At 44.7% G+C, this 138459-nt stretch overlaps 13 protein-coding genes across 45 annotated transcripts in view; 6 read left to right on the top strand and 7 right to left on the bottom strand.

Moving 5' to 3' along the window:
- The window catches only part of LOC128873866 (protein THEM6), a 2300-nt gene extending 777 nt beyond the window's left edge, over positions 1-1523 (top strand). Inside the window, exons 2-3 of the mRNA XM_054117821.1 lie at positions 372-586; positions 827-1523. Of these exons, the coding sequence (XP_053973796.1) occupies positions 372-586; positions 827-1063 (452 nt within the window). The 3' untranslated portion in view covers positions 1064-1523. The remainder of the gene's footprint in view (positions 1-371; positions 587-826) is intronic.
- A 147-nt stretch (positions 1524-1670) lies between these two features.
- LOC128873863 (tetraspanin-9) lies at positions 1671-13951 on the top strand. Of its 3 annotated transcripts, none has more exons than XM_054117812.1 (5): positions 1671-2048; positions 7907-8018; positions 11022-11213; positions 11290-11472; positions 12055-13951. In XM_054117812.1, the coding sequence occupies exons 2-5, from the start codon at positions 7956-7958 to the stop codon at positions 12388-12390; spliced, it is 774 nt and encodes a 257-aa protein (XP_053973787.1). In that variant the 5' UTR covers positions 1671-2048; positions 7907-7955; the 3' UTR covers positions 12391-13951. The 3 variants fall into 3 exon arrangements, with proteins under 3 accessions (XP_053973787.1, XP_053973790.1, XP_053973788.1); XM_054117815.1 differs by lacking the exon at positions 1671-2048 and adding an exon at positions 6985-7171; XM_054117813.1 differs by lacking the exon at positions 1671-2048 and adding an exon at positions 7231-7269.
- A 98-nt stretch (positions 13952-14049) lies between these two features.
- On the bottom strand, positions 14050-17768 carry LOC128873864 (uncharacterized). Of its 4 annotated transcripts, none has more exons than XM_054117817.1 (9): positions 17710-17768; positions 17553-17648; positions 17359-17425; positions 17045-17277; positions 16136-16968; positions 15810-16005; positions 15497-15595; positions 14316-14672; positions 14050-14190 (listed from the first exon to the last, which is right to left on the bottom strand). In XM_054117817.1, the coding sequence occupies exons 6-9, from the start codon at positions 15993-15995 to the stop codon at positions 14104-14106; spliced, it is 729 nt and encodes a 242-aa protein (XP_053973792.1). In that variant the 5' UTR covers positions 15996-16005; positions 16136-16968; positions 17045-17277; positions 17359-17425; positions 17553-17648; positions 17710-17768; the 3' UTR covers positions 14050-14103. The 4 variants fall into 4 exon arrangements, with proteins under 4 accessions (XP_053973792.1, XP_053973793.1, XP_053973791.1 ...); XM_054117818.1 differs by having other exon boundaries at positions 17723-17741; XM_054117816.1 differs by having other exon boundaries at positions 17553-17760.
- A 424-nt stretch (positions 17769-18192) lies between these two features.
- On the bottom strand, positions 18193-22007 carry LOC128873428 (uncharacterized). The gene is made up of 8 exons (XM_054117010.1): positions 21911-22007; positions 21718-21776; positions 20567-20759; positions 19789-20120; positions 19649-19708; positions 18856-19057; positions 18500-18741; positions 18193-18410 (listed from the first exon to the last, which is right to left on the bottom strand). The coding sequence occupies exons 1-8, from the start codon at positions 21969-21971 to the stop codon at positions 18354-18356; spliced, it is 1206 nt and encodes a 401-aa protein (XP_053972985.1). The 5' UTR covers positions 21972-22007; the 3' UTR covers positions 18193-18353.
- A 1035-nt stretch (positions 22008-23042) lies between these two features.
- LOC128873433 (uncharacterized) lies at positions 23043-25786 on the bottom strand. Its single transcript, XM_054117019.1, has 5 exons — positions 24882-25786; positions 24546-24617; positions 24392-24478; positions 23980-24331; positions 23043-23907 (listed from the first exon to the last, which is right to left on the bottom strand). Exons 1-5 carry the CDS (start codon positions 24933-24935, stop codon positions 23576-23578), a joined length of 897 nt encoding a protein of 298 aa, XP_053972994.1. The 5' UTR covers positions 24936-25786; the 3' UTR covers positions 23043-23575.
- A 145-nt stretch (positions 25787-25931) lies between these two features.
- LOC128873429 (uncharacterized) lies at positions 25932-31733 on the bottom strand. Of its 5 annotated transcripts, XM_054117013.1 has the most exons (6): positions 31595-31724; positions 31335-31517; positions 30375-30541; positions 26654-27244; positions 26252-26551; positions 25932-26161 (listed from the first exon to the last, which is right to left on the bottom strand). In XM_054117013.1, the coding sequence occupies exons 4-6, from the start codon at positions 27242-27244 to the stop codon at positions 26066-26068; spliced, it is 987 nt and encodes a 328-aa protein (XP_053972988.1). In that variant the 5' UTR covers positions 30375-30541; positions 31335-31517; positions 31595-31724; the 3' UTR covers positions 25932-26065. The 5 variants fall into 5 exon arrangements, with proteins under 5 accessions (XP_053972988.1, XP_053972987.1, XP_053972989.1 ...); XM_054117012.1 differs by lacking the exon at positions 31335-31517 and having other exon boundaries at positions 31595-31733; XM_054117014.1 differs by lacking the exons at positions 30375-30541; positions 31335-31517; positions 31595-31724 and adding an exon at positions 28473-28780.
- A 2675-nt stretch (positions 31734-34408) lies between these two features.
- LOC128873432 (uncharacterized) lies at positions 34409-43760 on the bottom strand. 2 transcript variants are annotated; one of them, XM_054117017.1, is made up of 7 exons: positions 43217-43760; positions 38817-38971; positions 37760-37882; positions 37337-37664; positions 36815-36990; positions 35293-35430; positions 34409-34792 (listed from the first exon to the last, which is right to left on the bottom strand). In XM_054117017.1, the coding sequence occupies exons 2-7, from the start codon at positions 38925-38927 to the stop codon at positions 34694-34696; spliced, it is 975 nt and encodes a 324-aa protein (XP_053972992.1). In that variant the 5' UTR covers positions 38928-38971; positions 43217-43760; the 3' UTR covers positions 34409-34693. The 2 variants fall into 2 exon arrangements, with proteins under 2 accessions (XP_053972992.1, XP_053972991.1); XM_054117016.1 differs by lacking the exon at positions 43217-43760 and adding an exon at positions 39560-39819.
- Positions 43761-46346: 2586 nt separating this feature from the next.
- LOC128874386 (uncharacterized) lies at positions 46347-55626 on the bottom strand. 3 transcript variants are annotated; one of them, XM_054119134.1, is made up of 10 exons: positions 52857-55626; positions 52107-52160; positions 51779-52030; positions 51615-51683; positions 51463-51531; positions 51240-51359; positions 50852-50917; positions 50702-50770; positions 50263-50454; positions 46347-47218 (listed from the first exon to the last, which is right to left on the bottom strand). In XM_054119134.1, exons 1-10 carry the CDS (start codon positions 54447-54449, stop codon positions 47192-47194), a joined length of 2511 nt encoding a protein of 836 aa, XP_053975109.1. In that variant the 5' UTR covers positions 54450-55626; the 3' UTR covers positions 46347-47191. The 3 variants fall into 3 exon arrangements, 1 of the variants encoding a protein (XP_053975109.1); XR_008456636.1 differs by lacking the exons at positions 46347-47218; positions 50263-50454 and having other exon boundaries at positions 50852-50936; XR_008456635.1 differs by lacking the exons at positions 46347-47218; positions 50263-50454 and having other exon boundaries at positions 50706-50770; positions 50852-50972.
- An 8405-nt stretch (positions 55627-64031) lies between these two features.
- On the top strand, positions 64032-78649 carry LOC128874390 (uncharacterized). Its single transcript, XM_054119148.1, has 7 exons — positions 64032-64163; positions 66016-66130; positions 68607-68708; positions 71287-71535; positions 73107-73316; positions 75688-75837; positions 77540-78649. The coding sequence occupies exons 2-7, from the start codon at positions 66035-66037 to the stop codon at positions 77603-77605; spliced, it is 873 nt and encodes a 290-aa protein (XP_053975123.1). The 5' UTR covers positions 64032-64163; positions 66016-66034; the 3' UTR covers positions 77606-78649.
- Positions 78650-78794: 145 nt separating this feature from the next.
- LOC128874388 (mitochondrial amidoxime-reducing component 1) lies at positions 78795-83163 on the bottom strand. Of its 2 annotated transcripts, XM_054119146.1 has the most exons (6): positions 83024-83163; positions 82843-82955; positions 80972-81270; positions 80016-80294; positions 79675-79952; positions 78795-79581 (listed from the first exon to the last, which is right to left on the bottom strand). In XM_054119146.1, exons 2-6 carry the CDS (start codon positions 82850-82852, stop codon positions 79413-79415), a joined length of 1035 nt encoding a protein of 344 aa, XP_053975121.1. In that variant the 5' UTR covers positions 82853-82955; positions 83024-83163; the 3' UTR covers positions 78795-79412. The 2 variants fall into 2 exon arrangements, with proteins under 2 accessions (XP_053975121.1, XP_053975120.1); XM_054119145.1 differs by having other exon boundaries at positions 82843-83135.
- A 536-nt stretch (positions 83164-83699) lies between these two features.
- Positions 83700-85407, top strand: LOC128874389 (vesicle-associated membrane protein 7-like). The gene is made up of 6 exons (XM_054119147.1): positions 83700-83929; positions 84363-84574; positions 84652-84789; positions 84862-85023; positions 85094-85186; positions 85265-85407. The coding sequence occupies exons 2-6, from the start codon at positions 84371-84373 to the stop codon at positions 85331-85333; spliced, it is 666 nt and encodes a 221-aa protein (XP_053975122.1). The 5' UTR covers positions 83700-83929; positions 84363-84370; the 3' UTR covers positions 85334-85407.
- A 397-nt stretch (positions 85408-85804) lies between these two features.
- Positions 85805-103677, top strand: LOC128874387 (proton channel OtopLc-like). Of its 9 annotated transcripts, none has more exons than XM_054119136.1 (11): positions 85805-86926; positions 89522-89774; positions 90163-90440; positions 95678-95905; positions 96819-96896; positions 96995-97197; positions 97295-97321; positions 97718-98031; positions 98681-98846; positions 99083-99368; positions 99449-103677. In XM_054119136.1, exons 2-11 carry the CDS (start codon positions 89688-89690, stop codon positions 100152-100154), a joined length of 2373 nt encoding a protein of 790 aa, XP_053975111.1. In that variant the 5' UTR covers positions 85805-86926; positions 89522-89687; the 3' UTR covers positions 100155-103677. The 9 variants fall into 9 exon arrangements, with proteins under 9 accessions (XP_053975111.1, XP_053975110.1, XP_053975112.1 ...); XM_054119135.1 differs by having other exon boundaries at positions 97715-98031; XM_054119137.1 differs by lacking the exon at positions 97295-97321 and having other exon boundaries at positions 97715-98031.
- A 2755-nt stretch (positions 103678-106432) lies between these two features.
- On the top strand, positions 106433-136817 carry LOC128873293 (proton channel OtopLc). 12 transcript variants are annotated; one of them, XM_054116770.1, is made up of 10 exons: positions 106433-106739; positions 118124-118359; positions 118947-119089; positions 129189-129519; positions 130053-130161; positions 130373-130533; positions 130625-130781; positions 130869-131371; positions 131447-131777; positions 132134-136817. In XM_054116770.1, the coding sequence occupies exons 2-10, from the start codon at positions 118153-118155 to the stop codon at positions 132826-132828; spliced, it is 2637 nt and encodes an 878-aa protein (XP_053972745.1). In that variant the 5' UTR covers positions 106433-106739; positions 118124-118152; the 3' UTR covers positions 132829-136817. The 12 variants fall into 12 exon arrangements, with proteins under 12 accessions (XP_053972745.1, XP_053972746.1, XP_053972740.1 ...); XM_054116771.1 differs by lacking the exon at positions 106433-106739 and adding an exon at positions 109092-109291; XM_054116765.1 differs by lacking the exon at positions 106433-106739 and adding an exon at positions 110329-110707 and having other exon boundaries at positions 132158-136817.
- The last annotated feature ends 1642 nt before the right edge of the window (positions 136818-138459 follow it).

Below are 138459 nucleotides of genomic sequence, written 5' to 3'. Positions count from 1 at the left end.
TTGTGCGATTATACTTTCATGGCGTTGATATCGACTTGAAAATTAAGCGGGTATCGAAGGATATCGCATCGTACCGTGATAACAGTTTCGTTACTGATACGGACGAATACAGTAAAGAGTATGTATCTTATGAATATTATCATGAATAATTTACGAGGAATACGATGACAGGAATACCATTTTTATATTTGTCAAGTACCTACCTTTGTATTCGTTTAGACCGGGTATATTAAACTCACTTTTTCCCGACGGTTAATTTGCACTCTCTTACCATGTCACGGATCGTATGTATATGTATGCTTATTTTACGAATACCGAGTAGTTATTCATTCTTGACCTTTTCTTAATTAAATCATAACACTTTTTTCCAGGTATATGCACCACGCAGGACGTAGATCTAGTTTTTCGACACATGAACAACGCTCGATATCTTCGCGAGCTCGATTTCGCACGATTCCACTATTACGATACGTCTGGGATCTTTGCAGCAGTCTCTAAAAGAGGCGGAGGTGCGGTACAAGGTGCATCGTCGACCCGGTACCGTCGAGCGATTCCTATTTTTATGCCATACAAGGTCACCACGAAGGTACGATCCTCGTTATTACACGGTCCTCAATTACACAAAATATCAATATTAATTGGAGTCACCGCCGATATCGAATCACCAATGAGAGCGATTTTTCGAATCTTATAACATTTAAAACTAATATGGCTTAAGACATTTTAAAAGAAAGACAAGAATAGTTTTATACACAAAAAATTATAAAATAGTTTTTTTTACGTTTTCGTAATATTATCAATTAAAAAATTGTCTCATTTTTTACAGTTGATCTATTGGGAAGACAAACATTTCTACTTGGAGCACCAGTTCATCAGCGTGACGGATAATTTTGTCCGCGCGGTTGGTTTGAGTAAGCAGACAGTTACGGGTCTCGATATTCCCGTGTCTGAAATTATCGCCGAAGTCGAACCGGGAGCTCAACGACCTGAAATAGAGAAGGATCTGCAATTATGGATAAGTTCCATGGAGGAATCCTCTCAGAAGTATAGGAAACGGGACTGAGGGTTAACTACTTTTTATAATAGAGCATATTTAATATTTATACATGTACGTTCTTGTTATGTTAATCGTCGTAACAACTGTTGCACGTTTTTGTCCACACGCGTCATTAGCGATTCATTTCATTCATAAATTAAAAAACACTCACTGAATTGGACGATTGTTCAGAGTTTCTCATGCTTTACATATTATCGATTAACAATCGACTACTGGAGTGACTCGTCGGGACTTGGGTGTTTTTACCGATATTTACAGTACGATAATTCATTGGAGTCTATCGTTTAATTTTATACGAAAGAAATATTTACTTGGGTTACACAGAATTTTGATGTTAATCAAACTATAAAGTATTCATTTAAGAAGGTAAATGGTTACATTATTACGAAAATGTTTTAAATTGTCTGTAACATCCACAACGATGGCCATTTGGTAATGAAATTTTGATTAAACGTTCAAGGAAGAATACCGTATATTTTCTGCATCTCTCAACTGAAGATATCTGCCATAGTTTTTCTATTAAATATCGTTTCCCCCTGCACATTCTACTTGTGTTTTTAGAAATAAAATGTAAAGTAGATCGTAGCGAATTTAAATATCTACGAATACTACAAGTTCCGAAGGGACGAGAATCAAGTCATCGCGGGGAAAAGAAAAAACGGTTGGAAAAGCCCGTTTCATTCTCGACAGCTGGAGCCGTGACATAACTCTATCTCGTGTAATCTGTCACGTCGTGTTCCCTCGCGTCGTTGAATTTCCACGGTTCCCGTCAGATGGCGACTTTCGTTTCACGGTGACTGATGGAGAACGGATGTGCGAGAGTTCTGCACGTTCCAGTCGTGCAGTCGATCCGGGAACTCGAAACCTGTCGCGAACGCGAGCCGACCTTTGACTCCGCTTCCCATGAACCTTCGTGATCCGTTCAGTGCCGAAGAGCTCCTGACAGCTCCCGTCGATCGCACATCGGTCCATTCTCATCTTCATCCCACCTGTAAGTGGTATCAGCACGTTTCGAATAGCGTCTACCGATTCTTCTTGTTTACCTCTGCTCAAATTTTCGCCGTCATTACATTGTGATTAATTTGTGACAGAGATGGACAAACTTCTCATCTAGATAAACAATTTCGAGTGACGAATAAAGAATAAACATCCTTTGATCCGCTATTCGATCAATGAAAATTACAATCCGAATTCGAATAAGAATCTGTATTTTGTTCATCTCTGTTTCTGTTACCTTTATGATCTGATAACTTACACTTGTCAGATTAAATAGCGATCGTAAACTAGATTTGTAATCTGCAACCCCTATCCTGTCCGAACTGTAGCGCAGTTCCACCTTCTCATCTTGCGTAGATCTATCGATTTTTTTGCTTCTGTGTTTGTGCGATCAAGTCTGGCGAAGTTGACGTTTTATTTTGCATCAAGTATTTTTGTTTTGATATCTAGTAGATTTTTTACATTCATCGTTCCAAATGTCACACTGTTTCGGTTACGAGTGTCAGCGCGTCACATTCGCTGATGGTATCGTTTTCCGGAATTCCGCGCGGTAAGCATAAATTAAAGATGACACGATTCAATGAATAATCGGCAACATGACAATCGTAACGAGAATATTACCGCATTTAGTATTTCCATTCGCGATTTAATTGATACGATTACGTTACGTGTAACTTAAAAATAACCGATGTCGGTACATGGAGGCGCATTTGCATTTACATTGTCTTTGTGTGCAAATGGCATTCGTACGGATAAAATTATGTAATTACATCAGGAAAATTCCTGCACGAGTAAATACACTGTTGCGCGGCCCGTGTTTTCATAGGAAATGACAAAATCTGTTATTTTATTGGCATCGTCCACTGCTCGCGAAGAATCCGTTTCGACACATCAATCGTTATATCGAATCAAAATGTATAACAGCTATGTATGCTATGTCGCACGTTTTTCCACCTAGGTAAGTGTTTGCTTACTTTTACTTTAGATACGTTGTTAGAAAACCATTACTTGGAACGATAAATAAAGGTTCCGAGTACAAATATTTGTCTACATAATACAATTTGATAATATTTATTAATATTAAAAGAAACAGATAACGACACATTCGTGCCGATGGAATATTCGAATCATAAAATCTATCGAAGATTTAACATTTAACAAACTCGTCGTTAATTTTATTCGCCTTGTCTGGTGTCCGTGCGGAAACTTATCCGCACCAAGGCTCCGGGCAATTTTGTCGCGTGCACCGACGGTAGATCTCGTTAACCTCGACGAAACACTTTTAAACCAACGGCGGGAAGAATTAATTCGTTGTCAGCTAACCGTCGCAGACTGACGACCGAGACCAATTACGTCAACGTATACTGTTTCCGCGCAACAATTTCTTTTACGATAAAAATTCTCTTTTCTAAGGCGTCGGTTTATCGATGACGTTGTTCGTTTGTATTTCGTAGCAGACGTAGTAAAATTCCAAAAAGGTTTGTAAGGCTGTATAAAGAAACTGTAACAAACTTTTTTATATCCATAAACGGTTTTAAAAGTTACGAGAAAAATTGTATGCGCAATGAAATCAATTATGGGTCACGCATCGCGAAGGACTTGAAACTCTATTCGACCAGGTCGCACAGTATCGAACGTGGAACCGGTTACGTAAGGCAATCGAGACTGCGCATTACATAATGATTATGAACGAATCTCATAATCAAGCTAATACGAATTGTTCAATGACACTGGTCCCGTTGCAAGTCACGTTCCCCATGCTACTCCCGCGATAATATGAGAAACAATCTTGTCGATCATGGACGAAACGTTGCACGACCTTAAATAAAATTACAGTCGACATTTGTGAGTTAAAAATCCAAATAAAGACCGCGGGTAGTCAAATAGAATATGCTCGAAATTTAAATGAGAAAACTTCCTCGTGGAAACTCTTGTTGGTATCGCGGACGAAAGCCAGCGTTTAGTAACGATCGTTAATTAGAACAAGTTTTTAGATTAAGGACCATGTAATTCCGTCCACGTGTGGAGATTAGGAACGTTAATTAAATGTCGCTGCGGACCACTCCGATAATCCACGGACGCGATCGCGACATCAAGGAAAGGAAATCGATCGTGCGAACTTTCTGAACGCTGATTTCTCTTTCCCATGTTCTTCTTCGCAAAACAATCGTCCGTAGGATTTTTTCATTAGTACTATGACCCCTATCCTATCTTCCGCTTTCTTTCTCGCTCGTGGAAAATTTCTTTCTTCTTCGCAAATCAATCGAATAATCGTAGTAATACTTCTGACGGACTCTAAAGTCTTTTCGCAAAGGAGAAAAAGAACAGTATACATCGCGTGTTACCATAATCCTGCGACAGAGAAGCCAATCACGTATGCGTCGCGATGGATTAAAAGACGGGAGAGCTGAACGGCGCGGCGCGGCGCGGCGCGGCCTTTTGTTCGATCCTCCGTTCCGTCACGTGGGAGGATCATCGCACGAGGCCGCATATCGTCTCGCGATTAACGAGCGTATTATAATAAATTGGGAATTATGACGCTGAGACCCTCTCGTCTCACGTAATCGACCAGCCGCGGTTTCTTCCGACAATCCCCTTGCAACGACCGCGAATAACGCGATGACTACACCGTCGTATAATAGAAATTACGGTCGACCAAGGATTTTTCAATGGGACAAATCACGCGTGCGATCTGTTGCTTCTAGAATCGTAAACATGAGTTTCATAATTCCATTCGGAAATGATTAGCTACAGTCTCCGATAAGTAAAGATTCATTGGTGCACGAATGCTCGACGGATACAGCTTCAGGGCGTAGAGAAGCGTAAATTTCCATGCAACGAACGTTCCTTTAATCGAGATCGTGCAAATTACACGCTAAGAAGGAACAGCACACCGGCGAGCTCCGAACGTGGCTGTTGTGTGCTCGACGCTCCTTTCCTCGATTACGTCACGTGGGAAGTTGAGCGCGTAGGACGCGTTAACGCGCGGTTCTCCGATGGCACGTATCATAAAGCGAGGAGAACCGAGAACCATATGCACCACGAGTGAAAGAGGGAGAAAGAGAAAAAGAATCGTGCCGCGTTAAACTCTTACGTTTAAGCACCGTCCACACCGTGTCCGTCGAGGCGACGAGCGGGGAGATCATAGATGATCGCAAATTGTCCGCAATTGGCAGGAAGTCGCGGCATGGGGACCGTTCCTACGCCCCCTCGCACTCTCTTCGCTGTTCATTAGCCGCCACGTTTGCGGTTTCATTTCGCTCGCACGAATTGATTTCAAGTACGATTAAACCTTGCTACGCGAATCCCTAACGGGGATTCTCCGAACGCCTTTGCCGAATTAGACCTTTTCGCGTCCATCGAAATTTTACTCGATCTTTCGAATCGGTATCTTTCTTTCTTTCGAGTAACATTTTCTGCTTCTATCGGAATACTCTTTTGTTTAATTACTTCTAGTTGCAACAAGTGGCACGGGTATTACGATAGCGGGTTGCGTTACGCGTGAAACCTCGTTCGGTCGTGCGATAAGGTGAATCAATATTGTTTTGGTCCTGATAACGACATTCGGATCGAGGCACAAGAAAGGAAAACTTTCGTTGATTCGCGAACGGAGTAAAATGTGTTTCAACGGTGAGGTTTGCCCTAAAGAGTGCACCCGAAGTCGCTGTTTCTTTAAAAAGAAAACAATCTTGTTGTCCGCTTCAGTCGATTCGAAACATTTTACGCATTCAACGAAATGCTTGAATCAATTCAAGAAGATTTGTGTTCACGGTAACGAGAAGATAAGTCAAATTGTTGATCATAAATTTCGTACTTTCGACGAGCATAAATCGCAAGTTTTCCTCGTTCCTTTCGCGAGCTAAGACTTTGCAAATAAGGTATTTCGACTGTCAGCAAACTTCGTTTATCTTTCGATGCTGTACTCGTGATTTGTTCGTTTGTACAGCGTAAAAAAAAGGTGGCTCGGTGAACCGTTGAAAGTCATCGTTACCCTGAATTACGAGAAATAAACCGTATACAGGTTCTTGTTTTTTTGTACGTCGATATCGCCTATCCTGTGTAAAGAAATTCGCTTTCGCGTCAAAATCCAAGGAGTTCGAGTGAGAAACCAACGACGTCGCAAAACGATCTGTGGATCAACAGAGCGAAGAACGAAATCGTTCGATGTCGAACGCAAACGAGCGGATAACGAGAGAAACGTTAACGATTCGGTGAAATTAATTGTTTCGACTACACGCTATCCTACCATGATCTAGGAGCATCTCTGCGATCGCAAGAGAAAGTTTCCAATAACTTTTTTTAGCGTGATTAAGTTCTTTCCTAATTTATTTTTCAAACTAACTAGTTTGCGCGTGAACGCTTCTCCTTAACGAAGACGGTTTATTCAACTGCCCGATTGCTGCCACTCGATCCATTATTTACGCTTACGCGAATCACGATGTTTAATGCATGGAAAAGAACTCGTCGAACACGCTGCCAGTGTTTTTCGAGATTGCTGTTTCCGATACCATCGTGACCGTGTTCCGTGGAACATTCTATGGGACCTTTACACGACCGACAGGATTAGTTGCATCTTGTCAGAACCGAGCGGAGCTTGATATCGATGCTTTCACGAAAACAATATGAAATGCTGAATTACGAAGATCTTAAAACGCTCGAGTCGGTAGAGGTAAACGAAATGTCGAAATCTAAATCTTCGACGGAGCGTGAAGCGACTCCGTGCGAAAAGAAACGCTCAATGATGTTCGAGAAGCAGCGAGATGCTTGATAAATTGAAATCGTTCTACGGAAAGGAAAACAAGCTCGCAGATTTCCGACGGCCTTGACGTCTCGCACGTCTCGCACGTCTCGCACGTTTCGCAGCAGACGTTCGTAGGAAAGTGACGTCCACACGTGAGTACTCCAGTCCTCGCGACGTAGGTGTTGGCTTCAACCAGAGCCACGCGATCGTGATCGGGATCGTGTATAGGTGAGAGGCCTCACCGTCGACACGATGTCCCGTTAGGGGACCTAGAAGGCCCAGAACGGGCTACAGCCAATCGTATCAACCTGGTTCCGAACACACCGGAACTGATCCTCGTCAGACGAGGATCGCTCGATCGGTCGATCGGTCAACCGGTACGCTCGCTGAATTTTCGCATCCGCGACGCGATAGATTCATCCTCGTGAACCTGTCGCGCGACAAGAATGAGATCTTTGCTATCGAGACGTTGATCGTAAGTTAGTGTTTCGGTTCGTACCGCGATTAGTGAATCTCGCTTGAATGTGTTTTATTTGTTATAATTTAAATCAGTATGTGATAGTATTCCAGAGTTAATTGTGTCTGGTTAACTCTCGTTATCGTGGATTACATTTTACTCGACACTGCTGTGAATCCGACTAGTTCGTTATATCTTCATCTTCCGCTGCTTCTCCTTCTTGCCTTCTTTTTGCTCGACTCGGTTTCGTTGGTGGCCAAGGCGTTTCCTGGCAATTCGGAGCGATGCGCAGTACGCGTACGTCCGCGTTGTCCCGACGCGATTTCTTTCCATTTCGGTTCGATCGTAGATCCAAACGGTCTATCGCGATCGTGTTACCGATACCATTACCATTTCATCGATCGTGATTCTCGCTAAAGTACGCGGTGATAGTTCGTACGTTTTACTTAACACGGAGGCCGATAACGCAATCCGTGCACATATTAATTAAGATTTGCCGTAGATAACTGGCGTTACACGCTAAAACTTGTACGCGATTACTTTCGCGATTTTACATTAAAGTATCGAGCGATTGCACTCTACGGTAAAAGTTACTCGAAAGTTTCTTCTTTGTTTGCACGAGAGAATCACCGCATACCGTCTCCCGTGGTTCTAGGAAACACTGCCAGTCCCTTTGCCCCGAGGATTTTGCAAAGGATCGAGCCATGGGCCGCACAGGATACACGTGCATCAGACACGTCTTCTGTTCGCTCAACGTTCTCATATGGGTATGTAACATTTATCTACGTTTTTTTACAATTAATTCTAGAATCGATATAGCATCTTATGTGATCATTTTTATTTTTTTTTTCAACGGGCTATACGAGAATGTAAGCGTTTAGAAAATGCATCGCGTGGTTAAGAGTATTCCGCAACTGAATGATATTGGGAAATATTTGGTCTACGAAAGCGAGTATCGTTCGGTTCTCTATGTGTGTATCTGCAAAGTTTCATTGAAATCAAGGCGTAACGCTTCGCGGAGTTCCCTCGTTAAGTAATAATTGTGTTGCGCGCAACACGCGATGCAAGTAACTCCGTCATCGATCATAAAAGGCTCTGTTTAATCGTAGAAAATAAATACAGTGCCGATACTTTGATACGGTACCGTGTTCTTCAGTGTTTTCGTTGACACGAGTCGCGAATCGAAAACAAGCGTTCGAGGCCCACAAGCCGGTCACGGTCTCGAAGAAACAGTCCGCTGTAGAACGTCGAGACAATCGACGAGTTAATTTCCATCGTTGCAGTCAGAATTGCACCGAGCACAAAGGAACAAGAGAAGAGCGCGAACAGTAGGAACAGCCCACGCGTGCGATTAAATCGACGCGCATTGTCATTCTCGGTGCATTCCAACGTGCTCCGTCTCTGCTCTCGAATTTATTGTTCCACTTGAAATCATCCATCCGCGCCGCGTGGCAGTCTTAAATAGGACATTGAACCGTGCTCTATGAGCTATGAACTTACGGTACCACCGAAGACGCTCGTCGACATTCGTTCGACGAGACTTTTCCTTGTAACGCTTTCAACAGGTACGCTTGTCGCTATTTTCTCTCTTACGAGTCCATTATCGTTGCAATTTATTACTCGTGTTGACGTATCGAGGACAGTGCGCATACCACGAACAACTTTTCTACTTATTTTTATGTAAAAAATTGTAGTAGACCCACAGTGGCGATTATTCGAGTTCGCGATTCAGTCAATAAAAGTTCAGCGGCGATTCGAGGGGCAGCTTAAAATAGGGGTAAAATTTTCCAGAGGCCTCGTTACTTGAATTGCGACCTTAATTGCATGCTTGGTCAGTTCTGACCGCGATCGGTCACACTGAAATTGCATTTGTAATTTCGCGCGAGAACGTAGTCGGTTCTCTAATCAGCGAGAAGAGGCTGTTCTGTCCATGGATATTCTTAAAGGGAAACTTTCTAAAAGTCTGACATTTTAAGTATATCATCTTAAAATATCAATGCGAAATTCTAAATACATATCAGCGAGGACATATCGTTGACATTCGTTTGGATTAAAAAAGGATGGCGTTTTCCTTCAACGACATCGGTTACGCGAATTACGTAAATCGAGAGAGTTTAATGGTGTTTAATCAGAGTCCGTTCATTCATTTCTTGACACTGATTCTTGTTCGCGATGTTACGTGTCGATAAAATCGGCGTTGGTGCACGCGCGTCGATATTAGGTCGCTCGAACGCGGTGATTCTAGGCGATTCTGGCCCGACGCTTAAATTACTTCATTCGAACTCGTTTGACCGGATTGGATAACGCGGCCTGTCGTTACTACACAGACGCTAATTTACGGGAGTTCGAGGCGTTCGCCGGTGTAGGGTCAATACTCTGTCGGTGGCCTCTCTTGTCCCGAGTGTCGTCGTAGATTACCCGTTGTCTTATCCACGAGTCGCCTGCCTCGACGTGGACTGGAAGCGTTCATATTTTCGACTACCTTGACGAATTGATCGTAACCTGCCATCTGTAACCAAGCTGTAACCGCCGTAGATTCTGCGCGTGATCGATAATTGGAGCGAAGCCGATTAGAAACGCGAGACGCGATAAAGAACGCGACACCGTTATATCCCCTGTCGTTAAGATAGGCGTGCACATCGCCGGTGAACTTCGAACCACCCAAGTCGAAATCAGGTTCAACTGGTTGGACAAAGAAACGGTAGAAATTCGAAATGGACTTGTCTCGCGGTTGAACGATTGCTTTACTCCGTGATCGTCTCGAGCAGAGCCCAACAGCATGGACGGCAAATTGCTAAACCGCAATAATCTCCGAGAAAGGTTAATATCCCTTCTAATATAATCACGCTGTCACCGATATTCTAGCGTACACTTCACCCAGAAACTCTGTTGCACCCGACCGAGACGATGGTAGAGGTTCCCTCTGAAACCATAGCCGCGACCGCGAGAAAAGAATCGAGACGTAAATCGAGCCAGACGAGCTTCAGCTATCGAGATTCGCGTGCTCCGCGGGTGAAAAGCAACGTCGAATCGTCTCACGTTGCCTCCCATTAACGTTTCGATACGAAATGCAGTGCTTTCTCGTTCCCGACCTACTTTTCCGTTGCGATTATACAGACCCCGAATAATCGAGATTCTCACCGTGCGTGGAAACCTCTGACGTTGTCCGGTGCGTTCGCGATTCGAGACGGTTCGCCGCGGCCGTACCTACGTCGTTTGTCGTTCGTTTGCATAATTCATGGTAGCTACATATTCGAAATCCATTCTAAAAGGTGGAACGTCTCAGAGATTCGAACAAGTCCGGGTCGTTTACCTTGTACCTGAACCCTTGGTACGTTAAAACGAAAGAAAAAACTACGCGTGTCGATATCTCTTTACATCGTTGTGGAATTTTCTAAAAAATTAAATAAAGATTTCCGTGCAGAGTTTACAGAATTGATATCGGTACTTTCTCTCTATTGTACGCAATAGCCGTGAAAGTAATGGATGGAAATTCGTTCCGGTCTCGAGAATCGCTTTTTCCCAACGATCCTCCGACACCGTTCAACGCGTACGCTCGCGCGGAAACGCTTACGCGCGCGTTGACAAAGAGACGACCGTGTTGCCTACATAACTGTGCACTTGTATCGCACTTGTTGCTCTTCCTCCCGTAGTTGGTTGGAAAAATATCGTTAAAAGGGTACGCAATGATCGTACACCGAAGTGAAATCTCCCTCGTTTTTTCTTAAACCATTCGTTAACCGTTCTGACTCGTGTTATCTTCTTTACAGTTATGCGCTTGCGGAATTTTGGGTGCAGGTCTCTGGCTCCGATTGGCTTACTCGGGATACACAACCTTGGTACCGCATTACAGTTTCGCGTCAGCTGACTCGTTGCTATTGGCCGCTGGTTGTCTAACCTTCGTGATCGCCTTCTTCGGATGTTGCGGTGCTTGGTTTCAGTCAAGATGTATGCTGATCACGGTCGGTGGTGTCCTATTCCGTCGGAAGTTCACCTTCGCGAGACCATCATCTTTACTTTACATATTTTTATCCTTAGTACTTCGGATTGGTGATATTGATGTTCCTGGCTGAATTCATGTTGGGGACTCTGGCTTTCATCTTCAGAGAACATTTAGCCAGAAGTCTGAAAGCCGAGCTGCTCTTCGGTATCGAGAAGCATTACAATCTGACCAGGGAACCTGGAACGCTTCCCGCTATATGGGACCACATACACACGGAGGTAAGAGTTTATAATTTTGAAACAAATATTGAAATTTGAAATACACGAGTGTAAAAAAGAGAGGAGACTTACTTCGATAGGTTAAGGAGACAAAAAGAAAATTCATCGTCTATACCCGATACTTTTCTTTTGCTTTGAAATCATCCACTGTCGGATTCATTTTTAGAATAGGTGAGTCGTTGGGCATATTGCGTTGACTTGTAAGTAGCCTGCTTTGGATTATGAATTACAGTAACGAAGGTACTACGCGACAGCGAATTGTAGACGCGTGCTCGGCATTAAATCGAGATGCTTGCGTAATTGAACGAACTAAGCACTCGCTTGTTCCCCTTATGCACAAGTACATTTAATCCGACGATCCGCATTCGGAACGCCGCGCCGTCTACAAGATAAGAAAGCATCCTCTATCTTTGATGCTTCCTCCTTCGTATCTTTCGATTAATCGAATAAAGGTTATAGGTATATATTCCGTGCGTGGTATATATCCACGTGCCAAGTAAAAGATTAGCGAAAGAAAAGTTGCAGGATTCGGAATAAAAATAAACTGTAAAATACGTCGTTGATCTTTGGCTTTGATTTCAGTTCCACTGTTGCGGTGTGCGGGATTACACCGACTGGTTCCAGATCGACGCATGGCCGACGGAGGATCGCGTCCCAGATTCCTGTTGCGTGCAAAGAGAACGATACTGCGGTCGCCTCGATCCGGAGGGTCGCAACAAAGAGCTCTGGTACAAGGAAGGTTGCGCATATGCCATTCAAATGTGGCTGGTGACCAGACTCCACGTGGTGGGCACGGTCGGCCTTGTCGTCGCTTTCCTTCAGCTGTTTGGACAGGTGGCAAGCATGATCTTGTTTTGCACCGTCAGGCACAAGAGGTCCTCCCACACGTACAAGAGCTACGACACCACGAACACCTAGAATTTCAGATGGATCTTGGACGAAACGAGTGTCTAAGGTCCATGGGAAAAGCGATACTCGCAACGATCACGGTCTTCTTCGCCGCGATATGAAGAAGATTTCGATCGTTCCGACACTCCGAATCCCTCTAAAAAGTTTCTTCGTTGCCTCTGATAAAGATACTTTGTTGTTTCGAACCGGATCGCTGTTTCCGTTCGAGATTCTCGAGTAGGCTCGATATCGACGCGATCATCGTTGCTATTCGTGACACTGGAGAAACGGCAGATCGTTAAATTCACGACTTATCGACGAACCAGAAAGTGTAAGTGGAACGAAATGATCGACGAGCACACAGTTCAAGCGATCCGAAAACGTCGAGTGATCGGTCTAACGAGCCGCGTTAGTTTTGACGAATGAGTGTTCAAAAGTGAGCACGTTGATGTTTCAAAGAATCGCACAGACTTGGAATCACAGCTGTAACGACGTCTCGATGAACGTGATTATTGTCCAGAAATGAAGCGGAAGTGACTGGCGTCACAGAAACAATCTCGATGATCAAAGCCATTAGATTAGTAATATTTCAGACAATTTTAGCGTGTCGATTATATTATAAAAATTAATAAAACGAATAGTTTTTCATCCTTTGGTTTGGATTTCGTTGGAATATTATCCAAGCTATGTTAGAGGTATTTAACGATACACGAGAAATTAATCGAACGGTCATTTTTCACAAAAGAATAATTTCATTAATTTCGTATGTATCATTGCGTATTATGTAGAAAAACTAATATTCAAACACGATCCAACCCTACGGACCGAAAACATTTCGTTTTATTTTCTTGCATGGACTAACTAATAAACATGAGAGTACATCGATTCGAGATAATTGTTTCGTATTATAGGGTACGAACTTTTATGTTATCCTGCATGCGAGTTTGTTTATTTACAGCGTAAACGTTATCGCGCACCGCGTATACCAAAATTGCTTTTTCTACAACCAGGTTTTCGGCGATCGTTTCACGTGCAACTTGTCCATTAATTTCTGCTTTGTCACGCGATTAACGCGCCTGGTTGCGCAAACGCAAGCACAAGTATTTTTACTCGTTACCGTTTGAGCTCGAATCGACGCTCCCGGGGTAATAGGGAACCGTAATCGTCGACATTTCTTTCGTTTAGCTTTAAATCCCTAGGAGCATCGTTCGAATGTTTTCATCGTATATTTATTTTATTATACACACGGTCGTATAGTTGGTAATCTAGCTGCACATACCTGACACCTATTAATTATTCGAAGAAGCGTGATTTCGAACGCAGTTCGATGGAGCTGTGTAACTCAAACTTCGCATCTCCCTTGATATAATATATTACAGGAAACAGATGTAATATAATTGTTTTCTTCCGAGAGTTAACGGATTTCTATTTGAGAAACGCTGCGAAAGAGGATGCGAACGGTGAAAGCAAATCGTATGGTTACGTCGCGACTCATCGAAAACCTACGAAAAATTGTCAAAGTTCCATTTATAAGTGAGTTAAAGCTTGTACGTGTATTATTCGAATAATAAATAATATATTTATGCGATAACCACGAGTCTCCGATGTGCTTCCACAACTGCCATATTAGGGCCTGAACTTTAGACTTTAAATGAGAAACAAATAGTTTTATTAAAGTAACAAAAAGTCATCAAACAAGGTGCAAACAAAAAAATTTCTTATATCAGCGTATTAACATGATTGTCATTCGAGTCCGATGAGACGAGCTCCCACATGATTCAGCGCTTCCGTTATTCCACGGGACGTCGTTTTAGCAGCGTTGCGTGGCAACTAAAGACGGAATAGTATATTAGTAATATCCTAACACCATCGGTTCCAGGAGTCGCGCGTCTAAATTGACTACAACACGCAACTCGTATAAACTCGCTTGCCAAATTGGGGTAAGAGGTACTTACGTCAACCACAGCGTTGAGAAAGTTGCTGAAACCTTCGAAACTGTTGACGAGGGCTCTACCAATTCCGATGAACTTGTCCCCAGAGTTTCCATACTTTTCCTGCTCCTTGATACCATCGACGAGCGGCGTAGGTCTGAATAAACTCTCTAAAATTCCCGTTATAGGCTTGTAAACTGGCCTTTCGAGAAAGCCTTGAGCCCTCTCCGTCTCCAATCGTACAATTTCACGCGTGTCTGTCCGAGTATTCGTCACTGGCATGTTCTGGATAGTTTCCAAGGACCTCTGGGTTTTATTCGGATCTTCTGTCTTCTCCGCGATCACGGTATCTACATTGTTCTGTGAATCGCTGACCAGCGTCTGATCGATAAACAAACACCATACACCGTTTTCCTCGTTTCGTTGTTTCAACGTATATATCTAAGGACCTTTTCAACGCATGCTAATATGTACAGTCTCTCCTGCTAGAAATAGGTGACCCCGTTACTTTTGTCATTTTTCTTATCTTCAATGATACGATGAAGCGTTGCTTGCACAACTTGTACAACTTCGAGGAAAGCAGTTATCGAAAGTATAACTAATTGTAAGTTCGACACTCGATTCAAATTCAAGTTCACGGGCATGCTCCACAGATCCCTAAATTGTAGCCAAGTAGCGATGAATGGACTAAACGACTAAACTATTTCCAAACCGAGCATACACAAGTCGCAGGCGTCATCTACCCACAGAAACGAGAACCGTTTCTTTACCGCCGCGCCGCGAGCTTTCACTGTACGGTATGATGGTACAGAATTCGATTTAAAACCAACCTTTGTAAGCAACGTTTCTTTCTTTCGTATAACGAAGCAAGTATATTAAGGCTGCTCGTTCTAGCAGAATATACTGTACCGAGTGAGTGTAATCGATACGTGTCCCCGAGCTAATTGAACGAGTTTCGCACGAGATTCGACCTCGATGACTTTTACACGAGATCGTTCTTCGCGTTCAACTACTTCGTTATTCCTTATTGCCACATACGAAAGGGAAAAGAGCTAACCTTGCTCCAGACAAGACGTAATTGCGAAAGATACACGCGAGATGGATTCGGCGTGTCTCGATGAATCTCGATTTTATATCAAGGGATTATCAATTTAGTTGGGAGAGGAATGAAAATCAGACATTAAACGCGTCAATGCGTCAATTACCTCCGCCCGATCGATTATGATGTTTCTGGCCAGTGTGACAGAATTGACCAATCTTCCTGTGACGATTCTTATCGCGTCCGCGACGCGGCCTAACAACTCCTACAAAAACCGAAATGGAATTTTGACTGGAACCCTCTAGATTCTGAGGCCAATGTTTGCAATTTTGACCTTTCGTTAATTATGTTCTCGTTCCTGTCGTAATCGATTTTCTCTCGATTTCTTTAACACCGTGTAAGAGTGACACTCGTACGTGTAACAATTAAAACGATACAAACTTTTAACCGCGACACAAGGAATTTAAGAAATCACTCACTCGTCCTTGGTCCAATCTCGACGTGGTCAACGTAGTGGCGGTAGTCGAACTCACGTCGCCGTCGCCGGTGTTTAGTGTAAATCTCGTTGGTTGTTCCGTGGGTAAACCGATCGATGGATCGAAACGACATACGATAACTATAACACCTATCCTCAAAATACTTTTTATTCCAAACGTCCTTCGCATTGCTGTTACTCTGTGAAGAATGTTTCTCGGTGAAAGTTTCAACTTCGTCATCGTTGAGAAATATTTTGACAGAACTTTACAAGTATTATAGCTTTCGATACTTTCTTTCGGAAGCAAAACGATTCGATACGAGTACTTACTCGTGCGCCTGTTATATCTGCACCTTCTGTCAAAAACGAGAGGAAAACTAATAAAATAGAAACGGAAATTCAACGACAAAGGTGTTCGATGGCTCGCAGTTACTCGGCGACTAACTCATTTCGTCGTGCTCTGTTATAAACTCGACGTACAGTCTTACGACATGGCGTTACTTTCTCCTTCGATTTGCTTCACAATGTTAGTAATGCGATTTCAGTGAGTTGCGCACACGTCATTCTGAGAAATTTGTCAATATTTTAATATCTATTGATTGGGTCAACTAAATATTCATTTTTGACGATAGTTAAATTATTTATTAGTAATATTTGTTTAAAAAATGATCGAAAGTATGATTTTTCTGTAATATTGACGTACAGAGGGAGATCGAGGGAACATTGTTTCCTTCCATCTCACTCGCGGGTTTCCACTCGCAGCAACCTCCCTCCACGTGGTGAGACCTGCTAATCGGTATTATTTGCGATGAAAGGTTCTTCAAACGATCCTTCGTCGCGTGTAATAGCGAGCTAATGGCTGCTAACTTGTAATAAGATCTTTACATCTTTCGACGTATTTCAGTTAAATATAAATGTTGCGCATAGACAGTGATTGATTTAGCGTGAAATGACTTATTCGCAAATTCGTTGTTGTTTATTAAATTTTATTACTTCGATACAATTTGTCACACATAATTGCTCCTTCTGTATTAATTACTTATGTGTTATTCCGGATGCAAATGAATTTTCCAGCCACCGAAATAATAGACAAATTCAAATCATAAGAAACCCAATAGTTGACTTAATAGACTTCCTATAAATTTAAGTAGATTGACAGGTGTCTGAAACACAAAGAGGAAATATACCGAGTCAAAAACAAGTAAGACACTTTTAACGTCCCACGTGAGAAACACTTACAGCAAACAGAGATGTTAGTGCAGACAAAATTGCGCTGATCGTTGGGTCTATCAACAGTTTGGTGATATCTTGTGGGCCCTTGACTACTCCGATTAAAGTATCCTCAACTAGATTTAGAGGGAGTTTGAGCACTGGCGCAAGAAGGGTTCTCAAGAGTTGAACTGTCTCTTCTCCAAGAATGGGCTTCAATTCGAGAAAAAGTTCGTCCACCAACTGTTGAAGTTCTAGCCCATCTGCGTATTATGGTAAGTAATGCGACGCCCTTGATCGATACTTTTTCTCTCTAATAGTTATTCTGTTTCTATTTTACTTACCTCCGTTTGAGTTTCCTGACTCTCCCGAGTTTTTTGTTGGCTCACTCGGATTCGATTCATTATTGTTCTGGAATTTAAAAACAACGAATAACAAATTTTCCGTATCGTGCATCGAACTCGTCCATCGAAAAGTTACGTTTTCTTCTTTCAGGCTTCGAGATTATGAATATATTTGAAATTTGTTCGATGCTTACCATATTATCCGAATCATCATTCTGGGGTCTTGCCAATGTTGACACCGTGAAGGAGAGCAGCAACAAAATTGCAAGCTTCATTCTGAACGCGTTCAACTTGAACATTGAAAGGACCAGAAATTTATGTTTAGCTCGACTCTACTACAGATTAGCTTACCGTCTGGTAATACCTAGAACCGCTTTCTTGCTTGCTGTCTCGCATCGACGTACTCGCGTTTATATAGTTATCGGTCAACGTACATTAAAATGGGCAGCCATTAATTGTAACCACTTAATGATAATTTTAGTTGCTCGAATGTTAGCATTGATACTCAAAACCTCGACCTTGGCTTTTCATCGAGTGGTCGTATTTGTCTTGAGCGCCATTGTTTTGTGTGAAATTACGATACTTCCTTGTAGATACACTTATCGGCGAGTTGTATAATTTGTACGCAACGCAAAATTTCTCGATGATCGTGAAGATGTTCAAAGTTGTATTCGACAAGGCTTTACGATAAAATTTCTGTCCAAATTTATATTAGCCGTGTATCGTTGACGCGTTAACTGTTGCGTCATCTTTTTACCAATGTTTGCGAGGCTACGGGTTTTTATTAAAACTATGATTAACGCAGTACGGACTAGGAGAGAAAAATGCAAGAAGGGTGAATAAAAAGATTTATTTAAAAATTTATTATAAAATCGTACATAAACTAAATTCGATTATATTGATACATCATGACTTCCTTTACCATTAAATTTGCGTATGAAACATACCCTCGGATCGAAAAGTTTCACGTATACATACATACGCAACGCGATTAGTCAACCGAAATTGTTGTTTAATAATCGGTTAACAGCATTAAGTGTCGATACTGGTATCTGTAAAACGATATACGTAAATAACAAAGTTCGATAATATAGAAAATACTTATAGAAACGTTCTAGATTCAATCGACAATTTTCCTTACGTTGAAGACGTCCTCATAGAATCCATCGCTGTTACCGCTTTGTACCAGTACAGGATCTGTTCTCGATCTGGGTACATTTAGAATTTCATCAACTTGACGACGCGAAAGTTTTTGAGTATTTGCATCAGATGGATCACTTTGTACATTCACCCCGGTGTCGTAGATAATTTGTTTCCTGGGTCCCCCTAATCTCTTTCTTATCCATTTTGGATATATGACTCTCACTCGTTGAGGGCGTTTATCTAGAAAAGTATTTCGAGTACTTATGCGTAAGAAAACAAATCTAAACGAAAGCTTATTGGTAATTATCAATGTGAAAATCTTTTTTTTTTCGTAACTAACCGCTAAACACTTACCTACTAGTGGAATTTCATTCGTATCACTCGTCAGCGGGGGTGCAGGGGGAGCTGGCTCGATTGTTCCAACGTTTCCTACTACCTTCACCTGTTCCATCGGCTGCGGAACCAGAGGTCCTTGAGGAACAGGATTCACGGAAAGAGTTCCAGAAATACCCGCGCTGGCAATAACCAGTGGCTGAGACGCTCCTATTTCACGGATCTGACGCAATCGTATTCAAGTTTTTTTTTTTAGGTACAATGACAGTTTAAGAAGCTGATATATCGTTCTCAAAAATTCAACTAACAATAACTATAATAATAGTGTAGAATGGCTTATCGTCGCAAAGAAATGCCAAGTTCTTTTCTATCTTTTATTCTTGTACAAATGTTTAAATATTCATTATTCGGACTACAACTTCCCATTCCGCTTAAACATCAGGGAAGGTCTAAAATTGTTCACATTGAATTTCGTCGTAATCTATGTACACAGGATCGTAGGAATTGCTTTAATCGTACGTAAGACATTACCGATAACAAGTATCGATGATAATTTGAAATTTTTCTTATTTTTTAGCCTTTTATTCACTTGCGCCTGAAAATCTTAACCAACTTCCCTCTTGTACATACATTGCCTCTAAATTATCCTTTACTTATTCGTACATGCATACGTATGTAAATGAAATATATTTCGTTCTGCTGTTTTATTTCATCCAAAAGGGGTTACTTCCAAGTTAAACCGATAAATAACAAACTGCTCGATGTAATCATCTTAAACGATGTTGTCATCATCGTGATTTCGACGATTGGTTACCTCTTTGTTCGATGAATGGTCCTTCTGCTTTGGTTCCGGGTTGACCGCGTTGCTCGATGCCTAAAAAAATTCGACATTGAAAACCAGCTTACGATATTGCGACGCATCGAGTGGCTCGATGGTAAAAACATCGTCTCAACCTGCTTAACATTCTGAGCCTTCTTCGCGATGATTTGAATGTTCGAGCCACTTCCGACTGGTTTGCCTCCGGCGCTGACCGATCCGTTGATACCTTTGCTAGTCGAACGATTGATTTCCTCGTTTGGACCGTAGACTCCAGCTCCGGTTGCCGCAGCAAAATCACGGGTTCCCGTTCCAACGCCAACTCCACGGGCGCCGGTGGTTGCACCGGCGAAGAGCCCACCCCTAGCGGGGGCAATCGATCGTCCGCTACCGTCCAATACTCCACCCAGGCCGGCTGCAGCTTCCGGTCTTCCATTTCCGAGGCCAGCTCTCGCGTAAAGACCACCTCCTATTAAATTATCGATTTTTAACTTTCGTACACTCGAAAACGAAAGATTTTTCTGTAGCTGCATGGAGCCTTGAATCACTTTCAGACATAGTTCTTTTATACGTATATAAGAAGTTGTTTGTGCAAACACAATCTCAATACAAACAATAAATATATCTAAGCTAGTGTGCCTGCAGGCATACTTTATGTTTCTATCTGGTAGCTGCAACGACGTAAATTTATTTACGCTTGTCTTCCGCCAACTTGCAAAGAGAGCTTATTATCGTCGATTTCGAGAGGTTTCTTGCCTTTGGGAAAAAAATCCTTTTGGATATCGGAACGAAAAATGATCGAAAAGGTTCTCGGCTCTTGGCTCGCGAATTAATTTGCGATTGTGCTTGCTACAGTCTCGATATTTCACGATCCGGAACTGTATTCTAGAAAAAATTGTAGGAAATTCTACTAGCCAGCATTTGCATTGTCACCGCCGAGCAATCCGCCCAGGCCAGCTCCTGCGTGAGCACCCCAAGGTGTGCCTGCACTAGCGTGAAGTCCACCTCCTGTTCTCGAGCCAGTCAGAAGACCACCAAGGCCTGCCTCGGCGTGATAGCCTCCAAAATTAAATCTAATTCCGCCATTGGTAAATTGAATCAGTGGAAGCTGTGAATAAAATGAAAAGGGGGTACATCGGTTTCATTTCGAAATTATCTAATCGAGACATACTCCGTTGAACTTGACCCTGCCCCAAGTTTTATATATTTCCCTATATTACCGATAAGAAACTTACCAATACGCCGAGGTATAGTAGATAGCGGGTAAATTGCTTCGATACTACTGTCAATTCGAATTGGCTCTTGCGAGCATTGAAAGAAATACGTAACTATGCTTTGGCTGTAATTTGCTAATGCGTGTTTCCACGTGTTACTTGTACAGGATAGCTCAAAAAGCGGTTACCGACGGTTCGATTTATAATATTTTTCGTATTCGATGAATATTTGTAATTATTGCTTCGAATTGTACCTAGTCAATTTCTCGAAGATCGAAAAATACTAATTTTTTTTTTCTGAAAAAAATCGGATAATAGATCATTTGAAAAATGTTTCTTCTCTGGCTTTAAATGGATTCGTAAAACAAATCGGTAACTTTTAGAACATCCTGTAGTTATACGTAACACGTCTTTAGACGTAACAATGGCCATTTTCAACGATAACGAAGTCTAACGCACGACCATTTTCTTCGTGTAATCGGTATCGACTACATTTTAATGAGATAATGTTCGCAGCGAATATATCTATAAAGATTTCGATCGCCGAGCTCTGTAGCCTGCACCGAAGCACTTCCGCAATCCTTTCTCCGGCCACAGTTTCGTTTGCAAGTTACCTAATGGTCTTCCTCCGTTGCTGCTTTTCCTTTCGTATCTTTACTCGTGAGTCGATCTACCATCCAACCGTCGTCTGTCGTTAGATCGTTGTCACTGGTTTTAACCGCGTTTTAAGAAAATATTTAGAAAGCCCATAGCGGAAGTGGACGAAAATTTTCCTCATCTTTGCCGACAGGCAACTCGATTCCCAGATATAGGTACGAATACAAAAATTTGATCATTTTTCACGAAACTTACCCCGGCCGATGGATCCTGATTCCCATTATTGTCGCTTTGAGGCATTCCCGTTGCGTAAACTAACAAACAAAGAGTAAACACCGTAACAACCTTGCCGCACAGCATCTTTCTTTCAACTGACGCGCTCTTCGAACCGCCCCACGGCGTACTACCGATTTCTGAAAGGACCTCGAAGCCGTTACGACGGGCTTACCTGTCGGGAAGGGATACTGTCTGACGTGTTCTAAGAAGAAACAAGTTGTCGAGCCGTCCATCGAATCTTGGCGACTGCAAATTCACAGACGCATCGCACGGCAACTGCGTACCAAATGCACTGTGATTACGGGGGTCAAGGTTGGACTACATACATATGTATATCACTGGAACGTCTGCGACTAGTAGTTAGATGGTTTCCTTGTCAATTGCGACACATTATTATACTTATAAAACAATAGTTTCTATTACTCGAAGAAAAAGAATATCTCGTAAAGGAAAAATTATTTGATCGGTAAAATTCCATCGAGACTTCGTAATTGTCGTGTTTATGTGAAATTAAAGAAAAACCTTCGCGTTCAGGATCGTGGTAAAAACCTGTGTTGCAATAAATGAATACTTTTTTGTGTAGACCACGCGGTGACATGCAACAAGTTAATCGATTGTAAGAAGAAAACTCGATGCATGCAAATTTTCGAATTGCAAGTTAAATTAAAAATTGATACATATCTTTGTCGCAACAGTTTTTAAACGATACACGGACAACGTTTTATACTCCGATTGCTTAGAAGCTTCTAAAAGTACCGTTAATTTAGAAGTTTTATATTCATCGGCCACAATTTATTCGAAGCGATGCCGAGTTCGCGCATATCATCAGCACCAGGTTCATCGTACACATTAGAATTCTTCAACAAATCGACTGTAGAATCGAGAATGGCTGGAAACATTTGGTATTTCGTTGTTGTTCTCCGGAAGAGAAGGTGAATTTGCGAAACGAGCGTGTGTTCTTTGTTGAAACCTCGGAGTTTGAGGAAACCGCTAATGTGAATCACTCAACCTTGCGCACACTGTGTTTCCTATGCGTAAGGTAAGACATTATGATATCTCCGGAATAATTTAATACCACGCGACGAACTAATTATCATTTAACGTAGAATTACATGAACGATACAGCGACGAGTGAGTCACCTGGAAAAAAGAATGGAACTCGTTGCATACTAGAAAGATCTATAAACTCGAGGGAAAAGGAATTTATGCAAAATGGATGAGCACATTTTTCTATTTTAAAATTAAAAAATCTGCAATTATATTAAAAAAAAAAAAATAATTTGCGAAGAAGTTAAAAACCCCTATTTTGTGTGGAAAGAAAATATATTTACGTATGCAGCGGAGGATTACATTGCTATATTAAATATGGATGTTTATTGTGACGGAGAAACGCTCATGTCATTTACGTTTCCTGTAATCACGGAATTTTTCTCAATGTTTGTACAAAGGTAGATACAGAGATACGCAATCGAGTGAGTTTTTGCGAACATCCAATACGTCACGTACACTACAATATTCTACTTATATTATTTAAATAATAGAATCGTTACTTGACGACTTGCTTTACTTCAGTTTTAAATTTTCGCAATTTTCTAAAAAAAAGTTTACTCATCGGATTCTAGCGATTACATTGTAATAATAATTACTTTAACGATTACTGACATATTTGTAATCTACAGTCGTAAATCAGTAATTTATAATCTCCCAGAGTTAATTATACTCAATTATCCGTTCATCGTTATCGATACTGATGAAATGTATATCGTCTAACATTGACGCAACTGGGATATAACGAGATCTATCACTTAGGCTTTATAGCTTTTCTTTATCTTGTTCCTCAAGACTGAAACGCGATCCTGTTGCTCTTCGGTGCAATTTTATTCTGCAGCGGAGGTTCTTCCTCGTATCTGAACCTATCCCTGAAGTTTGTTACCGGTGCAATTTTATTCTGTATTTGTGAATCGTCGTAAGTATATTTATTTGGCTTGTCCTCTTTTGGGGCGATCTTGTTCTGTATCGTAAACGCGTTGGTGGGCCGGGAACCATAAACTGTTCCGATTCCAGCTGTGATTCCGTGCCACGCATAGCCAGTGTCTTCTTCCACGTTCTCGTGGACTTCGTAAGTGTTTTGGTTACTACCCGTCAAACTACCGTGGCTTCCATGGATGCCTATAAAATTGATTTTTCATCGTTAGACGTGTCGGAAACAAGTAATTTCGCGCGACGTAAAAAAATATTTACCTTGGTGTCCATTACCACCGTGATCAGTCTGCCCACTGTGAACCCCGTGTCCGACATGACCACCATGCCCACCAAAAAGATCTAAAAAACCATGATTACCAAGTAAAAGATTCGATAAGGCGTTCAGTCCGAACGGGTCTTTATTGTGAAGCATGATGGTTCTCTTGTTCTGTTGACGTTGAAGACGTTGCCGTTGAATTTGATCCCTTTGCGATCTTTGTCTTTCCCTTTGAGCCAGAATTTTGTCTCTTCTTTCTTGTCGTATCCGTTGTAGCTCTTCGGAATTCTGAGTTCTTTGTCCAGACGTCGCTTTTACGAGATTTCCAACCGCCTCGAGAGTCGATATAGGAATCTACAAAATCATTCCGTTCGTGAATTACGCAAAGAGAAAAAAGTAAAATAAGTTTGTTACCTGAAAAACACTGTCAATGGCTGGAGAATTTTCCGGGCTAAACGACTGAGCAGCGGTAGCGGTTTGTTTGATCGCCGTGATCGGAATCTATCGTCGCGTAAAATTGGTATTTAAACAAACCATCGTGAAAATGCAGAAACGATATACTACTCACGTTAAAGATGTTATCTATCACGTGTTCACCTTGCTCCGGGACATTTTGACGTTTCACTCTCAAAAAGTTCACCTGCAACAGAAGAAGAAAACTCGAGAAATCCATTTCATGCGTTGTTGTGAATTTCTTGACGCCGCTGGTTTAAGCGTTTGTTCGCGATGGTATTTGGGATCGTTTCTGAACAGTTACGCGCCCACGTTGCACGCCAGCTTTCACTTTTCTACGTATAAAAAGTATCAAACGATTGTCAAGATGCCTTCTACACCCGAGATTGATAAACCACACCTGTATTGTTAGTGCGATTAAAAATTAATGTGTTATTCGCGAGGAGCTTACCCCTTCGGAAGGAACGAGACAAAAAAGTCCGAAGATAGCAATGCTTGCTATCATATTTGTCAATTTTCTGCTCTGCTCTGCGAACGATGTCTGGTGCGATCTTCGTGATCAACGTACTGCAGAACGGGTCGACGCGATCCACCGATCTATAAGGGTGACTGTAAGATCCCACGCCGAGGATCGACCAATCACGTTTCAGAATCTTGACGCAGTATTTTTGTCCACCGATTCCTTTCTATTTCACGTAAGCATGATACACACAAGTCGGCCCCTCTTTTGTCCTCTTTCACCGGGATTCGTTCGTGTTGTTTTTCATACCTATATGGAGTAGCGTGGGTGGAATCTCATTTGACGTCGCTAAAAATGAATTTTACGATGTCACAGACCTACATAATTTCAACGCATAAAAATCGTCAATGAAAGAAGAGTCGTTCGTGCAGCGACTTCGCCAATGCTCTGTCGATTTCAGGCAATAAAAATGTTGCAGACGAAAGTCTAAAAAATAAAATACAGTTGTGATATCACGTGTAACCGACAATTCGTAACATGTAACAGTACTCACCAAGGGAACGTTCGAGAAAGAGAACTTTGGATTTGGAAGAGACGCCGAAGAGTAACTAGACACGGGGATCCGTATTACAAAAGAGAGCCTAGAAATCCCACGCAAAGCGCCAACCAATCGAATTCGATGCAAACGTCGAGAAGGTGCTTTCTACTTACCGCAATCGGACTTCTCGAATTCCCGTCCGCTCCCGCCTGTCCTCTTTCACTGATTATTCGCCCGCAGGTGTTACGATCATGTGGGTCGCTTCGGAGTTACATAAATATCGGACGATGATCTTTGAAAGTGACGTGAGCCGATCGGCCACCAACCTTTGAATTTCGTATGTTACGCAACGTTCTACCTAAAGCACTATACAAGGTGCGAGAAAAGTTCGTAAAGTGTATCCGTTGCCATTTCGTTTGAACGCAACGTAAACCTTATTAAGCGCTCTCAAGATTCGACGCTCGACCGATCAGTTCTCGTGTTTGCAAATTTTTCGACCTTCAGTTTGAATGTTTCTTTTAATTCGAATCGTAAAAATGCGGTTACACAGTTGATCGACTAATGTTATAACTAAAGATGGATATATTGTACGAGAGCTACTCAGTCTTTGACTACGCGTTACAAAGCGTATTGAAATTTACACTCCTCGGTATGCGTTCGGATTGTCCTGAAGAAAGCTGTCCACCTGATTTCCAAGATTTTTCCGGAACTCCCTTACGGTTGTTTCCGATTCCTACAACAGAACCGAGTAGTTATCGAGTCTTTTCGGAAAATCTATCAAATCTTACACCTCAAGTTAGTCAAAGAAACGAGAAGATCTCACGTTTAAAGCATCTTTCCACTCGATGTTGAACAGCCTAACGAGGCCTAGGACATTTCGTCTGATCAAACTCTGTAAATCACTCCTGGTCAGTAAGACGGCCGTCTCGGTGGTCGTCGTGGGTGACGTTGTCGTCGTTGTTTCCGTTCCGTTGAGATCTGCCGTCTTGTTTGCAGTGGCATTGGTATTAATAGCCGTCAAGGAACCACTCATCATCGAACTTTGCGTTGCAGAATCCGGCACGATGCTATTGTTGACTATTTCGCCGATCTGCTGGATCGCTGATTTAGTGTCGTTGATGGTCTGAAAATAGGTATGATATTCTTATTAAAAAGTTCATTAAAACGTTTGGAATAATTGAATCTCGAATCTAAAAGAAATAAGAAATTTGTGCGATTCTCTTACTTCGAAGGTGATTCTAGCGAGGGTCCAAAAGAAACCTGGCTTCTGTTTTCGGATCTCTCTGGCAACCCTCTTCGTCTCTTCGGATATAATATTGTCTTGGATCGCATTGTCCAAATCTTTTTCGTTCGAGTCTTCCGATAGTAGTTTATCGAGAATACTCATGTTCTTAATAATTTCCTTTTCCTTCGAACTTGTTTCCGCGTCTTTTGCTTGTCCGAGATGTGCCCTGTCGCTCGACTCTCCTCGCTCTTGATTATTCGCCACAAAATCGTGGTAATCGTAATATCTCTCCGCGTGTAGAGTTTCTTCGGGTACTCTTGCGGAATACGTTGACTGGCGGTTTTCAAAATATTTTACCGCGTATGCAGGGAAAGATTTTGATTCGTACCGTGTCGCATGCGACGGTGGCCTTTGAACCATTGGAGCACTGTACCGGTAGGAAAGTATTTCTGCTGGCTGTAAACGGGGATCCGAGGGATCGTAAAGCGAATAGCTAGGCCAGTAAACTTGTCGTGGTTCGCTCTGAAGAGGACTAACGAAGCATGGTAAGAACAAACTAGCCACGAGCCAGCAGATCGGCGATGTCTTCATCTGCAATTGAACCCGAAAATGGCGTTTAAAATGGCGAACGATTTTCAAGAGTGTCTTTAGGCTGTTTCGTTATTATCGAAGATTTTTATCGTGTTCAAGTAAAGAAAAATGCTGATACAAAGGGATTAAAAAAATGCGGTACTTGCTTTGCGAAGAATTCGTCGAGGAATGCTATTCACGTGGAATAAATTCGACGACGATCATTTAAAAACACAATCGAAGACTACGAAACGTCCGTGCCCGCGCCCGGGGAAAAGAAAAGAATCGAAAAAACAAGAAAACCAGGACTGCCAGAGGGCGTTTACGATTTGCTCGGTAAGCGCGCGTTTTTCTCGTGTTCGCACCATTCCTATCACGTAAGTTGCGCGAGTGGTCGCCAGGTAAATGTGGAAAAATGCGACTAACGAGGCCGTTTATATTCGTCACGCGAACTCATTCGATTTAAATGGTACTTATCCATTAGCCAACTCACATCGACCAGAATACCTGTCCTATGGAATGCATGCTTCACCCACGGGATCATACTCATCCGTGCATCACGGAGAAACGCGCGAAAATTTTATACAAATCACGGCGGAACTGAACTTGTTGCGCGAAAAACATCAGTTTCGCTTTCACTCTTTACACTCTTCTAGGCATGAGTGTGTAAGCACTTCCTGACACTTTTAAAAATATTAGTTAATATTGGTCGTTGCGATCCAACGCGGAAGAATTGCGTTTGTCGATCGAAAGACTGTAAACTTGAGGTCTGATCGCGCGTTACTGTTCACCATCGATCGAATTTCGACTTTTTGACAGTCCTCGGTTCGATCGTACGCCTCGTGCTCCATTTCAACGTGTCTTCGCAACCTCGAAATGACGCGTGCAGAGAATTTGTTAGCGGCGATATTTCCAGAGTTTCGAAACCAACGATCGACCAGGAATTTTCGGGTGTTACGCGATGGACGTCACTGGCCATGGCATGAAAATCACATCGTGCAACAACTGAATCGGAGTGGTAGCAGTCGCAGAGGTAGCGGTCGGAACCACCTGTAACCCCAGCATCAGAATAATTTTATTTTAATTAGACGCATGGTACACGAATATACATTCGAATGACACATCTGTCGCTGCACGAGCAAAACAGATATGCCGTGACCAGTTTGCCACGCCCGGTTTTAAAAGTGTTTAAAACACTGTCCTAAGGGTTCAAACACAAACCAATCTGATTTGTCAGAGTTTTACGAACCTTTGGTTTCCTCGTGTCCGAACATTTTAACGATTCGTTCGTTCACTTTTTTCGGTATACCTCGATGATACGATTGGTTAGCACTGCAACGTATCGCGTAACTCGCGACGACCGCGTAACACAGCGAAATAAGATGAAATCCGAGCGACACTCGTTGGACAACTTTAGAAATTAATACACGCGACAATTACTATCGGAACCGTTGCAACTACATCCGCAATCAATATGAAACGACATCGATGCACCCTTCCTGCTCCAGTATTACGCGACCATCGATGCGAACCGCTGACGCATGGGGGACTTTCGAGCCCCACTTTAACGGCGAAATCGACAATTTCCTTTCGCGTAAATTGCACGTACGACTGAAACATCATTTTTGTCTTTACACTTTGAACGAGATCCCGGCCTCGACTAGCCCAACGCATTTCTGGATTGTAGCACATTTTCATTTTTTGTATTTTCTATATTTATTGCCGTAGTTGTTCCACGGAACATCGGTCTACGGTCACCGGGTGACACGTAATCGAATTCGGATGCACGTTATGATTTCACCGCGATTCATTTTTACGGTGATTACGAAACTTCGTAGACGAAAAACTATTATGATGAAACTGCTCGGGAGACTATATAGACTGGTCGACGAGCTTGCTGCACGGAGTTCGGTAGACACTTAACCGTTTCAGCGTGGAAAGCAAAACCACGTGGACCGCCGCACGTCTACGCCCGGCCATCGTTTCACTTTCACTCCCAACCGTCTCGCGACCATGTGCTTCCTCAAACATAAATCGGCGGCGAGCGTCGCTTGGAGTGTTACTTTATTCGAATTACGCTCGTGATGCATTTCCTTGAAACGGTGAGAATTAATGTAGGCGTAAATCTTTGCGTTTAACGAAAGAAAGACGTATCATTATTAGTAGCCACTATAGCAATGACAAACTCGATACATACAAATTATAACTCAATTTTGAGTTGTACAAACAACGTGGCTGTTAAAGATAAACGAGTCGGTTAACAAATAAATTATATGTTAGCTGATACTTTCACTTAGACATATTTCAATTGCCACATTTAAATCATCGAGGTTCAACGATAAAACGATTCTATACGCGGTATAACAGGAAAAACTTGAAAACGAATATATGGATTAGTCATTGCAAGCGATTTCGTTACTGTAAACTTTGCGCGGTCTACTTACCACGCAAACTTCTTCCTATTCGTTTTCTGACGAAACATAACCGAATGCAAGTAAACGTTATCGGAATCCTTCCTTCGTACATAGAACAGAAATTTCTCTCTGTTGCGTAGAGGACAAATATTTGCCACAGTTGTCGTCACGCAAACGACCTAATCTCTCGAGAAATTACTCTTCGAGGTATCAAAGGCGAATCAACTAGTGGCGTGGGTGGTACAAAGTGTAGCGGTGATTCCGAATATGTGAGTCATTCGAATTTCTACGAATCTCATTCAACATCTTTTTCGAACGCTTGAACGTGTAAGCGGAGGTGTTATGCAACGCGAGCATCCACCTGTCGTGGGTCAGTGATTCTCATCGCGTGAAAAATTGACAGAAATTAGGGATAAGTTGATCTTCGTGTCCAAAAATAATCGACGCTAAATTATTACGGAGAGAGTAACGGAAGATTTATACACGGAGAATGCGATTACGATTCTGAAACTTTTCGAAAAAATTTCGTGAGCACGACTAAACCTGGGTACTTTGAGTTCTCGATTGACCTCGCAGAGAAGACGTTCACAAATTTCTTTCACTTTCGAGAACGCGACGACAGGCGGCGATTCTTCGTCAGCGATTCGAGCTATCGTTATGTTGCACGCGCATACAAACGATATCGTTGTCCTTAATTCATTTATAGTGGTAAAGGGTCTGTTCCACCGTCTACTCACTTTATTTATTCGTTGCAAACACTTGTCAAGCCTGGCGGTCTTTGTTCATAGGACCTTGTACAATTCCTTCGCACCCTGTCGCGTGAAATCGAGCCTGGTCTGCGAACTTCCAGACAACAGCAACAGCAATTTTTCTGGCGATATCGATGCTCGGTGAGGCAAATTTTCTAAAATGATATCCACGATTGGAAGGTCTGATTTATACGTAAAAGTGATATGTAAATGTTTAAAGAGATAATTCTAAATTCGACATGCGAACTTGGAAACACCGTACACCGACTGAACGCGAGTGTCTCTCGTTGGACGTAACGCAGCAGCATGAACGATACAGAAGAAAAAGTAACGCAAGATGTAATTAAGCGTCAGTTCGCGTGTCAGTAAGGTTGACATCTTGTCTCGCGAGAACACTAAATTAATTCTACACTTTTAACGCGTGGACTGCTCCTACGTATTATTTAGAATATCGACAAGCTAGACTGCAAGAAGCTTAATTCGTAAAATGGCACACGATGCGTCGCTGATTTTATTCTTTATTCGTATATCTTATTACAAAATCGCATGCCGGTTTCTAGATAATTTTGAATCTTCGATGCAAATGTCATTGGTACAAAATTTCGACTACGCGTTATTATATAACGTAGTCGGGTCTGGTCTTATGTAACAGCTACGTAATGGATTACGAAACAATGACCGCAAGTCCTTCGACCTCGATAGAAATTTAGGAACTCGGTCAGTGTTTCGCTGATGAAACATTATCTACGAAATGGAATAGGAAACGGAATTTGAAAATGAAAAATTCTTATCGAAAATGGACGCGTAAAGTGTTCGCGTCCATTACAAGTAAATGGACGAAATGAGTAAAAGACGCATTTAGTTTGTTACCTTTGTCGTTTATCGTGTATGAAAATAATGAATAATTTATCTAAGCTAAACGACAGCTTATCATTTGCACTGACTCACCTAAAGCTTCCGGGAACTTACAACGCTGTTCATTATTAAAACTTCGTGGATACCATTCAAGTTTTCCAAACAAAGGCCATTCAAAATCTAACTTGTAACCCTGTATCGCATACCGTGTCAAGTCGTATAAATTTCGTTGCGAAAATTTGACAGGATTTACACATGACGTTTTCTTATAAGTTTCTTAGAAGAAAAAGTAAAATAGAGTTCGCTCGATAGGGGGTTAAATACCTAACGTGTCAATTGCTACCCCTACTCACGTTTGGAGGTTAGAAATTCTCTATCTCGGCTTCTACGACGCGCACCAATCTCTGCAATGCACCGAATAGATCACAGATGGCGAGCAAACGCTTAAGAACCAGTGCATCTTGTCGCGCGGCAGAACAGATACTACCGAGATGAGACTCTCCGCCTCTCGATACCTCGAATCAGTCTCGAAGGTCGTCCGTATTTTTACGAAAGATCTTGCGTACTATGGCTACCGTACATATTTACGAAATTCTACTGGTAGCCTTCTGACCCCACCCCCTGTTATATGGCCCAGGTGGGTTCTGAATCATGCCGCGGAGGAAAAATCCCGCGGCCGCTTCAAGATCCGCTCGACGACCTTCTTACGCGGAAAATTGGGCAACCGTATCCGAACGCAGTTTACGTAAACCAACCTTAACGATCTTTTTCTTAATCGATCGATACCTTTTCGTGATCAGAAAATAGCGATGAGCTCTGTTGGGATTCGCTTTACTGCTACTACTGCGAATAAAAATGGTTAAAAATAGTCGAATAGTAAAAATTGCGAACTTTACGGGCCAAGAGGTAATACTTAGAATATTACGAATGTATCATAAAAACGATACATTCACAGGTGGTTATTACTACTTAAAATAAACAGTTTAAATAAACATACGTTATGCAAATTCATGTAAATTAACATGAAAACATTACGGTCAACACAAAGATAAACTAAAGGGTGAATGTCCTTAGATGAAATAAAACTTGAGAAAAATATTGTTTACGCCGGTGAACTTTTTCACATTAGACCTACTGTTTCGGTTGACTTTGTTGCAAAACAAAAGGCAGCTGGAAAGTTTTGTAGTGAATTTTGATTTAAAAATGTAACCTCCAACGGCACCTGGATAATAGCAAACTGTTATTCAGGTACGCGTAGCGCGATGCAGATCCACAGGCGATTCTAACCGATGAAGGTATTTAAGAGTTAAGACTCTTAACCGAAGACTTTGAACTTTGCAGAGTTAAATAGAAAGTTGAAGCAATAGCTACACGCGTCGAATGTAAGTTTATCCCGTTTATAAAACAGAGATAGGATCTATGCGATCTCCTCTCTTTTTGTGTTTGGTAAGATAGTTATTTGCAACACCCGAGCACTTTGTACCGTGGTAGAAAGAAACGCGTGGCCCTCGGCAACCAAGAAAGTATCACGTATCTGGCATCAGAATTGCTCATGATTCATCTCGCTCATCCATGATCCTAGAATGTTTAAAACTGTGTCAGTCGTCCACAACATTTAACGATCGTTCGATTGCGTAAATCGTGTCGTGTTCGTTTTTAACGAGAACGATGCAAACTACGTCTAATTTTTACGCCTATATATGAAAGAAGGACGCTGTATCGATTTCCATATTCATCCTTGCGTCGTTTGTTTCTACAACTCTGTCAGTCGTTAACACCGCACCCTTCGGTGGTGCAATCGTCTAAACGTACCAACATTGAACCACGCAGGCAAGGATGTAAATCGTCTACTTTCTAAATTATTCGGCAACAATTTTTAAATGTTTGGCAAAATGCTTTCAGACACTATGAATAGTTCTGCATAACTGTTGCGGTATATGCCTGAACACTTGCGTAAGTTTGACGTTTATCAGCCAATAACAAACGTTGACGTGTTGCAACAAATCTCTTTCGGCGGTCCATTGCATTTGCATTCCTTCTGGTTTTCCATTTAACTTAATGTTTGAATAATGCTTTCACCGGACACGGAAGTCTAGAAGAACGATTGATAACCTTTCTCTACGTATGTATTCTTATCGGTGTACGATAATTAGAGGTATCCGTTATATAAATGAATAGTTGCAAACTTGAATGTTACGTGTGATCGAGTAATCGATGCTGTTGGCAAAATTTGATCAGACAATGTAGCAATTATCGGTAAAAACGATGCAATCGATCAATTTCCGTGCTATTTTAATGATGTATAGTAATAGCAACAATAACACGCCATTATTTGGCTGGAAATATATAGAATATGAAATTCAGATTCAAGAGACATCGTTGCTAGTGTTCATTTTATAGCACGCATCGGGAGGTTCTGAAAGTAAAGGATAATTTTGGGTGGAATATTTTAGGAATTAAAACACTTTGATCTTTTTATTGGCTAGCAAAAGTTTCTTCCACTTTGAACATTCTTTCGTAAAAAATGTTCGATAACGCTGATCGCAAGAGGAACAATCAATTACTCTACCTACATCGCAAAATTATGTATAAGAGAATATTTCGAAAGTATTTTAATTTGTCTATACTATTGCGCAATGAACTTCCTGTTTTCGAGTAAGACGCGCAATCGACACGTGTACAATGCAAACGCCAGTTTCTAAAACAAATGTGTGAATGCATGCATTCTCCTCGTCATAAATTTACGTAGTCCATATATCTAGAAAGTATCTCACAAGTGTAACAGCAACTTCTCGTTAAGAGACAAATTGCACCGAGTTTTTACAAGGAAGTAACGAACAAACAATTTTTGCTTAGCAAAAATGTTGCTGCGTTCCAAACAATTGGCAATTTTTAAATCGCAGCAGGTGCTCGGCAATTAGTTTTGCATGCAGCTGAAACGCTCCTTGGATAGTTATGTAGAAAGTACCGAGCGTTAACTAAAATACTGCGTTACAGTATTACGGTACCGGACACGTGATCGCTGAACAATCGCTGTCGCAAACTTGTGAGTTTATGGCAGTTGATAAATGATTCGCAGCAGTCGTCGCGAGTCGGAAGTCGAGGAAACTAATCGTCCGATGGTTTTGCAACGCTTTACACGTCTGCCTTGTCCGCTTAAACTATCGTTGCGTGATTCGCGTACGGTTGTTCCCGTTAATATTCGATTGTCACGATAATCGAACGGAATTCCTTTCATGGAAAACCGTTTTCTCTGATAAATTGCTTAATAAATATCGCTAGTTGTACCTAAGGTTCTTCTAGTTTCTATCTAAATTGTAATTCTATCTTTGTGTTGCAGACTATGTTAGCGGGTCATCGAGGTCTTCCTTTTCACTCTTAGGTCGACCAAAATCCCCATGGAAATCCCTGAAGTAATCGTTGAGCAATTTCAGCGTCCTCGAGTGTCTCTTCTAGTGCGGATTGTCGGATGGCAAACCTTTGATAGCGAAAGTTCCACGGAAGAAGGGCTTGAACAGTTCTAGGAGCGTCTGTGTTCGGCGGGCTGAGTTCTGAAAAGCGTCAAGAAGATCGGTCTTGGATAAAACAACGGATCTGACCTGTGCTAATACGAGACCTTAATCGTTCATGGAAAGTTGATCGCGTGACGTCGACGTTATTTACTCCGATTAAACGGATATTAAATGGATTTTTTGTTACATTTTCCCGAAGCAATAAAAGTCAGACGTCTGCAATTGAGAACGTCGCGACGATAATTGCAAACGATTTTGTAACTATGTCGAGTGAAGGGTGACAGGTTTACGCCTATCAGCCGATCGCAGACTACAAAAATGGTATACGAGCAAAATAAATTAGAGCTAGGAGATCTCGATAACGCCCCATCCTCTGCAACTTTCAAACAGGAAAACGTTGCATCTCGCTTCGATGGCACTTTCGCGATCCAAAAGTCACTCTTTCACCGATTAAAGTCTCCGTCGCGTCGCGTCGGACAGGTCTCCAGGTAACGCGGTGGGTTTCACTTAAATCTGTTCGAATTAGTATTTTAACTTACAAGTATCACGCTACTGACGATTTTGCTGATATTCGTAATTACGGTGAAACCGCCACCGAACAAAGACGATGGAACATCCAAGGACACTCTCATCCTATCGAACTCGGGTATATCCTCCGTAGTAGTTGAGATCGTTCCCTGAACACATAAAAGCAGCCATTGATAGTTCGCCTTTCACAATAATTTTTTTCTTCTTCGATCAAGCGGTCTTAAGGACTCGTTTCTACGCGTGTAATATTTATAGTACAGGATTTACGCTTCGACGCGATTATTGGTCGTTACATTACGGAAAATTCTACTTCGCCTTTGGCGTTTGTCAAATTCCTCGAATTGACAAACGATTTTTAATAAATTGATGCTCGATACGTTTAGTCGTCGTTATCTCGTTTATCGTACTCGCCGATCTTGAAAAGGCGTGAAAGTAGAAACGTTGTTGTCAAACGTTGCAAATCTACGTAGTAAAAGTTTTTCGTTAAATAAAGTTTGATTTACAATTTCTGAAGAAAGGAAGAGGACAAGGAGAGAGGATGTCGACGACGCTCGCAAAAAATTCGGGTATACGGCTGGTAGATACAAAAATACGTGATCGTGAGTTTATTTGACATTAACATCATCATTATCATCGCTATCCATATATCATCGTGTTATCGTTGTCATCGTCTATACTTGGAGAGTTTTGTTACCGTATTTACATCGTTGACACAGCGTCGAGGATTCGCGAGAACGGGCCTCGCGTAAAGATTATTCCTAAACCTATTTACAGCTTGCGCATCGGTGAACTGATTCATGGATACTTCTCGACGGCTTTTGCCCCCGGAAGTGGTAAAACGAAAGGGGGAGAAGTCTTGCGTCGCGCTCTAAACTTAGACTATTGTCGGGGAGGACTTTGTCACAGTGGGGGAAGAATCCTGTCATTTTAATGGCCCAGCTAGAAAGAAAAATCCACATCGTACAGTTTTGTCGTTGCAAACAAATTACGTTGCGTGTGCGTATAGTTTGGGATTTATGCGCGCCAAGGATCCTCTGTCAAGCGTTGCTGCTCTGTAGGCCTATTGGACGTGTCCAAAGTCCAAGGTCCAATTGTTGCACCCTCCGTTTTTTAAGCCGTTTAATACCCCGGTTGCGGTTGACCGTATTCGTACTGTTTTTGTACACAACACTCATTTTAATTGCCAATCCTAGTTACGTAATAAGAACGAAAGAATTCTGCGCTTGAAGGAGTGTCTCCATGAAGAATCTTCCAAGCGCTCTGCGTGATTAATAGCCTCGTTTAAGCGTTAATTTTTTCCATCGCAAAGGAAATCCACCATAAACGAAAGTTACCCGCGATCTAAATGTAATATATATCACCGCATGCAAATAACGATAAAAGCATCTTATCGTGTATTCAAGCATTCCGAGTTGAAACGTAACAAAATAATAGCTGTTCGCGTTTCTTTTATCAGCAAAGAGCGAAGCGACAGATGCATCGAAAAAATCGTAACAGATACAAATACACGAGAGACAGTTATTTTGATCCTACCCCTCCGCCTAAATTGGCGAACCCTCCAAGGTTAACTCCAACGCTGCCATCGTTCCCGTGCGAATCGGAACCTCCTCCGTTGTTCTGGCTCAAGGTCGACAGGGTACCCAGCTTCGAGCTCAAAATATTCCCCAAGATCCCGATTCCCGCTCCTCCATGCCCGTCACCCGAGACTCCTAAATTTTAAGAATATTTTAATTAATTAAAACGCGGTCACCGTTATTATAAGAATGTTAGAAAATTATTCTAAAAATGTTTAAAACTGTATAATATAGACGCCAATGAAACCGCTACTCGATTACCAGTTTACCCTACAGTTAGCCTACCTCTCTAAACAGGTATCGCGCTACGTCACTTTTTAGTCAACACTTGTTTGTGTATATACACCGTAATAGCAACTATGTCGTACACATTATGTTTTATTCATTCTCTTAACACCAAGAATATGTTACGAGATACACGAGATTGCTTATACGTGTTCCTCGAATAATTATTTTTAAGAATCCATCTATCTATTCTTACCTAGGCTCACCCCTGCACCCAACTCGGGTTTTGGACCAGCGGAGAGACTACTGACTATACCGCTGGAGAGCGAGCTGAGAGGCGCCAATTTCGAAGCGAACGCGTCGGCCAAACCGTTCTTAGCGCCGGCGAAGAATGTCGTGGCGCTATTTATCACGGGTCCGACACTGCCGCTGGTTGCTTGGATCTTCGCAGCGACCAGGTCGCTAATGAACTTGCTAGTGGCCGAGTGTTTCGTATCGATGCCGTACGCAGCATTCTTCGCTTTATTCGCGTCGTCCAACACGGCCAAGGCTTTGGTCTTCGAATCGATGAAGGAATCCAGTTTCTGAAACGCAAATTGAATTGTAACAGATGCTACCTTCTGCGCGCGAATAAACGAATCGATGTGGGAAACACTTTCGTCGAAAAATTTTATCTTACGCCGAAGACGAAGTTGATGATTCCGTTAGAGACGCCAAGCTTCACGACGCCGATCTTTCTTTTGTCCCTGTCGGACCTGTCATCGTCCAGCCCTTGTTCGTCGTCGGCTTCCACGACGTATACCTAATTTTATTTGTTTATTTAACCACATTGTTTGTCATATTACAACGACGAATAATACTTAAATAGATGGACAAATAGATAGACGGATAGACAAAGGCAAGAATAAGCGGTAGAATAGGCTCGACTTCGAAACGGCCGACCACGTGCGCGCACGGCACAGAATTTTAGTTACACTCGCGTATCCGGCTCCGCGTGTTTAACCGTTCGTATAGAGTTAACCACTTTCACTCTTCGCTCCTTCCTCGAGAATCGTGATTGTCTCTTTTTCCATTGGACTTCGTCTCCCGGATCTTCTTTCTCTCCTGTTAGCGCTTCATCTTTCACGCGACGCAATCAAACGCACACCTTTCCAAACTCGAAGGAATTTCGATTCACGAGTAAACGAAAAACAGTTTTTCCTCCATTATACGTTAGATCGAACAAAATTTTGAGTTATAGAATGAAATTTCACGGTGAAGGAATTCAAATTTGTCCGCATAACCGCTCGACCGAATTGCGTCACGGTAACGTGTCCGAACGTTGTTTTTCCATTCGTCATCTATTATTCGAACGAAATCTTGCCCATCTGTGCTTCGAAGCACAATCCGATCGTTGTTTTCGTATGGAAGACGGTAAGATAATAAAACTTTGAAATACGCGCTTTCACTTTCGCCATTCTCGACACGTTCTGTTTATGAGTTACATTTTGATTCCAGACGCGATACGTAACGATTACTGCCACCATACCAGACTGTTTTATCGACTTTTTCACTGCTGTATAGCATTCTTCTTTTGAAGCTACAAAGAGAGGGACTTTGGCAATTTAGACTTTCTAATTAATTTACCGACTCGAAGCAGCGGAAAGGTTTGAATCGTTCGCGAGATAAAAGTTAAGCGAGTTTCGACAAATTTTAAGATAACGATTAATCTTCGAAACGGTTAACGAGGTTCTTACCTCGTTCAATGGACTCAGATCCTCCGACTCTGCTTCTCTCTTGACGACAGGACTGGAAGCGACAAACGCGACCGCCAAAGACAGGCCGATAAGCACACAGGTTATCCTCATTTTTCTTACTCCTCGTCCGCTTTTTGCGATTCGGTTTGTTTGCTCTGAGGAAAACGATGTATCGTAAGTAGACGGAATTACTATTTCGCCTAAGAGTAGCACCACTCTTAAGTACCAAGCCGAAATGTCAAGTGAAAGGACCTCGAAGTGGACACGATTAATTGGTTTAGACCATTGAATCTCGTCGTAACTTGAAAACTTGATCAACAAAGAATGACTCCGCTCGACAACTATATTGCCTTTCCAAATATTCAAAGTAAAAGGTACTTCAGAGTTTGACGTAGAAATGATCAACGTCGCGGTAGCGCGTATCTATCCTATACGCAGCGATAGGTGCGATTACTTATTGTATTAATTGACAAAACGTCGAAAGTTAAGCAACGTGCGATGGTAATAAGAAAGAACTAACTAAACAGGCACGATCCAAGTTAAATGTTCGAGTACATAGAAATTGCTTATTCGCGATTGATAGAATTACTTGGTTAAGTTTGTCACAAGCGAGAATGAAACATCAGAAACATGCTCGAGTGACTCGAAGCGGCTGTCAAAGCGAAGAACGAGCGTCGAGGAAGCGGTCACGTGGCGATATCCAGAGAAAAATAACTAACACGACGAATTTGTGATCAACTTACGAGCGAGGTTGTGCGGTTGCAATTGCGCGAGGAGATGTGTGCTTGACGGAGCGCGAGCCTCGTTTGAGGACCACGGTGAAGGAGATCCCGATGTCTTTAACCGGCCGAAGGGGAACGAAGGCGAGCATGTGTGCCCCTTCGAGAATCGAGAATCGAGAATCGTGGATCGAGCTTCGAGAATCGCGGGCCTCGCCTGCCTCAGGTGGGGCACGTTCGATTTCCTCCGCGAATCCCACGCAGCCTCGTTCTCTCGGCACTTGGAATCGCTGGATTTGTCCCGCAGAAGGGATTCGAGCGTGCCGATACGCGGTCATTACGTAACCAAGACACACAGGGGAAGACGGTCTCGATCGGCGTGGTAGGAAACGATCTACGGACTATTACGGGGAAGCGGCAAATTTCAAAACATATCTTACACACAACGACAAAATTCGAACGTTCGCGCTCATCGAGATCGAGAATGGTGTGGTGGGGCTGCCAGCGAGCAGAATTGAAAATGTCGCAATTGTACGACTGCGAAAGGAAAAAATAATAGCAAAACCGAATGTCTCGAGTAGTCAAAATTGAGGAAGAAGCTACACCGATAGGATCGGTCCAACAACACACTCGTTAACATTGTATCAATTTCCAACTATAATTACCAACCGCAAAATCGCAAGTGGTAATTATGATATTTCTCATCTTGTTTCTCATCTTTTAAACATACAGTCCTTGCGTTCATTTTGTAACGTATTGAGTAATATGCAAATTCTGAGATATCGTTATCCAGATACCAACCTGTTTTCTGCATAATTATTGTACTCAATTTTCGTTTAATCGAACGCTGAAATAAAATTGCAGTAAGGTGAACTTGTTGACATTTCTTGTAGGGTCGATACAATTCGGAGATCCTCGTCGAGATAACGATCTACTATCAGAATTGCGAATTAAAGGATGCTAATATAAAATAGATAAACAACTTAAACGACTTGAACTCTGTCGTGTGAATATGGATTATTGGTAATTTTTTACTCGAGAAATACATCTTTCTCGTCCTCTTTTATGTCTTTTAAAAATACAGTCCTTGCGCCCATTTAGTAATGCGCGCGTATACGAAGACAATATGTAAATTCTGAGACGTCTTTGTCCTGATTTCAATTTGTTTTCGGTATATTTATCGTAGTTCACGGGCTGTTCTCGTTTACGAGTTAATCATAATTAGCCATATGTACTTGTCAGGGTAAATTCCATAAATTTTACAATTCCGCGAATAACGTCGAACTTGATTATTTTCCCTCTGGCGTATTTATATAATTCCACGAGTAACAAGGAAAGTCAGAATAGCCGTATATTATTATACATGATACAACGATTCTATACCAAAATAGACAACATTCCAGATTATACGGTCCATAAATCGCTCGTATCGTATCGATTATCGAGAACGTTGCTACCATCGCGATTATCGTGTTGCAATTTCATTTTCAAATACAAACAAGGTGCACCCGACTGCCGCTTTCTCGCAGCATTATCTCATACGACACCGGAGCATCGTAACGACGATTACGCAACGTCCAGTTTCACCAAATTGGACCATTCGTCTTTCTCGCTTTACATATTGCGATATGAGTCGTCGCTGACTGAAACGTGACAAAACTTTGACACGTCTTTACGTATCGTTGCGATCTAATTACGCTAATTAAAACAGCAGACGGAACCCGTAACGAGGCGCGACATTGTTTTAAAGGGTATCGCAACCGTTGTTCCTGCAATTAGCCCCGGGTTAACCGTCGACGTTTTCTCGTGTTAAGTGGCCGTTTCGTTTCGTGAATCGACTTTTTATTAACCATCGAAACGTTTCGTGTCTACCACAAATCGCTATGTTTATTTTAAAACCTGCTATTTACGATAATAGAGAGAAACGGGATCCATTTGTCTAGCTGTTATCGCGCTCGGTCGGGTCGACTCCGACAGAGAAAGCTAATCGGGACAACCTACATATTTACCTTGGCCATAATTTTGACGATGCTATGGACTTTTGGGTCGCTTAAAATTTAAAAGAAGACAAGGGAAACGTTTTCAACTATACCGCCCACGAGAATCGAAGCACGTATTTTCATTTTCAAGGTGATACAGGGCAATGCCTTTTACGGAGAAGCGAAATTATGTAAATTCCAGTGCAAGAAGGGCTACTCTGTCTCACGTTTCGGGCAACCCTTGCGCAAGGAATCCTGTTGGTTCCAGTTTGTCATCTCAAAACTCATTGTTCCTAATACTAATCACGTACAGAGGAAGAGATCGATTCTCTGGAAACGCGTTCCGAAAGTGTATCCTCATGGTCGGGGGGAGCGGTTGCTTTTGTAGGTGAATCATTGAATTAGAATAATTTTACGACTATTGCGTGAACCGTTATCGTTATCCTGACCCAGGAATTTGAAAATAGATATCTTAAAAAGTACGAGGCTATTTAGAAAGGAGGTGATATTTCATCATCGGTGATTGTCGCTTTATTAGCGAGAAAGATGGAAAGACATACGCCGTTGAAGTCGAAACGCAATATTTCACCAATCATGATTCAACGTAATTTTCAAACGACGAGAAAACTGCGGCCATCGAAACAACGTATGATGGGAACAAACGCGTAAGTAGTACAGCTATTATGTGGTCAGACTGTCGTTCGTCTCTACTTGTCGTGTGGTGCCACACCGCGCCCAGATGCGTAAACACACCAGGTATTTCAACCGCGAATAGACGCAACTTTCCATCTTAAAAGAGAAGTAGAAAAAGAGAGAAAATGTTTCTGTATTATATGCTTTAGAACTAGAATTCGTAAGAGCATTTGTTCGAAAATACGTATGTTAAACGTAAAAAAAAAACAATTCTTATATCTACAACGGATATTTTCCTACAGCGGGATGGCAAGATGTGAAATTCGCAAACACGGAGATAAATTTCTAGTAATTCGTTTTATGAAAAATAAAAAGTACCGAGTTTATTGGAGAAGCCGGAAGGCAAGCACTTATGTAACACACTCGAAGGTATCGTTTGATCAATGCGAAAGTTGATAGCCTTCGAGAAAGGAACAGGATGTCCCTTCTCATGAATTTCGCAAATGGAACGACCATTTTTATGGACCCCGGACAAAATTGGGGTTCGGAACAAGGCGAAATGCATCCCGTATGTAAGAAAGTTATGCAACAAGCGAGCCTCAAACGGAAAGTGGATGCTCCGAGTCCTCTCGTTTCACTCAACCAGTCGAGCACGATTATATTGTAACCGCTTGGTGTACCGTTAGCAATAATATATTTCGCCCAATGAATTCAATCAACGCAGTGAAACGTAATGACGTAATACATTACATCGCCTGACATTTCTTAGAAACAAAAGTAGAAATTGCATCGAAATTTACCTCTTATTTTTCGCATTATACGACGAGGAAAAACCGCAGACGGCCTCCAAGATTTCTGCAACGTGAAAGTTGCAGCCAACTTTCTATCAACGAAGAAACTTATCGGAAATATTCAAAAAATTTATAAATTTAAATAGAAGTTAGCACCGGAAATGGATTCGACCCGCAAACTCCAGAAAAAGCACAGCTTTTACTTCAAGACACGTATACATCATTAATTTTCCTTGTCATCTTAAACATATAACTAGATAGAGATAGCGTTTACTTACTCGGTATCGATGTCCTAGAAGCGTCCCTTCCAAAGATTGGACCTCACAGTTCACCACGGTATCGCAACGTGTCGAACACGTGGTATCGCGCACTCGGTAACTCTTACGTTATACGATGCTCGATCGACGCACCATGTCATAGATTAAAAGGTTCATCGATAAGCATCTAACACGATCACCAACAGTTGTAACACGTTCAACAAAAACTGTATCGATAACCGGAAAGGACGAAATATCGAAGTCACTTTGTGATCGAGCAAAGATCGGTTTTGAAAAGAGACCGGTCGAGCACAAAACTGATATCTCCGACTCTCGATGAAAAGTGCCTTGTAGAGCCCACAGAAGCCTTCGAGTTTTCGTCAACTGGCTCTAAAGCGACGATAATCGGTGCAATTCTCTCTGATCGACGTGAAAAAGAGCGTATCGGGCGCTCGATACGTCCAAACTCGATACGCGTCGTCTCGATGGAGGAATAGAAGCGAAGAGACCGTCGCCACCGAACGCTAAGGAAAGTCGTCACGGGGAAATTGGTAGAACGAAACGTAGGCTACTCTACCGATGGCGTCGGAGGTGGGCGAAATTTATGGCGTAATTCCAACGCCGCGTGACTCAAGGCGGGCCAGCTTTTTTTCGACGCCCGTTTCCTGGCACAAGTGGATTGACGTGGCATGTAATCAGGAAAACGTTTACGATAGAACCTCCGTTCTACCAACTGAGCGACACACGTCGTATCAGATTATGGAATGCTCGTACAATAATACACTTACTCGTGCTCGATAACAACTGTTTGTGTTTCAGAAAGCATTACATAAAATTCGTAACGGAGAACGGAACGGAGATGCATAAGTAAACGACTTGAAAATACAGATTGTGTGTGATGAAACAATTTTCTCAGAAATTTATGGTCCCGTATTATTTTAAACGTCCAATTGGCGTGCATGATTTTGGAACAATTAAACACGCGACGCTACATTTTGCACTCCTGCCGTGTAATAATTTCGTGAATCGCGTAGCGTTGTTTTAATCCACTTTCACGCGATTCGGGCGAAACCAGTTCTTTATTCATTGTTCCAGTTTCGTTATCCACTTTCTTGGCTGATTCGAATAGATCTTGACTGTGATGATTCGCGGAGGTGCCCTTGCCACGACCCTCCTGCGAATCGATCGTGTGTTCGATCGAGTTCAAAGAGCTCTCGTCGCTTTCGCTTTCACGAGTTCGCACGGTCACGACAGAGACCGCGATGAGAGGTTCCATTCTAGAAAGGCCAGCGAGCTTCCTTGACGATTGGGTCGAATGCTTTTACGTAACGTTGCTGCGCGCGTGACTACGTGTGACACGTACGTATCCTTTTGTACCTGTATTAGCGTGTAGTAGCTACTTGCACGAGTATAAGTGCGCTTTGGTGGTAACGGGTTCGACGGATGCACCTCTGAGAAAGCTCCGAAGAACAACTATAGAAATATAAACAATTATAACATGTTCCTCGATGGTTACTCGAATGAAAGGTGTTTAATTAACCTACATTTTTAGAACTACATGGTTTCATAAATCGCCTCGCAAGGTTCGAAAATAATATTCGGCTGTTAAACTATGCCTCGCGAGTCTAAGACGGTTCGTACCCATCGCTACGTATATGTATATCAGCTTACACGCCGAATAAATAAATCGTCTTTACTTTCTCCGGTTAGCTCGACCACGGAACTTCTGACACTCGTTATTTCTACGAATCGCAGCGACTACGTGTTTATAAACATCCGTATCTCTCGACGCGTTCGAGAATTACGTCGTCGTGGTGCTTTATTTTCGCAATACAGCGAGTGTTACGACATTGGCGCGAGCTTTTTCCCGACTGGAGAAAGTCGAATATTTGTATAATTTCTCTATGGAACGATCCCAGCTAGGGATAAATATATTCTGCGTTAATAAAACAAGCGTAAAGGAAAGCGGAGTGTTTTAGTTCTTGTAATTACGTCATAAGACGAGGGTAACGAAATGCGAGTAAAAAATTCCCAAGGAAAGTGCGTCGATTAGAATGACCGCGCCGCGCGCCGGCGCCGCGCCGCCGTGGTGAACCGCGTACGCAACGGTAATTGGTGCGATAAAGTTGCTGTGACGGAACGCGGACACTTTTTCGGACTTGTCGATTGGTGCTCTATGACTCCTATTAATATTCAAACATCGTGACACTTGGAAATGTTTGTACAATTCATCTGCATTTCATTCTAGAAGAGCGTTGCACGAGCATGTTTAGCGAATTACTCGGCCTGTATAATTGCACGATACACGTTTTCTTCTATGCAGGCGCTGCATACGGTGCAACAAAGGCATCCGTTCGACGGTCGCGTTTCGCAAGTCGGTTCTCTTCCTCTTTTCAACTTATTTTACTGGGATTGGGATATTAATTGCTCGACTAATTATTCGCGAATGGTGTGGAATATACATTAGAAACATCAATGACTAATGGACGCTTTCAGTTAGAAACCAATCGTACAGGATGCTGGGAGGCATCTGTGGTAGCTCGAAGGATTTGTTCTTAGAAAATAGCATTTCTTATTGTAAACGGTACCGAACAAAATTGCGTTTTCTATTCAAAAAACCCTGGCCTACAATGCTCGCCTATAACGCGACGTGCGATGTCCGTGTGCGTCCTTGCAATAATTTTATCAACTCGTTGCGTAATGCTGCATGATCTGTGTATGTAATTACTATACCAGCGATTCACCAAAGTGAATCTTTTCAGTCTCTTCGACAAAGATAAAGCATATATCCGGCGAAGAAGTTGATATCACGGAAAAAGTTTTCAGCTGTTCGATGCTGGATTACGTAACAACGATTCTTATTATGTGCCATCAAATTGATCGAACGTTCGTGGGATTCGTACCGATGCGGTGGGCGGATGGAAAGTAATCTACAGGAGACGCGGTGTAAAAATCCTTCGGATCGCATGATTGCGTAACTCGCGAATGTGTGAAATTTCCGGATGAAAGGGTACACAGTCCCAGACCTTAAACTTTCCAGCTACTACTCACGGTATTTCAGCTGCTTGAAAAAGGAATTCTGCGTAACATGGAATTATCTCTAATTTGGGACGATGAAAGAGTAATTAAGTAAAACGTAAAACGATAACAATTAAGTATTATAATGATACAGTTCGTACATTGTTTGATATATTTTATATTATGTACAACCGAGCTACCGGAACGATTACGAAAATTGAGCTCCTCTCGTGCCGAAAGGTGATACTAGCATAAACTCTATTACATATCAATTATAATTTAAAAAAACGAGAGTGTATCGACGATAAACGAGTTATTATCACATATGTGATTTCAACGCTCATTTGACATTTGAGATGACGATTGCTGCAGCACGCGTAAAAAAAGAGAACAATTAAAGCTATAATTTTCTTAATTAAGTAATTTATATTCATAAATCCCCGTAACTAGTAGATACAAGACCCCATATTTACTGCTTAATTGCTGCTTTAGGACTGGAAGAACGATACTTACGACACTCGCAATTATCGTCGCAGTTATTAATTCGTTTTTCGTTTGCTTTGCGTAAATTAAGTGGAAACAGCCAAATTATTAGTGGTAACAAAGAGATTTAGACTTTCAAAAATCACCTCGTTACACGTCGTTATTTTCACCCTTAATGTTTATTTTGTAAAGCTATTAATCACGGATGCTGCCTCGCTTTTAACGATTAAACCGGCATTGTCGTATGAATCGATTAATAGCACGCAGTACTTGGTAATCAAGTTAGACTATGCTTTAATGCGATGAATGCACACGGTATTGTTTCACTTGAACAACCACTGGTTTCACAAAAACGTTAACAGCGACAAAAAGCAATTTCGAAATGGTCTTAGATTTGCATATGTCCTTATTTAACAGAATGTAAGATCAGATTGACACGGGTATTTGTTATTTAATAGCTTCTTCATGTTCATAGTCAGGAAGATACGATGTTTCTCAAGGTCCGCGATACTGGTAATTAGGCTGAAAAAGAAATTGATCGATTAGATATTGAGGCAGTTAAACAAGATAATTAACAAAGCGAAGGAAAAACTAGCAGAATGAGAACGATACTTTTTAACTAGTAGCTATTTGTCAACAACCGTAAGGTTATTGTCTGATTAATATACGTGAATGCATGTGTTGTATAGGTAACTTTTTCCTTTTCTTTTTGCACACAATAAAAATGTATAATAATAATAATAATGGTAATGGTAATAATAATAAAGGCTAATTTATAAACGTCGTTACGAAAGAAAACGATGAGACCTGATTATGAATATTTATAGAGTTAACATTACAAGAGACGCGAAATCTAAAATGGTTATCAAGCGATTAACTAGCTGCATCTTTTGCAACCGATTCCCTTCTCGCGGAGACACGACTTTTCGTTTACGTCACAGAAATTTACAACGTATTCTTTTCGAAAGGTAGACAAGAATTAGAACGTAGCCGAACCAGTTGCACAGCTCAAAATGTTACAGACGAGAGCTACAGTGAAAATGTTTCGCAAATGCTGTCCAAGGGTCAAATGACGTTTTCGCAACGCCAAAAATTCCGGCTTTCTTTTCAGAATGGAAAGTAAATGGCCTTCGAAACCAGCGTTCAGTCTCTGTGACACACAGTTCTCTAAGATAAAGCTCAATACAAATCAATTACGAGGAGAATGCCACGACCAATATTAGATCTCTTCGATCGCGTGAATCATATACGGTCAGCGTTAACGGGAATTCGCTGGTACCACCATGACTTTCACGATTCGATAAAGATATTGGCAAGTGGAAGAAGTAAGAACAGGTAACATGCAAACTGTGTCGCGAACAAACGGAAAAACCATGATCATCCGCAGTTGTTCATAAGTCAAACGGTGAAATGTACTTTCACCTTTCAGCTTGGAAAGGTTTCCGATCGATAATTAATGTTGGGTTGAAAAGCGAGTTCATTTTTTTGAAGATGATGAAATAGGTTTCGTCGAATTACTTAGCAGCCTGTTTGTTTACCGTAAAAGTTTTGCATCCGTTGCGAAAATTTCGACTTATCGGCCATGCTTTTAATTCACCAGGCCTCGCAGATTAGTCGTAATCGAGGTGAAATCGAGAGGTGCATCAATTAATCGAGTCTGTGTCGTCACGCAATGCGATTGCCACACAAATGTCGCAAAATATACGTTGGATCGCATTCGTGTACAAGATATGTTCTAAATACTGAACTCGTAGACAAAAACTTTTAAGTGCATTTTTCCCAGAATTATATGTAATAAAAGTGTAGTTAATTGTCTCGAATGATTCGAAACATTACACCGTAATATTAATGATAACAAAATAGTGCAAGATATTTCCATGACGATTTGTACTCCTTGTAGAAATTAATTTCGATCGTCGCTGAAGCGATTAAATTCAATTCACCTAACTCCGTAGGCGGAGAGAGTCGATCAACGACTCGATCCTCTCCTTTTCAGGAAGACAATCGTTGCGTCACGTGTAAAATTGCATCTGTCTTGTTCGCTAGCGGAACGTCCGGTTTTGTTTTAGCCCCCTTTTCCAAATCACGTAATTCGTAATCGCGTAACGCGTCATACACGTCGCTATACAGACGTATAGCGATGCACACGCACCGCCACTTATGGACGACTTGTCTTGGAATATTTCGCGGAATAATATCTCTCCCCCGATGCAAAGCAGGTAATTTTTCAAAGTCCGTCCTCTCCATCCATAAACTGCATTTTGAATATTTCACCGATATTGCCTAATCGAGAGTATATCGATGATTTTGAATTTATAAACTGTTTGAAAGTAGTAAAGAGGGTAGTAAAGGAAACTGGTTGCTAGTTTCAGTTTATGTCAGCCGATTTCGACAACCCGTCGATAGGCACGGAAGTGTAACGAGACGGAGCTCGAATTAAGACGTTTAGACGCGCTGCGTTCCATGGTTGATAAGAAGCCACGGGTGAAAAAGCGAGTCGCGTTTGATCGATCGTAACGAATCGAAGTCAAACCAGGTCGAATTGAAAGTAACTCTGGTCGATGACGCGTCCTGCATCCTTGGATTATCGCGCGTTCGTAATAAATAATTACCTGTGTACCCACGTAATTTCAATAGTTGCAAGGTAAACGCAACATAATCATTTTACATTTTGCGTTACTGATAAGAATTCGCCTACGAATTTATTTCGATCAAGGACGGGATGTTTCAGGTTTGAAAAAGTCCTGATCCTCTTTCCAATTTAATCTCTTCGGAGACAAATCGATATATAAATAAAGGAAACGTTTAATATACCTACGCGATAGCAACGAACTCGGCTTTATTATTCACAAGTTACGTTTATACAAAGGAAAATACTTGATCGCAGCGGTTCTAAAACTTTTTGCTAAAATGATACGGCGAAGAGATTAACTGGAAAATCTTAACTCGACGAGCTCGATGTTTTTTTATAATAGGCGCTTGATTTTCGTTCAAAGTTCACCGTTAATTAAAGTAATTGCACTGAATGTATTTGTCGGTTAACTTTCTGGAATGAGTATTAGTCGAATGGAAAATATATGTATTTAAAGGGTTGTTGTTAGTTTAGTTCCCCGTTGCGGCGCACGAAAATTCCCGATCGAAGTATCTCTCGGAGGGACCGCGTAAGAGGATGGTGTGCCAGAGGGATGCGGTACACCATAGGTACCACGCGGTGGACCATAAGTAGGTTCTGGTTCCTGAGAACTGTTTGAGGAAGCAGTCAGGAGTCCCGTGAGTGAGGTTATTAAGGAGGCGACCAGTTTTAGTACCGCGTTAATGATGTCTTTGATCGAAGAACCTAGCATGGCGAACGAGTTTGTGTTCATCGATGGGCTGCCTTGCTGGAAAGTTGATAAGTACAATGTAATGAGAAGACAGCGAATCACGAGAATGTTTTTGGAGTCTAGGTAGAGGGGTGTAGGATATTTTTCGAGTCTTCCAAGTGCGGAGAGAAAAAAGGGAAGAAAAAGTGAATAGAGAAGAAGAACGACTGGATAAACAGAGAAAGAGGCTCTGCGAATACTCACAGGATGATAAGAAGTACCTCCACCACCGTAGCCGCCACCGTAGCCGCCACCAGAATCGCCACCGTAGCTCGTAGGGGCACCGTAAGAGTCTCTTGGACCACTGGATCCTGCGCTGGAACCGGCGACCGATCCTGCGACCACCGCTTTCACGAGACTCGTTACGTCGGATTTCCCTTTGCCGTACGAGGACATCTGGAAGAGATCCAAAAATAAGTTCCTGGACGATATTTAACATCGAATAGCAGTCACTTTTCAATGGTCATTACTTTTTATTTATTTTCTAAATACGATATTTATTCCTACGACTATTCGCTGAACGAAGAACTGGGTTAATTCGAGACACTGGTTCACGATGGTATATACGACACTGATTTATTGATAAAACGATCGATTTATTGACTGAAGACAAATGCTTGTTAACAGAAAGATCAATGCGTACTTTGCTAAGATTAGAGACGATTCCGGCGACCAATTTAGACAGTTGACTCATCTTGCCGGGTCCAGTTGGCTGAAAATAAAAGTAGACAATGAGAATTGTATTCGACCGTGACGTTACTTTCAAAGAAATTACATAAATGATAACAATCACCTCGAGTAAAGGTCCCAGTAGAGTTTTGATCAAGTTCGCAGCAGAGGATCCACCGTTACCCGGAGGCTGAAATTCACGCGTTACCCTTCCGACATTAACGAACGGTAGATAATCCATAATTCTAAAAATATAATCAAAATATAAAGATTAGCGGCAGCAGATGACAATTGAATCGTAAACAAGAATTACGATTTGCGTCTCGACCTGGATGAGTGCACGAATGATAACATAAACATACCCGTGTCCGATAAATTCTAATTCTTGTTTACGATTCATTTTGTATTAACCGCCGATAGTCCTTGCATTTTGATTATCGGTGACTAACAATAAGTCTAGCTAAAATCACTTATTCTACATGCCTAATTCTAAGGGAAATGTTTCTATTTACTTTGCTGCTTTGACGGCTCAATGGCACTAGTAGAGGACCGACGAGAGGACCGATCAACGGTGCGCTCAATTGGAGGAGAGGCGTCAAGATCGCTGCCGAGTCTCTCTGCCCATCTGGGCCCTAAAACAGATTTCTTTACTTGCTTTGATTGCAATGTTTACCTCCTGTCGCTCGATATCTCGCGTATTTTAAAAGCCAACTTTAAAGAAACTTGGCAACTCACTTCGCTAAACTGCAACAAGATCGGTACCAACAATCCAGGGATGTCGTAGCCTGGATTCTCTCCGTCTCCCTAAAAATTGGAACGATTCACCTTTACGAATGATTCGTCCTTATTCAACGTGACCTGTCTTTGTTTCTTGTTGAAACATTTACCTCTGACAGCTCTTGCAGAATCGGAAGAGCTCCAGCGATCACGTCGGCGATATCGGCGTCAGACTCAGGCTAAAAGAAGAACGAGGCGCGTTGCTATTGAAAATACGATATGTAAACAGTCGCGTATTATAACCGTAAACCACGAAGGTCATCGGCAATCTTACGTCGCTAAGATCTTCCAAAATTGGAGCGGCAAGTTGAAGCAATTCGATTACAGCTTGAACGGAACCACCACCCTCTTCCTCATCATCATCGTCGTAGTCGCTCGAATCATCACTCTCGTCGGAGCTATTCTCCTTCGATCCACTATTTTCGTCCCCACCGTTTGTTTCGACGTCGTCGTCGCTTTCGTTGCTCTTCTTCTCGCTACTATCGTTATCGTCGTCGTTGTCGTCGTCGTCGTCGTCGTCGTCGTCCTATAAATCCGAATTTTCTTTAGCTAGTCGGCTACAAAATACCCGATAGGATACGTATGATCGATAACAAACGTACCTCGAGCTGTTGCGCCAAAGTCGTCTGATTACGTTTCCCATGTCTCAACGATGACTGAAATAAACGCAAAGTTGGACATTAATCGATTAATTTTACTCGCACGATTCGGTGACCAACGAAAACGAAACGGCGAACATCGTTGGCGTTGATCTTTCGAGGGCGAGTGCGAATCGATCGAGCGAACAGCAAGAACGCAGACACGTAACGTAACGTTGTGTCAAAATGGTACTTTCGTAGCTTTTTTTGACACGATTCGCAATAAAGCAACCGAAGAGTTCTTTTATTCCATGGAACGAACATTTCTCAATGGATCTGACTAAGCACCGTTTAGAACACACGGACATGTTAGAAGGTATTTGTATCGGTCTTAGTATCCAACTTACGAACAACTTATGACTATACGAATTAAGCCTGTACAACCTGTAATAGAATCTGCACGTGGTTATAAACATAGCACAAGACATACCATTTTTTTATCGTACAGGTAAATATCAATTTTCTTTCTGAAAATTTCCATTGTTCTCGTCGCAAAGATGACGTAATCTTTACGTATCTCGTAATCGCACCCGTTTACATCTTTCCTTTCACTGTTTTAATTATCTTAAACTACAGCTGTCGTTTATTCCACCTTTCTCTCAACTCGAGCTGCTTGACTCGCGCGTTCCTTTCTCCGTATAAATCGATAGGTACAATTAGCGGACCTCTGTCCCGGTTGTACTCGGCTTACTTTTACTCGATTTCGATTCTTACCGGCCGCTCGGTGGAAACTTGCGTCCTCTGTGGCGTCTGGAGCTTCTGGTTCGTTTGAAACGTCTGAGGTGTTAACGGAGGCGGTGTCAGATCCACGGGAAGACTGTTATTTCTCCTGAGCGACAGGAACGCTTTAATGAGACGGCTGATCGTCGACGGTCGTTTGGGCGTTGTTTTCTGACTCTTGGTTTGTTGCTTACTCGAGTTGTCCTTTTTCTTCTCTTGCTTCTTTCTTTGCTCCTTGCGTGTTCCGCCCATGGCTTCGGTCACTTGACTGCCGTCATCGAACACAACGTTGATCTGTCCCGACTCGTTCGTTACGGTGTAATTCGTATCGAAATACGGAGGGAAACGATCCGGTGGATCTCTGGTCGGTAACACATAGTACATGTCTTTCTCGGTTTTTAATGTCGTCTGTTCATCGGGTTCGTCCCGCGTGATCGTAATTACCGCCTCGAAAGGGACCCTGAACAGCGGTTTCAACGAATTCGACAAGTTGGTCTGCGTGGTTAGATCCACGCTCTTTACCGGCACTGGAATTTCTTCGTTGAAGATCGACGGCCTGAGTGTGGTGGTGAACAGGAGGTCCGAGGGAAGAACGCCAAGGTTGCTGGAGACGTTCCTCTCGACACCGTCAAAAAAGTATCTCGTGACAAACGGATCGCTTGGGAATTTGATGGTATCGGTGGTTGTCACGGGAAGATAGTTCCTCGGGGGCGGCGAAACCGCGTTCGCGTTTCGAAAGATATCGTTACCCTTGAAATCTAAAGCGGGTCCAAGCTCCGGAAACGGAGGAACGAACTGCTGATCGTTCGTCAACTTGAAGGAATTCGCTACGTCGAAGATTCCCTTGAAACCTTGTTCCTTGATTCTCGACTTTGGAACGTTAATGTTCGCGGTTATCGCCAGAGGACTATGGTCGGTGGTGTCTGCGATACCGAACGTTGCAAAAGTCGAATACGTCTTTCGATTGTCGAATCCAGCGGTCGTCGAACTTGGCAAGTTTTGAATAGCGATCAATTTTTCTTTTGGCGAGAAGACATTCCCGATTCTGGATGTCGTTTTGCCCTTTTCAGGATATCTACTCGTCTCCAAGGGCCGGACGGTCCCAAAATTTGTAGCGTGCTCAAACTTGTTCGAGTTCTCGAGATTTCTAATATTCTCCGCGTATCTAGATTTTTCAAAGTTCTTTCCGATCGCGAAAGCTCGAATGTTCCCGTCTTGCTTGACGTTTTCCACGCCTCTGAATCCCGAGTAAACGTTGTTCAACTGTTTCATGTTGTCCGACTTTTCGACGCTTTCGGAACTCTTTGGCGTTTCCTTCACCGCAGCCAACGTAATGTTTATCTTCGAAGCCATCAAGCCCATTACGTACTTGGCCCAGGCCACTAGATCATCCTTCGACGCAATCTTCAGCGGGAGCTGGATCTCCAGAATCTTTGGAACGCTGAAAAATCCGTTTGTTCCATCGCTAGAGACGGTCTCGGGCGAGCGCTTAGCGAGAGGCGCGGGCATCGAAATCACCAGATTCGTCGCTAGGAGCGCGAGCACCGGGTAGGATCTCGGTAACCTTCTCGAAAGTAGAAAAATCATTCTGTATAGGTTTCCTTTGTGTCCGTAACGATAACAATCTCTTCAACGACAGCAAAAATATATTGGCACTCGTTTTCAATGGTCGTACAACGTCCATTCCACACACGCGGCGCACCTTGCGACTCGATCATCGATCACTGCGTCGCTTTTCAAGAATCGGCTGGCTACAATTCGAATACCGCGTTCCTCATGTTTAACGACAAGAGTCGTTTCGTTCGAGACCGAACAAACGGAAAATAGAAAATGAAAAATCAATCGTAGAACGCGACGGTAAAACTGAAAGGATGCGTCGAGAAATGATTGTTTTATAGTGGTCGGACAATCGATCGCCCCTTTCCTTCCTGATCGTGGAAGCGTGCACTTTTTCCATGCACCGTCCACCTCGATCGGGATATTGGCATTCCTAATGATAGTGCACGACGCCAGCGGCGAGTGCATTCACTTCCGTCATTGCACCGAGGGTACAATTACTCGTAGGAGGTCCGCTTCGGGGTTCGCGTACCGCGCGAAATATACCTGACGACAGCGCAGCCTTTCGCAATAAACGCGGACCGCCTAATCTGGTGAACGTGGGGAAACGACACGGCTTCGACCACGCATCGTATCTCCGATTTACTAATTAGCTTACGCGACTACGATTAACCTCTGGCCCGCTTCGATATTCGAGCCCACGCGAAAATCGATGCTTTCTAGACGAGAATCGTTAACCTTTCATTAGTCCCAACGTCGTTGATGTTGGAAAATCCCGATTGCAGCAGGAAATCGAGTACGTAGGGCATTGCCTAATGCATACGGATTGCGATAAACGTATACAACGACATCGACAAAATCAAAGAACGATCGGTCGCATGTAATATTTATAATAAATGTATGTACGTAAAAAGTTTTTCATTTAACATAATAGCCTACCATTTGGTTCGCATCCTCGAGAAACGAGAAAGTTTGACAAGTATCGTAGACGGTAAGACGATCTCCTGCTGGCCATAGCCGTGATCGCGATCTTGACATTCCGGACGGTTAACAACGTGCTCGGTAGCCGATCAACGATCTCTCGCTACGATCGTTAGCTGTTTCCAGTAAGGAACAAAGCAAGGACAAGTTTAAGGCTCTCCCACGCAGATGAAAGTTACCACGCTGGTTTGCTTGTGTTCATTAAGTCGATCATGCGCGTTTTATGTAGAAGCGAATTAATAATTTTGTACTAGGCTACGTCGACCACATTCTTCGACCACTTTGAAGCATTCGGCTTCACCTCAAATTTTATTATATTTAATGAAAATATCGAAAAACTCTCGAGCGAGAAACTCGTACGATCCGATACGTGTCTCGTGAGTCGAAGATTCGATTATGGTATCTCGTGGATCATCCTCGATCGAACAGGTTTTGCAACCTATCGCAGACTCGAGCAGCCTTACGACGTACACCGTTAGATCGGTTTACTGACCAGCCTCAACCGACTATCGTGTCATAACGATCGCACTGGATGTCGGCCAGCCGCCTTTTAAGGTGCAGATCTTTTCAAGGTCGCGTTACCCTATAGAATTTCAATTGCTGACTCGCAGTTTAACGTCCGCCGATCTCTATTTACCGACGATGAACAGAACCGAAGCTGACCCACTTTGCGTAACTAACGTTACGTCAGGAACGGTGCCAACTCGTTGCTTTCAAAGGATTGAATTAGATTAAAGAAACCATTTTTCTCCTGACGTGAAAATATTATTGCATCCGACGAGAAAGCATCTTGCGTGATATTTATCAAACAGCGACATTGTCGTGATCACGGGAAATAAATAGACGTAAGGTACGAAAGGTCGTCGTGTTTTAGAAAAATAGGTCCCTTGCTCAACGAAACGAATCTTCGTTGCAAAAATAACGAGTCATTTCTATGAATCTTTATCCGACAGATCAACAATTTACGACCATCTTTTCACAGGAATTACAACAGTCGTTCTCCAGAGAGTTCTTCATTGAAATTCCACACGCGCGGCACAACGCGATTCAGTTTTTACCGTCCGCCGAAAATAATCCCTCATGAATTAAATATCCTCGAAATCATATTAAATATCGCCAAGTTTGTACGCTACGATGCTGTACACTGTACAGCTCGATTCCTTTGTCCTGCATTGGCCTGCGTTTAGTTTTACCATTATCTTTAGCTTATACAGTTTTTTAAAAAGAATTCACGATACGCTCGATTGCATCCGAACGACTTTTAAGTTGCACGTATTTACATAGCATGTTGTTTTGCAAGTTTCTGCATTGTAACCGATTCGATTCAAAGTTACGTCGATTAAAATGAGGAAACGAGAAGATGGAAAGAAAATCTCAAAGTCGGATAGGAAGAGTCGACGGTTGGAATGGTTGGGCGAATCACGATTGGCCTCGAGGCAACAAGAAACTTCAATTCCTTTCCTCTCCAAAAAGGATCGTCCGGATTTTGCGGTTTTGATCTCGAATTTCGCGTGTTTCTTTCGTATCGTTCGAGCAGAGTGTCAAGAGACGGAAGGCCTTTCACTTTTTCCCCTTTTGCATCGTTGCGAAACCGTGAGAAATCTGTCACAAGTGCACAATTAATTACATCGTGTTTCCGAAGAATGATCCAAGTTCTCTAAAAATATTTCATGAAACATATGGTGTACAGCAAGCAGCAAAGAACGATACCGATGCGAACGAGATATTTCATAAATAACGATAAACGACAACGATATTTCCTTCCTACTTCGCATTGTACGCGAACAAACGACGTTCGTAACGATGTATAACGACAACAGCAATTAGTTAGCTTTCACGATCAGAAAATCGTCCTGCTATTCTTCCATAAATATATATTTTTAAACAACGTGGAGACGCTTCACCGGGTACACCACAGACCAGAGAGAAAAGACTGAAACGCACGACACCGGGGGACTTTCTACTGCTCGAATATCGGGCTGTCGGTATCAGGACGTTTGCCTTTTGAATATCGTTTTGCGCCATTATTAATATGGATGTCGTTTAATGCGGATCAATGCTATTCGTAGGAAGTAAAAACACTTATTATTTTGTTTTCGCTTTTACTGTGCTTTATCTTACGACTGTATGTCGTATGTATTATTATTGTCATAATATTTTTTTATATCAATCATTTCATCGCTCTACGTGACCTATCGTTACTCTCTTACGGATTTAGTCTATTTTATAACCAGACCGACAGTTTCTACTTTCATCCAAACCGAAAAAGTAGGTATAATAGATTTGATATCGTTACACAACGCTTCAGGCAATCCTCAATTATTCAAAGTTTTTTTCTTATCGCATTGAACGCATTCGCTTTCGATAGAGTAGCTGATCTTTGTTCGTTATTATTACTAAACGGTAATGTCAGTTTTTTTGTCCGATTGACTTTCAACGTGAAAGGAAAACGGTATAGCGCGCGAAAGAAAAAAATTGCTTATTGGTCGTGTACACTTGTCCAATTAGAGAATATAAATAGAGAGCATTGACGGATACTATGAAAACTTGATAAGTTTCTATAACAACATTTCACAAAATTTGTATAGACTATGTGTTTCGCAGTTGTGACACCACTATTTATCACTTGGTTGGATGCCCTATAACTCGACGCCTGTCCACCATTTATTCGCGATAGAATCTACACCGAGGCGATTGATCCATGGGTCATCGATCCGCATGTGCCATTTACTCTGACGACATTTCGTAAAATGGTAAAAAGTAGCCGAGTGTAAAACAGAACACGCGAAATCATCGTTGCATAAGTAATTCTTATCGTAATTAATTCCAGGACACCTTGCGAAATTCTTCAGTCTGCTTGTATCGATGGGTTAACGGGCCTCTCGATTTCGCGTCACCTCATGCGGAAACGTCGCGATTTACGTCACGATCGATGTCTTAGGTAAAACAGGATGCAAGATAACTTGAATAATTACAGATTAATAATCGTAGACCGTTATCAGCAAAAAACAGATGAAGGTGTCTCCGTCTGGTGATCGTGCACGCAAGCAGCGATAATCTGGGTCTCGAGTGGCCGGTTCCCCCGTTGTCGGTAAAATCGCTATCGAACAACGAAGATCTAGCTATCCGCGCTTCGGCTAGAAATAAACAAAATCGAATTCTAATGAAAAAGACAAGATTCGTGAATCGGCCCATAGGTGCTATTAGGTCCATAATTTGTAGTTCGCAAGAAACCTTGACTCTGCGATGGATATCTAGTTCGTCAAACCAGTGGCTTGAATTTTGAAGAGAAACCAATCGATAGAATGGAACACAAGGTGGAAGGTATAGCACAACTTGTGTTTCGGAGACAAGTAGACAAAAACATCTAAAGAAGACGAATGGTGCGACAGACACGGAAATACACGGTAGCGTGAAAAGAGGAAATGCGATAACCTGCTTGAACAACTTAACAACTCACGTTTCGGACGCAATTAAGAACGCACTTTAGCTACATGCAAGTAGCGTAACTGCAAGGTTAGCAGCATTCGCGGTGCAGCCGGTTTACAGCTAGTTTCAGGATATCGATATACATAGATACGATTCATAATTTTTAACCTAATTGACGTTGCGAAATTCATAATCGCAGTTAATTGCAGCTGAAAAGGTTGACAGAAACAGCTTCCTTTTTATGTTACAAATTTCCAATTTTTTTCAAATTCATAGCGAAAATAATTATCTGGCTTTTATCGAGATCATTAGCACTGGACGATGCGAGCTCTCGCGTGCTACGAATATTCAATCAGAAATAAGAAACGAGAGACGATTTACGCGTGATTTGTTTCGATGAACTTATCTTTCGAATCTTGTCGCGACTAATTGACGCTCTATGTACAACAATCTCGAAACAATTATGACTTTTCGTATTTCAGCGCGTTTCTCGGTTCAGAAATAATTCCAAGTATTTGCATTACTAAAACGAATAAGGTAATCGCGTTATTCGTGCTACGAGGAAAACAAGCTGCAACGGGATCTGCAGAATTTATTATTTCACGTGCAAAAACGCCTCGGGGAAATTTCTTTTCTAACTGGTCCACGTAATCGTGACTTGGATGACTTTTTCTCGAGTCTTTGTTTTCGCTTATCCGGCGTTATTATGCAAATTCCGACATAATCGAATTCCCAGGGAATGACTGACTTGGAATATTCCATGGTCCTTTTGGAAGGACTAAGCGTATAGTAACCAGCACTGGTTACAGGGAGAGGAACAGTAACGCGTGATACTTTCTCCGATGGGTTTGCGTTACAGCCTGTGCTATACGAAAATCCACCGTAGCTTATGAAATCAGTGATTTAAGGGGAACGCTATCCGCATGACTGAAAAGAGCTGACATATAAACATTTTTTCGGACGGAACAAAAGGTTTAGTATTCTCAACTTCTATGTACCGTCGAGCCGAATAGTTTGCGAGATCAAAGTTCAAACTACGAACTTCTACTTTCAGCTTTCAACTTGCAGCTTCCGACACTCGATTTCCGGGCTTCCACTTTCGCAATTCTTGAACACATTCGCGAAATGGCATATACATACATATGCAGAACGAGAGAAAGGTGAATGAAGAATTCGCGGCTGATCACCGAATCGAGAAAGAAACTTTTAATGCTGTCTTTCGTCATCTTGCAAAATTTCACCACATCATCGACAGTGAATTCTAGATTAACATACAATCGCGAATATAACAGACTTAGCAACATCGCGTTCGACCTAGCATCGCAGTTGAAAGCGACTCCCGTGCAGAAAGATACTGGAAAAAACTGACTCAACCTACTTTTGTAATAACAACGACGAAAAGCCTTGGCCTGTTCTAGGTCAGTCGGGATAGAAACGAGGAACTTTTCTATTTCGTTGCTACTGCGCCTTCGACTCATCCAACCATCCCTCCTTATCCGATAGAACGTCGTCGATTATTTATTAAGGCGGAAAATGCACGATATTCGTGTTCTTTGGGCGTGTTTCTTATTTACTTTCTCAGCTTGTCAATGGAAAAGAGGAGGAATCGCGAACACAACATTACTTGAGAAAGATAAACAGGGGTCCGCGTATGTCGAAGCGAAGACTACGCTGCGATACTTGCAATGATAATTTATTCTCTGCCTAAGAATGTTCGTTAGGAAAAAAATCAAATAATCTTGTAACAGAAGGTAGTCTTGTTTCTCAAGTATAATGTCGGTTACACGATTTATTGCATGCATTGTAAATAGGAAAATTTTTCTAAGAAGATGGTCAAAAGTCCACAGTTATATGCTTTTGGAAATATATTCTCTAGTATTGACGGTTGATGCTGTCCTTTACGACAAAGAAGAAAGGAAGTCTGTGAACCATCTCGTTTCACGCGGAATTGCATGGAACGTTCGAGCTCACGTTTTGTTCATTTTCGCCGATCAGGTGCGGCGGTTTCCTCGGATAAACCGGTAGCGGAACCATCGTTATACACGAGTCGTTCTATCCCAGATCAAGTTCTGGAAAACGTTATGTGGCCAACCCGTGTCCACTTGGTAATGTGCGATTGGAAAATAAGTAATTTAGACCGTGTTTTCTCAACACTGACTTACATAAATTCGTCGAGTGCTCGAAGCGACACTATTAGGCCGATTCCTCGTCTAATTGTTAGCGATGCGACGATGGCTATTATCTACTTTTCATTCGACCAGATATTGTGTTGAAACCGTTGTACTTATTTAAAATAATATAAAATAACCATCCCATTGAAATAGATATGTTCTCGAAAAACTAATCGCTACTTTGAAATTAAAGAAATAAAAGCTGTACCGATACAAGTTTCTAGCTCTTTACACGCGAGATATAAATGATTGCATTCTACGATAACATATCCTGTGGCGTTCGTATCGCTCGAGTGGTAGAACGGCCTTATTTGGATCGAAGGATACGTGTCATCCTTGAATCGAGGGACAATTTTTATCGAGGCGCGTAATGGAAGAGGAACTTTTTCTGTGTCGCGTTCGTTTCAAGGAGGACTATGTTCTTTCTGAGCGATTTCTCGACGGCTCGAGAATTCAACCATTCGCTACGAAAAACGAAATCGTTGAATTCGTTGGAAGAAAAGTGCTCGCAAGAAAATAAGTTTAACGCGCGGAGAATGAGGCCGAGCTGCGCGAAAGATTATCCTGTCAGAGAATCGATGAAAGCGGAATCAAATCGCGCATGAAAGTCGAAGTTACGCAACGTCGAAAGTTCCTCCGAAGATATTTTTTTCATAAAATTCGAATAAACTTGGAATATCCCGACCCGATGAGGGCTACATCGTTGGAATTTTCCGTGTATCATGTAATTCTGCGGTTAGACTAACGTCAGAAATATGCAACTAGTAGTTCATAGAAGTATAAATTATTCAACTGATAATTGCTCTTGAGACTAACGTTTTTTTTCGTTTCCAAAATTGTTGAAGACAAAGCAAACAACTTTTGAATCCTCTTCTTCCATACGATAGCCGATCGAAAAATTCTCAGTTTCGTCGTCAACTAACGATCGCTCTTCCTCTCATTTCTGTCGTTCACTTCGCTGACAAGTATCTAATAAGCGGAAACGTCGCAACAAGAAGCATTTCAGCGACATTTATAATTCTCGGGAAAATAAGACGTCTCTAGTGTTTTCGATAGCAACCACTCTGCGAATCACGATAAAGTCGTACATACTCTATCCTTCTGTTTGCTAAAAAATAATCGTATTCGACTCGATCGTAAGAGGACGCTGACGTGCAGCATGTTTGCAGAGTTTACATTTGCATACAATCATTAAACGAATGAAGATAGCCAGTGATTAACTTCGCCTGAAGCATTAGACACAAGGTTGAACGACGCGAGGAAATTAAAGAGTTTGCGGACGAACGAGTTCAAGGCAGTTGAGTCAAATTTTCTCGAGGACTGTTGACTTCTAATGAGTTTCCGGCTCCTCGATTCATCGAAAACGAATTGCTTATCTGAAAAGTACCGTATAGTCGTGTAAGCTTCATTACAGAAACGTTGCGAAACGTCGTCTAACGTCCGTTGACAAATTTCCAGAAGAATTCGAAAAATTGCCCTTACCTTGACGAACGATTGTTTCGAAATGAATATTACGATTTATTTCGTGTCACGATGTGGTATAAAATTGACCTGGAATTACCAATTGTTGGTTAACGTTTAAGGCACCGACACGAAGGAAACTTTCAACGGTGATTGCCAAATTTTCGGTAACCTATCGATAAACTCGATCAAGCGTGACGGTTTTTTTGTTCGTTAGATTAGCGATGCGTGTCAAACGCATAGTTTCGCGTCATATTTTATTCTTCGAAAAAAGAACTCGCAACGAAATTTCAATTGAGATAGTTTTTTAAGTAGACCGTAAATGAGCGAATCAATCGCGCGGCGAACGTCGTTGGCAAGATTTGATTGTTTCCAGGTGGTTTGAGCCGTTTCCAAAGAACGAACAATTGCACGGCAACATGGAACGAAAGTTCTGGGTTTCCAACTGTACCGTGATGCAGATCAACGAGATTTGTTTGGGATCTTAATGGGATTTTCACTGGATAAAACTGACAACAAGGTCGGGGAGGCAGTAAACTAAACTGGAAACGTTTCTCGGAGAAAGCACCGGGAGTCCGCCGGGTTATCGAGATAAATCCAATTTACGCGGTGACTCGACAAGGACTCGTTTACGAATAATTGGAGGAAAGTTTCTTTTGGGAGTGTGTAATTAAACGTTAGGAACCCATTGTTGCGGGAAACGATTCGCAGCCAACGGTAACCCCAGTGGATCGCGTATACTTTAGCGTCTGGCAAGGCACGGGCATCATCTACCGCAGAAACAATATTCCTCGTTCGATGCTTCAACCGAAAAATTTGTATCGTCTAAGGACGTTATTACATTTTTCGTATACTTCTTCACCAGTAATCTACCATCTGATCATTCTTACTAATCTTCGCGAATAAATATAAAAACGAACGACTAGGATTAATGTTAGTTAACGTATCAGACTATGACGACGAAACGTTCCGGACGATGTCCGTGGAAAGAATGATCAACTTTCATAAATTGTATCATGTCTTTATATAGATTTGTAGTCCCTCCTGCTTGGAGGGGAAAAGAAGAACCAGTTCCATAATAAGATACAACGGCGAAAATTAAGTGTTACGTACCGTGAACTGCGTTTACGATCGTTTAGAAAAAAAAAAAAAAAATGTTTCTCGTTTCTTAAAAAGCATAAAATTGGATCGATAGCAAATACTTTGTGCGATTCGTTAAACTCATTTTACAGATGTATGCATTATTTTAAACACTCTGCCCGAGAAGATAATCTTGTTTGCTTTTGATACTATATTCTTTGTTGTCACGCTTGATTTTCTTTTTGCGTTTGTTTTGTTTATAAATAATATAAGTTTTCTCGAGGTGTCGGAAAAGGATCGTTTCGCTGAATCCACGGGTAGCTTCCGTTTATCCTCACGGTCGAATTCGAGGATCTGTTTCGTCGGTCGTCGCTACGATCCCTCTCTTCAGCATCGCGTAGCGGCGAGCAGAGAAAGAGGAAAAGAGAGGCCGGAGGCTTAAGTGTAGCGTGGAGGTGGTGCCAGGCCCCTCCTTCTAATAAAAGCCGCTCACTAAGCTCCGTTACACAGACAGTCACAGAAAAGTCGACGAGACCAAGAGCCGCCGAGAGCTCCTTTAGGGTCCTCTTTAGAAGCGGCCAGTTTAAAAGTTACCAAGTGACGGATTAATAATCGGTGTGTGGTGAGTTCCTAGGTGAACGACAAACACTCTCCGACGCGACTACGTGCAATCAGTCTCGTTTTCAGTGACGAGAAACATGAAAAACGAATCACGTGACGGGATCCGCCAACAGTGAGGAAACTATCGAGCTTCCGGAATTTCGTCTTGAAAAACTGTTACGATATCGGTTACGTTCCGTTCCATTCAGTTCCGTTTAAGCAGAACTTGAAACGCGTGTCCATTTAACACCAGTGACGTACCCTTTTCGCGACCCAGCAGCACCAGAGTCGGGTAGTGATTATTTTGTGATTACGTTGTGATTGCATTTGTAATAATTGCTCGCGATAATCATAAATCGGTAATTCTGTCTCTGGTCCTCTGCGGCATACAATGAAATTCTAAAAATTACGTTATTCGCGAAAATATATACCAATTACAATTGCCAATTACATAGCGAAACATAATCGTGGATCACATTTCTTCGACATTGAGTAAAAGTTTGAACTAATCGATTCCTTCGAGGAATGCTTGATGGTTTCCCGTGTACAAAATGTTTGCAGTGGGTTCGAGCTTCCTCCTCGAGTTTCTGTTCGATGTATAGTGATTCGCGAGCCACAGGATCACGCCGCGCCGGATGGAACAAGAATCGCCGAAGTGAAAACCTTCTTGGAGTGGTTCTCGAGCAAGAACGACGAGCTCGAGGAGAAACTCGAAACTCGCGAGTCACCTCGTGCTCGTGCCGTGCAGGAAAATACGTTCTCCGTTGAACTGTAGCTGCGAAATCCACGTGTCGTTGTTTCCTCCATATTTTTTCTTTTCGCAACATTGCCGAGCAGCGAAACATCGTTAATTTTGTCTTTCGATCGGAGGAAAGTTTGGGCAGCTGTCATGGTTATTCCCTTTCTCTATCGGAAACTGTGTTTGGCCCGTTGCCTGCGAAACGTGTTGCCAACTTTTTGCAACGATCGCTTCACGGTTTCAGGAATAGAAAATTTACGACAGTTTTTAGTTCCAGGTGAAATGGTTCGAGAAATCGAGAGGGAAGTAAAGTTATGGTAAATTATGTTTTTCGCGTCGTTCTTTTGTTTTCTGCTTCAACGATGGCTCGTGTTTAACGTGCACAATGATAAAGTATCAATGAAACTTGCTAATCCTTAACCACAATCGCGCAACATTGCATCACCGGCTAAGTAGAAGCATGCGTACCGAATCTATATTACCTCAACGTGTCGCCACTATTGTATTCTGGTTACTCGTTCCTGCAATTATAGATTCGATTGGATGCCTAATCGAGTAACGATCTCATTTCAATTTTTAACTTGCTTTTCGCACACGTGAAACGAAGATTAACACGTTAGACGTAAGATGGCAACCAAAGATAATTTACTAGTCTTTTATCGTTAACCAGGAAAAGTAATTTTTTTTTCGTGAAAGATTCATTTGGAGAATCTAGAATTGCACGTGCTAAGACACACGAGCTGCGTTTATTTTTCTACCAACGTTTTGTCCCTCTGTAATATTTAATTAGCAACCTATTTGTACCAGAGTCAATTTGTAAAACACGATGTACCATCTTCCCTCGAGAATCTCCGATGCCAACGGCATCCTCGACTTTCATTTGGACGAAAGTGATAGTTTCGAATGTATGCTCGGGAAAGGAGAGCCTCCCCTCTACGCACTCGCTCGCCTTGTCTTTGTCTCCAGAATCTCATCGAACGATTTCCGGTCCACCGTGTAACAAACACACCAAAGATACAAACTTCCTTTCTTTTAAACGACAGATAATACCAAACCAACCTCCGACCAAAAGATAATCCCGTGAAGAACAGCAACATCATAGGACGTTCGATTGACGAAATTGTATTTTTTCCAGACACTCTCTCCCATCAAACATGAAGTCCGCATTCATCGTCATGGCAACTACGCTCTGCGTGGTTTTAGTCACCTCGCATCCGCTTCCTTCGGAAGATGAACATCTTCGATCCGAGGTAAGCTTTTAAAAGGAATCTCGGTCCACGAACGTACCGCTTCGAGTTCAAATTTGCTCGGATCAACTTTTTAACTTGACCCATATTTCCAGGAAAGAACGAAAGCAAATTCTAACGGCGAGTTATGTAAATTGAAACGAACGAATTACCAGACTCACCTATTTTTTTTTTTTTTTTTATCCGTTTCCTTTAGAATTTACGAAACAATCCCACCCTCGTCGTACCGCGCTCCGAAACGGTTGCTCGTCTACGATTAAAAAATGATATGTATAACACACGCGTGCTCGATTGCTTTCTATACGTCATGCGTGCTACCGAACCGTTAATTCCGTAAACGGTGATCTTGGTTATCGAGAGCCCCGAAACCGCGTGAAAGTTTCAGTTTCCGTTTGCAAAATTCGCCGTTCTACGGCGACAAGCACGACCGCGGTTAATTGTCGCGTTAACCGACGATGGAAGAAACGTCGGGCGTCGAACGTTGCGAAAGTTCTCGCTTCGACTTCGATGTCGATCGGTTAAACAGCCGATCGTTGGACCGAATCGATCGATTCGGTGATCGGAGATGATATTTCACTTTCGACGAGACCTCTTTCACTCGGGCCGAGTGCTACGACCTCGGCAAAACTATCTATCGTTGTCGAGAGGTTCAAAAATTTCCTTTTATTAACAAAGCATCGTTATCGATCAAAATTCAAAAATGGTACTCCAACAAAATTTTGTGTGTACGATTACCGATTACTGGACCAACAGTATTTTACCTCAAATATTATGTAGTTTGATACTTGTGCCGATTCAACGAAGAATAGGCTGGCATTGGGTTTCCAATCTAGATAGCCTTCGTGTGGCTTACGTAATTGCCAGAGTAAATATTGGAATTACTCTCAAGACTGACATTGGCACCGCGAGTCTCTGCAACGCAATCGAATAAATTTCTATTGTTTATTCTGAAAAACTTGGATATAAACTTACATATTTTCCTGCTGCCTATTAAAAGAACTGACGTGCATCGGGTCGTCGATGTTCGATCGTCAAGTATTTACTCGGAGGAACTCGTTGCGCGGACATCCTCGAAACTTGTGCGTCAAGCATGAAAATCTCATAGTTCTTGGAAAGAGATTTTCAATGGAAGAGGTTGGGCAAACCGGGCTAGGTAGGCGAATGTCGTGTCACGAGCGATGAAACACATGGTCCGTCGAAAAGCCGAACGTTCGATCGACTCTCTTCTTCGGCCCGGCACTTTCACTGGCCGCGAACACTTGCGGAGTTACGACGGACACTTTCTTCGCTCGATCGATGCCCAATGGAAAGCGCGTGCGAGAACGTCCACGCGTGTTTCAACCTCTCTCTGATCTGTGGTTCTCGAGACCTCGTGCTCGACAGCGATTCTCAAATGTCTTCCCTTCGATTCTCAGTTTTTACTCTCCGAATCGGGAAACATGGTTAAGCGATTCTATTACAGTTTCGATAAATTCGAAAGTAGAATAGACTTGTAGTGCTTTTTTTCTGTAATAAGCGCGAAGGGAGAAGTTACGCGAAGCAACTACGCTTACGCTTTGAAATCGAATCGAAACACTTCCTAGATCTTTGTACGACAGGAGGATCGATCGTTCGAAAGTAACCGATCGGTTCTCCTTTAGAAACAACGTGAAATTGCGAGATGAATTTATTAGAGCGGAGATCGAGATGGTCAACAAAATTGATGTGGACGTAAACGTAATGTGCAGGAACGAATATCGTAACAGCCGGTCGAATGTGAGCGGTGTTTGAGGGAAAGTGAATCACGAGAACCAGGTTAAGCAACTTTTGACTCCGAAACCGTCCAAGTGTCCAAGATTGATCGATACATTTTATCGCATGCTTTTTCCACGTTGTTACAACACATGACAACAAGCTCACTCCTAAAACGAAACAGTACTATTTTCGTTCTATACGAGCAAACGACGTCGTTCCTATGATACTTTAAACGTGTACGTACTGTACACGGTAACAAATGGTAGCGGCACTAATTCACCGTTCCTCTAATCATACGCAATCGGATCGTTTAGCTCTGTAATTCTGTTTGAGTTATTGCTCCAAGTACGCAACTTTGCGACTCCGCCGTTCCATCAGACTATTTTTATTGCCCTCGCGTCTCGATTCGCCGTTAAACATCAGGCACGCGTAAACAATGATCACGATAAAATCCTTCCGAGTTAACGTTACTCCTTGCGTTCGGCATTATTATTGCGCAATAACATTACCTTACTCTTACACTCTCGGGCACTTTCGACGAACTGTCTGTCTGGCAAACGATCAAATTGCACTCTCGGATACTTCCTCGTTCCCGTCAATGACGCAGCCACGAAGCAACGATTCCGTTGTCTCGAGAACCAACTTGCGAATGGATTAAACGGAAAAACGTGTTTCCTCAGTTTTCAAGAATTGGTTCACGAAGAAATGGGAACTGTTTGTAGGGACCAAGGGAAACTTTTTTCAGACACTCGATCGGTTGATGATGATCGAAGCCGACAACGAGGCCGCCCTACGGAGCAAAAGGACGATCGGTATCCTGCGGGAATTGTTCCCCGAAATATCTCAGGTGAGCCGCTGCTAAACAAAACGTAGCGAAATCCTGCAGACGGCCAGGACCATTCAAACTCTCCCACCTTTGTCCTTCGAGTTCCTGTGTCGGATTCGTTCACCCGACAGAGAACTTTGAACGTCCTCGAGATTGTATCGTAGGAGGCACGCGGCAAAGAATTTCGGTCGTCGACTGTGACATCAACGGAACAAGTTCGTTGATCACGATGGAGTAATTTTATTAATAGAAGACTATCTCGATTACGTGGACGCTTCGTCCTTGGAGAAAAGAGCGAAACGACGTTCTTTAAAAGAGACAAATCATTGCTATGAAAATATATGTAATTTATGCGATCTAAGTTAGAAGAGAAACCGTTCACGCTGAATCGGCATTCCTATCAAGAAAGTTTCACGTTCGATTCCCGATTCACGATTCACGATTCACGATGGGCATTGAGTTTCCTCGTTTACGATGCGTTCTGTCGCTCGATCGTACAACCACGTTCTTACTTATTCATTTGCTTTCACGGATTAAGATACAATCTCGAATGAATGGGAATTACAGGAACACGTTTCCCAAATCCCGTTGACAATTTCCTCTTTGCAACATTTGCCACTCCTTATCACAATCACTAGAGCAGCCAGTATTTCGGCAACCTAACAATCGATACCTCGACTCCGATTTTTTCGTCCAACCTTCTCGACTACTGCGAAGGCTAACGACAAATTTATCGTTGAGCTCGATGAGATTTTGAAACGTAAACTCGTTGCTCTTAAAGCTGTCGCGTGATATTTCGGCGACATATCATCGTCGATCGATATACAAAATCGGATGCCTAAATGAAAAGTTCGACATCCTCGATCACGAAACAACGTAAACGTCTCGCCACGATTCGTTGACGAAGTAGTGGCGGTCGATAACTCGGCTAAAGACGTGCCGAGCCAATTTTCGAGTCCGGAGAGAATGGAGCCAGTTCGACAGAACGAACCAGCTAAGAGCTGTTGTTTTCTAGATGGTCGAACAAAAGGTGAACGCGATAGTCGCGGAAGTCATCCGAGCTGTCGGACCGCTCGTGCTGCGCAATTTCCTTGGCAACAATCGGCAGGATAGCGGATCCGCCGGTGGAAGTTCGTCCAGCAACGGATCGACGGTGACCGTCGCGTCACCCTTCGACGACGATGACGAGGAATCTGGCGAGAACGGGTTCGCGTCTACCAGCTCGAACGGCTCTAAAGTCTCGATCGCTTTGCCGACCTTCCCGCCGGACGAGGACGAGGACGCGGATTCGACGACCATCGCTTCCAAAGAAACGACTACCGATGCCAACCGGAACGCTGACACGACGACCATCGCCACCAACACGGTGGCATGACAACGTTGTGGCCAGCTCAGCGAATCGTTGGAGGTCAATGAACCGGCCGAGGAGTAACCACACGAATTGTATCCGGCAAGGATAACCACCGCGCAATCGGGACTGCTGCGGGAGTCAAAGCTCTGTCTCTTTGTCAAGCACATTTCTTTTTTGTCGCTAACTCCGTCATCTTCTCTGTGCGTGTTTGTGTGTGTGGGTTTACGCGCCTTCCCTCGAGACTCGTCTTTTCTGTCTGTTCGTGTTGTCGTTCGCTTTTTTCTCTCTTTCTCTCGCCATCTTTTTTTTTCGAAATCATCCATCGTCTGTGTCTACGATAGGCGAAACTACATCTCTATTCTCTAAACGCTAACAGTATTTTTCTCGTTTTCTCCTGTCTTTACGGATACTACGGATTACCGTTCGCTTTCGCTTCGTTTCAAGCTTCGCCAGAGTCGCGGTCGCGATCGGTAGATCGTGATCTCTTCCAGATCGGTCGACCTTGCGAGACGTCGATGACCTACCTGCAAGATAAACGTCGTCGACGATGCTTGATCTTGAGATTCTTCATGTTTTATTTACTATTATTCTTTATTCGTATCCTTTACGTACTTGCGTAAATTTCTGACCTCGACACCTCGGCATCTATCGGACAAATAGCTTTCTTACCATATTAATACCGAGTGGTCAACTTTTCGAGTCTATTCACCGTTCCATCGACGCTTCATCTTTCCAAACTCTTTCGAGCGGACTGCTCGAAAGTTTCTCTGCTTTTCTGTTTTTCGATTCGCGATCAGTCATCTGTCATCGTTGCTCGTTACTTTACGAGCAGTTTATCATCGAATACTCGTTACTGTAATTATTTAGGATTAGGAACTCTGCCAGTATTGTGTACTCAAAGAGATTAAGGTCTGTTCACTCGCGTCGTATTGGCTAATCGCGATCGACGCGTTTCCCGATCACGGGACATCGCGAGAATACGCGTCGTACGCTTCGCATCTCTTTACAGGCAAATACTTTGCGTTCCGGTGTGGGTCGTGGATCGATCGTCATAGAATATCGCGAAGACGCCTCTGCGTCGTTTCACAGAAATATGTAGAAGGAGAAATCGTTCGACATGAATAATTCGCGACGGTAGACCGATCGAACTCCGATCTGAACGCACAGCAAGTTTTTTTGGCGATCGATCAACGACGATTCGTCTCGAAACTAGGTTGAAGAGGTCGACCGTAAAACGTTTGTTTACAGGACGTGAATCCGGAGGCAGAGGACAGAGCGAACGAGGTAGCGGCGGAGTCTCAAAACAACGAGGTCAAAGTGCAGTTTGCCGACGAGCAGGGAACCGACGACTCGGCGCAGTTGACGCCACTGGACGAGGTGGAAACCGAGGACGACGAGAACAGAAACAAGAGATTTCTCAACTTTGGGTTCGGTGGTTCCGCGTCCAACGGCGGCAGCGGAGCCGGCTCTGGCAATTTCCTCTTCGACATTATCAGGGTGAGTCTCCTGCGGCTGCGGGAATTGTTCCCTCTTCTTCGATTTCGATCGAATGGCGGATGAAAAATGGAGGTATCGTTTCTCGTTTCGATTCGAACGATGAATATATTTTTTTTCTTATTTTTGACAAGTGGAAGTTCCGTTATTATCAATTTAAAGAGAACAGTTTTTATATCATCGGCACGTATACACGCGTATTCGATGCGTGAGCATTCCTATCTCCACTTCTGTCTGTACGGCTGTTTATAAAACGTGTCTTAATACTAAAACGAGTTTAAACATTTTTCTGGTACACAGAGACTGGTTTATTCGCGCTGAATATTGCTCGAACAGCATCCATTAGCGCCACGTTTATCGAATATTATTGATATTCTCAACCGACGCCGACGTACGATTGACGTTTGTTTCCGTTACTCGTTGCAACAACAAGAAAAGAGTAAGAGCGCGAAAATTGTATCTATATACGTCGGTAACGCAAGGATCTCGATCGCAGCGCGACAAAACCGGTAAATTGTTTAATATTCAAGTAAGAGGCAAGTCTCGCAGCGCGGCGGCGGTCGCAAGGGCGCCTACCTACTCGAAACTCCGGTGAAAGTCATCAACCGAATTGTCGAGCTCCGTCGATTGGTTGCCATTCCAAGGTTTCTGACCTAGCCACGACCCGACCTCGTGGAACACACGTCCTCGTTGTTTGCTATAAAAAATAAATGGACATTTTAATGCGCCCCGACAGTTTACGTACATCTGACAAAACTGGACAAATATATAACAAGTATGACCAAAGTTGTTGGTTCAGCTTTCGATCAGGACCCAGCACTCTTGGATTAATTACGGTTAGAAATGACGAAAGTTTCTCCAGTCTTCTTCTTACGGTAATAACGCGATGAGAAAATTATTAGAGATTTCACTTATTTTATTCAACGAACAAGTTTATGTCTCTGCGTGTACGCGCCGCGACTCGTTTCTGCGAGAGAATCTACGATTCATTGTCCGTATACGCTAACGGTAACGACGCGATTGCGAATAATATCTAGTCGAAACGAAACTGGTCGATAGTTGCTTGCCTTTTACGGAGTCGGAAAACTGTTATTCCTTTTTCTTGCAACTATACGGTCGCGCCGCGAATGATTAGAGGGTAATAAGCACGACTAAAAACTAACAGCCTAACGACTCGTGTCTCGCGAAATTGAATTTTTCATCGCAACGAAACATTTCGGTCCTCCATTTTTCACCCAGAAGCGAAACAATAGCAACCGTAACGCATATCCCGTGGGCCTCGCGCAACCGTCCACGGTATAAATAATTCCGTTACCGACAAAGCGCAAAATCAAAAGCATCGTTGCGACCAGAAGAATCGTGGAAGATGAAAAGATCCGTCCTCTCCAGCAGTGTTAAAGAAAAATTTCAGCAGCTTTGCAGGGGGTCCTGTTCAACGAGAGATATAGCAGAGGGAGGCCAAAATCGATAGTCGCTGACCGAGCATGATCCAAAAGAAAATAACGAACGCAAAGACAGGCTATCCTCGAGGAGCGGATCAGTAAACGAAAGTTCTCGTTTCTGTTCTCGTTTAGCAAGCGGCCGACGGGGCGGCAAGAGCGGCGGGCACGGTGTACCGCGTGGTGGCAGGTACGCAGAGCCTAGGGCTCGGCTTAAGCGCCTCTCGGGACTTGGGCCCGGCTCCCCAAGATGCCGCCCCTGCTGCCGCTCCAGCTGGTTCCGCGACCACGGCAGGATCCTCGACCAGCGCACCGGCCGCGTCAGGAGCCGGCAACCTACCACCGGTACGCCAATCCTTCCGAGCAGAGCCGAACTGGACACTGCCAACTGCACTTATCTCCTGGTGAACGGAACCAACCGAGACTCCAGAGTTGCGATCTTCGGCCATCTCTCGACGCCGAATATCGTTTCGATGGCACCTCGTCGACTTCCGTTTACCCTAGCTTCTTTCACTCTGACTATCTCTTTATCTCTATCTATTTGTCTCACATTTTCTATGTTTCTTCGGTTTCACTCACATCATGCTGGGGACCACCCGCCGAGGCACAAACGAAAACGAATACTTCTTTCGAGGATAAATCAAATTAATCAATCGTACATATATATATATCATTTGAATACGCGACTCGAAACTGAAACGATAATAACAATAAAGAATAGTCGCTTTATAGTATCGCGCGTATTGCAACCACTCGTTACTACACATTATCTTCTACACATGCCAAACCACGACAAAATTAGAACAGAGTTTGTTTCGATTCCGCGAGTCATACGCGAATGACAAGACAATTACTTTTTTGTCCATGTTTTCTCTGGGAAAGAAGTATTTCGCGCGTCTATAAACTGTGAATCGCGTCTTTAACAACTCGAAGCACGCGGCCATTTGTGCAGCGAGCATAATAGCTGCACTCGACTGTGTTTGATTTGCACGTCATACTCCACGCACGTGGCTAACGACCGCCAACCACTCGTTTCGCACGTTTCTCCATTTACTTTCCGCCTTCCGTTTGCTTAACTACTCCGCGTCCAAGCGAACAGTACTTCCCGTATGGTTTCTCATTCTTGTAGTTTGCTCCCAGTCTCTCTTTTCCTCGTCGGCTTGCGTCTTTCATGCGTGTACATCTTTAACGTTATCCTTAGCCTTGATCGTGCACGGACTGTGCGCCCGGATCTCTACTTGGAACGATCGCCGAGTTGAAAGTAACACCGACCAGAGATTGAACAAATTATTACGTGGATACATAATTTAACTTTTCATTCGAGTGATCTCTCGAGAGATTCATTCTCGAGAGATCCTGACGCGCAGTCGGTTTCATGGTCTCTGTGCGCGTCAAGGTTACTGTTCGTGATCCATCGTTATTGTCACTAACATGTGCGCTCGAAATCGTTTAATCCCAGTTACGGCTGATGTCTTTCCAGAAGGATTTAGAATTAATCATGTATCGAAGCAATTGTTTGAATATATCGTTTTTCCGTTTATGTCTAATCTATGCGTGATAAACTATTTTTAAAATGTAGCAAAACAAAATTCAGCCTTATCTGTGTTAATAGCGATCGTCGTCGCGTCTTCCCACTAACAGTTTTCGCGTAAAAGTAACCTGTACGCGTTTCGCGACAAGTATAGAGCAGCTTCCCCCCTCCCAAAGATCCGTTCAGTTCTCCAAAACACCTTTCCGATCGTTCCACCCGGCCAACGATCCCGACGCGACACCGACAACCACCGACTAAAGACTTTCGGAGAAGCAACTGGCTGATTGGACATCCCGGCCGATTCGACTCGGAATCACAGGGCAGCCATTGATCGATTGCCGATTCTCTCGTTGTTGTGATCTCGTACTCGTCCATTGCACCATATTTTTTGGCGACGTAGCTGTAGTTAACTCGTTGCTGCTGGAACGGACCGAGGCCAAAGTCCTGGCAGACGACTCGGCTTCGTCTCTACGAAGAAATTGTAACTTGTTCGAGAATATATTAAAAATTGGTTCGAACCAAGACATATTCGAGCAAAGATCTCGCAGCCGAATCGTCTGCCTTCGGGCAACAAACATTTAGTAGCAAAGTAATCGCAGCACGGTGCGTGACGTACGCTTCCGTTAACGGACCGATCAGCGGTAAGTATCGTTGAGTGTGCGTCACGCCGCCTGTAATTTTCACCAGTAATTTTACCGTTTTATTGGGTCCTGGTAAATATGTTTCTAGTTTTGTTGCACCTATGGGGTGTCCGTACCGCGACGAAGCAACTACGCGATTACCTCGAACCCTTTTTTCTTGGCGTAAACGCCGATTCCAAGTTTTCAACAATGTTTTTCGAAGCATACGGACGCCCTGTAAAATCTTCCGAAACAATGTCACGAGCCGAAGGAGCGCACGTAAGGATCGTAGCAGCAAGATCGATGGATCGTAGCCGCAAGTAGGATTCAGGATGTAAAAGCACCGTAGTGTCGGGAGCGCTGGAGCTAGACGTGGAGCTGCTACACGCTGCAATTATCTTCCCACTATGTAGTATAATAAATAAAAGAACGTTCGCGCAACGATCAATGACAAACATCGATCTAGGCGACGTGTCTTTCATCCACCTTCTTTTGTGCTCATCCCGAGAACAGACGTTGCGTCCTGGTCGATGTCTGACTAAACGAAGGGTTTGATTGTTTACAGCTGGTGGCAGGGAGCGGAAGTCAAGCTAGTTCCTCGGGAGGCATAGCCGGTAAAGTGGAAGAAACCCCAGAGGCGGTCCCGGGTCCGGTCACAAGGCTCTTCGTCATCGCGAACAGAGGGATCTCGAATCTCCTGCAAGACCTTATCCTTGTAAGTAATGTTAACAGCACAAAAAAGATAATAATAATAATAATAATAATGATACGAATACTACGGTAGGACTATTCGAGAGCAAAAATGATTAAAAAACTGCGAGTAAGTGGAACTTATCAGGCCATGGAACGCGGTCTACCGGTAGTTTAGACTATAATTACAAAGTCCAACAGTTTTTACACGGATAATACGATTTGCATGACGAGTATAAAAATTTGCGAATAGAAGGTTTATTCTTAAAGTTCGTATCGTTATACGGTTACGACACAACGCTGTTTCGAGCAGAATTTTCCAAGCAATCAGCGTGTGACGAGCAAAAACTTGGTAGAATCGTGTGCGTGTTCAAGAGGGAGAAGGACCTTCAGTCACCTTCCGTCGAGAAAATCGTACTTTTCCAGGTCGAGTTTGAAACAGAACTTTTCGTCGCGACATTTCGTTTTGTATCGTTTTACGTAATCGATGCGTGCAAAAGCGAAAGTACTTACATAGATACTATTATCAAGATCGCGGTACGCACTCGCGTTTCATTTTGCAACGATGTACAGCTGGAAAGAATCGTGGCTTTTTTTCCTACGTCAAGGTAGACGCAATGCGTTCTTGCAACGCTCTCATCAGACAGCATAGAATCGTACACGATCACGGCGAAAGCAATTTGTTCGAGACCGTCGCGAGATTAGAATCGTGCTCTAGTTCTGTACTTGAAATCGAGCGTAGAACGAGTCGATCGCTGAGTAAAACCGGATTCGAATTCGACGCTGACCGATCTATCGCGTCGTTGTCGTGCGTCGAGATTTCGCCGAAAGTCGAGCGAGCACGCCGTGTTGTCGTTCTAGATATTAAAACCGGCCCCAATTACGCAAGTGCCCCCGTCAGAATCGATAGAAAGCAAAAATGTAAGCGACTTTCTCTATGAAATAGCTCGTCCATTTGCTGGCTGACTTATGCAAGCAGCTGCTACCTGCCACCTGGCACGCGATATTGCCAGGGGCATGGCTGACCAGCTACTCGATTCGCGATGATCAGCGATCGTTTGACCAGGGACGACAGGTCGTCGAATCGGGCCACCCGAATACTCTTGACACGATCGTTGATTCTCTCGGTGTCCGAGAGCATGTTGCGTGTGAAACACCACGGCCATGATAATTTCGACATACTCGTTGAGCACGTTCACCGAATGCATGTGTAGCGTTTCGCGTAAAGTGTTGCAAACTGTGTTCTACGACTACTCGAAACAGTAATCGTATCGAAAATGCTTTTTACGGAGGAATGAGAAAATAAAATTTAGTAGACAAAGAAATTGACACTGATGCAACGATATTCTCCCACGATATGATTTCGTAAAAACTGTCCTGTTTCTTGACAAATGTTGTCGCAAATAGATATTAACGCGGCTAAAAATAAGGCGTGGTTTTACAGTTAGCCGTTGATAATGATAGTCGCGTTTATATTATACGCAATCTCCGAGCAAGTTCGTTGGCAAGCAGCGGCTATCGCATTGGTTGGAAAGCGTTCACGCTTCGCGCATCGCACGGAATTCTTCTGCTTCCTATCGACGCTAAAAGTCGGAAACTCCGCTACAGACTCCGGTTTCGTGGTTCGAAACGAAACAGCGTGTTCGTTTTTTCACACGATTCGGCGAAACTTTGGTCGTCGGAATAAGAAATATTGAAACTAATTGTAATCGTTTTATGATTCGTAGCGCTTAGCGGCAACGAGCGAACGCATCGTAAACTTCAAGGCGAGACTGATCACTTCCATCATCTAGAACTCGGTGCGAAAGGACTAGGGTGAGCAAGTACAAGAAAAGATTCGGTGGTCCTGATTTAGTCGGGCCACGTTGGAGCCATCGCCGAGCCGTAGCTGTCGCGGAACACGGGTACGACGTTGGCAACGTAACCAGCCAACACGTTGCCCCCTTGTCCCCGAGATCCGAAGTGTTATTCGTCGATGGTAGAATCGTCCTCGTAATAAAGCGCAACCTCGCGACTTTACTTTTGCAATCGAAATCACGAGTCAGATCGCGATCCCGTCTCCTCGTTCTCTCTGTTCTCTTCTGCTTCGCTGTTCTTATTTTACTGTCACCTTTTATCCTCAGTCTCTCGTCCTCCGATGTCTCTGCAACACTTCTCCCTCTATTCGTTCCCCCACTATTTTTCTGTCTCTCATTTCTATAACTAATCTTTTGAAACTTATCCAATTTCTGTGTAAATGTAGCGGATACATAAGTCGCGTGGTCAAAAGTCGACGACCGTCGCAGGAATGAGTTGCAAAATGGAACTCGATACGTGTTTGAAATCGTAAATCTACCCGCGACTGGATACAAATATTTGGTTAAAATACGAAATTGATGACATGCGATATTGAACTGCACGGCAGCCGTATTCAAAGCGTATCTTCCTGTCGACGTTCGACTTTGACATCTCGTCCTTTCGTTGGATCGCGTAAAGCTGACAAGGGATTCGCGAGAACTTGTATATAGCTCTTCTCGGAATGCAATAGTGCCAAGCATTGACTTTTCGTTTTTTCTTCTTACGATCTACCTATATAGGTTTCCTTTTAATTTAGCAGCCCTTGTTTCCTCGGCTGTTGTTTCTCTAAGGGCTGCTAACGCGGCTACGATTACGGTGAAACTGCTGAGTTAATGAACCTTCGTGTCCTTTGTACAGAAACAGGCGTAACTTCAAGTTCTCTTTTGTAGACTTGAAGTAAACCGATAATGCTTCGCCATACCGTTTGTAATATATTGTTCGTCAAAGGTTCGTCGCATTCGACTCGAACTTGTAACGATACCATTCCCTTTTTAAACTTCCCGAAAACAGGGAAGTGTAATAAGAGAACGGCTATCGTCGATCGATATCCGTCCAAGTGTGTTGATCCTCGAATTGAACGCATTATCTCTCTTATGTAAATCGTCCCTGTTGTTTTGTAGTGTAAATAAATAAATATTATTGTCATAGAACGAGAGTACCTATTTATCGTATCACCTAACAAGGAATAACGATCGATGTACCCCGTGAAATTGCATACCACTGAAACTGTTTGTTACAATAGATAATTAATAATTATTATTATGCTCGTTGTAAATATAAACGGCGAAACGTTGGTTGCGCTATGCGCTAAAACGTTTCGAACGTCCTCTTAATCCTTGATCGACATTTTGAAAAAATATATTCGAAGAACGATCCCCGCGACTAATTGTTCTCCGAATAAGCAATCTCTTCGTAAGCATAATACATTTGACAGAAACACCAACAACACCATCGTTGTATAAATATCGCACGTCTTCGCGTCCCAAGTTACGTGAACGACACACGCGAGTTTAATCGAGTCCACGAACGGAAAAACACGAGCTTCTATTTCGATTCACTCACCGACACGATTGCATTTGTCGCATTTACGAATCGCGATCATTGTCTTGCTCGATTCGAAATTGAAAAATTCATTTTTCCATTAGGCTTTTTCTACGACTTATTCTTATTGCTCGACTAGGTAGGCAAAGAGTCTGTGTTGGACGATTCGCAGGCTTCCTCGTAGACGAGTATTTCATCTTCGCAGGAAGCCCACCGGTGTAGCTAGGGAGGCGTGATCAACGGCCGCGGCAGTCGTTCGGTAGACTCGCTCACGTAAACTGGATCCCCCAATCGCACGGTACCGTTCGAACTTCGAAGACCAAGGTGAATTCCCAACACTGGACTGTCGCCGACGAACTTCCGGAAACCAGGATCCGTTATTTGCCTGTAACTGTAAAGTAAACGATAGACAGTAGCAGAGTAAAGATAATAAATAACAAACGCAACAGAGTTGATGAAAGATAAATTGTATTTCAGGACATACGCTCTAAGAGTTTTCAAGGGTTCGGTCTGAGGATTCTTTTCACCCGTCGTCGGATCGATGGTAGTGAAGATACACCTGGTGCACGGCATAACGTTCTTGAAGATCACATCGCCGATCTTCACCCAGCCCCAAGTATCCTCTTCGTACGGAGCGGCGCCTTTTATGACGAAATTTGGACGAAACTGTTCAGCATTTATCGACTTTTCTAGTCGAGTATTCAGGTCCATCACCGAACTTTCGTTTATCAGGCAATAGCTGGTGGCGTCTGGATAGGCTCCCTGTGCAAGAAAACCATACATGTATATTTTGCAAACGAAACGAAACGAACACGAGAAACTTACAGTGTCGTTCTTGGTTAACAAGAATCCGTTGTTCTTCTTCCTGATTTCTCGCATCGGATACTGCAATGGATAGTAGACCAGCCTGTAGCCAACATCTTCCTGAAGAAGAAACCGTGACAACCATCTTGCTGGTTCTTCGCCGCAATCGCATGCTGCCACGATCTGACCCCAAACAGCCACGCGGAATCCCTTACCTTTGATTTGTGACAAATCGAGGGACATGGACATCATTCCCGGAGCGGAAAGCGTGAGAACTGATCCGGAGAAACTGGGTGTCACCTGGACTCAAACAATACGTGTTTAGTACTATGTAAAACGATCAAGTAACGCAGGTTCGATTGAATTACCCGAAATTTCCAATGTAAAAATAATGAACATTTCTAATTTTATGTAAAAGATTGAGCCAGAAACGCCACAAAGAACAAGAGCGTTCCACGAAGGAAGAACGCATCGCGAAACGAATTAATCGTTCGCTTCCTAGCCTGGCTATTAATTCCGTGACTTTTCACGATGATAAAACGGTCCGTTAATTTCGATTATAAAAGTCTCGCGTTCTATATGAATTAAAGCCTTCACCTAAGCATCTAGAAAACTCGATTCCTAGGACCGCGCGCGAACCGAAATCTAAAAATAGCTGGACAGTGATTTGTCCTCCTGGTTATCTCGAGCAACGGTGCACCCGTTTTCTTACAGAGAAAAACAAACAGCATCTTCGTAGGAATTACGCTGATTAGATTAGCTGTTTCGTTGCGAATCAAGACAAGATGTGTAAACTCGTGTCATGTAAACGCGGACTATCATGTACTGCGATGACGAACTATCGACATACAAAAGTGAAATCGTTTGCTAAAATTCTACAATTAAGAACTAACCGAAACCCTCGGCATTACTTGTTCTAGTTCCGCAGCTTCTATGATCATATTCGTGGGAAATTTTTGCACGATAAAATTTCTTACCTGGACCATCTTTGGGACTTGTCTGGCGGTGACAAAGTGTCCGTTGAGGTCGATGACCAACAGAGTCCGATCCCTCATCCAACCGGACTGCAAGCCCAGTGGCATACAATCCATCGACGTCATTCGTACGGACCCGAGCGATTTCACCGGAAACGCGATCAGATCGCTGAGCTCGCCGACCTTCCGCCATTGCGAGGGTAACGCTTCCTTCTGCCTCTTGGTCCACCACCACCAAAGGAAAACGGCTACCGTCCCGGCGCCAACGACGGCCGCTGACGTGTACGTCAGCCGCATTCTATCTGCTCGTGAAACATTCACCGATTAATTCTCAACGGTTAAGCGACCATGCGGATCGGTCCGCTGCGTGATCGTTCGGTTGGAATTACGATCGAACGGTAGGATATAAATTGATCGTTCTTAGGAAATTATTACGAATTTCCGAAAACTTTTATTTCAGATATGATATCGAACGTACACCTCCAAATAACAGATCGGCTATTTCGCGATGCAGCTCTCCATCCAAACAGCCCGTTTGTTCCTAAACGGTGTACAACAGGCGCTTTCGTCGCTACCTAAACTCGCTTCAACCTGCTTCAACCAGAGCGTAAACCTTTTTGCTATCTCGAGTTCTTCGGATCTATCGTTGGTTTCGCGAATGGTTATCAGATCGCCGAATCCCGGAAAGAAATGTCAAGTCAGGTATAAACATGCGTGGCATCGTTATCTATGTATATATGCATGCAAAGTGGAACGCGTTATCCTTTGATGGTCGTAAATGAAAAGCAACCATCTCATGTTGTTACCGTGAAAAGAAACGTAATAATGTTTTTATGGATGATCGAAACTGGCACCGACATCCTTTGATTCCCGAGAAATTGGAGCAAGCATGGTGTAACGGAACACGATGACAACAAATGTGCTCGGAACGATTTGCACAATTTGTTCGTAGTAAAATGTCTCGTGTCGTCGATACTGTCGCGGGAAAGTAGGTTAAAGAGGTTCGTGCGCTTTCGAAAATGTGCATAGAATATTGCTCTTTGTTTCTCCTTTTCTTATACTCTTTTTTTACCCGCTGCGTCACGACTTATGTACATATGTAGGTTGACTAGCCATTTTATAATGTTATTGGAATATAGAACGTTCAGACTTGGTCTTCTAATCGCAAGTCATCGCGAATTCACGTCAATTCCGTCTTACCCGATATTTACCGATACATCTGTTTCTCTTCCACTAGCGTTCAAAATATTGAATGCCTCGTGGCGTGATGTGACAACGCACTCTTTGCGTGGAATCAATACCACGGGCGTCGCTCTCCAACGTGCAAACAATGATGCAAATTAACGCTAACGAGAGAGCCGAGTATGAGTTACGAGATGCGCGCTAATCTCATGCTAGAGTATTGAACGTATCGTTGTTCAAGTATAGTTATCACTGGAATCGATCCAACATTGTTTCCCTAAGGATGGATGACCGGAAAAAATAGTAGAATGCTATCTCGCACGGTTGGTGCCACGACCTCGACCAGCGATAAACAGCAAATTAAATATAAACGTAGGCTTATAAAATGCGTAGCTTACGAGGGTAACACGAGTTTTCCGTTACAATTGACTGCGTGCCCCTACGCTTGTCGCAATTTCACACAATTGTTTACTCTTGACCGGTTCACAACGTACCAAGAAGAAGAAATAAAAACCGACTCTGACGCGGCGCATTCGATTCATATTAATCGTTGTTAAGACACAACGGTTTCCAATTGAACCTTAATCGACGAATCCCGGAATCCCTGATATGTCGCGACGAGACAAAATCAATACCGGTGAAAGAAAGATTCGAACTGATTCGATATTGACTCTATAAAGTAGAATACTTACCCAGAATCATCGGTAAAGTTGCAGGAATCCTTAAAGAGGAACCAATTTTACGGACGCGGTCAATAGTCGGAGGAGACCCTGAGATGGTGGTACACAGGCCGGTCGACACCGAACTGAAACCAATGTGGGCTTCCCGAGATCGAGCGACCGTGTTCTTCCTCGCGAGCCGCGACGAACTTACCGTTATCTATCCACGCTTACGTTCTGCTATCTCCCTTCCCTGTTCTGGTAGGCACAATCGGTGTACTCGATAGGGCGCGATCACGTGTGAGGAGTCATCGAACCTCACGCAACTTCTAAACCCTTAAAACTGATTTATTAGCCGCCCTATTCATCGACTTGACAATTGCCATGCGCATCCCTACCATTTTCGAGTTTTTCAACACACATCGAAATACATTTTACTATAATAAATGCTGATAAAGATAAGCTGACGCAAAGTGAACCATTTGAATATAGATTTTTGCATATCTCTATGATTTATGGATATGTAAAAATAACTGAGGAACGATAAAACGTGTGAAAATAGTTCCCAGTGTTTCTGTACGGTGGCGCCATTGATAGCTTTTAATGAATTATTCATTAATGCATAATTAACACGACTCTTGCCTTACAACAGTATAATATATTATTTTAACTATCATTTTTACAAATAGTTATTTAAGGCAGCAATAGTTATCGACGCCATCTAGTAGAAACAGTGGGAACCATTTTCACTACGAGCTTGGCCATTTTCTCACCGATGGCGCCACGGGTACTAGACACACGCCATCTACCAACAGCAGTAGGAACTATTTTCACAATAAACTTGGGCGTTTTCCCACCGATGGCGCCACTAGTATTAATAAGTCAGCGATTGTCATATGTCATATACGAGCGACGCAGTCATAAGTCGTGACTTTGTGAATGTGTTAAACCACGGAACAGGTGTTTTGATTCCCTTGAATCTTTTGTTATAAAGTGACAGTTAACAGTTCACAGATACGTTTTCAAAAGGGTGACTGTTCAGTGTCCATTTTAAAGATACGTACAACATCGAAACGAAGAAATTATCATTTCTCTGTTTACGTCATCTGATTTTGTTGAGGTAAGTCGCAAGAACTTTTGATTGTTTACTTGGACGAACTGAAATGCATATTAGATGATGATATTTTGTCGGTGTTCATGTCTGAAACGTAAGCGATAAATTGTACAAAGCGTCGACCATTGTTTGAAGGTTAGGAACTATGACGTGTTATGAATCATCCGTGAAAATTGTTTCCTTTGACCGTCTTTGTTTATAAATTCAAACATTGTTTCGTCGTTTGAGCAATAACTATCGCTATTATTTGTACCCCTTGTTCGCTGTAGCAATATCTTGTTTTTGGTAGTGTTCTGTTCGATAGCAGATAAGAAGATTCAATTGTAAACATAACATTATCATGTGGAGGGTAGATTTCTCTGGGTTAATTACATCGTGCTCACTATTTTTCACAGAAACAAAAGCACAAATTTAAGTTGGTATTTTGCATCTGTTTCAGTGTTCGCCATGCCAATTTTGTATACAGTGGTGGCCAGAGGGCCTACGATACTCGTGAAACATGCCACCTGTGCTGGAAACTTTCAAGAATTCACGGAGATATTTCTTGCCCGAATTCCTCCTCAAAACGACAAGTTAACGTACTCGCACGGATCTTATTTGTTTCATTACATCTGCGAGAATAACATTATATACATGTGTATCACGGATGATGTGAGTAGTTGCAAAAGTTTTAAGAAACTACAATTTAGAGTACAACGTATAAACTCGATACTATTTTCGCTTTAAAGGAGTTTCAAAAGTCCAGGGCATTTTTGTATCTTACAGAAATTAAAAGAAGGTTTCTGACTATTTACGGCGACGGTGCGCAAACCGCTCTCGCATACTCAATGAACACAGAATTTGGTAGAATTTTAGCCAACGAAATGGTAAGTAGAAATGGATTCTTTTGATCGTAGACGTTCCGCATTTCTTCACGTCCGCATCTGTTTATCGTTTAGAAATATTACGACGAGTCGAATAAGGACATCGACTTATTGTCTAAAGTTCACGGTGAACTGGACGAATTGACTGATATAATGGTGAAAAACATCGATAGTTTAACTACGCGTGGCGAACGATTAGAGCTTCTCGTACATAAAACGGAAAATCTAACTGCTAGCGTAAGTACGAGTTCGCTATCGTATGTAATTACAGTCGCGATGAAGCATTTATCGTTACACGTTTTTCCAGTCCGTTACGTTTAGGAAAACCAGCAGAAACTTGGCTCGTTCGTTGTTCTGGAAGAACGTTAAAATTTATTTAATTATCGGTGCTATCCTAATCGTAAGTAACGACGTCGAATGTGGTACCTTACGATATAACAAATCGCATGAAACGCAACTAACTTTTAAAATTTTATAGGTTGTGACGTTCGTTATTGTGTCCTTGTCTTGCGGAGGTCTTACTTGGCCAAATTGCGTCGGAAAGTAATAAACGTACGCAACGTACAGACGGAATATAGCGTCTCTGAAATGTGATGAAAAATTATCTGAATATGGGTCGATGGTCGGGCTGTGCGCGGAAGGATATTTTTAAGGAAATAGAAAAAAAGACGCGATGCGGATTTTATTTCTTGGTTCGTCGTGCGTATAAGAGACCGAGAAATAATGTTCGATCCTGCGATACGTATGTAGGAATAATACGAATACCCTTACAAGAAGTATGTATAGATATAAATATGTATAACACTTACATTATTTTTATTATATCACCGGAAAGGTGTCGATACCATTTATATGTTCCAAACGAGAAGTATAATTTTAATGTCAATCATGTATGTACATTGTATCATACGATTACGTTCCACGAAAGAGCGATAAAATAAAATAATTATATTACACGAATGCATGGATTTATTATTCATTTTCGTTGTCACTCTCGAGTGCAACAAGTGAAACTCACTCATTTTATTTCTTCCCCCTCGCGAAAGGATTTCCTTAGATCGAAAAATGTATCGTCGGCCTAGAGTGTTTTATTTGCAATGTAGATAAAATCAACACAGAAATTTATCGAGTATCCAGTCTGTTCCGAGCCATTAAATGCATTAGATTTTTTCCACGTGAAAGAGTTCGTACAGTGCAAACTGCGCACTATTTTTCTCGTAATAGTATCGGGCGCATGCTCTATTCATTTTTCGTTCTTCAATGGACCGACTAGTCCGCGCGAAACCCTACGCAAACCTAATTTAAGTAAATGTGTAGTGCTTTTTACGACCCGGAAAATTAGTTTGTAATTTATTCGGATGCGTTCAAGTAACGTATTATTATTTTATAGTGTATACGGTATAACGGGTGTCTTACGAGCCGAGAAACTCGATAAGCGGAAAGATAGGTACGGCCCTGGTCGAGCTGCTCGACGTCGTCGACGCTGGACGGGTGGCGGCGTCGCAGGCGCTGCCGTCGCGACGCCCGGGACATCGCAGCAGCCCGGCGGCTCTGGCAGGATGTCGATGGTTCGCGTGGCGCGCCCTTCGGGGGGTGTCCAACTGACACTCCGGTGGTTCGTTTCGGTGGCTCTCGACGATTGATCGCAGCGTCTCGTCCGTGAACTCTCAACGGAGAATTATTATACGTTCCATCGGCAAGGTCGCTCAACAAGTTCCGCGGCGGTGCGTGTCGGGAGAGCGGCCGCAAGATTAATTGAAAGAGGAAAACATCCCCCGATTCTCGCCATGCATTCGCGCGCGTTAGTGAATGCACTCTGAGAATCACGTGAATCTCAGTGGCAGCGAGGAACTATGCTGTGAGTGGGCCACGTTGCCGACTGCGTGTGTTTACCGTCGCGAGTGGGGTGGTTTCGTGCGGTGGCTGGAAACCGTTTCGCGGACGGCCACGGAACCGCGGAGGTTCCGGATACCAGAGGTGAGCTGACGGCTCCGGTGCCGCGATCGGATGTCCGCCAGGGAGGGCAGGAGGGACTACGAGCCGCTGGATGAAAGTGAAAACGAATCGGCCCGCGACACGGGGGGATGAGCCGAAGGATACGCTGCGCGGAGAACGTCCGGCGGTGCAAACTTCAGACCCCGTAAGTCGATTCTTTCATTTGCCCCCTTTCGTCCATGTCCAATCGATGTCCCATTGTTTTCTGCTTTTCTCGCAACTTTCTTTCTACCGCATCGACGACTTTTTTTTGCGCCTTTCCGTTCGCAGGAAACAGTAAAACGAGGTAATTCCACGGATACACTATTCGCCTCTCTCCGTATCTTCTTCGTCAATCTTTGTGCGTTTTTAAATCACTATTAACATTCTATACAAATATACACCATCGAACAAAATAGTTGTCGACTCGATTGCATCGACTAATGTCTCATCGGTCGTTATATCGATATCAACGTTCCGCGATTTGTATCGTGCACTGTATTCCTCCTTTTACTATTTGTTAAGCTCTCCTGAAAAGGTCCGCATCGTTTTTCTATCGAAACAAAATAAAATACTTGTGCGATGGTACCAACACCCGCACGTATGAACACTAAATATACGGTAAGAAAAACATTGAACGAAAATAGATAAAATATAGCTTATATATCGCGAAATATCGCGGCAGGATCTGCTCGCGCGCTCATACATTGTTGTGCCGTCCAACTCTCTGGGATCTCGCGCTAATTGCATTGTTCGTGCCGTGTTTCGAACAAAGTACAATCAAAACAGGGTATCAACGCGAAGAGCTAACCAACTACCGGCGAGCATGAACGCGGATGGAAGTATCAGGGTTTTCCGGCACGCAAAACGACCGACGGAAAATCGTTGTTGCGAGTCCCCGGGAAAAGCACAATACGACCACTGTTCCTGGAAGATTGCACGACTTGCATCGCCGGGTATAGAATCGCCGTATCGATCCCCCAACGCGTTCTTCGAATTATTTCACGCGATGCATCGTTGCGGTTGCCTATTCGAACAACGGAATGCCTAGAAAAGTTATTCTTTAGCGAGACGATTTATTACTAGATAAAACGGGAGACGAAGTAGGACGCTCGCGTTAGATTGTAAAAGCAAGGAAAAAAAGTTGGCGGCAACGTCCCGAGAGATTCGCAACAACGATCAGTCCAAAATACTTCCGACTTGGCTCGGCCGATGAAAAGACATAGCATCTTATCCCGCGTTATCTCCCTGCCGTCCCGTAGTATTACCGTACGTGCACAGGGAGCCTTTCGATGTAGATATGCACGTATGCGAGCCATAAAACATCCAGGGAACGGGAGGGTCCGACGCGCAATGGCGTTCCGAGCGATCCCAAACAGGAAGAATGTTCATCGACGGTCGGACACCGAGGTCCTGGCGATGTCGATGCGGCGCGCCGTTACGCCGATCCTCGACTGGATCGCTCGCGAGAAGACAAATATTCTACGAAGATGGTACGACGCTCTCGTGTTTCGAAAACCCTCGAGTTTTATGCAAAGTATCCTCGCTTGTCGTTAACTTTCCGTCGAGGGTGGTTGGTCTCGTGCTTCCTACCCCGAGAGTTACCTTCTCGTTACGCTTATCGATGTAAACGTACCAATTCGTACTCGGATAATCAACTATATTCGAAGGGGGGGGGGGGGGGTCAATTCTCCGGTATCTCGAAATCGAAAACTCACTTTTCACCGGAATATATTCGTTAGCCAGCCGACGAGAACCGGAGCATCGAGTTCCTTCGAACACTTGGAAACTATAGAGCTAAGCCCTTAGGTAGGTAGGTAAGCTCTGTCTCGGCGAGTAGCGCGACGTCTTTTCGAGAAGGTGTCGATCGTCGCCTCTCGAGCCGTCGGATTTAATTAAGTCGCGGGAAAGAGATTTTTCCGCGCGTTCGATTCTATGGAGCTCAGTGCCGCCTCCTGAGAGACGTCTCCTAGTTTTAATTAAAGTCAGCCGGTCGGAGTCGCGGCTAAGGCAATTAACTCGAAGACAAACTGGAGGCCCGATTGAATTTCCTAGCTTTCCGTAATTAGTTTCGACGTAACGGAGTCGTTTCTCCATCGGAGCCCCTCATAATCACGCCTACCGAGAACTTACCCGCGTGAAACCGACGATCGGAATTTGCCTACCCGGCGTGCATCCGTACATTCTATATAGAGATGAAGAAAATTAAAATTTGTTAGTAGACGTTCGCTAAATAACTATATCGTACCTTCCGGCAAGTATTAAAACTGGCTATTTTTCGAGCGTGGATGTAGTGGACGAACGATCTCGAGTGGTCGAGAACCCTTCCAAGGAAACGGGAAACGCATTCGCGGCCCGTTGGTTTCGAAACAGGACGAGTCTCCTTTCAACCGCGCACCGTTTTCTCCTTGTTCTCGAGTCTCTTGTACAGGGCGAAAGTAACACGGTAGCCGACAGGGGATGAAATTTTAATTCGCGCGCGGAAGTTTGATATTCAGAGATCCGGAGTCGGCATTCACGGTATCACGTACGACCACTCGGCGACTCTCCTTTCAACGGGGACATTTTTGTTTCGCGCCGACGACGAAGGAACTCTTGTTCTCTGTTTCTCTGATGGTCGCGCGAGGCGGAGAAAGGTACGGGAAAAAAGAGAAAGATAGCGAAAGAGCGTAGCACAGAGGGAAGACGATAGAACGAGACGACGATCTGTCATTCAAGGACGATTCTTTCAGCCTGCAAACTCGGTGGATTGTGTGTGCAGGGCCACCCTCTTTAGAATTCTACGACCGTGGAGCAAGAAGCTCGTAAAAGACAAAGGGGGTTGGTAGCGTCACAGGGGTGAAGAAGGCGAGGCGCGAGGGAGAGATCGAAGAGGAAGGAAGGGCGACAGGAAGGTACGCGGAGGAGCGAGAAAGGAGATAAGAAAGATGGGAGAAAGCTCACCGGATCTCAGCCTTCGGCTCCGCCGTGGCAGCTCCGACTCCAGGGATTCCTTCTACATGGACTTTGCTCAGGTACTAAGCCCCCGTCGATGCTGTCGATAATCCCTGATAGATCAATTTTATCGCACGAAGGGAACGGTAAATTTATATTAATAAGTTTCGCCGACTCATTTTCCCGACAGTCTTTTAGCTCGATCTCGAATCATCCCTTCCTAACCTGCGAGAATCAACGATCGAACGGATCGTTATATATTTTTCTTTTCCTGCGTGGACCGAATGTAACGGTGTACCTCGTGAAACTTACAACAAACAATATCTCGTGAAAATATGGGCAAAATTTTATTCGAATCCCAACCTGTAGCAATTTATTTACAACGTTGATTCGTACAAACATTTTAGCGAACAAAAATTCGTCAGAGGGGAAAAGGAAAATTGTTATGATAACTGTTTACGCGAACAGGGCATCGACTCGGACATCGAGGAGGTGACGCGTCCGGGGGACAACAATTCTGACCCGATGATGGGGAACCACCTCGAGGAGAACGGAAACGAGCTGCCGCCGCCGATCGAGGACATCACGACGATTCCGGAGGAGGCGTCCGAAGAGCTTCGCGAAGAGGAGGAGGCCGCGGCTATGGAGGCTGCCCTGCGAACACCCGAGGGCCCCATAATTAACACGGAAGCAGAGAAACCAACGCAGCAAACCCCGCCCCAGCTCTCCACGCTCGCCCCGCAAGAGTGAGTATGGAGAAATACCATGCAAACGAAATTGCTGCTGCTGCTGTTACCGCACACGACGGGGATAATTTAATCTGAATTTGTCAGGCTTCGGTTTTAATTGCAATTTGCGATTTTTTTAAACTTCTCTTCGATTCCACGGAACCTCTTTTCGAGGTTCGAGGTATCGCGCAAAGTCTCGATACTTGTATGCTTACCAAACGAAACGACACAAGTTCTTTGACCTAAAATCGCTTTAACTTTCACCTCGAAAGCCTTCTGCAAGTGAAAAAACTATTGGTAGTTGATCTGATTTATTCGTGCGTACCAGCTCTCCTTCTCGACGTGCAACTAACTTTTTCAATTTGAAAAATCACAGCGAAGAAGTCGCGAGTAGTGATCCGGAAGCGATTTATGCCAGTCTCGACGCGCACCTTACACACCGTGTTCCTTGCGGAAATATTTCCGGCCGTTAACGAATCCCCGTACGTCTCGTTCAGACGACGTCTCTCTGGGTAGCGCGCGAGGGTAAAATAAAAAAAAAAACGATGCTAAGTAGGTGAGCAAAATGAACGTCCGGATCACGACGTCTGGGCGAACAAAATGCGACGGCTAGGGTAAAAAATATTACTCGCGGTGGCGCGTAATTGCACGGCGAGAACTCGCGAGAAGACTGCGGCCAGAACGGTGCGACATCCGATTAAAATGTTAGCGCGTCGAAGCGGTTTCCTTGCGGCAGAAATGCGTAAAAGGTGTTAAATAAAAAAGACGATGGTAATCGAATCGAGACCTCAAGGGATTATTTTTTTTCTTCTTTGTAAATTATTTTTGATTTTAGAAACTGCCCGGCAACGAATATTCTTGCAGGTTCGCGTCAATTAGTTTCCGCTTCGTCATTCATACGTAACTTGGCGACGTAAATTACGAATCCCCCTAAACGGACACGTTTCTCCTCGTCTCATCATTCGAATGACCACCGCTACTAATCACAGCCACGAGACATTATGCACTGTCCACGATTAACGGGCATCCCTCGGCTCTCGTATCCAGCAGAGTGGTTTGTATCTCCGTCGACGATTGAACTTGATCGTGAAAAGTCGTTTCGCGAAGCGTCTCCACTTTGCTTCTATAATTTCTACTTTCGTCGAGAGTACTTGGAAACTTGGAGCTACTACATCGACGCCCGTTTGCGAACCGACCAGGATAATGGAAGCATGCTAACATCTGCAATTTACTGCAATTTTTACACACGACGCATTTACGGGCGCCAGAATCGTTTATTTCCGTGCGATTAAATCGCAGCTCGAACATCGATTCCCGTCGATTTCTGCCAGGCGATTAGTAGACGAAGGACCTCGATTTCGGGCAAACTCGATTACTTTCGCCGGATATCGAATGCGAGTTCGCAAACGCGCGACGAGCCAATGGCGTCGAAATTGCCCCTTTGCGATATTGTATTTACAGGTTAGTGCTTTAACGAGAAATTAATCGATGCAAAAGTTTTGACGAACGCGAAAATAAAATTAATACAAACGAGTACTCTAGAGACGTATAAGAATTTTAGAGAAGAGCGCTACTGTCGCGTCAGAGGTGATTCTAGAGCGCAAAGGGTTAATATTGACCTGTCGCTTCGTTACTACCAACAAACGACCTTCGTATGCGCTTCTCTCGTTTTCGATCGTGCCTTATCCCTCTCCTCTCATCGTTTACTCGTCCTGTCTCGATCTCTGTTCTCCCTTTCTCTCTCCTCCGTTCCCGTTTCACCGGAACCCCCGTGAACCGTCCTTCGTCCCGGACGAGACCAGGGAGCCTAGCCTGTTCCCTCGATTTACATGCAGATTCGATCAACGTAGACGCGTATTCGAGCTCCGTCTCCTTTAAAGCAAACTTATCCGCCGGAATCCTCTTCCGTAAGGTAGCCTCGGCCTTCCTGTTCCTTCGCTACGACTGCTCGAAGGCGAGAATTCTTTTTCAAAAGCTTGCGATCCGAGATCCGTATCCTTCGATCGGGAAATAAAGCAGACGATAGAGAAACTCGAGGTTAACCACGATCATCTTACGTTTCGACCCTTTATTTTAAAATCACCATTGGAAGATGCAATCGTTGCCGTCGATTAGACTATAGGAAAGGTTCTACTTTTACGAATCATCGAGGTGCTACGAACATTTCGTTTTATGAAACGGTTCGATTGCCGGCAAGTCGTTGGTACGTTTCGTAGCCTTACGCCACTGCGAATCTCGTTCGGATAACGAGCCCGCTATCAAACGAGCGCGTATCCAGAGACGATTCGGTGATAGAGCGGCACGGGGATGGAGAACGATGTACGCGAGGGGCAGGGGGAAAGACAGAGATCCGCGGTGCCGCGAGATCTAGCAGGGCCTCAGTTTGTAATGCGGGGTCCGTGAGTATCGTGACACGAGCCGCAGGGCCGTGACTGTGCGATTCGTCGGTGTGTTCAGCAGCCAACGTTCCGTCGAGAACGGTCGAGGAAAGCGCCAGTCAAGGTCACGGACATGCTCATCAAGGAGACCTCCCTCAGGTACCGCGATTTCATCCCGACAACCGCGACCGCGACCGCGACCGCGGATCGATCCCATACAGTCCTCTCCACGGACGACTGGCCGGAATCTTGAAATCGCGCGCGCACACGGACACGCAACGTATGTCTGCGATATCCGGTGGCACGACATCCCCATCTCCGCGTATACTCCGCGTGCTCTTCGATACGGAATTTCGATCGAGAATTCGCTAGAGCAGCCGACTATGGAACCCAGGAATACGTTGAAACGTTGAGGTTCCAAGTAATTCTACCGTGAAGGAATATTTCGCTTTCCAAGAGTAAGAAGCCTCGGAAACTAAACTACTCGTCGAGGCTTGGAATCCTCACGAATTTGGTTGGGTACTCCCGGGATCTCTAGAGCCAAAGTATCGATCGCCTTCGTCAAAGAGCAACCCTTTTAAATGTCCCTTAAATCGAGTCGAGTTTATTCTTAAATTTATTAAGAAAAAATCGTACAGCGTAACAAGAAGAACCTCGTTAAAACATTCCCAGACACGAAGCGCGTTCTGTATCGAACCGAGTCCCTCCGACCCTCGAGCGAAACATCGAAACTGTAATCCTTGGCGGGGAGCGAGGTGATCGCGATAATCGAGGAAACGAAAATGCGCTCCTTATTCCAGGAAAACCAAGGAAAAACGAGAAAGAGAGATGGATCGAGCAGTTACGTGTCGGCATCGTCGATGAAACGATTAAACTCTTTTTCTTCGTTCGAGTGGAAGCATCGAAAAACGCGTAAAAAAAGAAGACGAAAATGGAAAGTAGATTCCTGAGGGATGCCCCCGAAGGAGTAGCGGAGTGCCGAATCCACTGAAACAAGGGTGAACCGGCCTCGGAGTCCTCGAGCCACGGATACACTCGTGCCACAACGAGGGAACGGCACTCAACCACTGAATCAACCCCTCGGTACCCTCGCACACCTCTCGACGCACGCGTCCTTCTCGTCCGGCAACACCCTCTCGCGCTCTTCTGCTTCTCCAACACTACGTGATTATTTCAAAAAGCTTCGAGCCAAGGGCCGAGACTCCGCACCCTTTTCTACGCTCTGCCATCTCTCCTCGGGAACCCACCACTCGCTTTCCCTCTTTTCCCTTTCACGGACCCTTTCGCGTGTGCGCGCGAGCGCGACTGACCCTCCTATCTCGTCAAAAGGACGAAACTTATCCGCGTCCCTCTCATCGCCTACTATCGGTCTCGTAGGGGTAGGTCGTTTTACGCAGCACCTCGTTTACCTTCTTAAACGCGCGGATCAACCATCGACCGATTTCAGATATACCGAGTGTCCCGATAGAAACCCCATGCCCTGCCAAAATCTTTGCTTTTTTAATTAAAATTTTAATTACAAATTGTTTATCGAAATCCTCGTGAAAGGATAAGTAGCAAAGATGTCGGGATTGTAATCTGTCGCGTGTTACGTCTCGTGTATGGGTGAGAGAATGAAAGATCCGCCGGAAAGTAGTTTCGTTTCGTATCGGGTCAGACGTCTCGAATATTTGTCTACCCAACCCCAGAAGCTGTAGCCTCTGCGGAGACGCAGAGGGGTGAATCCATTTGGCGGTAAATTGAAATTTCGACGCAATATCGCGCCAGCGAAATAATGTACGTTCCTCTTCCTATTCGGTGCGGCCAAGCCTGAGCCAGTTCCGAGGCTAAATTGTTGTCGTAAATTCCATGGTAACGCGGCGCGTTCCAAGAGGTTTCGAGTAACAGAGGGTGTAGACGTTTGCGAATCTCGAAGCGCTTCGTTGTGAGACGAACGAGCCGACTGTATTTCGTCGACCGTCGCGCGTCTGTTAGAGGGATCGGTCAGGATAATCATTAGATAAACGACCGACGTTGGAAAGTCGTCGTTTAATGACGCTCACAAAATCGTCCGCGCTATAGTGGGTCTCTTCCTGCAGCCAGTGTCAATGTGACAAGTGTATCAAACGTTACAGCACCGCGTTGACCTTAAATTAGAAGCGAGAGACCGTTCTATGCGACCGTCCCCCTTCGTACTCCGCGAAACTTTCTGCTCTGCTACGGGAGTGGACAAGCGGTTATGCGAAATTGAACGTCGATCGTATCAACGTAACGATGCAAAGTGTGTTGCTTTGCACACCTAGACTTATCGGAGGAAAAAAATCGACCACCATGACCATACCACCACCCATGATCGCGATAGAACCTGCTGTCGCGATGCTCGACGACAAAAGTTTTTCCAGCCATTCGTCGCCAAGGATTTAACGAAACGCGATTGGCGCCGTTCGCCGAACAACGACAGCCAGTTTCGCGGCTCCGAACTTGCAAGTAACTGGCTTAACCGTATCTCCGATGGGCAGCCCGCCGGCGGAAACTCTCTTAAACGAATTACGAGGAACGCGCAACGACGCGAGTCGCTGCAATTTAGGTGGTAACTTCCGTCGAATGCTTTAAACGCTACCTTTGCAGGACCGAAGAAATTCGCGTGGTTAAACTATCGAATTCAGCAGCGAATCCATTTTAGAATTATGTCGGCTACAGCTGGATCCCCATTACCTAATTGTATTAGCGGAGATATGTTGCAGTCAGGTATCCATATTTTTCTACGCGCCCCTATTCCTCTCGTTGGCGTAGTTTTTATTACCCCGAGCTAATTATCCTCGTAATCGAGCAGTCAACGTCGACGAGTCGATCGGTCAAGGACAGAGCATAAATAACGAAGAAACATGGTCTGTTCAGCTGGCCAGGATTGCCTACTGTGTTACCGTCACCGGCCTCACCGTCCGCGGTAATCGTTTCGCCGGAAACGCTGTCTAGACACAGCAGCAGCTCACCCTCGCACACCCACCGGCCACCCCAGTTTGCCTTGGCTCTACCATGTTCCTCGCAGCCGATTTCCGCGGTGTGCTATCCGGGCCCGACCTTCCTCGACGTTGGCGAGGACCGGAAGTGGAAGAAACTCGGATGGTGAGTCGTTAATTTCTCGTTACTTTCTCTTTTCCGTGACGCGTAACGATATTCCAACCGAATACGATTAAAGTTGCCGTTCCTGACACGCAAACAAAACGCCTCTCTTCTTTAAACACGGCTCGTGGTCTGACGATAGTTTCGTGGATATCGAACATGAAAAGGTTAACGTTGTTCTCGCTTCACGGTCTATAAATCTATACGTGTCCACGAAAGTAACGGCAGACAACGACGAAATACGGAAATATCAAGTTAGGCGGTAGGTGGTGTTCGATAGCGGATAAACAATGAACGTCGTTCGGATTTAATCGATCTCGGCGGCGCGTGTATCGGTTCGTCGAGATATTTCATCTCGACTCGTCTCCATTCCCGCCAAGTGGGAATCAACGCCAAGTGGGGGAGAATATATGCCGGTCACCACGGAAATTTCACGTGATCCTCCGTGTTATCCTGACCGACGTCTGCACCGCAATTACCGGTACTTTATGAATCAAACACACGCGTACGAACGGCCACGCGATTACCCGTAATTGAGCCAATTCTTACGGGGGTGGATGTATTTGCGGCCAATGGTATCTCCACTGATGCTTCCCGACATTTTATTCCGGGGCCGCTGCGTTTCCTTATTCATCCGGTAACGTTTTAATCGATTCCATCATCTACTATCGACAACCAACCTAAAGGGGGCATATACTCTAGCCTTACGTTTGTAACGTGAAAACACGGTAACGAAATTAGGTTGACGGTATATGCTTGAATTTTGCAAATATTTACTTAAAATCTGTACAAAACGTTGACTATTCTTTCTACCCTCTACCCTTCTACGCGTATATACCCCCTCGAACGACTATGGTGTTCACCTTCCATCGCGGAAAGATTATATCGTTGACTCGAATTGATATTTCAAACGAAGCCGCGTACGGACGATGATCCCAGCTGGTATCGGTAATGGTGGTGAGATACTCGACGTCGAAGAAAGCACCCACAACAGGTAGGGCCGGAAATAATCCTATTTCCCTAGCGGAGAGTCGAATCCGCAATCGCGCGAACGCGACTCCGATTTAAGCGCAATTTCCGTTTCTTGCGCAGCGACGCCCTGGCAACGACGTTTAGCGCTCTATACGGAAAGCTGCTGGTCGTCATGGGAATCGCCTTTCCCATGGCGGAAGTAATATCCACTTACATACCGCCGTCGTTCTACGAGGGATTCTACCTTTACCTCTACTTTGGCAGCATGATCTTCCTCGTCTACACGTATACCACGCTGGTTCGCGGCACCAAGTCCAAGTCAAGTAAGTCGATTCTCGTTGCGACCGATCGGTCCACTCCATTTGAAATCTCCACGAATCCATAGGCAAATCAAATGAAATGTTCGAATTGACGTTTCAGGAACGTCTGCCGCGTCTTGTTTTACGAGTAGGTAATTCCTTCTCCACGAACGGCTATAACCCTCTCACTTTCGACACGTTCATTCAAAAGCGTCAAAAGCGAAAGTAGGTTATCCGTGTATAGTTTCTCGTTGGTTTGATTACTTCGGATGCATAAATATCGATAAGCGCGGTAGTTGTACGTTATTAATCCCGTTCGTTCGTTCGTTCGTTCGTTTCCATATCCTCGAGCGAGGCACAGTCATCCAAGAGTCAAAGAATCACGCGGAATCAACTTGGACGAGCAACCTCGTCGTAAATTCAGCAGATTCCGCGTCCGCGTTCGGTCGCATTCACTCCGTTTCTGATGACGAGAAGCAAGCTCGGTCCCTGTTAAAACCGCATTAATCTTAACCGGCCGATTACCATAAATTTACATGAGAAGAGAAGCGAAAGGATGTGTGCGACCTGGACTCGTCGCGATCGTCGAGCGGCGCCGGCGGCGATAGCGACGCGGTTGACGCCGCCTATCCGCACGTGGCCGCCGTAAGACCGGCGCAGCACTACGGCAGCTTCTACCTACGAATGGGCGCCGTGGCGTTCGGGATCGGTTCGATGATTTACTCGGGCCTGGAGTTCGGTCAGTACTTTGAGCTGGAGCAAAACACCAAGTGCCACAATATCATGATGGCCCTGACGCCGGCCACCAGGATGGCCTTTATCTTCATCCAGATGTATTTTATATTTCTAAACAACGAGGTAAGCATTCCTGGTTTCTCGTACTTTCGAGATAAACGAAACCGTTGCGCAAGTCCGTGCAATATTTCGCGAAACGATCGCGTCCGAGGATTCCCTTGAATTCGCGAGGGGAGTCATCGGCGCCGGCGTAACTTGGTAGGTGACGAGGCTAAAAATAACGCCGGTAACGATGCTGAAGAAATCGGTGCATAACGCCTAATGAAAAAGCGAAAGGGTCCAAGCAAAACGAGAACCATCGGTGAAAAGGTCAACGAAACGGAAGGGTGAGCAACCCTGAAACTAATACCGGAACACGAGTCGTCCGACGCGACGCTTCCCCAGCGATTTGCCGTTTCCTTTGCCGCGACTATCGATCAACGTCTATCGTCCCCATCGACCGTTTTTAATCAAAGCTTTTCAGAGAGGCTGCTCTCGAGCGAGATTCTTGATCGTTCATTGTTGTTTGCGACGACTCAACGGTTTCGCGGATCACGGTCCACGGTCCGACAAGACGATCGAAATTATTTTCGTCGCGCATCGATCGTTGAATTTCTTTCGTTTCAGACTATAATGTTGCTTCCCGATCTCGTGAAATCGATCGTTTCCCGTGAATCGTAAACGAATCTTTCCTCGATCGCGAGGCGAGTTAATCTCTGTTCTCTGTCGACAGCAAATGAAAGTTTACCGTCATCGGGTGATCGCGCGTTTCGGGCTGATGCACATGATTGGCACAAATCTGTCGGTTTGGCTGAACGTTCTCGTCCAGGAAACGAAACACGAGATACTGACGTTCTACAACCCGGAAAACAACTCTCTGAGAATCTCCCACAGATTAGGTACGAACCGTAAACACCTGCACGCGTAGCTTTAGACAACTCCATCGTTCTCCGAATCTAAGTCTTTATTCGTAGGGCTGCCGTTTTCTAACATTCATTGATACGTTGCGTATCGCATCATCGTGCACCTATAATAACACGTGTCCGTTTGTTTGTTTTCTTTTATCTGTTATCGTGACGTTCGTAGTAAGGGAGTGGCTAATGGCTACGCGTTTAAATAAATCGATTGAAATTAGGTCCGAAGGGTGGTCTGCATCTCGGAGGACAGAGTCATTATCACCACGGAGAACACCTGAGGCTCCCGAGGGGCTTGAAAGGACCGCATCACATGTTCGAGTGTCGACGAACCAACATAATGGGCTCGCTGGTCCAGGACGCCAGCCCGTTTCTCTTTCCCTGCACGATAGAGTACAGCTTGATCTGCGCCGCGATCTTGTACGTGATGTGGAAGAATATATCCAAGGCGGCGTTCTCACCGCCTAAAACGCCAACGGGATCGCGACATCACGCCCACGCCTATAGGTAAAACTAAAAAACGTAAAACCGATTTTCCCGCTAATACTTATCATCCTAAACTCTAACGTTACTATTGACGCCCATAGGAGGTCGCCTCATCATTATAGCGTGGACTGTGCCGGTGCTCACAAAGGCCTGTTCGTCGGCATCCTGATCCTGGTGCTAACGATCATCTCGTTGATCCTGTTCTTCGTGCTGATATCGCGACCCGAGTTGGTCAACTTCGCGGTCACCGAAGTAAACGTCTGCGAACTGACGTTGTACGGGATGTCGACGCTAGCTACGCTGATAGGGATGTTCCAGATGCGCAGCCTCCGCTACGACGGTACGAGAAACTTGGAGCTGGACAACATCCTGTTGGTCGCCGCGCAAACGGGGACGTTTATTTACTCGACGTTCACGATTATCGGCGCCCAGTTCACGTTGGCTAAGAACACGGTGCTGGTGCTGGTAACGGCGTTGGCGAGCGTCGTGCAAACCACTTTGCAAACCATCTTCATCCTGGACGCCTCGAGACGAACGGTCGCCACCGCGAAACAGATCCGAAGGAAACCTGGCAGAGAGATCGTAACGTTTCTGCTGGTGACGAATCTCGCGATGTGGGCGATCAACACTCTGGAGAAGTCGCGAGCTGAGTCTCATCCCGTCCAGTTGCACTTTTACGGGCTGTGGGCGTGGACGATCATCACGCACGTCTCGATGCCACTGGCGATCTTCTACAGGTTTCACAGCACCGTCTGCCTCTGCGAGGTCTGGAAAAGAGCGTACAAGGTTAAACCAACCTACATGTGACGCAAGGGATCCCGCGAGGTCGTGTGCAAAACACCGGCTCCACAGAGACCGAAAACTCTGCCAGCCAGGCTGGGTGCCATCGCGGAGAACGATCCGATTTACTTTATGTAATCGTATCAATCGCTTTCTACGATTCAGATCGAACGCTTTTAGGAAATTTAAGCACATTGTAGTCAGTTCCGTGTAGTGCAATTCCGATTTCGACTGTAACAGAAAAACATCGCAACTACTTTAACGTAGCCGCGTTTTTTAAACGAGACGCTACAACGTGTTTCAATTTCATCGTACTCCGAGCACGGTACTTGGAGCACGGTAAGTGATCAGTTTAGCGTGGAACAACCTCCGAGTCTGTTCGCGTCCTCCTCCTTCGTATCCGTTGAATATTTAAGAAAAAACTACTACCGGAGACTCCGTTCGAGCGCGTCGCGCGCAGTCCAAGTGTTTCGCAGAGACACGGAAACGTGTTCATTCTATTATATATTCGTTGCTCTAGGTAGGTTATAATATAAGTTCTAGAACGCGAGACGCGTCGAACGACCCTCGTGTCATCGACTTTACATCGATCCGGTAGGGACGAGTCTCGGAGATTGAAGAAACGCGAAAAATCCACAAAAAGATTGACTATTATCCACACCGTTTCGAAAACTTCGTTTAGATTAGTGTTTTCCAAGCTAATGGTACCGAGAAAGAAAATTTCTAATGTAGTAAAACGTCAATCACTCGCACATCTCTTTCCACGTTAATATCAAAGGTTTACGAGCGCACTTAATTTGCCAAGAGTTTCTCCTTAAACAAATTAGTCAAAAATCAATAAAAACAATTAAATTTTGTACGAATTACAATAAAGGGAAGAAAACTTATAATTACAAGAAGTTTGGAAACCACTGATTTAGCTTGTTGGAAAGTATTTTCGGGTCGTTCTTGCGCCGACTAGATCCTAACGCGCGATGTACATACATGTAGTTGGTGCGCGGTGATATTGAAAAACGGACCGCGATAAAACGATGTTCGAAAACGATCGACGGAAGAGTGACGATGCAAAATAGCACGATCGACGACGCACAATTTTTTTTACTAAGATTAGTTACGTAGACGATTAGACGTTTAGAATCGTCGAAGCGACGGCTCGATTCCTTCGATTTCTTCGGGAACAATAAGATTTTCTTTAATACGTACAAGATAAGACGATTTTCTACCGATCAAAATAGCGAATGAGAGGGAGAGAGAGAAATATGGATTAAAAAGTAAGAGAGGACCTTTTTTACTTTGGTCGTAGCGTTCGTAAGAGACTGAAATCTAAGCAACCTTGGGGTGGTTGGCTTAGGCGATGGAAGAACGATTCCCCTTCGGACGCGAGTCGACCCGAATCCGCATTAATCCGGAACCCCTGATCGATCTGTCCTTCGATGTTACTCGAATACTCTCACGGACATCCGTCTTCCACGTAGTACAAAATACAACTTAAATAGCGTCTCTCACGTCCAAGTAGATATTTCGTAAAGCTAGCGATCGAGAGAGACAGGCTGCCATCCGAAGTCCGAACCGTAACTCTTGTGCCACTAAGATCGGATAAAAAATGCAGTGTTTTATTCGTTATCGGTAACGTGCCTCGCGAACGTCCGTTAAGATAAAAACAGGACGAAAAACCACCGAGTCTGTTTCTGCCGATTTTACGCAGCAATCGGTTCAGCGATCGATCGATATTCGTGTTTTGAGGTAAATGGAAGCCCTCGAAGACCGGACATTCGAGCACGTAACACTTGTCCTACACGATTCCGGCCGAATCACACCGAAAAAGCACGTTTTCACCGGCTCCTCGCACAACGTTGCAATTGAATCGCGAGTCCGAAACCGAGGGTCGGACGTACAGCGACGAAAAAATGCGGTCGATTTTGAAGATGCGGCGGACATCGAACTCGGCTGAGAATGCAACGTTGGCGCAGGGGCCATCGTCCCGTAGACTCCTATAGATTCGAAATCGTACAACTCGGAGTGATAGATGCAAGTTAAGTTGCAGAGTTCAAGGGAGCAACAGAGTACAACGGCGAATCATATCATTAAGCCTTAATCCGTCGAGAGCGCTGTCCAAGGTTCGATAACGAGGAAAGGAAACGAGAAAGAGGATCGAGTTCGAGCACGATCTTAACTCCGAGAAGGCTGGATTTTGTTTTGCTATTTTTTAATACTATTTCACCAGGGCTAGTTTAGGTGTCAAAAAGTATCAACCACGGATGTCAGCCTAATATATCTAACATTAAAGCACGACAACAATATATTTAGACACTTTGTTTAAGAGAAATTCTAAATCCTTCTGGAAGGACGTTAATCGTAAATGGGCTAGTAAAACCGAGACGACCTACTCGAGGGTGTTTTTATTTTTTTTATTTTGTTTTGCTTAAAGGACAGTCGCTAAGGAAGATTGGACAAGAATGTGGCCGATCCGTAGAGCGAATCGATCGATGGGCGATACTATTTTGCGAGAATGCGAGTACGTGAGTGTGCATGTTTTCCGTGTGTTGTGCGACGATTGCGTGTCCTTTGGGAATGAACGGCGAATAGTCGAAAGACGGAAGAACGACGAAACGAACGTTGTCACGAGGACGCTATTCAATTAACGCGTGTTTCGTGCTAACGACTAGCTTCTTTCGACGACTAGCGTTCAACGATGCCGGTCTACACGATGATTCGAATGATTTTTCTTTTCGTATAAGATACAGTTCGACTGCGAGACGGCTGTAAATATGCGAACGAGTAAAAGATTAAGCGATGAGAAAAAGGACGGATCCTCTCGGTGTTTAGAGCTAGTTGTGTCGACATGTTTCTTCCTATATTATATATAATATATACACATATATATACAAAATATAAATATATTTATTATTGCGTTGTTCTATTATAATATTTATTGTATTATCAGATATAGGATTTACGCGCGATACGTTACATTTATTGATCGGGGCTCGTGTCGAGATCCATCGTTTCTCTACATCCGGTAACCGTTTCACCTGTTTTCTCCGCCTATTCCCTTCCTTTTCTCTTTTACTTCGTCCTCGGTGTCGGAGACGTTAAACGATACGTTCGATTTCCGTAATGTTTCCTCGTGTCCGTTCGATGTTGGAGCTGACACGATCTCGGCACGAGTCTTAGCCGAAATTTAAACAAATCACGAGATCAAATCACGAGGTAAGTCACGATGTGCGCAAGTCGGGTTCGCGAGTCGAACAAGAATGCACGCGAAAAATATCCTTCTACGTCACGTCTCTAAACTGTACTTTTTCTATGTCCGCATACTCTAGTTCCTACGCAATGTTTGTACTCTTATACCCTTTGTACTATTTGTACCTTACGAATTGCAATACACTCGTCCGCAATAATAACTTGGCTTACGTTATTCCAACCACGCGGCCGCACTACCCTCGACGTCTCCAAGCTGGCGCATGTAAATAAACAAAAGGTAGGATTCATGTCGTATCCAGCAAACCAAACAAAAATAACACGAAACAAAGTCGAGCGTCGAAACAAGGACAAACGATCGCGTCGACCTAAATATGTACCACCGATTCCAGTCTCAAGATCGCAACCACGTCTGCGATCCCTCGATGTTGAAGCAGGTCTGCGTCGAATCCGCGGTCATTCGGCGGGAGAAGCTCGATCCGAATCAGAGTGAAAGGAAATCGATTCGCTACACGACTTTCTCCGAGCAGAACGAACTCGAACAATCTTTTCGATCTTCCAAGGGAATCTTCGTTTCGTGCATCTACGCGAGGAAACGATATTTTTGCGCTTGGAATGCATTCATAAGAGTACGCCTGAAAATAAACGTGACAGTCCAACGTTCCGTGTCACGGATACCTGATGACATCCTCAATTAAATCTGCGTTAATTGTGCTCCTTTGTCGCGTGCACGTTCTAAAATCGCCAAGGTCAGCCTCTGAAGAGAGTCGTTAACATGCACGCAATCGGGTGCATTGCCTATGCTCTATGAAACCCGACTCGTCTCCGCGTTACGTGAACAATTTCCTAATTCGGAAAATCTTCGCAACGTTCGCTTCAGTGGTTTCTCAATATTTCAACGTAGAGTTTCCGACACCTTAAATGAAAATATCACATGTCGACGTATGCGCCGCAATTTGCACTAATTACGCGATCAATTAAAAGCATGTCTGATATGTACCGTGTGCGTGCTCGCATCGATGTCTTACGAGGCATGCATCGTCGTCTCATAAAACACAATCAAGAATTAAATTAATCGCATCTTGTAGCTCACAGCATTTCGTTTCAGCCGAACCTTGTATATTCGAAATTGAAGAAACGACTATTACGACTATTAGAAATTGCTAAAAAATAATCTACGCAGTTCCCTGTCACCGAAACAAGAAACAATTTGAAACACATCCTCGGTATCGCTTCGGAAAGGAGCGTGCACGTAGTTAAATTTGATCGTGCTGCGTGAGAGGAGCATAAGCATAAGAGAGTGTTGCGCAAGAGAGCGTGCGAACGAAACGACCCTTTACACGGCTGTAATAATGTTGGCTGGCAGGTGAATCGACATGGGTGTGTATCTCGTTCTCTCCGCCACGTTTCCCTTCGTTACGCGTGCTCTTTGTTTTTCACAGATCCTTTGACTCGTAGCAAGGTAAATTTCTTTGAATGAGTCGTTCTTTCCTCAAGCAATTCTATTTTGTTTCAATTACTTTCACCGATTACAGGAGTCGAAGAGAGAGGATAAGGCAAGCCTAACATAAATTAATCAATAAATATCTAACATAAATTGGCGTTATACCGAGTACATAGAGTAAAGCGTGACAGAAAATTTTCTCACCTAAGCGAACCAAACAGCCTGGTGGCTGATCGTTCGGGAACCAGTTCCCGTAATTAAGGGCTAAATTCAACCCTCGTGGGCGTTGTCGAGCTCCCACCGGTCGGACGAGGGTGTACTTTAGTCGTCAAACTCGTCATAATACGCTCTCGTATCCATCGTTACCGGGGCCAGTTTAACGTGTAATTGGATAAAAATCAATAAACGCCGAGTGCCCCTCGGACGCGTCTGCCGAAATCTAGACGATGGAAAATATACACGAGAGAACGTGTTTCGAACATTATCCTCTAACCTTTCGTATTTTCATAGATTAAGCATCTCTGGCTAATCGAGTCGGATTCAAATGCGATTTCCTTATAAATTATTAGATCGTTGACGAATAATAGAACTTGATACCGGTGAATAATATGTTGAAACCTGTATCGCTAGACAGTCTCGATGCGTGTACTACGCGATCTTAGTAACTTCGCTACAGAATTGAAAAGCAACCAACCGCGTTGAAATCGTCCCCTGACCGTCGGCGTCGGCGTCGGCGTCGGCGTCGCGTGCAACAAATCCCTGGCGCGTGGGAGACGCAAAGCCTCCTTAAAGTTCCCCGTTGCACCGATTAAGCCGTCACTCTGGCCACTCGAGGCCACCCTCCGATGTAATAATTGCAACGTGGAAGATAAAGAGGCATCGGTGAGTCGCATTCATCCTCCCCGAGATTTGCCCATTCCATCTCCGATCGGACCCCTCGCGATGCTCGATGTCTTACGTCGCGACGATCAACGAGTATTGGCGACGACAAAGGCAGAGAAGCAACGCCGTCGACGAGCATCGATTCCGACTCCATACGCGGCAATGTTGGATAGAGTGTGATCCAAGATTATCGAGCAACAGTCGAGTGATAAAATTATTCAACTCGAGTAACGCTACGAAAATATACGAAATCATTTGTTTCGATAATCGGCTTGAATGTAATTGCAAATCAAAATAAAAAAAGGATCGCTGGCAAAATCTGACACAGAGTTGGCATCGAGAAGAGACGAGGTCGCGACAGCGGTACATCGTCAGGGACAGGCGAGCGTCACGGAGTGGAAAAGCGTATCGCGGGGGTTCAGGTATTGATCGCGCTTCCCCATCGTGCATGGGGGTGGCTTCGCGCGCGGCAACCCCCATAGCCGTTGCGACGCCATTATAGCACCATGGATCGTTGTGCGGGAACGAAGCGACCTCGGTAAAAGCGACCGAACTTGTCGAGCCACGGACCGTACTTACACTGTAACAGGCTCTGAACGGGGTAGCCTTTTTCTTTTGAAGGGAAAAAGACGGTCGACGGGGCGCGCGACAAAGACGGACAGCGAACAGTGCGGTCGGCGGGGCGCGCGACAAAGACGGACAGCGAACAGTGCGGTCGACGGGGAGGGAAAATATCGGCGAAGAGGATAGAGAAAGAGGGGAACGCAGAAGTCGCGTGTGCGGGCAGAAAGGTCGGCGTGGTTCGCGGCGAGGCTCCCGGATAGAGCGCAAGCTCCGAACACCTTGTTTACATTCGTCGAACGCCGCAGAGGAAGCACGTTGCTCCAACTAAATAATCGAGGAACTCGGAGGCGTGACAACGTGGAACTGCGGTGAACGGATCCAAGACGATATCCGTGGAATCCATAGCGAGAAAACCGATCCGTTTCGAACCGGAGTACCAAAAACTAGACTCAACGCTTCGGAGGACCACCATCGACGACCCATGGCGTTCCACCGCAGTATCGTCGTCGGTTAATGGACGGGTGAGTACGCTTAGACGCCTAAGTGCGTGTCGAGTGGTTTTTTTCGGGTAAGCTTTTCGCTTCCTCGAATACGTCTGTTGTGTCCTTTGCTCGCGATTAACCAGTTTCTTGGAAAAGCAAATCTTGCCAATGTTTACTTACCGAGTACTCGGAGCGGCACGTTTCGAGCAAGGTCGACGCTTCGCAAGCGTGGCTAGCTTTAAATGTTCGTCGAAACATTTTACAAACGTTGAGATCGAGACCATTTCGGAGTAGGATAAATATTCCAATTATCAACGATTAGTTTTTAACCATCAGAATAGGTACTTGGTATTTTTCTTTTCGTTGAGAAAATATAGCACTGTATGGGGTACGAGCGTTACATTGTCTACTTTTGCTGTTTACTATTAAGACGCGTAACGATGTAATTTACTTCGTAAAAAACAACTGACCGCGTTCGGCCGTTTTTCCCGCGCTCTGCCATCTAACGATGCAGAACTATGAGACAATGATTCTCGAACTAGTGTGTTGCAGCGTCCCAGCGGATCGCGATTCTTTCGAAACAATCGAAACGATAAAATGTGATTAAATCGCTGCTTGGTGTTTTGATTCGGCATCTGTTATTCGAATCAACTTTTGCCCACCTCCGATTAAGATAACCCTCGTTCGAGCAACACGATAAACTCCACGAATATCGATGAAATTAACGAAACTTTGGGACGAACTCGGGCGCGCGATTATCTTGGAGCGAACGCGATCATGGCCAATTACAGAAATCATGGTCTGGCCGTGGATCGGTTTCGCGTGCGTGTCGAAACTGGCGCGATAAAGAACGCCGATTTCCAGCCTCGCGACGCTTTCGCGGTCAATGACTTTTCAGCAAAACAATTTCCACGCGAGCTTTATCGATTTCCAAGGAGGTCGGTCGCGTGTAACGAACGCATCAGGTACCGGCATACATAACAGCCAGGATAATAACGTTGGAGCTAAAGCTATTTACTCGCGCAATATCGTTCGATTACAGGCTAACGGTTTAGCTAATCGATAGGCGAATGCGACAAGCGGATTCGCGTTAATTAACATCCGTTATTCAGACGCTCTTCGATACTTCTTACACGGTCTATCTCTTCATCGATGAGACGATATTTCCGCGGAACTAGTATGAGACTACATACATATCGCCAATTCCGATAGACCGAGAATTATTTTACAGCCCGATCACGATTTACGCTTACACGACCCAAAAATCGAGTCAAGGTCCGACAAATAAAAATCACAAGCTCGATCGAATACGGTGCACATGTGTAATCGTCGTCTAGCGAACGTACAATATACATATGTATGTCTCTCAGATACCAAAATGTCAGGAATATGATGGTGACAGTTTTACAACAAATACGCTAATAATAAAAAAAAGTTTGATGGTTGGATTAGCATTGTCTCATCGAGATATCCGATCCCGGATCATGTTACTGTCCATTTACCGTAGAGAAACTTGTGCATTTAAGGAGACTGTTGAATTATATACCCTGTATACAGGGTCGTGGCATTGAACCGCGCCTTCGGGATCGGGGGAGACCGTGGACGAGGGGCTGAAAATGGAAAATGGGAAGGGATGCTCGACCTCGGCGAGAACGTACCCTTGTTCCTACGTATCATTCCTCTCCGTCGAAGGGATCGTAAAATATTCGCGTACAGCGGAAATGAAACAATTTGTATAAATCGCGAGATCCTCTAAATGTGAACTAACGATCTTGTATTCCGATCGCCGGTTGTTACGCGTCATCCTGGTTGGAGTTACATCGATCTACGCGCATCGGTGCAACATTTCTCGTGTTTCGAGTGGGAGTGCGCGAGGCAACGATACTCACGGTGTCGCCAGCCAAACATCAAAGAATTTCTTCGCGCGTAAGAACTCTGTGCCGTTCGAGATTAAAGCCATCAAAAGCAAAGAATTTCCAGACCGACTCGAGGGAGAACCGCGTTTCCTGCCAAAGAGGAGAGCATTTTCAGGCGAAAGTGTCGCAAACTCTCGGCAGAAACAGACGTATCACGTTCACGGGACTAATAAAGAGATCGTGGTAGCGCTGTCGGTACAAGTACCATCGATCCGTTGCTACCATTGGTCTTTACCATCGTGTAAATTTCAATTCTCATCGTAACGAGTCGTTCGTCTCGCTTTCTAACACTCATCGTAGACATCCGAGCAGACGTAATTCGAAACATGCGACAAGTAACGCCAAATAGCGATCTGGAAGGGGGAATTTCGTAGGTTCGCAAACCGAGAAGTGACCGAGTGTCGAAGGGAAGGAGAAAGGAGTCAGGTATCGGGCGCCGATCATAAAACCACGATTATTCGCGTGCGAGCGAGCAATCGCGATGCGAATGCCGCGCCACGAGGCTGACAATTAAGGCTACGAGAAAGTTTCGCGCGCTCCGCGACGTATACGCCGATAAATTGATTAAGAATTATTTAGAGCTATTCGCGGAAACATCAGTGATTTAGTGTTCGATACAGTTCGTATCCAGTGAATTTCCTTGTTTAGCAAACAAGTTTGGGATTCATTATGGAGGTAAGACATCGGAAAAACTTACCTTAAAAGGTATGGGAAACATGGAAATGTTTGCGCATAACGCGTTTCGTATCGATACAATTTGTTTTTGTTTTGAAATCCGTTCTTACGTCGGATTTCAGTTGAAATGCTTACGCATCGAAAACGATCGTTCATTTCATTGTTTGAAATTAACAAAGAGTGGCAAGAGTTTCATTTACCGATTTCTCCGGCATTGTTTCCGAATCGCAACATTTTACACGGCCTAGTGAAAGCTCGGTCGGCTTGTATTCGTGTAGGCGACAGAACTGTATCTAACGAAGTATAAAATGACGGTAATGGAGCCGTCGTAATAGTATTTTTCTCGCAAAGAAGAACGTTGCAACCGGTCGGGTGACGTCTCCCGTTTCAGCTTGGATAGTTTTCCGCAAAGTCGAAACGTTCGATTGCTAGACTATCGAACGAACGCAGTCCACGGGAACTCGACGCGTTGTTCAAGCTTGCGGTACATCATCCCAACGACCTAGTTTCTCCATCAAACTCCTCTCATATTTTTTTTTTTAACTGCTGCGCACTCACCGCTTCGTGGAATGCTTGAAAATACCGAGAAACGCGAACAGCGGATAATATCGGACGGAAAGAACAATGGCGGTTGTAATCAACGTAATTGCTGCGATTACTATCTTCCGAGCGCGATACCGCCATTACAATATCAGTCTCCTCGAAGGCCCGAATTTGCGGCCATTACCGAAACGACCGTACCGCGAAACGAATGAAACCGATAAAAGATGTAACGGTGTATCGTCAAAGTAGACACGAATGGTATATTTCGATAATTTTCCCATTGAAACGATTCGATTCTAGAAAACGTAGTTCTGCGAACAAAGGTGGACTAGATTCGCAATCGGAAAAAAAGTTGAACGCTTTTGCGAAACGAAAAACGTTGATTCTGTTTCGTATTATTATATCACCGAAAATATAATGAAATTATCGAGCTTACGAATGGTTCGTTGAGACGATCGGTGATCGGTCCCGGGCATTCGTCGCGCGATGCCGCGGTAATCTCGAAGGGAGCGCGATGCGAGAGGGTCGCCGATGGGTCGATGGACGGCACACGGGCACAGGCACGGGCACGGGCACGGATACGTGGGCGTCGCGACGCCGGCGCCGGTAGGAAGCTCACAGGTGGTCGCCATGCAGTCTGGCCGTGTTTCGTGGCGAGTGCCGCGGCAGCACCTCGGCGTGTCGCTTTTTCGAGGTCCACGACCGACCGCCTCGCCGCGCCGGCAGAATCGATCCACCGCCGCCGACTTCCGGCCTCCGATTGTTGTTGTGACGCCGCGTGCCGCTTCGTCGAAGCCGTGAACCTTGCCACTGCAGCTTTCCAGGCATCCTTGTCCTGGAACGACGCTCTCCACCGACAGGACTGCGAGCACCGTAAGCCTCACTCGATCGACCTTAGACAAGCTTCTCCGCGTTGCCCTCTCGATTCTCGTAGGCGCAACCTTCGGCCCTCTATACCTACACAAGGGGAAACACAGGGGATGGAAACGATTCGACGAGGCCCTTCGATAAAGAGGAATAGATTGGTCGGAAGTTAGCTGTAAACTCGTTTCCCTCGTCGCTTCGTACCGAGCAAATTTCATCAGTGATTGTAGCCTTCCTGTGATATTTTCCAACCAAGTTTTTACGATTACGGTAGAGATGGATTCAAAATGTCTGGTTCGGGGGGTTAATGTGGGCGCTCGGAGGGTGGCGCGTCCTAACCTATTTCGATCCTAACCTATATGCCACCGTGCAACACCCTCTTTTCCGCCCCAAGTAAGTCAGCAAACGCGTTCTGTTCGTCGAGAGATTCGAGTACCCGAAGAAATTGCAAGAATCGAGAGCGAAGAGTAATCCGGCGCGGCCGGCGTTCGTAGTTTTCATCGACGATAACAGGTAACTCGGGCATAAACAGTGTTATCCGACGAAACCTTAAGCATTTCGATGGATCGAGTGGGGAACGCGATCCTCGAAAAGCACGGAACGTTCGAAGATCGTTCGATTATTTCGAGAATATCGACCAAATCAGCCGTATCGATCAGATTCGACAGCGCAAGTGTGGGCGGAGCCGGCGCGATAACCTCGTTGTGTTTTCGTTTTGGAAACCTTGTACTATCCGTACCTCCGCGTCCTCGTGGACTCTGCCCATTCAGATCTCTTTCCGCGATACATGTTGCTCCTATGACATCACGTGATACCGCGTACGTACGAGTGGACCCCTAGCGGACCAACTTCGCTTCGTTTGAGCCAGAGCTTCTTCGATTACATCCTCGAAAGATTACATTTGAATATTTTATGGATTTCAAAAGTTGTTCTGAAAATATACAAATTTGTTGTTGTTGTTGTTGTTGTTATTTTTATTTTGTATACAAGACACTTGGACATCGCGATCATTCGCGTTGAAAATATTCTACGGTTCTCCAAAGAGTGACGTTGCTCTCTACTAAACGGATAATACCAGAGTTCGCGAAGCGAAGGAAAGTTTAGGAAATAGGATTTCAACGAACGTCGAACAAACGGAGTTAAAAACTCTCCTGTGAACATTTTTAATTACATACGCGACGAGTTCCCCTCGACGCCCTAGTCTTGACTTGTTCGCGCGGCAATCGCCAAGTGCACGCTCCGAGTTTAACCTACAATGCCGAGCGCGATTGAACAACGAAACTTTCACTCGCGATTCGTTATCGCGCTACGGCAAGACTCAAACAAGATACAACCACTGTCGAGGCCGAGCATAATGCAACACTCGGACGCATTTAAAATCACTCGCGGAAGCTTCGCGAGAGAAAAACGAACTATCCGCGAGCTTCCAAACTCGTTAATTCGTTATAAATCCGCGACATGGAAGAGCTTATCCGGGACTTTTGGCTCGCTCGAAACTTGAATCTTCATCCAAACGAGAGATATTCGATGAAAGACGAAGAGAGAGAGAGAGAGAGAGAGAGAGAGAGAGAGAGAGAGAGAGAGATGTCGCGGATGGAAAACTGAATCGAATTGTCCCTGTTTCGAGCCGAGGGCTGTGACGAGGAGCAAACAACTATCGAGCTGGAAACAAAACATTCAAAGAAATCGCGATAAACCGAATATTAATAAACCGGGAAAAGGGGGATTTCGAGACCGGTTGAAGAGGTTCCACGAACTGCAATCAATTCGATGCTAATTCTAGGATGTCGCGAAGGAGAGGGAGAGGAGGAAGGTCGACGGATAGAAATCAACGAAAGAAATTAATTAGGCACGGCGAGGGTGCGATATTAGAGATTTCAGTAGAGTTCTTTAGCCGTTCGGCGATACGACAATTGGCGACGTCTCTAGAAGTCCAACGGGAGCACGATAACTCGGATCGAGACTCGACAATCCCGTCTCGATAGTGGTTTTACAATCGAGAATCTATTAGCCGAAGCTCGATCGATGGCTGGTTACTTAATCTGGAATTTAATTCCTCACCAGCTTTCGGCCTAGCGATAAAGTAAATCCGAGGAAAGGGCTGCCAGTGACCGAAATAACATGAAAGCCACGTTGAAAGGAACGACTATTCCGGGACGTATCGCGAATCCGTGATTCGTGGCTGCGAACATGCACGCAAAATTAAAGAGTCGGCTAAATAAAAATAAAAAGCAAACAGTGAGAACGATTCGGAATTTTGTTAAAAGTTTGTTTCGAATTATGGAAGGAAAAATCGAAAACGTTTCGATTTACGATCGAAACAAACGACGATCGAGTTGGACTCGAGATCGTGCGATTCGAGCAGAGAAAGAAACGAAAAGCGAAAGCAACGAGACGGTCGCGAGACGGAGCGAGAAACAAAAGGAGCGCGGGAAACAGATACTCATCTCGCACGCGAATTGTTCGCAGGGCTGAAAAGCGACAGAGGAGTAAATTAAGTTCCCTATCCAGGGTTCCATTAGCGGCGGGCTGGATCGATGTTGAACGCGAGAGGGGTAGGGGTTAGAGCTTCCTGCGTTCGCTGACAAGGCGAGATCTCGAAAAACGATCGGTGAATCGCGCGAAATGGCGGAACGGTGAGCGCTCTAGGAGCAAGCGGTCGACGCCGACGGTCGGCGGGCCGGTGTATCGGCGTCGACGCCGTCGTCGGGCTCGCGAGCGGAGCAAGCGTCGTTCGAAGTCAGGTACGAAGGTAGGGGGAAGCAAGGTAGCGTGGGAAGAGGCAGGTTGGGGGTACGCTCGGCAAAAGGCAGAAATAATTCCACATTTGCCGAGCTGGCTCGCACGTGTCACATCACCTCAGACCCGCACACGTGCGCGCACGTGTCCGTTCTCGGGCTGCGTGACACGCGAATAGAACGACACGGCTGTAAACGAGAACGAACCGGAGACGAGAAACGAATCGCGCAAGAAAAAAGATCCGAACTCGGAGGAGGAGGCGGAACGAGGACACAGTGCGCGGCATACAAAAGGGGGGAGGATTCAGGGTGGAGAAAAATCTGCGGTGACAGTGCGATAGTCGGCTCGAGAATCGTGACTAAAGCTCTGCGACGCTGGCGATCCACGCAGATTTCTAAATATATAGCCGGCGATGTGCAAGAATAGGAGGCAACCAGCACGGCCCGCGAGCGCGTCTCCAGAGAGAGCGAATGGAACGTGAGCTCGCAGTGGGCACCGCGACGCCGCGGCGTCACCCGGACCCGCGTTCGGATAGGTCAGTTATCGCGGAACAAACTAGCTGCCGGCGAGTTCGCGTTAGAATCCTGTATCAGCCTCTCGCGCACACAGGTAAAACACCAAGGATTTTAGGATTATTTTCTGTGTATACCCGAGTAGACCATTCGTCATCCCCTAAACATTGGAACATCCGAACATCCCTTAACATCGTAAGCTCGTGGTCTGCGGTTGGTACTGTTTGCGTTTCTTTGTCAAAAAAAGAAAAAAAAAAATTGCGGCACGTTACTCCGCACAACTGGAAACCTTGGACAGTACTAACCGTTAGAACCCAACCGACCGTTGTAAAATTCTCTTCGAATTTCAAGTCACTCGCGGCCTGTTGATTATACCGTGGTTTCTCGCGCTGCGCTCTCTCTCTCTTCGTCCTCGGCAGAGATGATTAGTCCGTTAAACCGTTCCTGCACTTGTTGAATTCCCCCTCGCACGAACTCGCCATCGGGTTCAGAAGTGGTCCGTGTTCGCGATACGAGTCACGCCACCTCTTCAATTTCTCCGGGAACAGACGGATCGATCATCCGAGGTGTATTTCGTTGTTGCACGCCCTTCCGTCTTTTCGTCGCGCTCACTGCGTTTCTTTCTATTACGAACAGTGTCAACTTTGAGGCACGAGCCGCTAAGAGTTTCCGAAGACTCCTTTGTCGCATCCCGAAGACGCTTCAGTGTATTTGCGATGCGACCGGTCATTGCCACCCTTCTGTCATTGCTTTCCCGTACTCGCTCGTCTCTTCGCAGAGACGAGTTGCAATCGTGACTCGAGATAGGTTGAGAACTATACTCGCTACCTTACGCCCTTTAATCCGTACCGTTTTCTCTCGAGTAGTCGGTTCTTGTTTCGCGACTGCAATTTTCTCTCCTCTCGGAGGAAGCTCGAGGACGCATTCTTACTGTAATCGGACGACGGAGAATCGTAGAAATTTCATCTTTGAAAAAATGTACCTATAACTTTGTGTTCACGGGACTAAAGTAACAAACAATACAAACAATAAACTCGACTACTTGGACGTACAAATTTAAAACGAAATTATCAGTTCGCTGAAGTCACCGCGAAAAGTTAGAATTGTCGCGAGATCTAAAATACTCGTGACGAAATCGGCACTAATTCGCATCCGACTAGGCTCGCGTAAGCGTTTCTTCGAAACGGTGTTAAATCTACGCAAACGAAAACAGATGTAGCAGCAGCAGGCGCAAATCGTTCGGAAAATAAGGCGCGCTTGAAACGATTCTAAAGCCGTAGCTCCAAGTCGTAATTTATACCGCGAGCTTGCGACAGTGTAACTTCGCTAGACGATCGAGACTAACGTTCGCGGTTCGGTCTGAAAATAAAGGTTCCGTCGTGTCAGAATTTCGGTTAAACTGATTTCCTGAGAAAGAATATCCTTTGGAAAAGCACGGCAGCGCTGCGTTCCGTCTGCTCTCATGTTACACGACAGCAATTTCGTAGCAGAACATTGTATTTTCCAGAGATGTATCACGCAACGTAACTTCGTTAGTTTCTTTATTATACGCGTCGGTGTCATCGGTTCCCCACCGTTATAAATATCCGTTGCCGTTAACTTTACGCGCAACAGCGTTCGATGGTCGATAATTTGTCCCTTGTGAAAACGCTGCTGCGAGAACCGTAAAGTAAATATAGAGCAACGGAAAATTGAGGTGCATCGACTCCGCTGCTGTGCTATTTAAAAAGTAACAATTATTATTCCCGACATATTTCGACGACGAAGGCTTCGTTACGCATCGTTTTCTATTCGTCGATCGATTTCGTTTATCGAGTGAAAAATATGAAAACCAATTAAACTCTGAATTTTGTTACCATGACAATTTAAAAATCATTTCTCGTACAACGAAAAGAATGAAATCTTCTTTACGCATATAAAGATCAAATGAACTGCGCGTTGGACATACCCAAACCGGACAGTTGAATTATAGAAATCAACCATGTCCCGACGACTGACCCAGTTAATCACTCGATACCTCGCGACAATCGACACCTTTCCGTGAAAACGAGATAACTGAGAAATCCGATTCGTCGACTGTTCGTAACGGGAAAACGTACAACAAGTCATTCTTACGTAAACACGATACTCCCGCTAATTACTCGCGCTGCGTCGAATGACCTATTTAGTCTCGCGTTCGAGAATCGATGGGCTTTTCACCGCGGAAACGCTCCATATGCATGACCAGTAATTCGAGCAGCAAACGAAAATAAAAATTTCATTCCAAATCGATATCCACTTTCTTCTGTTTAGCGCGTTTGCTCGCTGCACAGATCTCTTTGCCAATCCCGTTTTGCGTATCGGTCGACCTTTATTTATATATTCGCTGCGCGAATGAAATGTTTGGGGCACAAGGTTTAGATCTCCGACCATGTACCACCCATGCGTCAAAGCGTACATGTTTAGTTTACAGAGAAAACACGTGTAACCCTCTATCAAAACACATCGCGTGATCACTGTAATGGCAGCATTGATGTTACAACATTTTCAGAGTAAATTGTTACGTCGACACCAGAGAAAAGCATCGATAGTTCGATCATTAGGTCAAATGAAACGCAAATACAGGATCTGTCTCTGTCTCCGAGTCCTGCATCGTACTACTTGGTCCTGCTTCGATGGTGCGTCCGTCGGCGTCGTCCAGGTCTCTTAAAAAAAAACTCGAACAGGCTTTGCCGTGTCTTCGAGCCTCTCATTCGCTTTCCCGTCTCGTTCTCGTCAAGTTCCTCGAAGCGTGTCCGCGCGGAAAGATGAACGCACGTGACTTAGCGGTCCGATCGTTCGCCAGTCGTAGCGCCATGTTTGGCGATCTCTGCCACGGAGAGAGAGCGAGCCGCGACTCGACGAGGATGGGACTGCTTCCCCTTGAACCAGTAGTGCCGATTCGATCGAGTTTACGCTATCGTTGCTCGGCCTAAACGTACCGCGCGATCGCTAGCCGACAGAGATGGCCCAAGTTCTTAACTAGATAGAAATGTTCAAACCGAGGATCAACAACTTTCGACTCGTACGACCATCCGAAACGGTTACTCGTTAGTCGAGTGGAATTCTGCCCATCTCTGTCATACAAGTAGCCCTCGATTTCACGGGATCAAGATCGTTTGAATGTTTCTCGGCCGATTGAGAGGAGCTTTGACCTCGGTTTGCTCGAGCTTTTCGTCGAGTAAGTTGGAGAACGTGTGCTACGTATTTGCTCAGTTGGCGACAAAGATGAAATTACGATCGCTACGTCTTATCGACTAATCGAGAAAACAGAGAACGCGAAGAACCATCGTGCTATTAAAATTATTTTATCGCAGTCGACACCGTAGCTTGGAATTCTTGGACAATCGTGCATCGGACCATCGGTTAAATTAACCTTCGAACGTTGCTGGCTGATTTCCAGGAACCACAGGACAACACTTGCGAGGAAAAGCAGGAAACCTTCCCTTTCTTTCGACGTACACCACACATCTCGCATGTTTTGCAACCGAATACAACTTAACCGATTACGTCCGATTACATCCACCATATCGATATAAAATACACCGATAGATAGACGGTTTTGTAGTGTACGTACGTGCAAAGTTACTATCAACAGTGTCTACGAAGGCGAGAGAACCATGTTGGAAAGCCTGCGCAATCTCGGTAAATACGGCGACGTGTTCGATAAGACCCGACAAGACGAAAAGATCGTAATCCGAAAAGGGTGGGCCGAGGCTTGAGAACGCTGAAGCCTTCCTCTGTTGCTCGATCCGAATCTCCCGGACACTGGGTGACCAAGTAGCCGGCTACTCGATTTCGAGAGCATCGATCGAACTCTGAATCTACGGCGCAGGGAAACGGGGACCCAGTCGATTGATAGTTGGATGCATTATTCACGAACCGTAATTAAACTCATCGTTCGCGAAAGACGACCACGGCACAAGTTGCCTCTTTGTGTAATTGGTCGTCGAACTTTGATAGAAACGATCCAGCTCGTTTGTTTTGCAAGCAAATCCCTCGCGTTGCTACGCAATACGAACAAAAATATCACAAAAATCACGTATTCGTATAATTTCACGATTCCTTGTAAGAGCGACAAAGATAAAGGAGAAGAGTACCACGAACCAAAAAATTTGAAAAACGCTGGACTAATCATTTTTTCGTCGCTTTGCAGATCGACCGAGAATCAGCGACTCTGAAGAGATGCAGCGGTGTCCATACCTACACGAGATGAAGGAGCGCTTGCTCTCGCAACCAACACCGACGGACAGCCTAGACATGGAGAGGCTCGACGGCACGCCTGTCAAGGAGCCCAATCTGCACAACGATTATCCTGCTCACACCAACCCCGGAGTGATACCTGACCCACCGGAAATGCCGCCAGACTCGCTAATCGGCACGGTCGTCAAGGTACGTTACATCCTCGCGGAGATCTTCGATTTCGTGTAACTCGACGTTTGCGCGATTAACTTGCTCTAACTTTATTAACATCGTTAACATCGATTTTTATCCGAGACTTTGTAGAAATGTTCTAACCATGGTTTTTAGACTAATTTTATTAGATTCGATCGATCGAACGTTTGCGTAAAGTTTTACCACAATCGACGGCCAATGATTCGCGATCGATCCTTGCAAGAAGAAAACATCTTCCACATCCACTGGAAATATGCAACATGTTTTTTTTTGTTTCGTCGTTCGATGGACGGTCCTTGTAAGTTTCTACAACTATCCTCGGTGGTTCGCGACTTCTTTCACGAAACTTTCCAAGTTAGAAGAAACTTTTAGGGAGAAAAGAACGAGACGGTTAGATTATCGAAACGGGATTCGAACTCTAATATTTCTTGCGTCGAATGAGCTTTCGGACGAATCGAGCTATCCGGAAAAGGAAAAATGGTACATTTTTTTCTCCCCCAGGCCAATATTCCGAACCTCTACCCAGCCGAAATTTCTTTCCTCGGCGGGCCATAACTCTAAAGTCTTTAATTTATTGCTTTTAGCTGAATTCCGACGGATATGGCTCGCACACGTCGCCGGCGCACGCGAGACAGCCTCTGGTGCCTCAGAACGCGAATAATCCGCCTCTCTGCCTCGCCCCTACGCACACAGGCCCTGCCACTGGCTCGCTGCCAAAGAACGCAAAGTGAGTACATTCTTACGAGTGCATTCTTAAGATCCTCGGAATGACGGTCTTTATGATGGCCTTTCCGCGTCTCGTCGCGCGCGGAGGATTCTTCGCGGATGTTGTCTAATTGCTTTTATACGCCTCGGTTTTACGCCCAGCAATCGCTGTGAATGCCGCACGGTTTGCATAAACGCGCGCCTCGTCCTCTTTGTTTCACTCTTTGGTGTACACGAAGGCGTTTACGCCTCAATAAAAATAGGACGCGACGAAAAGAGACGCGCAGACGCAGAAGGCAGAAGAAGAAATGGATATGTCGTAACGAGGTTACAGGTTTCAAACGAAAGTATTGCTCGATATTAAACCGACGAGTTAAACTTCCACCTTGCCGCTATTTTCGGTTGTGCTGCACCATGACATACTTTAATCCGAACGAAATTGGCCATACGATGTGAAATGATTCTTTGACAACGATAGTTTTCTCCATTTTAAACGTCGAGGAAATTCGTCTTCTTACCGGCTCGTTAAGAATAGAACGTTGCGTAAACAAACGCGTCGAAGGAAAGAAAAAGTATATGGAAATGATATAATATCGAGGTTAAACGCGATTCACAATCGACCGGCATAATGCGAACCAAGTCGCAACCGATAACGACGTAGTACTTGCTGCCACGTGGAAGTTGGTTATCGTGGCGCGTGTGCTCGGAGAGCTTCCTCCACTTCTCGCGAAAGAGCTCGTGGTAGCCTTTAAGAGGCCTAAAATAACCATCGAGTCGATTCACCGAAGTCAGTTTTACGTTTTACGATGTCGTCACCTGACGGACGCGCAAACATAGTCTCGTGGTACAGGTCGTAGGCATCTGCGTGTTGCGAACCGTATCCACGTGCAAAGCGAAACGTTTATTTTGGGCATCGGGAAGGGCTGTAACGACGCGACGTTCACGAACAGAAATGATCATCGAACGCCGTTCGAAGGAATGTTTACGTCACTTGAAACCATTTTATATAAAAACACATACTTGTAGACAAAATACAAAAATGACCATTTTTCAACCAGTGATATCGTTTAGAAAAACCATGATTTATTTATGCGTTAGCGACAATTACGCCAATAGAAAGAACACCTAGACGTAATTTTTCCGGCACATACTTCAACTATTTCTATCTCCATTGGTCACCGTTTCTGACGTGTCCGTATTCCTAGCACCGTGAGTTACCGCCGTGAATTATTGACAAGTAGAAAGTCGGGAATAAGAGACGTCGATTTAAATCAAATTAACGCTGAACGATAGCGTTGAATTAATTCAAAGTTAAACGTCGTACGTGTTTTAGAGGTACGAGTTCTTGGAATATTCGAAACTGAACTTTTCAAAGGTCCATTTGGAGTGAAATTTCTCAAAAAATTCAAGGTACCTGTTTTTACTGATCTTTCCCCAAGCTCTCGTCCAGTGTTTAGTTCTGGAAGCGCGGAATCGTGGCAGCACTGCCAGCTAGAACTCGAAATCAATACTCGTTGTGCGTGAGTCTGGCTTGTCGCAATCCTTGCAACGCGATATTACAACACGCAAAAAAACGCTGGGAGCACCGATATTGCGCCGTATCGATGACTCGATGCAAATCATCGTCGGGAACGCGATCGATGCTAGTTATTCTTCCTTCAACGATCTTCCGTGACCCGTGTTTCGTCCTCCCTTCGAAACTTGGAAAAAATGTGTCCCTATAGCGTGACACTTTGCATCGCTATCATTCGAGCTGGTTACCGAAATAATCGTAGATTTATCGTAGCCCTCGGTTTCTTTGGCTAGCGTAACCGCACCCGACACGCGAAGACGAGAAGTAAAAATTTTTCGGATAGAGAAAAAAAGGTTGGAGCGGTAAACTATAATTGAGCTCGACGCGGTAGATTCGGTGGACGCTTGCCAAGTGTCTCGATCATCGAGCTGCCAAACGGTCGACGACCTCGACTCGAAAAAACAACCCTGGACATCCATTCGCTACACGCGGTATGGAATCGACTCGTAAATGCAGTTTTCACGAATGTTCGAGGGGAATTCTTTGCCACGAAATAAAATCAACTAATTCTCTTGCTTCAGCTTGAAATCTATGGAACTTGCATAGTGGTTGCTCGTATTTGAACGTTACGCGTGACTGCTAGAGAGAGAGAGAGAGAGAGAGAGAGAAATATAATATAGAAAACAGAACAGAGGAGACAATGGAACTTCTACTCGTATGGGACGCGCAGATTCCGCGTAACGGGGACGAGAGATGATCGGAGAACGCAAAGCATCGGTAATCTTCGAGGAGAGGGGGTGGGGAACACAGATAATCTACGATTCTGATCGTAATCAAGGGTCGATTCCAATCAGCCGATTCGAAAAGCACCGTACGTTCGAGAATTTTGTGGTAGGGTAAGGTTACCGACCTCGGTGCTAGCGTTATCGAGCGGGTCAGTGGGTCGCAGAACGACAGAGCACCCCCTCCCACGACCCTCTACGACCACCCCGTAGCCAGCTTTCCTGCCACCCGTCGTTCCGGATCCTCCCGTGGGAACGCGGCCGAATGTGCGCGCTAGACGGCCCGAGTCTAGAACTTCCGAAGAACGCTCTATCGTTCAAAGAATCGGAGCCTCTCCTTCGTGGAATCGAAAAGAATCCCGCGTTGGAGGATAGATGACACCGATAAAAGAGGTGTTCCGAAAGATGACGGAGAAATGGTACGGAAACGCGATAGGTAGTCGTAGGACCCGCGATTTCCTCGCGAATAGATCGGGTACCACTCGCGAGGAATCGCGTTTATCACGATTAAATTCGCGTAGACAAAAAAGACGGATTCGGAGGTTCCGCGAGACGACGCGGGACGAGTTACCGGGAAAGGGTGCTTCACCGATTCTAGCTAACCGTAGACGGTAACTGCACCCCAGTTGCGTCGAGGACCTCGCACAAAGGCGGCACGTGAATGCATCGATGCCGCGTCTTGAGCATCCACGATGTCCGGGACGCTGAAAATAGATATGAAAGGATATTTAAATAACCCGAGATCGTAGGATATAAATGGAAAGAGGACGTTACCTGAATATTTATTCGCCGTTCATCATCGGGGAGTGCTGAATGAGCGGTCGAGAGCGGCGGAGAGTACGGTGTCTCTTGCGAGATGAACAACTTTCGTCGCGACTTCCGCTGCTCTCCTCTCGTTTTTGTACAATATTTTAAGCATATTCACAGATGAAAATCCTCGCTTAAACTAACAATCGTACCGAATAATTTTTACGCATACGTTTGGTAAACGAAATGGAAGAGAGGAGGACTAGTCCGGAAACCCAGTGGCCGCGATCGGGAAAATAGATTCGCGAATGAAATTGAGCGAGTCGCGGTTGGGTAATCCGCGTACGACTAATCGAGAAAACGACGCCAGGACAGGAACAGGAGTCATCGAGAGTTCCCCGCGGTTACGGGTGGAAATTAAAAGGAACGAAAACGGGGACACGGAGGGTACGAGTAGAAAAAATTCATGACACGACGCGAGATTCCGTTGGGATAAAGGGAGATCCCGGCCGAGGTAGACCAGCCGAGAGGAATCATGGTGGAGGATTCTCGTTGCACGTCCCCGTTGCGCGAGACCACAGGCGGGGCTTGGGGGAAAGCTCGAAGAAGAGCGTCGCGCGTGAAAAGGGGTGAAAAAGACGCGACGCGTCGCGGAAAGGATCGTAAGAAGGAGAAGCAAGATCCCGGCGGTGAAAAAGGGGGCCCGGAAGCGAGAAAGGGACAGCTGAAGAGAGCACGTCGGGACGATATAGAGTGAAAACCGTGGACCGCAATGCGCTTGTGCAAGAAGCTGCCGCTGCCCGGGAAGAGACCTCCCGGCCAGCCTCAGTCTCCGGGATGCTGGGGGCGGCGATCGTGATTCTACCCCCATTTCGTCGTGCTCCGATAACATAGTCCGTCTCACTCGGCCTCTGCCTGTTCGTCCGTCCGTCCGTCGCTCTGATCCATTCCTCGCGGATTAACCCTCGTCGGTTGTGGACGCCTACGGTCGCCACCGTAAGGTAGACTCCCTTTCGGTGTCTCTGTCCCTCTCCTGGTTCCACCGGCCTACGCGTTCTCTCCCTCTCTCTTTCTCTGCTCCTGTCTCCTCTCCGTGTGTCTCCGTTGGTCCCCTCTCCTCTCGTCCCCTAGACTTCCCTTTTCTCTCACCGACCTTCCATCCTCTATCCCTTCTCCGTTTCTACGCTTCACACCCTTTTCCGCCGAACCCTGAGTGCAGTCACCGCGAGAACCTTCGGGCAACCGCCTCTGCTAGCAGGTGAGCACTTTCTTGGTCGCGTATACTGGTCGGTTCGTTGGTCCGTTCGTTGGCACGCTGGGTACGACGTTCGTCGGGGTGTGCATCGCACTTGGCTGGTGATCGCAGCCGCGCGTCGCCCATCGCCCGTCGTGGTCGTGGTCGTGGTCGTGGTCGTGGTCGTGATCGTGGTCGTCATCAGTCACCGAAGCGAGAGTGCTCGATCCTCCCAGGGCTCAGGTTCGGTCGTGTGCACGGAATTTTCCATTAGCTCGTTCGACCAAGTGCGCGGGATCACAGAGAGAGAGAAAACCTTTGGGGTTGGCCCAGCTTCGTTCCTCTCGCTATTCTCCTTTCCCACAACAGTAGCTAGCTCTTGTCTCGTTCTTCCGTTCGGATCGACTATCTCGCGCTTACCCTTCGTCTTCCATTGATGGCATGCTCGACGCTCGATTCGCGCAAAGTCGAATCCTAAAACCTGACTGGGGTGTCCCTTTCTCAACAAATTTTCCATCAAGCAGAAAACTGCGCCGCGTCTTTCGTTGCGTATAATCGCGCTGTTTGCGCGAATCGGTAGCATTCGGAGACTCGAAACGAATGTTTCGGTGGAGAACGATCCAAGTGTATCGATAACGAGTTCTCGGTCCCCGTTCAAGTCCTATGCTCCTTCCAAACCCTAGATTCTTCACCAGACGAGGTAGACGGAAACGCGAATTCCATCGAAAGCGCAGAATTAGCTGCGCTTCGTGCGCGCTCCTCGGCGAACAAAAAACCCGTAGGAACGAACGCGCAGGCGTGATCCGCGGAATCGAATAAACAGAGAGCAACAATTCGGGAGAGAGTTTAGACTCCTGCCCTCATTTTCGAAAGCGGTGTCTTCGAGTCTGCTCGACTACTTTGAAATTCTTCTCGAGGGCAAAACCGTTCTCGCAACGCGAAGAATAGTTTCGAAAGGGAGGATCGAACTCGCTCGTAATTTCGTTGGAACGTCGAAGGTTGTTTCAGACGTTCGCCAAAATGGCGGTCGTGGCGTAATCGAGACTGTTCGGTCGCGCCACTCGTCGATAATCGCGCGCTAGTTTTTCGGGTGCGAGTCCCAGTCGTGTCTTTTGCCGATCGTTAGGGCCCGTTGCGAGAAGACAAGGAATCCGCGATGGTGGGTGGAGGTGATTGCAAGGTCGCCACGGTGGAGGTCGAGGCTGCCGCGGTGGACAACACGGCGACGCTTCCTGTGACCAGGCCTTTGAATCCGCAAAATTCACCACCGAACGTGCAGGACAACGCCGAGAAGAACAATGCGGCCAATAAAGAGATGGAGCTGAAGAACGTGCGGTCCACCCCAGCAAAAAAGTAAGAGCGGTAGTAAACCTAGCACCTCGAGGATACGGTACCCTTTCTTCTTTCATTCTAGTATTCTCGTATTCTCGATATATGATTCGCGCATCGATAATCAAAGGTCCCGAATATCAAACGTACGCGAGACGGCGAGTACACCCGGAGAAATGGGAGTAGGTCAAGACTCCACTTGACCGGAACTGCTACGTAATCTGCGCGCTAACGAACCGGTTACAGCTTAGGGGCGCACTCAAGTTCCGACTTTCCGCTTTTGTATTGCCGAGAACAAACTAGAGGACAATGGGAGCCAGCGGTGTTTTTGGATGTAATTAGAGAAACGTAAATACTGATCGCGGGGTAACCGGGTCGTTGTTCCGCGAATTCCTCTTCGACCGCTTTTTTCACGATGGATACACGGTGTCTACGAACCACGTTTATTCGAATGATACATAAGAAAAGAAAAGAAAATTTGTAATCGTAAATTGGATATAATCGAAATTGTAATTTTTATTCAACGAGTAGCGGATAAAAGGTTGTCAGTCTTTTATTTGTTGTACAAAATTAGCATCCGAATGAGAATTTCATCCACCTCTGACTATAGCTGGCGGAATTTCGACATTTCGTCGTTGAATAGCGAAACGAGCGTCGCGCGATGTCGTGATGTCTTTTACGGTGGAAAGCGATCCGGATTCGAACATCTGACGCATCTGAAAACGGACGTCTGTTGCGCGACTTCCGCTCGGAAACCGGTCGAGTAGACGCGCGTAACGATTTCCAGTCGCGGTTCATCTAGTGCCGTCCTTTCCGTATAGCAGGTTGCATTTATCACAGTCACGCTTTTCAACGCATACGCCCGCCGCCAGAGGAAAGAAGCGAGGGACGAGGAACATCGAACCGTCTGCTCGAAAACGACGCGCGTTACGCGCCGCTATGATAAACGAGACGCGAGAAGCGTTTCAATAGCTCCAAGGGAATGAAAACGCTTGTTTCGTAATGCAGGGTATTAAAAGATACATCGAGGGTATAAAATGAAATTTGAACGCGCGCGGAAATACTTTTAGCTTCGAGTCTGGTTTCTGCGTATCGGTACTCCAGCGGAAAACTTTACGAAAGCCTAACGATTTGCGTTTGGTTTGTACGACAGGGTAACACAACAGAGGTCGTCAATTTCGGATACATCTCGCGAATCAATAAACAAATAGCAAACTATGGTTTCGACCGATCAACGGTAATTATGGGGAGGTAGAAATAAATAGACGACACTTATCGTCCTCGTGACCTTTACGCCTCTTTTTCACGGGATATCTTTTACGTTTGTCGGGGAACGGAAGCGAGGGGTGGAATCGTCTCGTCTGCGTTTCTATTCGCGACGAGCTTCGTTAGTTGCGACGCGCTGGCTATGAACCGTCTTGCGTCTACTGTGCATTACACGCGGCCCCGAGTTATGCACTCGCGCACGTACACCACCTACTACCCCGCGTTGAAAGAAATAACTAACCGACCGAGTCTGTGTCCACGAACGAATGGAAATCATTCTCGAGAAAGAATCGAGGAAGTGGAGCGTGAACGTATTTCGAGTCGAGAAGGGACGGTGTGGTTTATCTTCGATATATCGAGCGTCGAGGAGAGAGCCCGTCGAGCGTTAACCGTAGGGCGCGACGACACCTTTTTCATGGAAATTGACGAACGCGCATAACAAAACCGTGAAACGTAACGAGGATCCTCCTTTCGAACGTAGTCTTGTTATTACGACGTCGTGGAATGCTCGCGTTAGAACAAATCTTGCCGATTATTTCACTCGATTCAAATATCGTATAGATTATTAAAAATATAAATACTTTGAAGGAAAAAAAGATATCTGCATCGGTAGCACCATAACACGCCAACTAGTTTTCCCGTGCTTTGTAATTTATTAATATCGATCGAGTGGCAAAGTATGACAGTGATACGGCGCGAGCGGTCTGTGCACGCAGAACGGCCAAGCAATACCTTCTCAAATTACACAGTCGCAGTCGCAATTGCATTAACACGGACTGAAGGCGAAGCTTCGTCGACGTCGGTCTAGAGTCTAGACGCTGAAACAAGACAGTGTTACGGGCCTCGTGAACGCGGACTGCACATACCTTCGTCAAACGAGGAACACGAAACGCTAAGAAACGATCCGTGACAACGCCGTTGCCGAAAATAACGTTAAAGCGTTGTCCGAAAATTCTCGTCGAACGAACTGTGCAACGCAACGCAACGCGATGCATGGACCCGATGCATTACCAAGGAGTAATTATTTATTCCCGATCTTTTTCGAATACGTTTAATCTTGATCGTGAAAATTAAGCAGCACAAGAGTTAAAGAGGAAACAATAGATACGTCCGGAAACCGCGAGAACGATCTCTAGGCTCGTGCGAAGAATACGCCGTGATTGGATGCGACGGGGAGAGCGAAATTCGACGAGAGAATACAGATGAGGCGGGGGTGAGTCGAGAGGGCGAGGTACAGAGAGAAAGACCAGCGGCTGGAAGTAGGTACTTCGAGATATCGACCAGCAACCTGGTTCGCTCGGAGTCTGTGCTACCCGACGCTGTTTCCACTTCTGGCCGCTTTTCTCCTTCAAAAGTGGAGAGAAAAAAGGCCATGCTGGGACACCGCTTGGTTCTTTCCCATCGCTGCGACAACTTGCAGAAACTTTTCGTCCCTCGGGCTGTTCATGCAGCGTATCGCTAGCCGCCTCGCGCGTTACGCCCGACACCGATGGCAATCATATTTTATGGGGAAACGGTTTGAAAAAGACTTTGCGATGATTCGAAAGACGTACGAGTATCGACACATCGACTCGATAACGCGGATAGCGAAAGCTCGCGCTTTCTAATTCGACGACGCGATTAACGCGAAGAACTGGTTCTCCGAGGTTGACGCGGTTAGCAACTAAATGAAAACCAGTTTCTGCGAAATGAAATTGTTGTTTTCGGTAATCGGTACTGGCACGGTCTTGCGCGCCAGTGGACCGTATGTCGCGAAAAACAACTCGCACGCGAGCAAATTTCATTTCTCCGTTTTCGAGCCATTTGGCGCCTGTACCTAGACGCGATAAACGTATTTTTTCTTTCGTCTAGAAACGTACACAAAAGTGCATCGATTACGTGACACGGTGATCTAGAAGTTATGAAAAAGACAACCGAGAGACAATAGGAAGTCGTCGAAATATCAACGGTCACGATACAAAAAATACCAACGCGAAGAAAAATCGAATTTCTGCTAGCGTCACGCTAAATATCCTTTGTCCAGGGCCGATAATTATCGAAGAAGAAAAAATACCTGACAAGAGTGTACAGGCTCGTGCGGAAAACAATAAAGTCTGCGCCCCAACCCCTGAAATGCCAGCGTGACAAAGGGTGGTTAAGCCCTTCTCGACGAAGATGCACCGTACGGCCGCCGAGCCCCTGATATCCCCGGTGCCAGACGTCGCAACGCGGCTGCAATTGCAACGCGAACGTCGCTCTAGCGGATTTCGGAACATTTTTTCCTCCCGTTTCCCTCGTTGTTGCACGCTCGTCGGCGTCGTCCTCGTCTTGTTCCGTTCCATCGATAGAGAAATATATCCGGTCTCTCTCTTGCGATTAATTGCCGAGACGAGATCGGGCCAACGCACAGAGCTCTGCTCCCCTTCGCCTACCGTAAATTATCGATTCCGAGACCTAACCTTTAACGAGAAAAAGCACAGCCGACGAACAGGAAGAGCAGAGTTCGTTCGAGAAACGTCGAAGCGTTAACGACCATCGCGTCGCTACGCCGACGGTCTCCTCGACGCGGCATCGACGGATTCAAATCAACGTTTCTCGTTCAGAGTTCCGCGGCGACTACCACCGATTTAAATTAGCGAGAAGAGAGATCGAGAGAACACCGCGGTGAAAACTGTGAAAAATCGACGAGTTCCCTTGCTCGCGGTTCGACATCAAAAATAGAATCCTGGTGGATCGAGAACTGTGTCCAGCGGCAGCCAGTCGACGCTCGTGAATAATCCCGACACGACGCCGTCGCGGTCCGATCTATTCTCGTGTCTGCGAACGAATTAAACGAATTGCCTACGAGCAAATGTTGAAACGATTCGAATAGGTACATTCCAGTACCGGAGAACGGAACGGTAGAGTCACCGATAGTTTCCGAGTGTAAACACGTGGAATTCGTCTCCGCGAACACTAGCGATGGATGTGGAAATTGTGCCGATCATGGAGAACAACGCGAACAGAGTCGAGGGACTGCTCAGACACGGCAGTAGGGTACAAATAGTTCGGAAGACACGGTGAGAAACTAGAATTCTTGTCCAAAAATTTTAAACGGCCAGATGATTGGTCAGCCGAGACTGCGAGAACGGCGAGGAAGCTAGGAACGAAGGCTTCGCGGCCCTGCATAATCAAAATTATCGACAAGGATTACAGCGATGTTACCCTTTAAAGATTCGAATTCGCGAGAGCTGTTTGCGTCGGTTTATATTCTTTTTCTTTCGACTTGCAGAACGTCGCTGTTCATTATCATGAGTTTCATCTACGCGAAGCTGCTGGTGGTGGTGTGCATCGCTTACGTGATAAGCGAGGTGGTCACGCACAAGTTGCCGCTCTACTACTACGAGGGTTTCTTCACGTATTTGTACGGGGTTAGCATCTTGTTCCTCCTGTACGTCTTCTGCTTCCTACTGCAAGAAAGCGCTTGCTGCGCCAGAGGAAGCGATTCGCCGCCGCCGCCTCCGCGGCCGCCAAAACCGCCCAAAGAGCCCAAAGACAAGAACAAGAAGAAAGACAAGAAGGACAAAGAGCAGAAGGCCGCCAAGGCCAAGAAAGAGTACCAGGTTCGTTGTAATCTCCTTTCTTACACCGCGATCAAAATACATCGGACGCTGTAATTATTATAAAATGATCCGATTTATCTTCTTCCCGTTAAACAAAATTCTCAGAAGCGATCTACTTTTCGAGGCGCAAAAGCGAGAAGATCCCCTTAATAATTATAGATATCTCGGACAGTTACTAATTTTGTATTCGCGAACGATTTTCGTGGCCACGACGATACTCCATTTTACGCGATGTGTATTTCGGTGCGAGCGAGTATCGAGCCGATGCCGATGATGCGATTTTAAAAGAGACGCTTTCGGCGCTGAGGCAAATGGGTTAGCTCGTGTCCTCGTCGAGGGCGTATCAAAAGTCACGTGCTATGGATCCCCTCGTTCGAAACTCGGCAGTTTAGTCCTTGTTAAAGTTTACTCGGCTTTTCGACGTCGAAGCGGTAATTACGAAATTAGTCCGACTCGTGTAATTTGACGACCCGACGGTCTTTGAGCACTGTCGGAAATTAACGACGAGGTTGAAAAGAAAAAAACTGATTCAGGATGCGGCCGATGTCGAGGCTGGAGTGGCCACTCGAGCTTTGCGAAAGCGAAAGACTTCGCAAAACGATCAGAGCCATGGAAGTTTCTTCTTGAGAATCGGGGCAATAGGTGAGACTTTGTCCCGATTTATTATTCACGTTTAACCTAACGTTGATATATAAACGTACCTTTTAATTTATCGTTAATTATTGTACTATATGTTTTTCCATTTTATCCTTTTCGAGCATGTACGTTTTGCTCCCTGTAATTTATTTACTCGTCCTTAATCGTTGCAACCATGTTCTCTCTTTTCAAACCTTTTTTCGTATTTCTCCGTCAGCTTTCGGCTTGGGTACCATGGTCTACAACGGTTTAGAGTTCGGTACCTTCTTCGAGGTACCACCGACTTCACCGTGTTACCAAATACTCCAAGGAGTCAATCCGGTTCTACAGATGATCTTCACCTTTATGCAAATGTACTTTATCTTCATGAACTCAAGGGTAGGTAATTCGATTAGCTAGCGTTCAAGGCAGCGATCATCTTGAGAAAAGATTTTTAAAAGGTTTGGTTTGATTTGGTTTCGTTTCCTAGCTAAACATTCACCGCTTCAAAGTGATTGCGCGTTTCGGCCTGATGCACGTTGTCGCAACTAATCTTTGCGTCTGGATCCGCACCCTCGTATTGGAGAGCATCAAAGAGATCACGAAGCACCATCAGAAAATGGGACAGTTCGAAGCAGGCATACTCGGTTAGTTTATCGCAAGGAAAACGAACTCGCGCTAGTTATTACTTTCTTTTGTATTTATTTGTTTAACGTCTGTATCTCGTATTCCAGAGAGCATCAAGCAACACTCTATGCGAAACGCTGCAGCCATATTGGGAACGGCGCCTCGGGATCTGTCTCTTTTACGCGAAGCTCCATTGACCGCCACGAGGTCGTCAACTTCACCTGCTTCGATAGTTACAAGCACGACCGCCGCCTCGTTTGGTCGACTGATGAGAACGACATCGAGAGCGATCGCGAGGGCCGTTACGACGCCGACGACGACAACTACGACCGACTGGATCCCTCCGTCTACAACGACTACCACCACCTCCACCACCACCACCTCGACACCCTTGCCCAATTTAACCGCGACAACGGCAACCACCTTGTCCACTCTCTTAACCTCGTTGATTCCGAAAACGACCACCGAGGAACGGACCACTCCGACTACCACCGCTACCACCACTACCACCACTTCTACCACTACCGCCGCTACCACCACACCTTTGAAAATGTTCTCGTCTTTCTTCTTGGAACAGTTCGATGCTCCGCAGATGGACAGCCAAGAGGAGGTACGAAATTCACAGTTTTCGTTTGAACCTAGAACCTGGTTTCTCTAAAACAATCGTACTTTTGCCGCGACACAGGTGCAGCAACTGCTCGACGCGAGCAATCGCACCAACAGCAGCGACTTCTGGAACAGCCCGCACTTTGGAGGCATCGCGGCAGCCTTGACGGACGAGGAGATCGCATCGAATTCGTGCGGCCGAGTCAACATCATGGGAACCATAGTTCAAGACGCGGAACCGTATCTGTTCCCGTTCATCATCGAGTACAGCCTGATCGGGGCAGCGGTGATTTACGTGATGTGGAAACACATCGGGCGACACCCGCGTTGGCCCCATCAGGTGGAGGCCGATCTGGAACGACGTCTCGAGGCCATGCTGTCTCGTAGAGCCGTTGCTTTGGCCCACGCAGGTAATTATTCGTTCGCGTCTATAAATTTGCAGCATTGTCTACGCGTCGAACGGTTATCCGCAGAATTGCACGTGCTCGTAGATCCAAGAGGTCTACATTTTTAAATTTAAATTGCCGCGAAACTTTGAATCGTAGTCCTCGCTAGTCGCGATATCGTACAGTATCGGTAGATGGTTCGAATCCCTGTCTAGTTTCACTCGTGATTTCATTTACGCGAACCACGCCCTCGAACCTATCGAATCGAACCCTCAAGGATATCGAATATGTTTGCGAACGAACGGTACGGCAGCTTCGAGTAGCACTCGACGCGTTGATCGGAAATTATCACTAAAAACTGCTCTCAACGCGAAAACTAGGTCACACAAGGGTGGACTGTGTAGGAGCGAGCAAAGGACTGTTCTTCGGCCTGCTGCTGTTGGTCGGCTCTCTGATATGCCTGATTCTCTTCTTCGTGCTGATCCATCATCCAGACTTCGGTCTCGTCGCTATTTACCTGGCGGACGTGTCCCACTGCGTGCTGATGGTGCTATCGATCGTGGCCATAATCGTCGGCTTCATCCGAGTACAGAGCTTGAAATTCAAGGCGGAAGAGCAGAGCGACCTGAACGACATCTTGCTCCGCGTGTCTGGGTTCGGACTGTTCGTCTACGCGGTGTTTAGCGTGATCGCTGGCTCGTTGGCGGCGTTCACCCACGAACCCAACCTGCTGGTGATGCTGACCGGACTCTTGTCGGTCGCACAGGTGATCCTTCAGATGCTGTTCATCGCGGACGTGTCCCGCAGGAGGGTCCACCTGCCCGAGCACGATCGCAGCAAGCCAGGTCGACAGGTGGTCACTTTCCTGCTGATCTGCAACCTGACCATGTGGGTGATCTACACGTTCGAGTCTCAGAAAGTGATGGCGAACCCGGTGCAACTCGATTTCTACGGATTCCTCGCTTGGGCTATCGTGCAGAGGGTTACTCTGCCGCTGTGCATCTTTCATAGGTTCCATAGCGCGGTCACGTTCGCGGAGATATGGAAGACCAGCTACAAGGCGCGCCTCGAGTAGACGATCAACATCGGCCAACCTTTCGTCGGGATCAATGGTCCGGAGTGATCGTCGCGAACAGAATCGACAGAGATCGAACGACGGGACCGAGGTTTCCTCTCGACGACTCGAACATTCCTCGGCTACGCGATCGACTTGGAATCGATCTCGAATCTCTGTCGAACGCGACACCGAATAGAGGATACCAACAGGTAAGAGGAGGATCCGAAGATCGTTCGAGGATCGTAGGAGAATTCCGGGCCAGTTTGCACGTTCTTACGAAGCGTCCGAACCAGGACACTCGAGAGATCACGATCGAGTTTGCAAACAACACGATCGACAACGAAGACGGGTTGATCCGATGGGTTCTCGTCGAGGAGAGATCGGGAAGACGCAGGTATCGAACTTGCGTCCACCAAGTCGAAGGTATTCGCGATGACAAACGCGAAGCCAGAGAGAATCACGAAGCGTCGTTTTGTTCTTCTTCATTTTTTTTTGTTTACACGCTTTCTGTTTGGTTCTCGGTTCTCTTTGCTTAGAGCAGCTTGGACGTTGCTTCCCTGATCGGTAATTGAGACGAGAGAGCACGAATTGGGAGGGAACAGGTCGGATTTACAATCACCGAGAAACAAGAATCATCGAATCGAGGTGACACGAAGCAAACGTTCATGCGTCGCTACGACGAAAGATTCGACGCGATATTATACGTGCGATACACCAATTCGCAAAAAACAGGGCCCATTTCCTTTCACCGCGTTTACTCACCTTTTACGATCTTTATATACTGCCGCCAAATTTTCTACTTTTATATATTATATATGTACCTTTGCCCCATCGTGCATCGAGAACATCGTTGAAAATAATTCTCTAAGTAACGCTCTTCGAAGCGTCGAAACATCTCTTTTCGAACGTCTCTCCTACCAAGGATATTCCAAACGACATTCACCGATTGTTGGAACAACGGTTCCGAATCCATAAGATTTGCAGCTAGAAGAGAGAAAACGCCAAAGTCGATTGCAAACGTTCTCGGATAAACGAAGAATGGACGGACTTCCGAAGGAATCGCATCGTTAGCGAACGAATAGGTTCCGCGTTAGCTTTAGGAGGAAAGCCGTGAAAAGCTCTTTCTTAGCGGAAAGAGAAAACGAGAAGAGGCGGGCTCGATGCAGGAACAGGGTACAAGTTTCGTTGCGCTGCGCGTTCAAGCAAGTCGACATGATGTACTTTTTTGGTCTCGCGAACGATCTGTTTTGTTCTCGCGAGTAAGAGAAATGGTGAATGAGAGACGAAACCTGTCCGCTCGTTACCGGCGAATCGGCGAATCGAAAATCGAATCCGAACCGGAGAGGAAAATCGCCGACAAACCGTATCGTACGATAATGGATGTCGGATAGAGGTATTCGACAAACTTAGGCCACGCGTTCGGTAGCTTATTCCGAACAAAAAGAGTCGCTTACCTCGTATTTATATTTTGCTCGGAATGATTCGATAAACGCGTGGAAGAAATTTGCTGAACATCCCAACGGACATCCTATACGTATTCTGATGTTCTTTCTCGTCACGTGCTGCAAAGTACAAAATCGTTTCTGACTTTTAGAAACTTTTATCGATACACTCTTTCGACGTCCGCGGATAACGAATGTTCGCGTACAAACGAAAGTGTCACGGAAACGAGAGGATAGAGGCAGGAGAGACAAGTAAAACGTCGATGAAGAGACGAACAAGTAGTAGTTGGTATGATCGTCGCGTAACGAACAGACGCGGATCATCGTGTATAGAAGGTAGAGTACCTTTTTTCCATTTTTTATTTCAAAAAGCCCCAAACACCCAGGGGACAATGATGTACCACGGATGTAGATTTTATCGCGAGAATAACAGATTATAGGAATAAGAAACGAAAAATATCGTAAACGGTTTTAAGATGGACGAAACAAGAAGATTAAAAGATGATGAAATTATAGCCGGCACACAGGTAGTGAATCTCATACGCACACATTCACACACTCCCACACTCCCACACACACAGACACACGAGCCATTCATTCAAGATAATTATTATTACCATTATCGATTAGCGTGTAAGCCTATCCGAAAAACAGAAAAAAAAACAAAGCGATAGATCGACCTTTCGCGTTTACTTCGCTACGAATGTCGTGCGAAAGTTTTTTCCAATCGAACGTACATACGTACCTAGCGTTTGGAGTCGAAATATTTTAATTCTTAGACGTCTGTATAGGTGAGAGTTGGGGGAGTGAACAGGAGCAGGAAAAAACAAGGGACGAAGTTGCGAAACTGATATACATAAAAAGTAAACTATACATAAGTGTAATCTGAAACAACATTATTGAAAACAAAGAAATGGCAACACGATATATGTATAAATAAATTGATATATATATATATATAGATAGATATATATATACATATATATAAATATAAATACGAATACGGAGATCTTTTATTAATTTTGATGTGAGCAACTGTGAGAGAAACGATGACGAGTGCAAATATGTAAATAACGATGCACAGAATATTATTGTTCAGCAGAGCCTGTCTATGAAATGAAAGCGACTGCGTTGCGAGTACTGTCTTCGAGGAGGTCACGATCGAAAGGGGTGCGTCCGTTTCCCTGAAATTGTGATTCTTATCGAAAATTCGAAACGGAGAGTGCAAGGGAAAGTCGCGAACCGTTGCAAATTCCCTTTGTTAATTCCGTCGTCGAATAAACGATCGCTAATTTTGTTCGTTCAAGGTCGATTAGCTATAGTTCGCACCCCTTTGCCTCCCAGTCCCTCGTTTCGAGCACCAAAACCGCGAGACGAGTTCGTTGATCTCAAAATCAAAAATAAAATGCGGAGGGCTGAGTTTTTTCGCTGCTCCGCGACCGAGGAGAGCCTGACGCGTGAAAAAATCCGTTCAAAGAAAACCTTAGTTAACGAGGCACTGCCACACAGGACCAACAAAAGTCGAACGCAAAAGGTAGCAGCCAAAGGACGAAAAAGAAGAGGAGACGAAGCGAGGAGGAGACAAAGCACGCGCAAATGCAAAGAGGGAACCAAATATACCCTGCCAATCACCGAACGTGTGATAGAGCGAGAGAAAATGAAAATGTTTACCCTTCCATGTTTACCGTGTGTGTGTGTGTGTGAGAGAGAGTGGGAGAGAGGGAGTGGGGGAGAGAGCGAGCGAGCGAGAGAGAGAGAGAGAGAGAGAGAGAGAGAGAGAGAGAGAGAGTGCGCGAGCGACGTGCGCGAGCGACGTGCGCGAGCGACGTGCGCGAGCGACGTGTTCGTTTTTATTCGGCAAACAACGTCTTTGTATACTCTGCCCGTGTACTAGAGAACAGTGGGATCATGGTTCTTGTATATGTACATCAGTATCTCGATAGTAGCCGTAAGCCTATCCAATGAGTCGCGGATTTGCTGAGAATTTTGCGCGAACGTTCGATGCTCGAATGCTTTACATGGGAGAATCGGAAGAAAATCGAAATTCGTCCAATTGCTTTACCGTGAACTGTACGATTCCGAGTCGCGCTGAAAAACGACGGACAAAAGTCGAGAAAAGAAGGCAAATCCGCGACGCGTCGTCGTCATTTAAACATTACGTAGTGAGTTTTCGATGTCTTCGAGCATAATTACAGTTTGTACACATTACACAATACGCGCGCACAACCGACATACTTCGCGGCTCCGTCGAATCGACAGGATAACACTGGAGAACGGAGATCTCGCGAGAGCGAGAAACACTTAGGACGCTGGGTTCAGAATGCAGGACACAATGGATAAAACTCTTTACAAATTTACATATTGTCGTGTAAGCAGTTTTTCGAAGTCGAGTAGCGACGATACGAACCGTAAAACTCGTAAATTCGCTCGTTCATCGATTCCCATTTTGATTGTATAACGTTAACACGTCGTTTCATTGTAATCCGTTGGGGCGGCACGCTACGGTGCCGCCGTAATTTGTAACGATATACGATTATATTGGTTAATAAAAGTTATCTAGATGTACTTTGCATTTTTTATATCTTCCTCCAACGTTCGACTTTGAGAACGATTCGTTTTCCAAAACGATTATTTAGAAATGATACGCGAACAAATACTTTGATTATTTTATTTGGATTTTGGATGCTGTTACTTACGTCATCCAATCGCTGTGAAATCAAATGGCGACAAACCGAACAAACGAATGCATTTACAACCATCGTCATGTACCTACGATGGTTAACCCTTATCGAGCGAAGGTACATACAGTGTACAGAATTCTGCACAAGGTAAAAGCTACGATAATTCTGATTACGGATTGCAACCAAACGCGGAAAAAATATCCGAAATCACATACTCCTGAATACCAGTCAATTAAATAAGGAAAATTGACTACGTTCGAAAGACTCGTACATGACAATCTTGTACGACGATTAAGAGTATCCTACCGCTAAAGTTAGTTCCGTCGATCGTCGATAGATGGCGCAACGAGATCGCTAGCCGGCGAGGATCGAGATCTTCCGGAAGTTTACGATACCGCTAAAAGAATATGATCGCGATGCAACGTTACGGTGACTTGAAACAATTTGTCAAAAATTATACGAAACCCATAATTAAGGTAAGATAGAAACCACAACGAACGAACATAAAAAATTCCGAACGCGGTTCAAGAAGCCAAGGCAACCAAAGATACGCATGCTCGCGACACGCGAAAATCCTTTGCACGCGCAGCTTTGCTTCTTGGTCTTTACGCGGGTTAAATCGAGCGGAAAGCTAGAAGGCATTGTAAAACGGACCAGGAAATAACGGGGACCGTGTGGATTCCGAAACAGGAAACCGAGGACCGGATCGAACAAGGGAACGGGCCGTAAAATAGCAGTCGAACAGAAAGAAAACAAAAGAGAAAGCCACGGGGAGAATACATATGGATGCGTGGCCTTATCGACGACAGAAGAAGAGAAGCGTTCACGGTGAAGAAGCTGCTTGAGAACGACCGGTAAACAATTAGTCGCGCCGTATGGCGATGAATCATTATTAAAGACGATGACGAGCCGACTGTCCTCAAGCGCTTCGTTGTCCCGGTCATTCGAGTCGGTTGGGAGTCCTGTTAGCATGCGACATTAATTTGCGTAAGGTGTGTTTTGGGGCGCTACTTGAAAGGCAGCGGATGTGGGTGCGCAACAGAAAAGGAGATGACGAGCCAAAAGACCGAGGAAGAGCAACGCTGCCTCTCATTTGCCTTTCAATACCGGCTCCCTTCTCGTCATTGTGACAGCGACGCGACCATTGTCGTACCACTGTACACACTGTGTATTACCTACCTGTTCGTTCCTGTGCCTGCCAGCGTGGGTGGCGGCCGGTGCACAGCAGCAATCGTCTCTTCGAAACCATCCAACGCCTTCCAGATACCATGTCTTTGGTCGGCACCCGCAGTTTTCTCGTTGTCGGACCGTCGGTGATTTTCTATCTGGAAAAAATCGAGGAATCCGGTTAACGCGTTACGATTAAAGAAGCATCGCTAAAACAATGCCCGCGGAGGGAAGGAGTAAAAAGAATAAATCTAAAGACGTCTCAAGTTTCCTCGATAGAAGGAGGGTGACGTTCGTTGAAATACGAGGATACATCGACTCGTGTTCAATTCTGTCCGAGTTTACCGCGGGCGAAACAC

This window comes from Hylaeus volcanicus, chromosome 3, assembly GCF_026283585.1.
Source record: "Hylaeus volcanicus isolate JK05 chromosome 3, UHH_iyHylVolc1.0_haploid, whole genome shotgun sequence".
Lineage (NCBI taxonomy): Eukaryota > Metazoa > Arthropoda > Insecta > Hymenoptera > Colletidae > Hylaeus > Hylaeus volcanicus.
This window is presented reverse-complemented; position numbering and strand designations above follow the sequence as displayed.

What these genes read in the sequence shown, in the direction of transcription:
- LOC128873863 (XM_054117812.1), top strand. Translation starts at nt 7,956, where the DNA reads ATGGGCCGCACAGGATACACGTGCATCAGACACGTCTTCTGTTCGCTC. An exon ending in CGCTCAACGTTCTCATATGG is followed by an intron (nt 8,019 to 11,021) that starts GTATGTAACATT and finishes TCTTCTTTACAG; the next exon opens with TTATGCGCTTGCGGAATTTT. An exon ending in GGGACCACATACACACGGAG is followed by an intron (nt 11,473 to 12,054) that starts GTAAGAGTTTAT and finishes CTTTGATTTCAG; the next exon opens with TTCCACTGTTGCGGTGTGCG.
- LOC128873864 (XM_054117817.1), bottom strand. Translation starts at nt 15,995, where the DNA reads ATGCGAAGGACGTTTGGAATAAAAAGTATTTTGAGGATAGGTGTTATA. An exon ending in CGAGATTGGACCAAGGACGA is followed by an intron (nt 15,596 to 15,809) that starts GTGAGTGATTTC and finishes CGGTTTTTGTAG; the next exon opens with GAGTTGTTAGGCCGCGTCGC. An exon ending in TCATAATCGATCGGGCGGAG is followed by an intron (nt 14,673 to 15,496) that starts GTAATTGACGCA and finishes TTTATCGATCAG; the next exon opens with ACGCTGGTCAGCGATTCACA.
- LOC128873428 (XM_054117010.1), bottom strand. Translation starts at nt 21,971, where the DNA reads ATGGACGGCTCGACAACTTGTTTCTTCTTAGAACACGTCAGACAGTAT. An exon ending in ATCAGGATCCATCGGCCGGG is followed by an intron (nt 20,760 to 21,717) that starts GTAAGTTTCGTG and finishes TTTTATTCACAG; the next exon opens with CTTCCACTGATTCAATTTAC. An exon ending in ACCATTCATCGAACAAAGAG is followed by an intron (nt 19,058 to 19,648) that starts GTAACCAATCGT and finishes CGATTGCGTCAG; the next exon opens with ATCCGTGAAATAGGAGCGTC.
- LOC128873433 (XM_054117019.1), bottom strand. Translation starts at nt 24,935, where the DNA reads ATGATAGCAAGCATTGCTATCTTCGGACTTTTTTGTCTCGTTCCTTCC. An exon ending in TGATAGATAACATCTTTAAC is followed by an intron (nt 24,479 to 24,545) that starts GTGAGTAGTATA and finishes ACGCGACGATAG; the next exon opens with ATTCCGATCACGGCGATCAA. An exon ending in CCATTGACAGTGTTTTTCAG is followed by an intron (nt 24,332 to 24,391) that starts GTAACAAACTTA and finishes ATGATTTTGTAG; the next exon opens with ATTCCTATATCGACTCTCGA.
- LOC128873429 (XM_054117011.1), bottom strand. Translation starts at nt 27,773, where the DNA reads ATGAGTATGATCCCGTGGGTGAAGCATGCATTCCATAGGACAGGTATT. An exon ending in GGACAGGTATTCTGGTCGAT is followed by an intron (nt 27,245 to 27,716) that starts GTGAGTTGGCTA and finishes GTTCAATTGCAG; the next exon opens with ATGAAGACATCGCCGATCTG. An exon ending in AGTGGAAAGATGCTTTAAAC is followed by an intron (nt 26,162 to 26,251) that starts GTGAGATCTTCT and finishes GTTCTGTTGTAG; the next exon opens with GAATCGGAAACAACCGTAAG.
- LOC128873432 (XM_054117017.1), bottom strand. Translation starts at nt 38,927, where the DNA reads ATGAGGATAACCTGTGTGCTTATCGGCCTGTCTTTGGCGGTCGCGTTT. An exon ending in TCATCAACTTCGTCTTCGGC is followed by an intron (nt 37,665 to 37,759) that starts GTAAGATAAAAT and finishes TTTGCGTTTCAG; the next exon opens with AAACTGGATTCCTTCATCGA. An exon ending in TCGCCAATTTAGGCGGAGGG is followed by an intron (nt 35,431 to 36,814) that starts GTAGGATCAAAA and finishes TTATGTGTTCAG; the next exon opens with GGAACGATCTCAACTACTAC.
- LOC128874386 (XM_054119134.1), bottom strand. Translation starts at nt 54,449, where the DNA reads ATGATTTTTCTACTTTCGAGAAGGTTACCGAGATCCTACCCGGTGCTC. An exon ending in TGAGCCGTCAAAGCAGCAAA is followed by an intron (nt 50,918 to 51,239) that starts GTAAATAGAAAC and finishes CGTGAATTTCAG; the next exon opens with CCTCCGGGTAACGGTGGATC. An exon ending in GAGGTACTTCTTATCATCCT is followed by an intron (nt 47,219 to 50,262) that starts GTGAGTATTCGC and finishes TTTCTTTTTCAG; the next exon opens with CCTAATTACCAGTATCGCGG.
- LOC128874390 (XM_054119148.1), top strand. Translation starts at nt 66,035, where the DNA reads ATGAAGTCCGCATTCATCGTCATGGCAACTACGCTCTGCGTGGTTTTA. An exon ending in ATGAACATCTTCGATCCGAG is followed by an intron (nt 66,131 to 68,606) that starts GTAAGCTTTTAA and finishes AACTTTTTTCAG; the next exon opens with ACACTCGATCGGTTGATGAT. An exon ending in TCCTCTTCGACATTATCAGG is followed by an intron (nt 71,536 to 73,106) that starts GTGAGTCTCCTG and finishes GTTCTCGTTTAG; the next exon opens with CAAGCGGCCGACGGGGCGGC.
- LOC128874388 (XM_054119146.1), bottom strand. An exon ending in AAGTCCCAAAGATGGTCCAG is followed by an intron (nt 80,295 to 80,971) that starts GTAAGAAATTTT and finishes GTTTGAGTCCAG; the next exon opens with GTGACACCCAGTTTCTCCGG. An exon ending in CCCTTGAAAACTCTTAGAGC is followed by an intron (nt 79,582 to 79,674) that starts GTATGTCCTGAA and finishes TTTACTTTACAG; the next exon opens with TTACAGGCAAATAACGGATC.
- LOC128874389 (XM_054119147.1), top strand. Translation starts at nt 84,371, where the DNA reads ATGCCAATTTTGTATACAGTGGTGGCCAGAGGGCCTACGATACTCGTG. An exon ending in GAATTTTAGCCAACGAAATG is followed by an intron (nt 84,790 to 84,861) that starts GTAAGTAGAAAT and finishes TTTATCGTTTAG; the next exon opens with AAATATTACGACGAGTCGAA. An exon ending in TTATCGGTGCTATCCTAATC is followed by an intron (nt 85,187 to 85,264) that starts GTAAGTAACGAC and finishes AAAATTTTATAG; the next exon opens with GTTGTGACGTTCGTTATTGT.
- LOC128874387 (XM_054119135.1), top strand. Translation starts at nt 89,688, where the DNA reads ATGGGAGAAAGCTCACCGGATCTCAGCCTTCGGCTCCGCCGTGGCAGC. An exon ending in CGGCACCAAGTCCAAGTCAA is followed by an intron (nt 97,198 to 97,294) that starts GTAAGTCGATTC and finishes TTGACGTTTCAG; the next exon opens with GAACGTCTGCCGCGTCTTGT. An exon ending in GAGAATCTCCCACAGATTAG is followed by an intron (nt 98,847 to 99,082) that starts GTACGAACCGTA and finishes GATTGAAATTAG; the next exon opens with GTCCGAAGGGTGGTCTGCAT.
- LOC128873293 (XM_054116764.1), top strand. Translation starts at nt 110,374, where the DNA reads ATGGACGGCACACGGGCACAGGCACGGGCACGGGCACGGATACGTGGG. An exon ending in TCGCTGCCAAAGAACGCAAA is followed by an intron (nt 119,090 to 129,188) that starts GTGAGTACATTC and finishes TTCGACTTGCAG; the next exon opens with AACGTCGCTGTTCATTATCA. An exon ending in GTTCGAAGCAGGCATACTCG is followed by an intron (nt 130,782 to 130,868) that starts GTTAGTTTATCG and finishes CTCGTATTCCAG; the next exon opens with AGAGCATCAAGCAACACTCT.